Here is a 141,509-nt window from a genome sequence, read left to right on the forward strand (position 1 = left end):
GAGTCAATGAGCAAATGAACAAACACATGAATATTTTATACAAGGAATTCATTCATTCATTCCAGATATTTATTGACTGCTTACTAGGTATAAAAAGGAGCCCTGGGTGGGCAATGGTTAAGCATTGGGCTGCTAACTGAAATGTTGGCAGTTTGAACCCATCCAGCAGCTCTCTGGGGGAAAGACCTGGTGATCTGCTTTGTAAAGATAATAGCCTAGGAAACCCTATGGAGCCGTTCCCCTGTCAGATGTGGTCGCTGTAAGTAGGAACTGACTTGACGGCACCCAACAACTATGTAAGAGGAAATAAAGCAAGAAAGATATAGTTCCTGTTTCCGTGAAACTCAGAGAATAGTGGGAATCAATCTTTAAACCATTTTTGCATACTCAGAAAACTTCCTGCACAGCAGGACCGAAGGACCAGGGTTCAATCTGTGCACAGATCAACAGATGGCATTTCCTTTTCCCTTATAAACCATCCAGAACCCAATAATTACGGTGTCGTTTATCTCCCATCTCCAAAGAGCAATGGAATCCTTCATATTGCTGGTAAGCCACATTCACTTCTCAATGTCCTTCCATTTCTGGAACACAATGGCTGGAGAAAATAGTGTTTTAAGCTTTCTTCACGGTGTATGGTCTTTGAAGAAAGTGGCCATGTCCTTTCTACAATGCCTGGCATTGACAGAGTATTCAATAAACATTAGCTGTTGGTCCTGATGACCACCTCAGCAAAGTGGCCTTTAGAGGAATGTGGACACAGGTGAGAATATGGTTGCAAACTAAAGCTTAGAACTTCACCAAAGCCTAGTAATCCTGCTGAGAAGCAAGATAAAAGAACTCTTATGAATCCTTGCAGGAGTTGAGGCGGGCACTTCAGTAAGGCCACCACTGAAGGATGTGTTTCTAGATAAGGGGGTGCTATTCATCCCTGATCCGTTCTTAGCCTGCCCATTCACTGATCTGCCAGGAAAAGAGCCGAGCATTTGAACAGCCTATCTTTGGTTTGTTTAAAGAAATTTCATAAAGAGACCCTCTTTCCAAGGAGAGGCAAGACTTAAACTACAGTCATTTTAGTGCCGTGCATCTGTCATGATTGTCTTTGGGTGTCGTGGAGTCGGTCCCTCATAGAGATCTCTCTAAAGGGTTTCTGTCACCAAGGCCAACACTTCTCTGGATTTCTGATGTGTATTTTTCCAACTGGACCCAAATAACTTATTTCTTTCATAGGGAAAATCTGCCAGGCAAGTCCACAGCTAAACCACAGCTTATGTCTCTATTGCTTTGGCCTAGAAACTGTAATTCAAAGCTACCGTATAGGGTCGCTATGAGTCGGAATCGACTTGACGGCACTGGGTTTGGTTTTTTTGGTTTTGTTCTTACGATTTTGAGGTATCTTTCTCCCAATCATAGGAGAGTGCTAATAACCTTGAGCTCAAATGACAAAACGCTGATGCAGATGGCTTTAGATAGACTGCTGGGAGCTTTTTAATTGCGAAGTATTTTAAAATCAATTCCTACTGTTCTAAAGAAAATGTAAAAATTTTTTTACTAAAGCAACTTCCTTTAAAAATTAAAATATCAAAAATGAATCAAAAACTTGATGCAGACTTGCAGAATGCCTCCAAAGAATTAGGTCTTTTTTTCTAAAAGTTGGGAGATAAAGAATAATTTCTAAAGCACAGATATTTTAAATATCAGACAAGTCTGGTGTCCATCAATTAAAGAAACTAGTTAAATAAATTATGCTGCATCCTCATAAAGTATGTGGCTATAAAAAAGGACAAGGAGAATCTGCAGGCACTGCCGTGAAAAGGCTTCCAGGATTTTTTAAGTGAACACAGGAAGTGCAGGCAGTGGGTACAGTATTTTTTAGAAAAGGGGGAATAGGATATAAATTCGTATTAGCTTGAACTTATATAAACGATAGAAGGGTAAGTCACAAACACAGAGGGTGAGTTAAATGGGGGTGGCGGTAAACTGGCGTGGAGGCAGTGTCTGACCTCCTCTAACTTCAAAAAGAGGAAGGAGAATCAAGATCAACAGCCCAAGGCCGATTCTTAGGAGGCCCAGGTCAGACATACCTCTTCTTTCCAGCTTTTTGACCAATTCCGACCCCAGCTGTGCCTCCCACGACACTATACTTCTCTGCTGGGTTCCATAGTTCATTGCAACAACCACACACAGCTCACAGACCACACTCAGAGTTATAAGATTTATTAGGGAAGTAACAGGTTACAAGTTAGGATCAGGAATGACTCAGGATACAGTTCTTCAGTCAGGACAGCTTCTCGGCTGTGCCCACAAGCAGGCCTCTTCCTGGCCCTCAGCCTCTCAGCTTTCTGCACCTAGAGCCTCTTGGGTTGGCCCTGCCTCTGCCCTACTCAGGAAAGTGTTACAAAGCTCTTTAGCTTTGCCAGTAAGTGCCAGTGGCACCCCACTCTGCCAGTAAGCCTTTGCCTGGAGGCACTTAGCTCCCCTGCTCCATAGGTTGGTAAGCCTAGCTCTGCCAACTGCCCAGAGGTACTCCACTCCGCCAGGAAGCCTCCTGTTGAAAGGCACTCAGCTCTCTCACTCCATGGGTTGGCACGCCCACTGTAGCCACCTTGCTTAGTGGGCCAGGAAGCCCAATGTTGTCTCTCACCAGTTTCCTGGTTCTGCTGCCACTTCTTGCTGTCTTGCACCATCTCCAATGTTACAGCTCTCTCTGTCGCCTGGGTCTAGGAGGTTCTCAGCACAGGGACCCTGGATCCAAAGGACACACACTCCACTGCCATCTCTTCTTCTTGGTGGTTCTAAGGTTCTACCTTTCCGCCACTGGGATGGCTCATTTTAAGCCTAGCAGAATGGCAGAAGTGATCAATTCCCTCGTTAGGGTTTCATATACATTATTTGCATGGTCCCACCCCTCACAAGGGTTCCAGGCACCTTATTTGTATTATTAGCACGCTGTCCAATCCCCTTGGTGGGCCACAAGCACCGTATTTGCATAGTCCCACCCAGTCTTTTGGTGGGTGTTACAAGACCATGTCTAGAAAGGCTGTGTAAAACCAATCCATTGCACTGCAGGTGGAGAGAACAAGGGTGAGAGCAAGACTTCTTTTCCTATAATTTTTACAAAATTTAACTATTTTTTTAATCCAGCACCTGACCGATACTCATCTAAGGCATTGAATTTTTTTTTTGAGGTAAAGTTTATATAACATAAAATTAACCATTTGAAAGTGTACAGTTCAGTGGCATTTAGTAATTCACAGTGTTATACAGCCACCCCCCTATCTAGTCCAAACACATTTTCATCATGCCAAAGGGAAGCCCCTTACCCACTAAGCTGTCAGTCTCCACACCATCCTCCCTACAGCCCCTGGCTATCACTGATCTGCTTTTTGCTTTTATGCATTTACCTATTCTGGATATTTTACATACATGAAATCATGTAATATGTGACCTTTTGTGTTTGGCTTCTTTCACTTAGCATAATATTTTTGAGGTTCATCCACATGATAGTATGTATTGGTACTTTATTCCTTTTTATGCCTGAATAACATTCCTTTGTATGAGTATACCACATTTTGTTTATCTATTCTTCCATTAATAGACATTTGGGTTGTTTCCACCTTTTAGCTATTTTATTCAAAATGTGCTGCTATACACATTCCCATACAAGTACCTGTTTGAATACCTGTTTTCAATTATTTTGGATATATACCCAAGAGTGGAATTGCTAGGTCTAGTTCAGACTTTTAAATTACCTAAATGTACTAATGAAAAATAATCTTTAAAATCTTAATTTCCTTTATAAGCAAGATGTCTAGACTTATAGACTTGGTCTAAGAATTCAAGTTGAGATGATGAAACTATGGGAAAAAAGGATAGTTAGGTAAACATACAACTTTGCAGCAATCACCAAAATACATGTATGTGTGTTTATACATATATATATAATATCTATAATAAAACAAATATGGGTCACAGAAACTAATACTTCTTAGAGATAACCAGTCATCTCATGGGATTAGTTTTCTTGAAGTCTTAAGGTCATAGTCTCATGACAGAACTCAGTCAACTGGCATAATACAGTTCATTAAGTTTATGTTCTACATCCTAGTCCAGTGAGTACAGTCTAGGGTCTTAAAAGCTTATGCGCAGCCACCTAAGATACAACTATTGGTCTCTACTCATCTGGAGTAAAAGAGAAAGAGGGAAACTCAAGACTCAGAGAAGAAACAAATCTACAGGACTGTTTACATGAACCATGGGCTCATCCATACCCTGAAACCAGAAGAACTAGATGGTACCTGGCTACCACTACTCGATGTTCTGATCAGGATCACAATAGATGGATCCTGATGGAAAGGGAGGAAAATGTGGGACAGAACTTCAAATTTAAAAAAAATCCAGACTTTGTGGACCAACCCACTGAGACAAAGAATCCCTGAGACTATTTCCCGTAGATATTCTTCAAGTCTTGAACCGAAAACTATCCTTTCAAGTCACCTTTTAGCTATACAGAAGGTTAGTTCATAATGCAGTAAATATCACCTTTAATACTGTGCTCTTTTAAAAAACAACCTATATGAAACCAAATGGTCAATACTCTAAAGCATAGATGAGAAGCCTGGGGGGCTGTGAGACTAGCCCAATGGGAAAGAACAACTAGAATGGAAATAGACTGTTGATACGACGTGAAGAGTGTAGCCAATATCACTGAACAGTATGTGCGGAAATTGTTGAATGGGAACTGTTTTGCTATGTACACTTCCACCGAAAATACAATAAAATATTACATTAAAAAGTTTACTATGCCCTAGCCTTACCTCAGATACCTGATGGCACAGTGGTTAAGAGCTTGGCTGATAACAAGAAGGTTGGTGGTTCGAATCCACCAGCCACTCGTTGGAAACCCTATGCGGCAGTTCTACTCTGTAGTACAGGGTCGTTATGAGTTGGAATCGGCTGAGGGCCATGGGTTTGGGTTTTTTTTTCAGCCCTACCTTAGATCGATTCAGTCAGGACCTCTAAGAGAAGAGGACCAGTCACTGGCATTTTAAAAAGCTCCTCCAGGGACTCTAAAGTGCAGCCAGAGTGACCTATCCTAGGTGAACTCAACAAGTCTCATCTCTCTATACTATCAAAAGGTTGAGGGGGACCCAAATTTATACCTTCAGTCTGAACCTCCCCCATCCTCCTGAACGCCATTCTTATAAGCTCAGTACCTTCCTCAACACCTCTCCTTGAATGTCTAATGTTGTCAAGTGCCATCGAGTTGATTCCAGCTCATAGCAACCCTACACACAACAGAACGAAATACTGCCTGGTCCTGTGCCATCCTCACAATTTATGCTTGTGCCCACTGCTGCAGCCACCATGTCAATCCATCTCATTGAGGGTCTTCCTCTTTTTCGCTGACCTTCTACTTTACCAAGCATGATGTCCTTCTCGTAACATGTCCAAAGTATGTGAGATGTAGTCTCGCCATCCTTGCTTCTAAGAAGCATTCTGGTTGTACTTCTTCCAAGACAGAATCTCTAATAAGCATCTCTAATATAAGGAGCCCTGGTGGCACAGTGGTTAAGTGCTTGGCTGCTAACTGAAAGGTCAGCAGTTCGAATCCACCAGCAGCTCTGTGGGAGTGACGTGGCAGTCTGCTTCCATAAAGATTACAGCCTTGGAAATCCTATGGGGTGGTTCTGCTCTGTCCTACAGGGTTGCTATGAGTCGGAATCCACTCTACAGCAGTGGGTTTTGCTTTGGTACAGCCTGAAAAATATTTTAACTTTCACCACCTGCTCTGTACTTTCAAAACTAGTGAGATGAAAGGCAGAAAGCAAAACTCCCTGAACTGAGTTACATACACAGGGTTCTCTCAAGTAATGGCTTCCAGGTTTCTATGCTCAATTAGCTGTGAAGAGCATGGCTGGTCTTCAAAAACAGTGTAGTTCATATACCCACTGCACCTCCCTGGCCACCTCCTCCCCACCCCCACCCGCATAGGTGCTCACGGAAGCACACCAAGTCAAACAAAGAAAGCGATTGAACAACTTCTTCCAAGACAGAATCTCTAATAAGCACTAATCTCTAATTGGCAAGCAGTCTGAATCTCCAGCCCCAACTTTAAATCATTTGCCTCGTGGGAGCAGCCTCAGATGCACCGTGACTCAGCATTTTACAGTGCCATGGAGACTTGAAAGGAGATAAAGATCTTGTTCCCTTCCTGGTATTAGCTAAATTTGGAGCTAACATAAATGAGCTATCTCAGAAACTGAGTTGGTGGCTGAAGTGTTACAGTGCCCAAAGCCCACAGAGGTCTGACTCAGTGTATGACGACAGCTGAAACACAGAGCTGTACTGAAGTAGCTGGTTAACCTATAAAGCGAGCAAACAAAATTTAAAGACATGAATGGTGGTGACTGGTTTAAAAGAGCTGGGGCGGGAATTTACCCAGTTACTCTTCACTAAAGGAGCCCTGGTGGTGCTGTGGTTAAGTGCTTGGTTGGTAACTGAGAGGTGGGCGGGTGGAACCCACTAGCCGCTCCACGGAGAGAAAGATGTGGCAGTCAGCTTCTGTGAAGATTTACAGCCTTGGAAACCCTAAAAGGCAGTTCTACTCTGACCTATAGGGTTGCTATGAGTCAGAATCGACTCCACAGCAATAGGTTTGGGTTTTTTTGGTATTTTTTTTTTAGCAGCAGCGAAAATTGAACCAAGTGAGGGTTGTTTTCCCCTTGCAAAAAATACTGAGTAAAACTGAAACGAACATAAAAATCTAGCTCTTTTAAACTCTTCACAGCAGAAAGAAAATAAGATAAAAACATTATAATAAGCTATTCGGGTTACAGTAAAGACAGTCTTCAGCCCATATTCTCCTGTGAAGCAGGAACTAAGGGAGGAAGAAAAGAATCCTAAGCACCAAGCAGCGAGATCTAGGGAGGTAAGATCATGAAATGTGACTGAGGGCAATTCCAGATAATGGAGGAAGTCAGGGAATCCCATGATGGAAGCCAGGACTTTAAATGAATAAATATAATGAATACAGATGTAGCCAAATGGGCAAAAAACCACAGCTAATACTGCTCTAAGTACTCTATATGCATTAACTCCTTTAATCCTCACAAGCCAGTGGTACAAATACCATTGTTAAACTCCATTTTACACAAGAGGAAACTAAGGCTCAAAAAGTTAAGTAACTTGCCCAAAGTCACATGGGTAACAAACAGCAGAACCAGGCTGCTAACCGAGATAATCTACTCCATGCGACTTCATACTGCCTCTTACGGACATCTGGAAATGTGAGAAGGGGGGAAATGGTACGTCATAGCACTGTGTGAGGGAAGACAAAGGTCAGCCTTGACATGGTTGTGGCATGCACACACTGATTTACAGAGGCCTTCACTGCACCCAATTAAGTATTCGGCAGTTTGAATCATTGGTAACCCTATGGGCCAGTTCCACTCTATCCTGTAGGGTTGTCATGAGTCAGAATCCACTCAACCGCAACAGGTTTTGGTTTACTGCATTCAAAGCCAGACCTTGTGCAGCACAGAATGAATTTCCCATAAGGAACCTACAGCCTATGAATGGAGTTCAGACTCAACATACGAAGTACAAGTCATGTATCGTACCTGTCCACAAAAGGCACAAATCAAGGGTAGAGGGAACTCAAAGGAGACAGCAGTCCTCCCCAGGTGGTGGAATAGAGATCACACACAAGTGGCATTTCAGAAAAGGGAGATTTTGGTGGAAGGAACAGCATGACTTCTCATCAATGACTCACCAGGGTTTTCAAGATAAATTTCAAACTCCCTGGCAGGGTACTCAAGGCCCTCCACAGGCAGGTCTGGGGGAAGAAAGATTACCCCGAGTGAGACGCTTATGGAGTCTTTGCTACCAGTTCAGGCTCCAAGGGAGCAGCGCATCTTCCGTTCTGTCTCCATAAGCTGTTGAAGGCAGGCACCATGGCGTGTTCTTTTGTATCATTCTCCTCCTCCAGCTCAGGCTTCGGCCCAAGAATGGTCGGAGCCAAGTAAATGTTTTCTGAGCTAAACTAAACAAATGAATATAAACCAGCGGGGATCAATCACGAAGTGACTGTGCCCCGCCAGCCTTACGGCATCTGGACCCCCTGGTGTTGACTGATTTTAAAGCCATGGAGAGACTTCAACGCAAGATCCAGATGCAACGCCTGGAGCCTGATTTGAATCTGGATACCAGAAACCATTTGTGTCATGAGGCAACTGGGAACATCTGAACACGGGCTGGGGATTGGATTAAGGACTTGTTAGTTTCATTAAATGTGATTATGCCTTTAAAAGTTCTCTGTTAATAGGCTTACCGTATTGACCAGTAAACGGTTTCCCTTAAAACACTGGGGCTTGGGGACTACCGGAGTGGGGAATAGATGGAACAAAACTGGTAAAATACAGGCAATCGCTGAAGCCGGAAGATGGGTACATGGGGGTTAGTAACACTAATCTCTCCGTGGATGTCTGAAAATTCCCATCACACACAGACACACACACGCTACTCTTCATCTAAGTCCCGAGGGTCCCTGACTCCGAGGGTCCGCCGGCGGCCGGCCGGTAGAGGACGGTCTCCGGGGCCGACGAGCCCCCGCGGGCGCCGGCCCGAATCTGCTCCCGCCGGACTCGAGGTTCATCGAGGGGCGGTGTCTTCGCCCCCGGCGCCCAGAGTGGCGTCACCCGCGCGACGGCCTCGGCACACGACTCTCAAGGTGGGCCCAATTCCTGGAAAGCGCCGGCCCGAGCTCTTCCCAACAAGCCCGCCGGAAGGCCCGCACCCCGCGGACACGCGCGCACCCCGCGGACACGCGCGCACCCCGCGGACACGCGCGCACCCCGCGGACACGCGCGCACCCCGCGACTCCGCCTCCGCACCCAACGGCCGCGGCCCGGGCTGGGGCGGGGCCCGCGCGGAGACGTCACGGCGCGCTGTGCGTCGGGTCAAAGTTCAGCCCCGCCCCGCTCCCTCGCTGTCTCGCTCGGCCTGCGCTGCCGCCGCCTGTGGGCCCGGCTCCGCTCCGCCCGCTCCGCCGCGTTCCTTCCTGCGCGCTGCCCGGCCCCCCGCCATGGCGAACGTGGCCGACACGAAGCTGTACGACATCCTGGGCGTCCCGCCCGGCGCCAGCGAGAACGAACTGAAGAAGGTAGCGGGGAGCGGGCCGGCCGGGAGTGTGGGGCGCGGGGCCTGCGCGGCGGGGCGTCCGGGCCGCGCTGGGGGCCGCCCACGAGCCGGCGCCGGCCGCCGGGGTCCTGGGCTGGGGCCGGGCGCCGGGACCCGCCTCGCCGCGGCCTGCGCTCGAGCCTTAGCTGACCTTGGGCCGGCGCCCCGCCCGCCGGCCGGCGGATGCACCACAGAGAGCCTGCCCTGCGCAAACACGCCGAACACTCTTCCTTCCTCCTCCCAGGGGCCGCCGGCCGGCCGCTCCCCGCGCCGAGGTCGCCACCCTGGTAGAACAGGTTGGACCGAGGCGGCCTGCGGCTCCTGCCCCGGACGCCGGGCCGGGCCCGGGGAGGGTCGGGGGTGCTCCCCGGGCGGCAGGCGCTCCGCCCGGCCCCTGCTCTCTGGCCCGAGGAGCGTGGGTCTGCTTTGCCCTGTGGACGGGTCATCGCGGTGGTGCGAGCCGGCTCCTGGGAGACGCCGTGCGTCCCTGCCAGCCGTCTGAGTGCGCTGCCTGGAAATCCCGGGGAGGCCCTCTTACGGCCCCGTGCGGCGCTGCCAAACGGGTCTCCCTGGGGTGCCGAAGCCCTGGAGGCGTTTAATTAAGGCCCACCGCACCCTCGGGGGGCTGAGAGCGTCCGCGTTGGTAAACTGAGGACAGCGAGGCTCCTGCCCCGGCAGCGGCGGTGGAGCAGTTGGGAGCAGAGTGGACTTCCTGTTACCTTCCCGGAAATGCCCGTCTGCGTTACATAATTCGTGTGTCTGAGGCTCAAGTGCGGGGATCCCAGGCTCTGCCCGGGCAGGGTGCGCAGCCTCGCGGACACCGCCTGTGCGACCCGGGCCCGGGCCGCTGCGGGATGTTCCTGACGTTACGGGGGAGGCCGGAGCCAGTCTCCTCGTGATGTGCGCTGATAGTGCTGGACCGTCTGCAGGGCTCCATGGTCACTTCTCGGACTGATGGGGGTCTGCTTGGTTTGGCGACTGGCCATCAAAGATATTTGACAGTAATGAAAATACGAAATAATGTTTCAGCACTCTGTTTTGCTCTGTGGCATCGTTTCATTGTTTGTGTCTGACTTTTACTCCAGTATAACCTCTTTTCAAGGGTAGCTGTCAGTTTTTTTGTAAAATTACCTTAGTGACCAAACAATATTGAGGTGGAAAATGGCGAGCAGTAATTTCAGTGAGTAGAAGATTCATTAGAAGGTTACGAGTTTGGGAAACTTTTGATAATGGAAAAATTGCTTCCCAGAAAAGTGGATATTAAGTTAGTAAATCCCAGCTTTTCAACTGGCTGTTGTATGTAACTTTTTTTATCCTTTCTTGAAGGCATACAGAAAACTAGCCAAGGAATATCATCCCGATAAGAATCCAAATGCTGGAGACAAAGTAAGTTAAGAGAGTTGGGATTTTTTTTTTCTGCGTTTTTAGTTTTAAATTGCTGTCCATGAAAAAATTAATAAATATATAAAGGAATGTTGTAGAAAAAGTCCATCCATACCCATGGAGCCAGATTTTTATGTCCAGAGTATTCTGGTTTTATAAAGGGCCTGTTAATGCTGAGCAGGAGCAGGTGGTAAATAGGACCAGAATTAAACCAAAGGTAGCTTGTAGCCTTGAACAGAATGAAATATTACTTTGGGGAGTTGACTGCTGGTTTCCTGTAACCTTTCCCCGCATCTTGTGTTTCAAAATCCATTTGTTTTCATTTTCATTTTTTCTTTATAGTTCAAAGAAATAAGTTTTGCATATGAAGTCCTCTCCAATCCCGAGAAGCGTGAGCTGTATGACAGATACGGAGAGCAGGGGCTCCGGGAAGGCAGCGGAGGAGGTGGCGGCATGGATGACATTTTCTCGCACATCTTTGGCGGGGGGTTGTTTGGCTTCATGGGCAACCAGAGCAGGAGTCGCAACGGCAGGAGACGAGGGGAAGACATGATGCATCCCCTTAAGTGAGTGTCTGCTCTTTCTTTAATGTCGAGTACTTTTTTTCTTCAGTCTTCGGTGTGTCGTAATGTCTCGTTTGGTGACTAAATTGAATTTGGTAAACCGTATATTTGGTACAGATTTTAAAGGATAGTTGTTCTTTTTTTACTGAGTAGAAAGATGGTTTTGTTATGTTTCTGAGCCTGCTTGTTATTATATGACTTAAAATTCTAAGAGCAAATGTTATTTTCTTTGAAACAGGTAAATCTTCACATTGCTTTTTAGTTAAAAACTGGCAAAGCGAGTGGCTGGCTAGTTTGTTTACATGTTGCAGTCACTCATTACTTGACTCTCAGAGCGAGCTCTCCTAAACTGGTTTCCATGGAGCTTGCCGGCTTCCAGCTCAGCGTTAACCTGCCAGTGTATAAATGGTGTCCGACCTTGATTTTAGACTGCAAACCCACAAGCTCCGTACAAAATGATAATCACTGTTTGACTGCAAAATTCCTGAGACGTTTTATCCTCTTGGTATTTTTGATGAACCGATAATGGTGTTACTAGAAAATGCCAGATGTCGAAGTTGAAGTGCTTATTGAAAAGATTTCATATTACCTAATCGGTACATTTGAGTCAATTAGAGGAAGTCATGCCTACCCTGGTTCCTTGTTTGAGGCTCATCCTTAAAACTGTTTGGATTTTAAAGGAATTTTACTCTTAGAAATCTTTTAGATAACATTCCAAGAGTAATACTCAAGCAGTGTAGGTTCTTTCATGTTTTTGTTTGATAAACGAAAGGTCTAGAAAGCCAGTAGGATTGAGAGAGTGCTTGTCACACCTTATGGTTCTTCATGTGCTTTTAAATTCTTTTTTTTTCTCTCCTGTGAATGTCGTGTTTCCTGTTGCTTTAACGTTATGTAGGTATTCCTAGTTATTACAAACATTTCACGTATGTATTTGGGATGGCTTTATAATCTATTCCCCGATTTAGCTAATTGTTCACCTTTGAGATAGGATGTTGCTAGTTTCTGCTTTAATAACTAGTGCTGCTATGAGTACCTTTATCTGCAGCTTTGTCCTTGGCTTGGATTTCTGGGCTGGCATCAGTGTTGTGAAGCTGGTAAATGTTACTAAATTGCCTTGTAGTGGGATTGCGCCAGGTTGGGCCCCACTGGCAGTGGAGGGGGTCAGCTTTGCCAGATCCTCACCTGCATTGTCCCTTTCTTGGTCATGCTCATTAAAATGAGGATTTTTCTGGCCACTTGGGTGGTGGTTTAATCTGTAGAAAAAAGCTGACTTACCTATTTGTCTCCTTTAAATGATGGGGCTGAAAGTTCTTATGAGGAATACAAAAGATACTTGCAACTAAGTGCTTTCGTCGAAGGCTAAGCCATAGATATACCGTATTTGGAAGTATGCTAGTCATGCTTTGTCCATACGTGTGTGATTCTTACACTGCCTAGAATGTATAACAATTTCGAGAACGTTTGAATATCTCAAGTTAGTACAGATGCTTTGTAAAGTAAATATTTTTTTCTATTCTTTTAACTCCTGGGATTTTAAAGTAGTAATCAAACGGATCACACTACTAAATCCAAAAAAACCCGCTGCCAACGAGTCGATTCCGATGCATAGCGACCCTACAGGACAGAGTAGAACTGCCTGATAGAGTTTCCAAGGAGGGGCTGGTGGATTTGAACTGCCGACCTTTTGGTTAGCAGCTGTAGCACTTAATCACTGCGCCACCAGGGCTTCCCATACTACTAAAGGAGACTTAAAAATACCAATGAGAAGGGAACACCGGAATTATTAAACGCATTGCTGCCAGATTCTAAGTGGGTAGTATTTTTGAGGCTTTTGATGGACATAGAGATTCTTTGAAGTTAGTTTGAAAAGGAATGGCCTTGTAATTCAGATGTGCTATGTATAGATAAAGGTGACTTTTAGATTTTACCAGTTGTATATTTATTTTCAGTAGGCCTTTTACTTGACTTTTTTTGAGTCATAGAGCTTTTGGCAAATTTGATAAAAATCGGTCAAACCTGCAGTTTACCTTAAGATTCAGTGGATTCTTCCCAAACCCGGTGCCGTTGAGTCGATTCCGACTCATAACGACCCTATAGGACAGAGTACAACTGCCCCGTAGAGTTTCCAAGGAGTGCCTGGCGGATTCGAATTGCCAACCCATTGGTTGGCAGCTGTAGCACTTAACCACTATGCCACCAGGGTTTCCAGTGGGTTCTTCAGAACCTCTAAACATTGTTGGCTTTCTGTTGAAAACCTGTTCTTTCCCTCCTTTCTTGCCCAGTCTAGATAAGGCTGTTTTTTTGAGACATACGATACGGTCTAAATACCTTCTTTAAGCTATAATACAACTTTGTACCCTTCTAATTTGTCCTTGGAGAGGGAGGAGCCTTGTGAAAAGAGCATGGAGCCTGGAGCCAGACTGCCTATGTGATCTTAGGCAAGTTACTTAACCTCTCTGAGTTATCACATAAAATGGGGATAGTTAAACCTTTCAGAGGGTTGTGATTAGGCATTACTTAGGTCAAAGGCTTCTGCCTGAGGCCAGAACAAGGTTGTGATGTTTGAGTTTGTGCTGTCATCAGCTTGTCAGAAAATGCAGCACAGCAAGTTGTTGGCCTGATGCCCTGGCATCTGGCTTTGAGCTCCATATATGCCACCCACAATCATAAACTCTTACCCAAATTGAGCCACTGCTTTAAAAGAAAACCTGTCAGTTGAGCTGATTTAATGTGAAGTGTTTTCAAATTCTTTGTTTTAAAAGGTTATGGTAAAATTGGTCATATCATCTGTCATTTTATCTTGTGTTCAAGAGAACTTGGCAAAATTTGATTGAACCTGATTGTTTTTTCCCCCAGAGTATCTTTAGAAGATTTGTATAATGGCAAGACAACCAAGCTACAACTTAGCAAGAATGTACTCTGTAGTGCCTGCAATGGGTAAGTGTGTGTTCTGGTGTTTGAAATAAGTTTTTCCTGTTCCCTCACTGGCACGGTGAAAGCCTGTACCAGTAGAAGTTGTTCATGATTTACCCAGCGCAGAACGTTTTCTGTACCTCCAAAAGTTAATTTAAATCTTAACTATTAAGAGTTGAAGATGAACGTGGAAAGCACGGTTCCTGTTTGTCATGGCTTAACTATAACGGTCTCTGTACAGAAATCTCACGTCTAATTTTCCTTGCTTCAGTCAAGGCGGAAAGTCTGGAGCTGTTCAGAAGTGTAGCGCCTGTCGGGGTCGAGGTGTGCGCATCATGATCAGACAGCTGGCTCCAGGGATGGTGCAGCAGATGCAGTCTGTGTGCTCCGACTGCAATGGCGAAGGTATGCGTGCGCACCAGACCTCCTCCGTGCGGATGTCGGCGTGGACTGGAAACGCAGAAAGGGGAGAGGCTTAAAGTTTACCTTTTTAAAAGTGTGTTTATGTTGGTCTATTACAGACAAGATACAAAGAGTTCTGAAAATGAAAGAAGTGTGGAAATAATTATTCCACTAAGCACAGGCCCAGTGAACACAGATAAATAGTAAATTTGCACATTGAGTGCTTAGCTTTTTTTAATTGCAGAAAGATAGACAAGGTGCCCCTTTTGTATCTTAAAAAGTTATATTTGAGTAAAGAGGGAGACAGCAAAAATTGTTGAGTTAACATTTGGATGAGTGGAGGATTTTACTATCAGCTTTAGTAGTTTTTGAGGGTGGATATTGGGACTGAAACTCTTCATTTTAATTTTATTATGGCACTAATTAAATGTTTCAGGAGAACACGTAGAAAAAAAGCTGTGCTGTCGTAAACCTGTGACAGCCAGCTAGAATACAGCCATCTCTAATTGACTGTGGAGATTCTTAACGATACGATACGTAAATTAAAGGAAGATTCATAGTATGATCCATAAACACCTTATCAGAGTTTAGTTTTTGATACAGATAAAATCAGTGTTAGCTATGTAATTTAACCATGATAGCCATAAAGGATATTTAAATTTTTATTTCGATTATCTCTGTCCATTGTTAAACTTACTTGAAACTGGGGGAAAAAATGCTGAAGCATTTATAGAAGCGCCAGCCCCTGACCATCTATTTTGTTTCTCTAATCCTTAGGCTTTGTTTTAATTCATGAAGTAGCATCAGGAGTAAGAAGGTGTCATTTAGGATATAATAGATACAGTACACTGTGAAATATGGTAGGGTAGCTGGGTCCTTCAGTAACCTACAATTTATAAGTAAGTTTTTGTTACTCATTTTGTTCATGGTACTTCAAACAAAACATTTAGGTGGATAATAGAGAAGTTCAGGAAATTCGTTTAATGAGTAAGGGCATTATCAAGAGTGATCTTACTTAAGGGTACAGTAGTGCACTCTTGCTGGAAGTTTGAATGACCTCTCTTCCCAGGAGAGGTAATTAACGAAAAGGACCGCTGTAAAAAATGTGAAGGGAAAAAAGTGATTAAAGAAGTCAAGATTCTTGAAGTCCACGTAGACAAAGGCATGAAACACGGACAGAAGATTACGTTCACTGGTGAAGCAGACCAGGCCCCCGGAGTGGAACCGGGAGATATTGTTCTTTTGCTACAGGAGAAGGAACATGAGGTAATTTCTTTTTTTTTTTATTCGGAAATGGGTCTGTCTTAGATTTCCTTGGGTTCCCTGGAGCAACTTGGAACATACGATCGTGTTGTTGAGGGCCCACGGCTGGGTTCATAGCTGACTTGTGCAGTGGACCAAGAAAGCAGGTGCAGTCACAGGCGCTGTAGAGGGAGTGGGTTTTAGTCCTGGCTCCGTCGTTTACAAGCGAATTGTTGTAACCTTAAGTAACCTTGTTGTCTCTGGTCTTTTACTTCAAAATAAGGGCTGTATTCCTTTCCTAGTTTTGCTGATAGAGAATACCACAACAGGGGGCGGCTTATAAAAACAAATTTATTGTCTCAGAGTTCTGAGGTTAGAAGTCCAAATCAGCATGTCATCAGGGCCCTGCTTCCTTCAGAGCCTCCAGGGGAGTTCTTTCTAGTCTTTTCCACCTTCTAGTAGCCCATGCATTCCTCGGCCTGTAGATGGGTCTTCATTTGGCTGTCCTTTCTTTGTCTGTCTCTCTGGGTCTCTTCTGTTTTATAACGACACCATTCAGATGGGTTATGAACACGCCCTACTCTGAAATGACCTCCGGTTAACTGATAACATCTTCAGAGATCCTGTTTCCAAACGAGGTCATGCACATAGGTACCAGGGGTTAGAGCTTCAGCGTGACTTTTGGGTGGACACGGTCTTATCCATAACAAGGGGGTTAAATCAGATAGGGTAAGACAGCTTATTTCACACCCAGGGCCCCTCTGATGTGCAGTGAGTGTGCAGGCTTCAGTCCCCTGGGCCCTCCTGGGCTGCCCTCTTCATTTGTTTTACACACTGGGTATCCAGGTGAGCTTGCCTCGAAAGAAAAGATTCTGCAGTTAAAAAAAATTTTTTTTTTTTTTTAAATTTCTGTGTATTGTATTTGCTACATATAAGGCAAAATGAATTTTCTAACAAAGTGGTCTACCCCCCCACCCCCCAAAAAAACGCATTGCTGTCGATTTGATTTTGACTCATAGTGACCCTGTAGGACAGAGTAGGACTGCCCCGTATGATTTCCAAGGAGTGCCTTGTGGATTCGAACTGCTGACCTATTTTTGGTTAGCAGCCATAGCTCTTAACCACTCCGTCACCAGGAGTCCAACAGTGTGGTCCAGGGTGTGTTGTTTTGGTTACACCTTTGTGCTGGTATTTCCCAGTGTGCTGTAGACCTCTGTTCAGGAGGAATGTATCTGAAGCTATTCTGAAACACCCATTCAGTAATCACCCACATTTTTTTAATACAGAGACACCTGACAGGGTTCTGGCTTTGTACCTAATTTATTTGAGTTGCTCCCAAAATATCTTTTCAGTTTACACTAAAATTTTCTCCTGTTTGATGACCATTTCTAAATAAATTTTAAAATCACTTCAAGAATTCCAAGGCCGTATTAAGATGTGGATTCTGGTGTTTGATTGGATTTCCTCACTAGGTTCTGAATACCTACCCTGGCCTAGCCTTTCAAGGTATACTAGTCAGATCTAACACCTAGCAAAGCTGTAAATCACTGTATCTTGGCTCTTCGTGCATATTGCTGAATCTACAAATGGCAAGAGTCTCCTAAACTGCTAAAAAAATAAAAGGGTAGTTTCTAGAATTCTGCATTAAAAGTCTTGTAGTTTGAAATAATTGTAACTTTTTTTTAAACAAGATTCCCTGTTTCCTGGCATTTGGTTAATTCATTTGTTCAGTCTTGCCTGCTGCGCACCACACCACAAGACGTTTTGAGGGGCAGAAAGAGAGACAGCCAAGGGATTGAAGAATTTACAGTCTGCTTTGGGGTATAGTTAAACTGTAAGACGGCACAAACAGCACGTGGGTACTGTCAGTCAGAATCATTTGAGCAGTCTAGGGGGTGGGGTAGACAGTTGTCGAATGATGTTTAGTAGTGAGGAAATTAAGAAGTTACGCTTATTTGGAGGAGAACAGAGATGACGTTTTGGGTTTTGGGCATGTCAGACTGACAGTAAAGTCTATTCTTACTCCTAAGTTTAGCCTTTAATATCGCGATGTACTTGGAATTTTCAGAGTAGAGAGCACTGGATTTGGAACATTGGTTCTGACTGCATTTACTAACTGCAGCCTCCCTGGCCTTTAACTTGCTTCTTAGAAACGTATTCCTCCCTCAGAAGGATATTGTCAAATCAGATGCAGTAATGAATAAGCTGGGGCGGGGCGGGGGGGGGGGGTTGGTCAGGGATTTGGAAGCATGTCGCCTCTTAAATTGTTGGCAGCTGGAATTTCATGGAATTTCCAACAGAAAGCAGATGTAACTGGCTGCATAAAGTAGAAAACAAAGATGGTGAAGATTAGAATGGAATGGCAGCTCCATTAGATGAGAATGCATGTCCATCTGGCAAGAGGTCAAAGGTTGTCCCTTCCTGGTGTTCTGTTAGGAGCAGTGCAGTAAATTTGAGCCAAAGGTGAGATTTAGGCATCTTGTTTCATCTGTACCACTGAAAAAGTTCTGAGTCTTCTGAAGAAAATGGAAATAGTTCTAGGACATGTGTACAGCACAGAACACGGTAGCTGGTGATACCGGTTCCTCCTTCATTCTCCATATTCTTGATTTTCAGAAATCATAGTTTTTCAAATGTTTATAAATGTTCTAGACGTTGTACTATCTGCGGCGGGTAGTCTGTGAGTAATCTTGGTTTTCAGAAATCCCCTGACTGTTCTTGCTTGCTGCTTCTCTGTTTGAACTTTAGTATCAAATTATCTAGCGCCCAGTCCCCTCCCTCGCCCCCAAAAAACCAAAACTCTGATACTGTTTTTTATTGGAATCCCTTTAAATTGAGCCCTTCTATCCAAGACCATGGTGTGCCTTCCTGCTCCCTACTTGTCATAAGGCTTTAACCAAAGGATATATGGATAAAGATGTTTCTTGGAGCTCTAATATTATAAGATGTTCTATTTCGGAAACACTGAATATTTATATGGCATTTAGCAGTATTACATAAGCATTAAGTCCTACATGAAAGAAACCTTATTGAATTTAATGTTTCCATGCATTGTGAGAAACCCTTAAGATGTGCATAGATACACACATTCTGTGCTTCTCGAACTGTAGCACACAGGATACTCCTCTGGAGACCTTGTTACAGCAGCAAGTTGCTGGGCCGCATGGGCCTCCAGAGTTCCTGATACTCTGGGTATGGGGTGGGGCCCAAGAGGGTGCATTCCTAACAAGTTTCCTGGTGCTGCCAAGGTTGCTCATCTAAGACCACATGCTGGGAACCACTGGTCAAGAGCCTGGGCTCTCAGCTTAGCTTTCTTCAATGGGTGAATTTAGAAGAATAAACTTGGGAAAAGAGCATGCTGTTCAGATTTCCTCTTTTCTCTGAACTGGCCAGCATTGTCCTTTAGCAGAGTGGCTATTGGTAAAATCCAGATGACCTTTCACTGCAGCTAATTTTTTTTTTTTTTTTCATTTAAAATTTCAGAATTTAAGTATAAAAAAAACAGGAATTTGTAAATTCTAAAAAGTGAAAATTACAAGTTAGGCATGTGTGAAATTTGTATTCTACACGTTGAAAGCTCAGATATTCTCAGTGCTTATTCAGTAATTGTATTATCTAGTCCACAGGCTTATTGCATATTACTGAATAAGCTAACTTTAGCGTTTTCTGTGTATAATTTATATCCATCTAAGCAAGTTTTGAATTTTAAATGAGAAAAAACTTCTGTGATTTTTCTTGTGTGAGCCTAGACTTGAGCTCCTTGACTTCACTGGTTGAGTGTTTTACTGGCTAAGCTTTTTATGCTAAACTTGGACCCTCCCCTTTCCATGTTGGGATCCCTTCTGGGGAGCATTCCGCTGTCAGCCTGTTCCCCAGAAGCCCACTGGGCCTTGTGTACCTTTTTGCCGAGAGGCAGGGTCAGCAAGTGGACCGTAATCACAAGATACTACCTGGTGCTGCTTTTGGACTCCTAGCTCTGTCCCTGTTTTCCCAATTCCAGTGTCTTCCTGATAGAAGTTCCTAGGGGGCTAGGGATGGTGGCAGTTTGGCTTTTTCAGTGACTGATAGAATTAAGGGTTTGAAATTGATTCCGGTTACACAGCTTAACAGGCTGTGGCTCTGTAATTTTTTTTTTAAATGTGTTCCTTGTGTTCATCCTCTACAGGTGTTCCAGCGAGATGGGAATGATTTGCACATGACCTATAAAATAGGACTTGTTGAAGCTCTGTGTGGATTTCAGTTCACATTTAAGCACCTTGATGCCCGTCAGATTGTGGTGAAGTATCCCCCTGGCAAAGTAATTGAACCAGGTAAATCTTGATGTTAAAAACTTACTTTCATCTAATCCAGGTTCCCATATGTTCTTTTAAAATTGGCAGCTTTTTGCAGTGTGTTACTCTTAAAAGAATATTACCGAACACCTTCATTGTTGGGTAAAATTCTCAACAGCTCCTTCTTTATTTAACTCAAATAACAGGATGTGTTCGTGTAGTTCGAGGTGAAGGGATGCCACAGTATCGTAATCCCTTTGAAAAGGGTGATCTCTACATAAAGTTCGATGTACAGTTCCCTGAAAACAACTGGATCAACCCAGACAAGCTTTCTGTAAGTGTTCTCTAAATTTAAGCAACAAATGACTGTTCAGTAATTGTGTTTCTCTGTCGCCTTGAATTTGTTTTTGGTGCCAAGATCAGATCACACAATTTAAAATGTTACTTTTTAAATATTTGAGTGATTGATGAGTTGTCCTGGTTATTATTAAGGTGAGGTTGTGAGTGTGAGTGCTTATGGGGGCAAGCAGATAACAGGAAAGGTGTCAGGCGGACTGGGTGTTGTGAGGTTGTGGTGGGAGGACTTGAGCTCCTAGAAGCAGATCCCTCCCCTGAAGAAGGCAGCTGCCCGCCTACCATCAGCTGGTGGTTCAGTGCAGACTCCAGGAAGGCTTGATGGATGTGTTTTGTTTTTGGAAATCTTCAGTGTTTAAATGTTGACAGCTAATGCATTGTGTTTGTTTGTTTTTAATTTTAACTGTGGTAAAACGTGTTAAACAGAACACTTGTCATTTCAACCGTTTCTGTGTGTACATCGAGTGACATTAACTCCATTCACTGGGTTGTACGGCCATCACCACGACCCATTTCTGAATCTTCCATCAGCAGCAGCAGAAACTCCGTGTCCCTTAAGCAGTGCTCCCAGGTTTCCTGCCGCCACCTGCCCCTGGTGATCACTGATAAACTTTAGTGTCTAGCCGTTTCCCTACTCTACATGGCTCATATAAGTGGGCTCATACAGTACTTGTTTCTTTTGTGTCAGACTTAACAATGTTGGCAGGGTCTGTGCATGTTGTAGCAGGTATCAGGAATTCTTTTCTCTTCATGGTTGAGTCATAGCCCACTGTGAGTGTATTAAAAAAAAAAACCCATTGCTGTCGAGTCAATGCATACTCATAGCGACCCTATAGGACAGAGTAGAACTGCCCCATAGAGTTCCAAGGAGCACGTGCCAGATTAGAACTGCTGGCCTTTTGGTTAGCAGCCGTAGCACTTAACCACTGCGCCACCAGGGTTTCCTGTGTGTATATAGCACATTTTATTTGTACGTTTATCTGTTGATGGACACTTGGGGTGTTTTCCCCTTTTGGCTATTGTAAGTAATGCTACAGTGAACATTGATATCCAGGTATCTGAGTCTTTACTTTCAGGTTTTTTTTGTATATACTTAGGAGTGGTTATGGTAATTCTTTGTTTAACTTTTTGAGGAACCACCACCCTGTTTTCCACAGCCGCTGCACCATTTTACAATCCCACCAGCAATGGATAAGAGTTCCAATTTCTCCACTTCTTCACCAACACTGGTTATTTTTTGTTTTTCTGATAGTCATACTGGGGGTGAAAAATGATACCTTGTTGTGGTTTGATTTGCATTTCCCTAATCACTTCGAGCACCATTTCCTGTGTTTATCGGCCATTCATATTTCTTCTCTTATGAACTGTCTATTCAATCCTCTGTCCAATTTTAAATTGGGTTGTTGGTCTTTTTGTTATTGAATTGTAGGAGTTTTTTTATATATTTTGGATACTAAACTCTTAAAAGATGTTTGGGTCCCAAAAATTTTCTCCACATCTGTAGATTGTCTCTTCGTTCTGTTGATAAAATCCATTGATGCAGAAAAGTTTGTAATTTTGATGAAGTCCAGTTAATCGGTTTTGTCTATTACTGCTCGTACTTGCTCGTTTGGTTTTTAAGCAGTAGGTGAGCTGCACAAAAGATGCCTGCAGATCTGGACGGTGAGCCACCAGTTTGTGACCTGAATTGAAGTGCAAAGACTTGTCCATTGCCTATTTTAACTATCAGAGATGCTTATGCCTGGATTGTGTTAGGAGAGAAGCTGATGAAAATATCTTACAGCTAATCTGATTTGTGTTTGTTTCAATGAAGGAACTAGAAGATCTTCTGCCATCCAGACCAGAAGTTCCTAATGTAATTGGAGACACAGAGGAGGTAGAGCTTCAGGAATTTGATAGCACTCGGGGCTCGGGAGGTGGCCAGAGGCGCGAAGCCTATAACGATAGCTCTGATGAGGAAAGCAGCAGCCACCATGGACCTGGAGTGCAGTGTGCCCATCAGTAAACGCTGCGGATGAACGCACAGGTGGATTTTCTTTCCACGTTTGCCTGATTTGTTTTCAGCGATTCAGCTGGAGTATCTGATCAATCCAGATGAACTGATGGACAGCTGTTGGTCTATGTGTAACTTTTAAAATTGGTATAGTATCTACAGAGTGTATAATTTAAACTAACCACAAAGCTTTACATCTTCATTTCGACTGTTCTGTAGCAGAATAAAGCACTTGAAAGAAAACAAGACTCCCTTTCACACCTGGGTTATAAGTTTCAGTCCTGATATCTGTGCTTGATTTTTATCAGTTTTGTGTAGAATTTATGTTTCATATTTTGAAGTCAAATCCCACATTGTAAAGTTTGTGTACAATTTGTCCTGAAGCTTTGTGTTTGGCTGCACTGCGTAAGCTGCTACAAATAGAATAAAGAATTTCATAGCCCGAATCTGCCATTTAGATGCATGGAAAACGGGCTCTGCACAGTGGGTTTGGAGCTGACTGGGAACAATGGGGAGAAATTACGTTAGCTGTGGTTGTAAAGTTTTTTTTTTTTTTTTTTTTAAACCATCTTGTGAAAGGTTTCTGGAACTCGATAATAAAAAGCAGTTGGTGTAAATTATTTTTTGTGTCACATCTCTAGAAGGAAGAACAGATTTTTGAACTGTCAGATGTATCCTTCAAAACCAGAGACTATGTCCTTAGTCTTGGTTTTTAAACAGCCCTTAAAGACCCATTGGCCTGCAGCTTATGTCTCAGGCACTTGCCCATTTTATAGTTTTAAAAGACAAAGGAAGGTTTGATACGTTGGTAGAAACAGGCTCTGTTGGCTTCAGTTGATGCTAAGTTATGTAACTCCTGAATGACCCTGAGCTTTGGGGCCAGGCTAACCTAGGCCTCTGTGTCTCCCCCCACCACCCCCTTTCTAAAAATAAGGTAACAGCCAATCAGTAGAACCATGTCTACATCAAACCTGTTAAAAATGCTCTGTGTTCATTAAATGTTAAGTTAAAGATTCTCTCTCTCCATTAGGTTGAATATTTGAAATTGGGGGAAGCAGTGATTGTTACTAATATTTGAGAAAAGTTAAGACTCTTGGGCTGGTATGACAAAAATCAGGTAAAATGACTATGAAAAGAATGTTCCCTTTCTTTTCCGCCTTCTGATTATGACCTTCTTTTCACTCCCAGAGTAGATATTCTTAGAACACACTTACCTGAGGGAAAAAGAGAAGGCAGCTGTACATTCTACATTTGTAAAGGGGCAGATGGGGGAAACGGAAAACTAAAATTCTAAATTGTATTGTGCCATCCTCGAGCCTAAATATAGGACTTCTAGTTTATTTCTACATCTGTTGGAACCTGAATTTAAAAAAAAAAAAAAAGGTATCCTGACACTAACGGAGGCCTGTGAAATTTGAATTACTGCCCCACCACTCTACCTCCATTGTACAAACATACTTCACAGCCAGCCTGGGCAAGATGCAGCAGCGGAGCGGTTTTGTGTCCAAGGTTGCTTCCCCACAACCACTGTAAAGGCAAGAGGCAGTGGCGATACGAAGTTTGTAGCCTTTCCAATAAAGGTTTATAAAACATTATAGTTGTTCAGTGTAGTCTTTATTTCGCTGCTTCCACCTGACTACAGCGAAGAACCATTTGGAGGGAAAAAGAAAAACTTAAGACTTGTTGTTTGTGTCTGTTCTGCTTTGTAGGGCACCTGTCTGCAGAATACACATATCACCACCAGCCCACAGCTTTATAACAGCTGTTTTGACAAACAATTTACATACCAAAAAAGGGCCCTTTTAGAGTGTACAGTCCAGTGGTTTTCAGTGTCTTCAGTGAGTCATGCAGTTGTCCCCGCTGTGATATCAGAACATTTTTGTGGCCCCTGAAGAAGCCAGAGCCATTAGTGGTCACCCTCCGTTCCCTCTAGCCAGCCCTTGTGCAATCACTGATGTGCTTTCTAAGGATTTGCCTGTTCAAGACGTTTTACATAAACAGAATCTAGAGAAGGTGTTTGTGGCTGGATGTTCATGTCGCATAATGTTTTCAAGTGTAGCGTGTATCCTACTTCATTTTTGTTTACAAATAATATTCCGTTGTATGGATAGACCCCATCTTGTTCACCCCATTCATCAGTTGATAGACATTTTGGTTTTTCCATTTGTGAGGTTATTACTAGCAATGCTGCTATGGGCATTCACGTTAAGTTCTTGTGCGGCCATATGTTTACAACTCTTGGGTGTATACCTAGAAGTGAAATTTCTGGGTCATGGTAACTCTGTCTTTAACCTTCTGAGGAACTGCCAAAGTTCAAAGTGCTAAAACGTTTTATAGTCATACTGCAGTGTATGGGGAGGCCCTGGTGGCGTAGTGGTTAGGTGTTTTGGGCTGCTAACCAAAAGGTCAGCAATTCGAATTTACCACCTGTTCCTTGGAAACCCTAGGGGGCAGTTCTCTGTCCTATAGGGTCCCTGTGAGTTGGAATCTACTCAATGGCAAGGGGTTTACCACAGTGTGTGAGGGTTCCAGTTTTTCCACATGCTCACCATTACTTGTTATCTATCCATGTGATTATAGCCATCCTGGGGGTTGTGACCTAAAGTAGTATATTAATCTGGTTTTGATTTGCATTTCCTGAATGACTAAAGATGTTAAGTGTCTTCGTGTGCTTATTAACCATTGGTGTATCTTTAGAGAAAAGTCTGTTCAAATCTTTGCCCATTTTTTAACTGGGTTGTCTTTGTTGTTGAGTTGTGAGAGTTCTTTATATTCTGGGTATAAATCCCATGTGTGTTTATTTACTTTTTTACTCTATTTACGTAAATCTATACTTTAGTCAGATTTTCTTAGTTTTTACCTAATATTATTATTCTGTTCCAGGATCCCATCCATCCAGGATACCACATTACATTTAATCATTGTATCTTTCTAGGCTCGATTTGGCTGGAACATTCTCGGACTTCCCTGGGTTTTGATGACTTGGACAGTTGTGAGGCTTATAGGCTGGGCATTTTGTAGAATGTCCCTCTGTTGAGATTTGTCTGATGTTTTCCTTACAAGACTTGAGGTGTTAACGTGTTCTAAGGAGTAAGAGCAGGGATGTAGAATGCCATTTCCATCACGTTGTCAGGCTACTTATCCACATGATTTATTACTGATATTGATATTTATCCTGATCACCTGGCTGAGGTCATATTTGTCAGGTTTCTGCGCTGTAAAATTACTCTTTTCCTCCTTTCCTTACTGAACGCTTTGGAAGGAAGTTACTATGCACAGCCCATATTTGTGGAGTGAGGACGTTATGTTCTGCCCCCTTGAGGATGGAGTATCTACATAAATTACTTGAAATTCTGGACAGATGATGTTTCTCTTCTCCCTCATTTGTTCAGTATGGACTCTGGCTGTCTTATATTTCACCCCCTGAAAAAACCTCTTTCACCTACTCAGTTCCTCCCTGTCCCCTCCAATCCCTGGCAACCACTTCTAACTTTTGCTTTTTCCAGAATTTCACATAATTGAAATCATCTTGTGCCTAGCCTTTTCAGACTGGCATCTTTCACTTGTATGTCATTGAGTTGAATCTGACTCATAGTGACCCTACAGGACAGAGTAGATTTGCCCTATAGGGTTTCCAAGGTACAGTTGGATTCGAACTGCCGACTTTTTGGTTAGCAGCCTGCGCTCTTAACCACTGTTCCACCAGGGCTGCTGCTTTCACTTAGCGATATGTGTTTAAGGTTTGTCTGTGTCTTTCTGTGGCTTGGTAACTCATTTCTTTTTATGGCTCTTGAATTGTGTGGGTGTACAGATACTTGATTTGCAAATGCTTTCTCCCATTCTGTGGGTTGTCTTTTCACTTCTATGGATAGTGTACTTGAAGTACAAAAGTTTTTAATTTTAAGTCCAGCTTGCTATTTTTTTTTCTTTTTTCACTTGTAGTTTTCATATCGTACAAAGGATTTTAACCACAATGTCCAACACTGGGCTAGAGGTGACCTTCAGTGTTCACTGTGGTATCGTAGCTGCTTTTTCACGTACAATGGTCATCTGGCTCTGCGGGCGGGCTGGAGCATTGCAGATCCTGTCTTGTGAATGATAATTTACTTGGGAAACCCATGTGAAATTGCAATTCAACAGCTGTATCAATTAGGTCCCTGTGTTTTTTGCCCCAGCAAGTGCTGATTGTACCCCGTTTGTTTTCTTGCCTCTCCCTGCCAACCCAGTTATTTGTGCTGCACAGAGTAGGTTAGGTTCAGAAACCTAGACTTCCTGTTTTGGCTTGCCAAACAATGATTACTTACATGTTTATTAAGACACACTTTTAAATCCTGTAAGTCATGATGTAACTCACAATATATCCAAACCTGTAATATTCTTAAGAGCTCTACTTGAGTCAGTAGTGCAAATGGTTAGCACACTTGGCTGTTAATAGAAAAGTTGGCTGTTTGAGCCCACCCAGAGGCACCTCGGCATGAAGGCCTGGCAATATACTTCAAAAAATCAGCCATTGAAAATCCCGTGGAGCACGATTCTGCTCCGACATACATAGGGCCACCATGCCTTGAAATGGACTCAATGGCAGCTGGTTACTCAGAGGACAGACGTTTCAGTCAATTATAGCCCCTGCATAAGACTGTTTCCTAAGACGCTGCAACGCTCATTGACACATCAACTAAAGACAGCCCAGTACCAAGCCTTATGTACTAATCCTGGTGTCACTGGGAACTAGGCTTCCTCTATGGGCAGTGGATTGCACCTGAACTGAGTCTCCAAGGTTCTGGCCTTGCCCAGGCATCTGAAGACGGATTCCGTGGAGTTCACAGGAGGGCTAGGCTATTTGGAAGGCACAGCTGGTCCCTTGTCCCCAGCCCTCTGGACTCCCAAGCTGTCCAAGCTTGTTACTGTGGGTAGCACTGGCATGACAGGACAACATAGTGACATCCCAACCCATTCTCTTACCCTCTTGGTCCAGGGATATGTCTTACAGCTGAAGCTCCTTCGCTTCTAAGTTCTCTCTGGCTTGATGCTGTACATCAGTCAGTAGTTGGACACCAAGAATCATCCCAAGAAAGAGACAAGCAGGGTTGAATCTGCCTTGTGTCTCCTGACAGCCTAGAGATGTCTGCTGAAATGACCCTATACAAGAACATAAGCTTCCTTCCGATGCTTCATTTCATGCTGTGGAGGAGAGAAGATTCAACCATGGCTGGGTCCTTGCTGTACCGATGCTTCAGAGGTGGGAAAGCTCCAGGACCTCGAGGATAGAGAAGCGGAGCTCTAATGAACAGCCCTGCCGTCACTCCTTTTGGAAACCCTCCAACTATAGCTTCGCCCTAAAAGAGTTCACTCACAGGTTTTCTTGTCCTTCCTCATACTTAGACTACATTTGCTCAACGCAAGAGTCCTCCAACTATTTAATAGTTGGTCAGCACAACGTCTTCAGAATGCCTTTGCCTATGATGTATGTCTGCATCTGGCCAAGACATTCCAAAGCTTGAGTATAGGTTGGTTGGCTGACATCCTGCTGACACTGCTCAATGCATACTTACCTCTAAGACGCAATTCCCATTAATAAAAACAATTGCAACAAGCAGTGAGGCACATCTGGAGGGTGAATACTCCTAGTACATTGTGTCACTGAAGGTCCAAGAGTTTGATCTATCAGGAGTCATGGACCCAGAAGTCTGCCTATGAAATAAGAGTGAGCACAAGGAAATCAGCAATGTGAAGAAGTAAAACAGTACACAAGCTTTCTAGCTTGCACTGCGCCCTTCTTTAAGGGTTTGAAACCCTGTAAATGAAGTGGGTCCACAAAGAGAAAGAGCCTCTGCTCCTTCTCGTAGAGGGGTTCCCAGCCCAGTCGGGTCACCTCATTTCCCTCTGTTTGCTTGAGAAGGACAGAAAAGGCAGACTATGCCAGGAGAGTTTGGAGCTTATAATGAATTTTTTTTTTTTTTCCTGCTCACCTTCATGCAATCTTTTTGGGTAATTAAACTCTGGTTTTACTCTAGAACCAGGGGTCAGCAAACTACAGCCAACGGGCCAAATCAAGCCAAAACCAAAAAACCAAATCTATTCTGTTGAGCCAGTTCTGACTCATAGAGACCCTAGAGGACAGAGCAGAACAGCCCCACAGAGTTTCCAAGGAGCAGCTGGTGGATTCAAACGGCCAACCTTTTGGTTAGCAGCCGACCTTTTGGTTAGCAGCCGAGCTCTTTACTGTGCCACCAGGGCTCCAAATCAAGCCTACCAGCTGTTTTTGTAAATAAAGATTTATTGAAACAGCCACGCCCACCCTGTTACATATCTATGGCTGCTTTTCTGCTACAATGGCAGCATTGAGTAGTTGCAACAAGAGACTGGTCTGCAAAACCCAAAATATTTACTATCTGGTGCAGTGGTTAAGCATTCGGCTGCTAATCAAAAGGTCAATAGTTCGAACCCACAGTGGGCAAAAGATGTGGCAGTTGGCAGTTCTGCTCTGCCCTATAGGATTGCTATTATTCGGAATTGCCTCAACAGAAATGGATTTGGCCTTTTATAGGAAAAGCTGGCTTACCTGTGTTGTAGGGCACCAGTCCCTTCCTGATGCTCAGTCCTTGTGACTCAGAACTATCCTTGTAACTCATCAGCTAGTTAGCTCCTCTTTGGCTTGAGCCAGTTTAAGCTGGGCATTCTGTCATTTGCAACCAGTTCAGATCTACCTTTCTCCTGAAATGGCTTAACACGGACGTGCAGAACATGGCTCAGGCCCATGCTCGGCCTATATGGACAGAAACTGTATTCCCTTGACTAGAAACTGCAACTTATTTTCCATCAGCAGGACAGAATATTTGAAATCAATTCCCAGAAAACCTAGGTGTGTAGTCTCCAACTGGAAACCCTTGTGGTGTAGTGGTTAAGAGTTCAGCTGCTAACCAAATGGTTGGCAGTTCAGATCTACCAGGTGCTCCTTGGAAACCCTATGGGGCAGTTCTATTCTGTTCTACAGGGTCACTATGAGTCAGAATCGACTGGACAGCAAAGGGTTTGGTTTTGGTCTTTTTGACAGTGGCCATCTGGCGATGCCTCATTTTTAAAAAAATTATATGTATACACACACGTATATATGTGTGTGTATTAGGTGCCATCAAGTTGGTTCCAACTCATAGCGACCTAATGTACAACAGAATGAAACACTGCTCAGTCCTGCCCCATCCTCACAATCATTGCTATGTATGAGCCCACTGTTGCAGCCGCTGTGTCAATCCATCTCGTTGACTATCTTCCTCTTTTTTGCTGACCCTCAGCCAAGAATGATGTCCTTCTTCAGGGACTGGTCCCCTCCTGACAATATGTCCCAAGTACATGAGACGAAGTCTCACCATCCTCCCTTCTAAGGAGCATTCTGGCTGAACTTCTTCCAAGACAGATTTGTCCCTTCTTTTGGCAGTCTATAGCTTATTCAGTATTCTTCACCAGCAACACAATTCGAAGGCGTCAATTCTTCTTCTGTCTTCCTCATTTTTCATCAGGCTTTTTGCATGCTGTCTTAGTTACCTAGTGCTGCTATAACAGAAATACCGCAAGTGGATGGTTTTAACAAAGAGAAATTCATTCTCTCAAAGTCTAGTAGGCTAAAAGTCCAAATTCAGGGCATCAGCTCCAGGGTAAGGCTTTCTTTCTCTGTTGGCTCTGGAGGAAGGTCCTTGTCATCAATCTTGCCCTGGTCAAGGAGCTTCTCTGTGCAGGAACCTCAGATCCAAAGGACGTGTTCTGCTCCCAGCACTGATTTCTTGGCGGTATGAGGTCCCCCTGTCTCTGCTGGCTTCTCTCTTTTATATCTCAAAAGAGACCGGCTTCAGACACTATCTAATCTTGTAGATCTCATCAATATATAGCTGCCAATGTGTCACAGTGATAGGATTTACAACACATCGGGAAATCACATCAGATGACATAATGGTAGGCAATCACACAATACTGGGAATCATGACCTAGCCAGATATTTTGGGGGGACCCAATTCAATCCGTGACACGTGCATATGAGGCGATTTAAACACCATGGCTTGGGTCAGGCATACCTTAGTGCTCAAGGTTAACACCTTTGCTTTTTAACACTGTAAAGAGGTCTTTGGCAGCATACATATATATATGTAGCATATTGCAGCATATATAATTTGGCGAGGGAACAACAGTGCTGTGTAACAACAGGCTTTAGCAAGATGAAACCAGCCTGCTACCTCCACATCTCAGGGTGTGGCTAGTGTCAACAGCCAACCAACACCAGGGAATGAATTACACACACCAGGCTCAGCGCTTTGTGTTTTAAACACTTTGTGTTACATCATACAAAACCCACAACAGCCTTGTAAGATAGAAATTATTATTACCCCATTTTACAGATAAGGAAGCCAAACCTCAGAGATACCAAGGAATTTGAGAAAAGTCACACAGCCATAAGTGATGAAGAGGGGATTCCAGTTCAAGTCCAAGGTCCAACACCCATGCTCTTAAACACAATACTGTACAACCATGCTCTTAAACACAATGCTATACAGCTGAACTCTTAACCACTACACCACAAGGGTTTCCAGATGGAGACTACACACGTACAACCCCAGTAAAAGTGGCTCTTCTCTCCACGTTCCTAGGTGAGGCTCTCATTGGCGTGGTGTGGGTTATATGCCATCATTGAACCAATCCCTAACTTCAGGGTACGTATGGTGCATTGACTGGCTGGGCCTAGGTCATGTGCTCAACCCTGAGCCTGAGGGATGGGGCCATCCACACCTCAGCGATGTGACGTGGGCAGTGGCAATGACAACATTTCCACATGGAAAGAGCTTGAGGGCTTGAAGATGATAGCCCTTTGTGTACATTTGAGGAACATCAACTGTCCTCTGAAGGAATTGGTGGGGTGGGGTGGGGATGGAGCAAGCTGGTATTTGAGACCTGAGGAACCCTGAATCAATAATGACAACCTCTGAGTCAAGTTACTGTTAAGCATCTTGTTTTCCTCCTCTGCAACCTGTGGAAAGAGTCTAATCCAGCTCCCAAGGCCAGTCAACGGGGCAGGATGACCAGAAGGCTGTGTACAAAATGAGAGTGTACCAGAAAGAACCATCCGTAGAGTAAAGCCTACCCAGCGAGCAATAAAGAAGGTAACAAGGGTTCTCCTGGTGAGACCCTGGCGAGTTCGTCCACTCCACCCGCCAGCCACCCTGACCTCTCCACACACAGAGCTTCTCAATCGAGGTAATTATTCATAGAATTGGTGTCTGACCATAAAGTCCATGTAATCTATCAATGTCCATCTTAGTAAGAGGGTTTCAAAGACTAGGGGCTCTATTAAACATTCCTTGGTGCCAGGTATTGTTGAGGAGATTCGTGCCCCAGGTGGCTTGCAGCTTAATCTTACAAAGCTAATACGAAATTCGAGATGCACTTGATGTGAGTGGGCAAGGGTTTGCTTTAAAAAAAACAAACACTCTCGGTGGGAATCCTATAAGTGACCAGCTCCCCCTGGTGCTTAAACATTTTATCGTCTGGAAATTCCCTTTGGAGGCCTTTATCAGAAGAAAATAATCACGGCTGTCCATCAAGATTCAATAGTAGAATGTTCGTTGTAAGATAGTTTATAATTTCGAGAAACTGGGTTATTACCTGAACATCCCGCATTATATTTTGCCACATCCATTCAGTGGTGTAGTATTTAGTTATTAAAAAAATAAGGCTGTAAAGAAGGCTTTGTCATATTCATTATATAATAGTTGAAAATATATTCAACATGGTGCTGTTTTTTAAGTAGATGCATGCACAGTTGTTCTGATAGGATGTCCATAAAGCTGAAAATAATGGTTTTCTCTGGGTTTGAGGATTACGAGAGTTTAAAATGTTTTTAGTATGAATATTTTCAAACAGACAAAAATAGAAGAGTATAACGAACCTCATTCATCATTGCCCCAGTTTATCAGTTACCAATATTTTCGCACACTTGCTTCACCTATTTTTTCTTTTTAAAAAAAATCTCTCTCTCCCCCAAAGTATTTAAAAACAAATCTTAGACATCATTGCATTTCATCCATGCATACGTCAACATTCACTTCTTGAATGGACGTTGTTTCCTTATATGTTTAAAAGGGTGATTTCTTATATGTTTACTGTACCATGACACCTAACAAAATTAACAAGAAACCCTTCGTACTCTGCACCGACCAAATTGTATTCACAGCTCCATGAGTGATTTTCTCCTCCTTTTTCTTGTCTGCATTTTCTAAATGATTTTTACAATAAGTATTACATCTCTTATTAAAAAGCAACTATTTAAAAAAAATTAAAATTCTTTGATTTATACATTTCCCCCCAAGAACATACTGATTATATTAAGCATAATAACAAATAAAATAATATATTAATAATAAATCAAAAGGATCCAGCAATTCTGTAAAGACAAGGGCTTGAAACATTTTAGCAGTTTAATGATTCTTAATAATTCTTCTGAAGGATTTGCCAGCTTGAGTATTTTAGGGCAGAACAATGCTATGGGGGGTCCCTTGTCAGAGAGAGAGAGACAGATTTCTGTAATCAAATAGTACAGTGTTATCTCAAAGGTTAACCAACAGGGCCCTGCAATCCCCACGATGTGACCATACCTTCCATTTTTATAATAGTGGTCTCATACAATATTTGTCATTTTGTGACTGACTTATTTCACTCAGCTTAATGCCCTCCAGATTCATCCATGTTATGAGATGTTTCCAGGATTCGTCATTGTTCTTCATCGTTGTGTAGTATCCCATTGTGGACCGTAATTTGTTTATCCGTTCTCCTGTTGATTGGCACTTACATTGTTTATCACTTCAGGCTTTCTATTTAGGTCTTTGATCCATTTTGAGTTAGTTTTTGTGTACAGTGTCAGATATAGATTCTGTTTCACTTTTTTTTTAGATGGATATCCAGTTATGCCATCACCATTTGTTAACATCAGATCTATGTTCTGAAAATGTTTTCTCCCAGTCTGTGGCTTGTCTTTTCATTTGCTTAATGGTGCCTTTCAATAAGCAGTTCTTTTGATGAAATTTTTAATAAAACCTAATTTATCAATTTTTCTTTTATCATTTGTGCCTTTTTTTCTTAAGAAATTTTACCTGCCTCAAAGTCATGAAGATATTCTCTTATGTTTTATTCTAGAAGCGTAATAGTTTTAGTTCTTAAGTGTTAGTCTGTGATCAGTCTGAAATTTTGTATAAATGTGAGGTGGTGGTTGAGGTTCATCCCCATGTGGAGATCCAGTTTTTGTATTACCAGTTGTTGAAGAGGCTTTTCTTTCTGCATTGATTGCTTTGGCGTGCTTGTCGAAAATTATTTTGTCAATACTAGGGTGTCAAAGCAATATGTATGTGTGAGTCTGTGGTCTATTTTATGCCAGAGCGAAAAATTTATGTGAGTCTCTGAACTCTCCTCTGCCCCCTCATCTGTGTATCCTGTCACCAATACCACACTGTCATCATTATCATGGTTTTAGAGCAAGCACATGTGTTTTTAATGTTGACAGTAGCAGTCTTCATGAGGTGGGTATGCTTTCTCCTTGGCAACAGGCTGCAGATAGGACTGAGAGAATCTGGAAGCCAATTTAAAGAAACCTTTTTACAGCTGTAGTGTAACTAGACCCAATGCATTTTTATTTCAGAAACTCTGGTTAAAAAAAAAAGTCACCACCTGAGAAAAAAATAACTGACCTGTGTATTTTGGCTAACAGAATGGATTCAGAAGTGTTGGGAAATGGTTTCCACTGCCTCTAAATGTCATTTTTATGTTGTATTCAGCATGTTGTTGTTGTTAGGTGTTGTTGAGTCGGTTCCAACTCAGAGCGACCCTATGTACGACAGAATGCCATCTTCACAATCATTGTTATATTTCAGCCCATTGTCGCAGCCAACTGCATCAATCCATCTCATTGAGGGTCTTCCTCTTTTTCTCTGACCCTCTACTTCACCAAGCATGATGCCCTTCTTCAGGAATGATCCCTTCTGATAATGTGTCTAAAGTATGTGAGACAAAATCTCGCCATTCTTGCTTCCAAGGAGCACTCTGGCTGTATTTCTTCCAAGACTGATTTGTTCGTTCTTCTGGCAGCCCATGGTATATTCAATATTCTTTGCCAGCACCATAGTTCAAAGGCATCAATTATTCTTTCATCTTCCTTATTCAGTGTCCAGCTTTCTCATGCATATGAGGCAATTGAAAATATCACGGCTTGGGTTGGGCGCACCTTAGTCCTCAAAGTGGTATCTTTGCTTTTTAACACTTTAAAGAGGTCTTTTGCAGCAGATTTACCCAATGCAATAATATGCTGCTTGATTTCCTGACTGCTGCTTCCATGGGTGTTGATTGTGGATCCAAGTAAAATGAAATCCTTGACAATGTCAATCTTTTCTCCATTTATCCGGCATACCTAGGGCATATTCTTCCCTTGAATTTCAACATATGTTGACACCTACATATACCAGCACTTCTCTAAACCAGAAATAATTGCAGAAAGTGCTCAACAAATGTAACCATTTGCCAGGAACTCTGCTAAGTTACACACACATATACGCACGCTTTTTTTCCCTGTTAATTCTCACAATTATCCTATCACCGTATGAGTGGGTATTGTCAGCCCCATTTTACAGGTGAGAACACTGGGGCTCAGTGAGGTCAAGTAACTCAGCCAGGACCTCAGAGCTGGTAGGTGCTGGAGCCAAAGCATACACCACAGTCTTCTGACCCTGGTGTCCCATTTCAACAATCTTTACATGTACAATTTTGTGACATTAATTTATGTTCAACCATCACTCTTATCTGTTCCCAATTTTTTTCTTAGACATACTTCTTTTAAGCTCAGTACCATTGGGTGGCTAGAGCTGTGAACACTGAACTCTCTGGCGGCCATTACAGGGCATGGTCCCCAAGACAACTCTGTAGGCTTCTTGAGGGCAGCGACCATGTCTTATTAGCTTTTTTTTTTTTTTAATTTTTATTGTGCTTTAAGTGAGTTTATAAATCAAGTCAGTCTCTTATACAAAAATTTATATACACCTTGCTATATACTCCTAACTGCTCTCCCCCTAATGAGACAGCCCGCTCCTTCCCTCTACTCTCTCTTTTTGTGTCCATGCCGCCAGCTTCTAACCCCCTCTGCCCTCTCAACTCCCCTCCAAGTAGGAGATGCCAACATAGTCTCAAGTGTCTACTTGATCCAAGAAGCTCATTCTTCACCAGCATCTTTTTCTATCCCATTGTCCAGTCTAATCCCTGTCTGAAGAGTTGGCTTTGGGAATGGTCACTGTCCTGGGCTAACAGACGGGCTGGGGGCCATGACCACTGGGGTCCTTCTAGTCTCAGTCAGACCGGAATTTGGGGTCTGCACCCCACTGTTCTCCTGCTCCCTCAGGGGTCTTACTAGAAGTCTCTGGCTCATATTGGGTCTTTACTGAACATTTGCTGATTGCTTTCTTGGTGTGATTACAGCAAACTCTGTAACAGAAATAATTTCAAATAACCATTTTTCCAATTTTTATTTCGTAGTATCTGTTTTGTATAATTAAAATCTATTTAGTATAATAAACTACCCCAAGTTTACTCCACTGGTTGAGGAGGTCTATACACTCCCATGTGTGTATTGTGTGTACAGCAAGGGAAGACAGTGTCTCCAATCCACTGGGTTATCTACCAGCAATGACTGTCAACCCACCTTGCACACACCACTCCCTCCTCCATCCCCTCTTTAAGATACTGTCTGTGGTAAATGAGTTTTGTTGCTGCAGCATCATGTCTGGAGACCAGCTTCTCCTCCTCTCCAATGTTATGGCTCCAATGGGCTAGCGATCCGAAAGCATCCTGTTCACACAGGTCACGAGATTGGTTCAGGGAAGGACACATGGACCAAGGCAGCCAATCAGAGTCCTTCCTTGTGATTTTTTTTTTCATTGTAGAGCTGGACCAGCCAGGCCTTTATACTTTAACACAGTGAATACAAGAAGCAAAGCCAGCTTCCCTCTAAGACTTCCCAGTTCCGTGAAGGAATAAATGCCTCTTTTCTGCTTAGGCCACTTTGAGCAGGTTTCCATCTCTTCTACCTGTAAGAGTTCTTATTTTTTTCTTTTTCTGTTTTCCAAATTTTCCTCAATAAAGACATGGAAATTTTAGTTTGGAGAAAAAAAAAATGTCAAATTCCAAAACCACATTAAAATTGAGCAACATAGAGTAAGATATGGGAAAGCCTAGAAAAACAATGCAATCGCTTATATAGACAACTCCCCTCTTCGCTGGCTGCACAGAACTTCTTCCCAGCTTCTCCCACTGCACCCCACCTCTCTGCTGTCCTTGTTGTTGGGTGTCATCGATTCTGACCCCGTGTGACAAGGTAGAACTGCTCCGTAGGGTTTTTTTGGCTGTAATCTTCACAGAAGCAGATCACCACTGTATGAGTTTGAACTGCCAAACTTTTGGTTAGCAGAGAGTACTTAAGCGTTTGCCCCGCCCCCAAGAAAGAAACCAAAAAAACCAATTACTGTCGAGTCGGTTCCAGCTCATGGTGCAGAGTAGAACTGCTCCATAGGGTTCTCTTGGCTGTAATCTTTACTGAAGCAGGTTGCCAAATGTTTCTTCTGTGGGGCTTCTGGGTGGATTCGAACTGCCAACATTTAGGTTAGTCCACAAAAAAAAAAAAAAAAAACCCAAAACTGTGGAGTCGATTCTGACCCACTGCGACCCTATGGGACAGAGTAGAACTGCCCCATAGGGTATCCAAGGAGTGGCTGGTGGATTCGAACTGCCGACCTTTTGGTTAGCAGATGAATGCTTAAACACTACACCACCAGGGCTCCTTCAGTTAGTAGTTTAGCATAAACTGTCTGCACCACCTACAAGTCGATTCTGACTCACAGCAATCCCATAGGACCAAACAGAACTGCCCCATAGGTTTTCCAGGGCTGTAATTTTCACGGAGGGAGCTCTGTTGGCACAGTGGTTAGGAGCTATGCTGCTAACCAAAAGGTCGGCAGTTCGAATGCACCAACTGCTCCTTGGAAACTCTCTGGGGCAGTTCTACTGTCCTATAGGGTCGCTGTGAGTTGGAATAGACCCAAGGTAAATGGGTAATCTTTACAGAAGCAGACTGCCACATCTTTCTCTCATGGAGCTGGTGGGTTCAAACGATCGGCCTTTCTGTTAACAGCCGAGCGGTTAGCCACTGCACCACCAGGGTTCCTTCCTGCTCTACCTGGATACCCTAAATAAGCTGTTCTTATTTTACTTCAGCCAGAAAACCAAGGTCTGCACTCATTTTATCTTAAAGAATCCACGGTTTCCCCACCTCAAGTGAAAAAAAGCAGCCCAGGGTTCTTAGGGTGGGTACCTAAGAAAAAAATGAAAGCTGAGAAGCTGTGGCTGGGGTTTGTAGAATTTGGAAAAATGCTCATTACTGTGCTAAGAGAGTACCTAGGTAGTGCAAATGGTTAATAGGTCTGGCTACTAACTGAAAGACTGGAGGTTCCAGTCCACCCAGAGGCACCTTGGAAGAAAGGCCTGGTGATCTCCCTCTGAAAAATCAGCCATTGAAATCCCATGGAATATAGATCTACTCTGACACACAAGTCAATTCCACCACGAGTTGGAACTGACTTGAGGGCAACTGGTTTTTGGTGCTGTGCTAGAAACAAAAATTACAAAGAAAGAATGAACAGTACAGTCAGTGATGCTGGCTAAGCTTAAACTACAAAGAAAGGTAAACACAGCCACCATTTGGGACATGTATTTTATTGTTTAAAAACTTCCTGTAGAGCTATCATTAGGTACCTTTGTCAAGAGATGCCTGTGAGAATCCAGATTGGGAAATGGGCACAGGCAGGCGTGTCTGCTCTTCCTGCAAGCTTCACAGAGCATCAGAACAGAACCACCCAGCCCGCCCTGAGGTGCGAGGTGACAGTGCCCGAGGAACAGTGTGGCACACCCTGGCACCACCCAGCCCAGATCCAGAGGAATGACAGAAGACATCACAGGTGTAGATTCAAAGTGTGCCCCAAAATGACATCCGACTCTCTGGCGGTGCCCAAGCAGGAAAGGCACCGGAATAAAATCTGTACGTAGAAAATCAAATCTGTGGAGATCAGCGTTCCAACCTGAAGTCATCCACCTAGACGAGCTGACCTCTCATTTATTTTAAACCAAATCAAGTGTATACGGCATCTTTACAAAAATCATGTAAACCTTGCAAAATGTTTAGGGGTTATTTAATAACCTCAAGAGATTTATAAAAAACTATTGGACTTGTTAAGACTACAAATACTAATCCCTCTTCTTCCCATGAAAAAGCAATTGTTACAAAAATATAAAAAATATACTAGCCTCTACCATTTAACCTTTCCTCTCACATAGAATACACCAAGTAACGGCCCCCCTCCTCAGCAAGGAACCAGAAACTGTGACCCTGGAACACATCCTGGGTTACACACCACGCAACAAGCGCCTGTGCAAATTTCCCAGGTTTATGAGGAAAAGGAAGTTCCCAGACATTCCCTTTTGTTATTTGAGCTCGTGGCTACTTTCTTCGCAGGGACCACAATGCTAGTGAGCAATGAGAACCTGAAGTTTTCTACAGCATTCCCCCGCATGGACCCCAGGTGGAAATTCTAGCATCAAAGATGCTTTTAAACCTTGCTCCTTGAGCGTCTTCGGGGATTTTTCTCTCCAGTTCCTTCAGATCCATTTTGGGACTTGCTGGGTCCCCAGGCCCTGAGCTGGCCTTGGCTCCCCTAACTGCTTATAGGGAAGGCGGATGGTAAGTCAGGGAGGGCTCTCCGTGAAGGGGAAAGCACTAAGCCTGTTGCTGCCCACAGCTACTTCCTGGAGTTGGGGTCGGACCCCCACCAGGTTTGTGAATAGCTCCTGGGCCTGGACAGGTGGCTGATGCTAAGTGATACGGTGCTCAGAGTCTGGGAGGGGGGCCAGCAGCAAATGTGGAGGCTAAACACTTTGTATTAGAGTACTTCCATAAACTTTGAATCAGATCTACGGCAGCCAAGCTTCCAGGTACTTCAACCAATTAAACAGGCTGCTGTTGATTATGACTCATAGTGACTCTGTAAGACAGAGGAGAATTGCTCCATAGGATTTCCAAAGAGCAGCTGATGGATTCAAACTGCTGGCCTTTTGGTTAGCAGCCAAGCTCTTAACCACTGCACCACGAGGGCTCCTATGACCAATTAAGAGCTAAGAAATGGGTTAAATTCAGTTTAAGCAATTTGACAAGACACTATTTCTAGTCTTTTGTTGTCCCCACTGATGCCAGCAGGGGGCGATGTGCATAAAGGCTCAAAAAACCCGGAGGAGAGACCTGGCCCCAGGCAGAATCCCTCCACACGACTGGGATATTTCTGGGCATGTAGCCTGTGTCCAGAGTGACCTCTCGGAGGGGAGCCCCAGCCTAAGCATGTCCCAGTGAACTCTTTATACCGTGGGCCCTCCATGTGTGCAGGGTGGCCCCACCTACTGCATAGCTCCAAAGTGGAGACAGGGTTCAACTTGGAGCCTGGCTTGCACCCACCCGTCCCCTGCAGGACCTCTGACCTTGGCCTCAGCCCCCAATGCCCAGCTAGTCTGTCCAACCCCATATACCACTGCCCTTACCCATCTCGTCTGACATGTGCTGCCCGCCTCCAGCCCAGAATGGCGGACCCTGTCTGAGCTTCCAATAAGTCCCAGGCTCTAGTGGTCCAAGGACTAGATTTGACACTGCTGAGGGTTTTATTTCCCAGATGACGCTGGTGAGTTTTGGTTTCCAGTCCTCACTGTGGTTAAGTCATACGTTACATCCACTGGTTTTTCCAGATTGTAAACACCTTGCCCAACACACCCTGGTTGCTGAAACCCTAAATGGACTTCCTGAAAGCAACAGGCTCTGAGAACCCCGACCACAGCTGCTGAGGGAGTCTCCCTCCACTTTGGTGTCAGAAAATAGGGCCGCCAAGACCAGGCAAGTTAGTTCACATTTGCTCAGAAGAGAAGGGTCCCAACCACAAGGCACAAAGAAAGAAGTCTCCTAGGGCAAAAGGACGACAAGCAGCCTGTGACCTCGGTGAGGCCCGAGGCAGAGTCGCTGGGGGAGGCAGGCTCAGTCTCGCCAAGGTGGCCACAGAAGGCAGGCTGCGAGTGAGGCCTCCTTCTGGGGCCCTGAGTATTCCTCAGGCGTATTTCTCCAAGAACTTTATGTGAAAGTCCTTCACCTTCTCTAAAACTGTCTTCAGCTTCTCCACTGGAGGCAGAATGGTCATTCTGTTAGGAAAGAGAACAGCGTCAGCCTGGACACAAGGTGTTCTGGAAAAAGGGGGAGGCCTGGACCCAGCAGTTTCTTTCATTTACAGGGGAAACAAGGAGGTGTGGGAAGCTCCGTGAGGAGAGATGGAGCCTGTGTCGTCTGTTGCGATAGCTCCAGGCCCCAAGCAGCACCTGGCACTTGTTAAGCCACATTTTGAATGAGCTGAGGTGAGCCTGACTATGGGCGGGAAGGCCAACCAACCACAACAATTTGTCCATCTTGGGGACGCTGTCCATGACCTTGGGCTCCAGGTGCTGACTAAATTTATGACGTTTCTTTTTTTAGCATCTGTTGCAGGAGACATCTGGGAGTGATGTGCATGGGGAAGGTGCTGTTGTGAACAGAAATGGCCAGAGTGGCAGCCCAGGTCTGGGGGTTACTGTCTGTGCCGGGAGCTCAGTGGGGCAAGCCCTATGGAAGGCATCGCAGGAGTGGAGCAGACCCCACTGTGTCAGATGCAGCAGCCCTACCAGCTCGGGGCCCAGTAGGGCAGGGCTGTAGTGCAGCCCAGGCTCCACGGAGCACGTGCCATGTGCTATCGTGGAATTCCACAGGGACAGGGAAGTAGAGAACACACTACCGACAGAACTTCACATGGTGATGTGGTGCCTGGGGGCTGAGGAGGGGAGAGACAGAGTGGCCAAGGGAGGCCTTTAGGGGGAATGACCTCTGGGTTCATGCAGTTTGTCTCGCTCTCTGGGCAGAGGGTCTGAGCTGGGCTCGGAGGTGGGTGTGGTGGGTGGGCAGAGGGTCAGAGCTTAGCTCAGAGGGGGATGGGGTGGGGTGGGGGGACAGAGACTCCACACATCTGTCTCTGAAGCCAGCCTGGTGCTCAATGTTCAGACGACCAAGTTTCCCAGGATGGAGGAGGGACTGCCTCCCCGCCACTGCCCAGGTAGAGAGGAAGCCATACCTGAAATGGAAAGTGCCTTCTCTCTGCCCGAAGCCGCTGCCAGGCACGACGCAGATGCCAGTCTCCTCAAGCAGCTTCATACAGTAGAACATGTCTGGTGCCATTTTGTGGGCCTGAAGGAGGAGGGCAGAACTCAGGGTCATTGGCTCCAGTGCACAAACGTGCCATTACAAACTCCAAGTCCACAGGATCTGAGGGGCAGGTTATGTCTGCCCTGGCAAGGCTCCCCTCCTGCCCCTTCCTGCGAGGACCAAGAAACCACGGCTACAGGGGGCACTGCCCGAGGATGTACGGGAACCAGATACCCGAAGACCGCCTCGGGACTGCCTGGGCTGTGCCCTCTGCTCTTCGTCCCGGAGCGCCAGTCTGTCTCCTTTGTTCCCTGCCCCAGCCCAATAAACACTGGCTTGTGGCCTCCCTACACCAAACCATATAATTCTCTGAAAATGAGGCCCTGACGTTTGCACCGTTGGGGTTCTCAGAGAACCCAGCTCCTCTGGGGTCCTGGAAGACAGTGCTTCTCACACACTCTTCTGCGTAACTACAAATGGTTAACACGCTAACAGCAAGGTTGGCACCTCAGAAGAAAGGCCTGGTGATCTACTTGAAAAAATTAGCCATTGAAAACCTTATGGAGTCCAGTTCTACTCTGACACACCATGGGGTCACCACCATGCGTCAGGGTCGGCTCAACAGCAACTAGTGGGGTTGGGGCGGCGAGCCTGTTCCACGCAGACTCTCTGGTTCCAACACTGGGGACACCCACCCAGGAGGCATGGGGCGGAGCCAGATTTTCAATTATTACAAGGTATTCAGAGGGTCTGGGGGACGGTGGAGGAGGACACTTTCGGAGACGACTCCAGCCCTCACTCCTCACAGTCCCTGGGGTTGGGGCACCCTGAGAACTTGCTGGAGTGCAGAAATCTCGGGCCCCTCCGCAGACTTACTGAACTAGAATCGGCACATGGACAAGCCCCCGGGTGACTGGCGCGCACGCTGGGTGTGAGGAGCCGGCTCCTGCTGCAGGCCCAGCACGAGCACAGTCTCACCACAGCTGGGTGCCTCCCGTCAGGGCACCCCTGCAGGCCCAGCACGAGCACAGTCTCACCACAGCCGGGTGCCTCCCGTCAGGGCACCCCTGCCAACAGCCGATCAGCACCGCTCACTCAGGGCCCGCCCTGCCTTTGCCTGGCCACCACGGCACTCTGGGGACCTGCACCTGTGAGGGGTCATTTCTATGCAGGAAACACCTCCTGGGCAGGAAACCCCATCTGGCTGTGGGGCCCACAATGTACAGAGACTGTAGGGCCAAGCACCTCTGCATCCCAAGGCAAGAAGCAACCCCCAACCCAGCATCCCAAGGGGGCTCAGAGAGAGCGAGAGCCCCAGACCTGAGCTGCCTCCACGGCTTTGGCCGGGATGAAGATCCGGGGGAAGGCATACATAGCTCCCTGCAAGGGGCTGCAGTGGATTCCCGGAACCTGGTTAAACAGGTCTTCGGTCAGCTTCGCTTTTGTGGCCAGATTACCCAGGACGGACTCCTTCTCCTAATGAGACAGAGAAAGCATGGCAGTTAGGCCCTTTGGATTGCAAAGCATGGCCCTAGCCACTGGACGCCATCCCTCCTACAGTGAGGGCGACTGCAGACTGAAGAAAGGCAGGTGTGTGCACACGAGCTCAGCCAACAGGGAGGTGCAGCAAGATGTGTGCACACAAGCTCAGCACACAGGGAGGTGCAGCGAGACGTGTACACACGAGCACACCAAGCAGGGAGGTGCGGTGAGACATGTGCACACGAGCTCAGCACATAGGGAGGTGCCAGGAGACGTGTGCACACAAGCTCAGCACACAGGGAGGTACGGAAAGACGTGTGCACAAGAGCTCAGCACGCAGGTGGGTGTAGTGAGATGAGCGTCCTCCTGAGGAATTTCCTCCACAGACACTCAGCCCAGGCGGCTGCCCTAGGGCGTGGGGTACTGGAGTCCAGGGGGCACTCCAGGCCACAGGGTAGGTCCTGAGGAGCCTGTGTCATGGGTTCTATGCTCATACATGATGTCACTCCTGAAAATGACAAAAACCAGCTGCCTGCCAGTCAAGTCTGAACAGACTGGGTCCTGGGTTTTCTACTGTGTGTGCACAGGCTCTTTACAGAATACTCTAGAACATGCTCAGGCCCCTTCTTCTGGTGATAGCTTCTACCTCTCCATTTTAAGGGACCTCCAGTCTGTGGGGTATGTGTAGAGCACATTGTGGGGGCCCTCCTCCCACTCACAGCCCATGTGGTGTCTGTCTTCTCGGTTCCATGACCCAAAAATTCTTTTTTTGTTGTTGTTGTTTCCACTAGTCAGAGTTGAGTTTTCGTCACTCATAATCGCAAAGGTCCTGACCAGACTGCATCTAGCTGTGGGAACTCCAGGTTTGGCCAGAGGCAGGGCTGTGGTCTAGGCCTGATGCTGTGCCCACAGTTCACTTCCACATCCTTTTAGTTTAGTAACAGGATGACCCCCCTACTCTCCAGAGTGCTAAGCCCTTCCCTCCAGGTGCCCCCAGGAAGGGAAGTGGTCCTCCCACCTCGGAACACAGCCCAGCTACATCCGGGGACTTAACTTCCCCCTCAATGTATCCAGGTGCCATGAGTGTCCCCTGGAGGCTACATGCCTAGGAGGCAGGCATCTGGCAACCTGGAGAGGGCTGGCCCTCAGCCTCCGCAGAATTCACCTCATGGCCCTGGCTGCAGCAGTGAACGCGGGCAGGCCGTGGGACATGCAGACTCACCTTGCTGAACTGCTCGAAGGACTCCTCTCCTTGCACTGGGGGGTTCACGACAATGTCCATGGCGGCCTGCCCGGACACGGGGGGGCACAGACGCACTGAGAGCAGCTTCACCAGCTGACCCTTGATCTCGGGGTGCAGGTTGATCACCTCCATGTAACCTCCTCTGTAGCCACACCTGGGGGTGACAAGAGGGAGAGGGAACCTACCAGCTACAGAACAACCTCAGCTAAGTGCAACCTACCCAGCCTGAACCTCTGCAGCCACCCTCACCCCCAACACTGGTGGCCACGTGAGCGAAAGTGTTATGTACAAATTCCGTATCACTTTCTCATGAGGGAACAGCATGCTCTCTCCTTCCATTCGACCTTCCCCCACTTCCTGAGAAACAGAGACACTGGCAGTGACCTTAGCACTAGAGACGGATGCCACAGGTTGAGATGGCAGCCTCAGTCCTAGAACGACCTTGTGGAGACGGCCTGCCCTGGCATGCCCTAACCTTTGGACTGTTAGAGCAGAGAGAGATACACTTTCACTTTGCTTGGACCACTGCATCTTGGGGCCTCTTTGTTACAGCAGCTAATCCTCAACTTTAACTAAGACAGTAGCTCCTGCTCCTAAGGTGGGCTCATGGATCAGGACTGCCACTGAATGCACCCCCTGCAGAGGCCCCAGGGACGGGCACACACTTCACCGGCACCAACAAGCATCACCCTGAGTACTTCAGCTGACACAGTTTTTGCTGCCTGAAAACAAAGTCAGCTCAAAGGAGAGCCAAGCTGAGAAAGAGAGCGAGACAGAGAAAGCAGAGACAGGGTCCCGTTGACATCTTGAAGCCTTGGACTCTAAGCCCATACCCCTGGACTTTTACCAGTATGGACTATTAAAAAAAAATGCCTCTTTAGTGTAAGGCAGTTCAAGTTGAGTTTCTGTTACTTATAGCCAAAAGAGGAGCCCCGATGGCACAGTAGCTTAGAGCTACAGCAAGATATGTCTGCTAATCAAAAGGTCAGTAGTTCAAATCCACCAGCCACTCCTGGAAACCCTAAGGGGCAGTTCTACTCTGTCCAATAAGGTCACTATGAGTCGGAATTGGCTTGACAGCAATGGGTATAGCCAAAAGAATCCTGATTAATACAGAGTCACATCACACAGAAATAAGTTGAGGTCAGGCAGTGAGTCATAAAAAAATCTTTCAGAAGCAAATGAAGTCCACAGCCATACTGTCTTGAGCTTTGCCTCCTTCTCTGACTGTGACTGTTGATTGCTGAATGGAACCAGCAAAGATGGATTCCCGTTTGCTCCTTGGCTGGGCTTTCCAAATGGGAAAACAAATTGTGGTACCTCTGAAAGGCTTCCCATAACAAAGTTTAAAAGAAAGCCCTTTCTGCTTGCTCCTCCGCTGACGAGCAGAAAATCAAGTGGAACAATACAGCCTGATCCCAGTAATCAGGAGCAGGAGGCAACGGGGGTAACTCAGGACACCAACGTCCAGGGGGCCAACTGTCAAACATCATCAGTCACAGGGTGGAGAGGTGGGTAGGTACGTGATAAACACGCTTGTCTTTGAAAAAGGAGTTAATAGAGAATATATTTGTTTAAGAAAGAGGTGCGGAGCACATGAAAGCCTACAAGGAACCAGCCCTGCTCCCAAGGAGACCAGAACAACCTGAACAGATGAACCTTGGCCCACATCAAGTAAAGCCAAGAACAGTCTGGCAATCATGCCAAGGGGACACCTCACTCAACTTGGCCAAAACATTTGTTCAAGCTTCTCAGTTACAGTGGCCTCCAGCTTAACAAACGAGAACCCTCCCCGTCTGGTCCTGGTACAGAGAAGACATTATAAATGTCAGTACCTGCTATCACCTGCGTGAACAGCTGGCTCATAATAGAACCCCCAGAATGTTGAGGAACAAATGCCCTTGGCTAGTGAACCATCCAGCCTTTGCTGGTTCCTCCTCACCTCCCCCAAACTCTAACAGTGGAGGGGTCCAGAGCCCAGTCCTTTGACCCCATCTCCATCTACACTCACCCTCCAGGTGGAGGGCGCTAACTACCAACTTAATTATTGACATGTCCCAAATCTAAACCTCCAGCCGAGGCCAGCCTGGACCTGCAGACTCATATGTCCACCTCTGTCTGGACGATGAAGAGGCATCTGCAAGCTAACATGTCCAAAACCAAACTCCTGGTCATCCTCCCAAACCTGCTTTACTAAACACAGCCTTTCCCACCTCAGATGATGGTGACTCCATCCCTCCAATTTTTCAAACAAAACATTGGGGATTCATCCTTGACTTCTCTCCCTCAACTCCCAAATGTTTTTCATCAACAACTCCTGTCAGCTCTGCTTTTAAATACAGCCAGGGTCCAATGACTTCTCGCCACCTGCACCCTGGTCCACCATGTCATCATCTCACCCTGAGCTAGGACACAGATTCCAGGCTTGAGTCCCTGCCCCTACCCTCGCCACCCAGCACCCAGAACGAGTCTATTCAATCTGTCAGAGGAGGTGCCTCCTCTGCCCAAAGCCCTCCAATGCTCCCCATCTCACTCTGAATAAAAGTAAAAAATAACCCAAGGGGCCCAGGTGACCTGGCCTCCTGTTATGTCTTTGGTCTCGACTTCTGCCACTTCTCCCTCCCTCATGCCTATCCAGTCAGAGGCCTCCTAGCTGTTTCTCAAACATGCAGGGATGCTTCCACCTCAGACCTTTGCACATGCCATTCCCTCTGCCTGGAATGCTCTTCCCCCAGATACCACCCAGCTCCCTCTCTCCTCTCCGTCAGTTCTTAGCTCAAAAGTCAGCTTGTCAGTGAGGCTGTGCTATCTAAGCCTGTGACCCCAGCTCCACTACCTCCCTAGTTATTTTTCTCCATTTGACATGTGACTTCACCGATCTATTATTTCTATCCTCACAGAATGTAAGCCCCATGAAGGCAGGGATTGCATGGCCTTGTTCACTGCCATATCCTCAGTGCGAAAATCAGTACTCAGCTCAGAGTAGGTGCTCAGTAAATAAGCTAGATAAATGAGCACAAGACTGAGTGGAACCTCTGAGGTCACCCGGAGCTAATATCCACACAGAGCTTGGCACCTCGGCCTGATGGCACTTGTTTGTCCATGCAGACTGCCCCTTCTGGCGGCTCGAGCATCAGGCAGTGTCACAGAAGTGACAAGGCTGCCAGGAAACACTAGTGTTGGAAGTGGCTGTGGGGTCCTGCTTCATTTTCGTCATTCACTTGTAGTCTGGTTTCTTTAGAGCGTGGTCTTATTTTACTTGAGCCCCGACAAGGGCTGTTCTCACACCACCAGGCTCCCCTTTTGGGGAGATGCAGCCTGTCCTCTCCTGCTTCTTGGATCAGCAGAAGCAAAGGGGAAGGGCGGCCTTCTCTCCTGCCCAACGATGGTGGGCGCTCCAGGGCGCAGCAGGGACGCAGGTGGCCAACTTACTCGCCCATGTAGCCCTTGGAGGTGGAGTGGAACGAGGCCAGCTCCACGTTGTTGGAGTACTCAGGCCCCATCTCGTAAAGCACCTTCTTGAAGGAGTGGAATCTGCAGTCCAGGGAGTACACGTTGTCCTGGTACACCTGCAGAGAAGACATGCCAGTCACCTCAAGTTCTTCCCAAGGGGGAGTCAAGGGGCGAGTTGCCCCAGGCCCCAGCAGAGGGAGGATACTGTGCTCAGAGGGCCTAGCCCCCACACACTCGCCAGCCCCAGCCTCTAATGCTCTCAGCAGTGACGGTGCTGTTCCCTGACCGGCCTGTCTGGATAGCTCTCCCTGTGGTTTTCTTGGCCCTTCTGTGTTTCCTTCATGACACCTGCTGGCTGGAATAAGGGCACTTTCCTGCTCACACTCCGCTGCTGGTCTCCCTGACTAGACTCACCCTGCAGAGAAGCACCCCTGCCCCCAGGGTCTTGCACTCACAGCAGGCTCTGCCCATCGAGATGAACTTCCCACTCCCATCTTGGAGAGCCAGGAAACTGAGGCTCCCAGGGTGCTGTGACTCAGTGGGGGCTTCCTCCTTCTTGCCCTCCTTCTTCTCCTCCTCCTCTCCCACCCAGAGGGGAGAGGATTGGGCACCAGGTCCTGAGGAAACCCCTGGGTATACCCGCTGCCCCTTCTCGCCATCAGCAACAAAAATTCAAGGCCCATCTGCTACTAATTACGGCAACTATTTGGTGAATAAGCTCTGTGTAGGGGGCAGTGTCAGGGCGGGCTGCTAAGGAGAAAAGAAAGCTAGTGAGCTGGAAGCCATAACAAGCCAGATACCATGCAGAAAGGAAGATGAAGTGAAAACAGGCTTTGATGGAGCCTCAATTTCTTCTTTGTAAAGAAGGGAAAGAATGGGCAGGCCTTGGCTGTAGACCTGGGGATTGTTTTCTCATCCGTGAAAATGGTATGAAGATCCCCCCTCCCCAAAGGCCTTTGTGAGAATTAAGTGAGACAGTGGATATGGAAGCTCTAGGTGGCCAGAACAGCAGATGATTTAAGGGTTGAGTTATCAGTTCCTCTCCCCACCCAGCAACCCAGTCTCCCTTCTTGGGGAAGAGCCCCCAGGTTTGCCCTCAGAGAAGGCCCCTCCTTGTTCTCCACCTGGAGGTTTGGGAGGACAGAGCAGATAACCCGCCCCTTGCTCTAGGCCTGATTGATTTGCATGTTGCATCCCACCAGCGACAGCAATTGGCCCAGCCATGGGTGTGTGACCCAAGCTGCACCAATGAGGCTCAACTCTGGGACTTTTGCTGGAACAACCAGGAAGAGAAGTCCCCTTTGTAGGCTGGGAATTCTAGGCTGGGATGAGGCAGGCTGTGTGTGAGGCCAACGCAGGGAAACGGAATGAGAGACTCCCTGGATCCAGTCCTTCACCTGTGACACCTATTGTCTTTTTAGTTTTCTTTTTACATTTAAAGTGGTTTGGGTTAAGTTTCTCAAATTTATAACCCAGAGTCCATAGCAAAATAGGGATGGCTTAGCCACAGTCTCTTCTAACACTAAATAGCCTGACCTTTAGCCACAGTCTCTCCTTCAACATCTAGAAAGTTCTTTCTGGCTACAGAACAAAATTCAGGCCTGAGCCCCCTGCCCTGGAAAAGAAAGCTTGGCCCCCCCCACCCCTCTCTGAGTGGCGAGCTGGGGCTGCTCTTACCTCATCAGCCAGGAGAAAGAGCTTCTCTTCCCAAGCAAAGTGAATTACATCTTCTATGCACTTCCTGCTTTGTACCTGACCTAAAACATCCCCGACAAAACCAACATTTAGGCTGCGATCCCATTTAAATTTTTCCCAGGTCAGAATCCCATTCAGAATCACTCAGGTGTCCTGTGTTCCTCAAGATTCCAAGAGATCACCCACCCCGGTTATTGTGTACAATGGTGTAGTCAACTCCAGGGCCCCTGGAGCCATCGGCCCCATCCCGTCTGCTCACTTAAGCCAAGGGTGTGGAGGGAACAGTGTTTTCACACCCAAGTTCCTTGTTATTCTTACCAGAGGGGTGCATGTGTGTCTGTGCTGGAGGACAAGAAGGTGTGGAAGTGTCATCAAGAGCAGGAAAATAACCCTGAAGGGGTAAATCACTCCCTTCGTACCCTCCCACAGCAAACGACGGAGAGACTCGTGCTGGCCGACGGGTTCTGGGTGAAAGTGATCATACTTCACTCCTCAGGAGTCAGATGCAACTCCGTGAGGCAGGAACAGGGTCCATACCGGCCGACTGTCCAGCCCCAAAGTGGGCACAACACATGTGCTCAGTAATTATTTGTAAGTGAACGAGCCTGGGCACAGTATTGGCAGAGCCCCTGCTGTCACCCAAGACGATGATGAGCACCCCGCAGCCTTCAGCGCCCGTCACACACTCCACCCCCTTCTGGGCTCGAGCAGCACACACAGTGGAAACATCCACGGCCCATTTTAGAGAAATGAGTGCAAACAGTGAGATTTCAGTCCCTTGGATTATAGGTCAGGCCACAGGTGCAGGCAGGAAAGGAATAACTGTGGCAAGGGAGAAAGGGGATCCCCAGTATTTCCTGAGAGCCTCTATGGGTGTGGCCCAGGGAACACCCGAGGTGCTCAGTGCACCCTGGGAAGGCAACACTGCATCAGGCTCGCTGACTTCCTGAAAGAGGTGATGCTTGTTTTACTACAAACTGGGGCGTGTGTGTGAAAAAACACGTAACCACACACACATATACGTCCAAGTGTGTGTATATGTGCCGCTATCTGCATCTGTTGGTGCACAGACACGTACATGCATATATCCATTTATGTGCACATTCACAACAGTGGACTCAAGCACGCCAACAATCATGAAGGTGGCCCAGGACTGGGCAGTGTTTTGTCCCATTACCCATGACGTCGCCATGAGCCAGAGCTGATTCAGTGGCAACTGACAACCGTGTATATACACACACACTTACATGTGTACATATATATGTGTACGTATATGTACATATATATACACAGACACATCTATGACCAAAAAACCTATCGTCATGGAGTTAATTCTGACTCCTAGCGACCCTATAAGATAGACTAGAACTGCCCCACAGGGCTTCCAAGGCTGTAGTTTTATGGAAGCAGATCACTGGGCTTTTTTTTCCTATGGCGTGGCTGGTGGGTTTGAGCAGTCAACCTTTCTGTTAGCAACTGAGTGCTTAACCACTGCACCACCAGGGCTTGTGCTCTCTCTCTCTATGTCTTGATGTAGAACAGTATGTAGAGAATGTTACCTTTTTATTAAAAATCACATGCCCAATCTTCTCTATGCAGGAATATCTCCGGGAAGAAGCTTACACTCTTCTAAGAACATGGCATCACTCAGCCAGGATTTTGGCCTCAAACTATCTAAGCAACAACCCAATTCCTTTACTAAGGGGACTGACCTTTTCCCCTGCCAAACAAGCACCAAAGGGCTTCATATGCTGCGATCTCAGGGTTCCGGGACTCTTGGGGTGCGAAACAGCCCCTGGTTTCTGCAAGGAACCAGTCCCTGTTCTCACAGACAGACAGGGGCTACCGAGGGGCAGAGCCTGCCTGCAAACCTTCCTGGTCTTACCCTCTCACAAGCTGCATCCTGCTAGATTGAAGCACAGGTTAGAGCAACAAGTATGTGCAGAATTACATGCACTGAATGGTAAGAACTGAGCAAGAACCAGGGCCTCAAAAACCCTTCAGCCCCTTACAAGAAACAAGACCCAGATGTATGCAGGTACTTCCACAGGATGCAAACCTGAAGACAAAGAGCTTAATTCTCTGCAGGGCCCGGAACACAGCGATCACTTAGCAATACCTGCCGAGCGAAGGAGTGGCCAGACACGTGGACAGCACTGCAGGACAGGGAAAGGCAGTACGGGGCTTCAGAGGGGCCAGAGGCTGTGCCCTGCAGGGGGAGACACAGACTGCCTCGCAGAAGTGGTGACTTTCTAAGAGGCCCTGAAAGCTGGAGAGGGACCTCCCCAGTACCTCTCACAGAGGCTGGGCCAAAGCGACGTCTTGGAAACTGATGGGAACGTCCATGTGCCTGCCCAGCAGCTTCTCTTCTCTGAGTTACAGATCTCGGTCGTCTGGAAAGCCCCACCCCCCTTCTCTGCATCCCAGCAGAGGGCATGGGACACAGACCTGACCAGAGATGGGCAGGTGACCTGACTGGGGCCAATGGAAGGTCTGGCCTGGGTCTTTGTTGGAATGAAAGTCTGGCCTGGGTCTTTGCTGAAATGATGGGAGAGGCTTGCCTACAATGGCTGGAGCTGCTGAAGGCCATACCAAGGATGGATCCTCCCCCAAAAGGAATCCAACCCAGAGGCGGCAGAGCTGAGAAATAGAGGCTCATGGTGACAGTGACACTGGTGCAGGTGTGCCGCCTTACCCCTGATACAATCCCTTAAGCTTAAAATTGGGTTTCTGTCTTGACGCCAAAAGAGGCCTGGCTTAATACCGCAGTCCATCTTGACACCTTTTAGCCAGCGTGATCCCAGCGTGTGGTCCAGACAACATATATGGCCATCACAGGCAGGTTGCTATTTTCTATCCACCATCTTCCAATAGCTGACTAATTTTTCTTCCTTAAGGCCTCAGAGAGCAAAACTAGCTAATTCCTTATCCTAATATACATTCCAAGTTTTGTTTTAATATACATTCACATGACCCGTTTCCCTAGAATGGGAAAATCTCTGTGCAGTTATTCTTTTCTAGTCAGGTAAAGACCAATGCGGACACCGGGCCAAGGAAGTACCAATTCTCTAATGTCAACAAGTTATATGGCCTCTTTCCTTGGATGCTGTAGGACTCACTGTTCCAAGTGTAGTCTTGGGACCAGTGGCCAGAGCATCGCCTACTCATTAGCTGGTTAGACATTCAGGTTCTCAAGCCCAGCCCTAGACCAACGGCATCCCAGTACCTGGGAGCGGGCACAGCAGGCTGTGTTTGAACAAGTCAAAGTTTGGGAACCAAACTCCAGTTCTCAACCTCAGCTGCATAGAATATTGACACCTGGGTCCCATCCCCGGAGATTTCGGGGTGTGGCCTGGACATGGAGATGTTTCAAAGCTGCCCGAGTGATTTGACTGTGCAGCCAGGATCAAGAACCCAGCAATACACCATTTCCCTACTGCAACATGGCTGGAATCCCGATTCCTCCCCCAAGGAGCTGGGGCAAATAAACTAGCGCTAACGTCAGCTGCACTCATTTTCTGTACTCGAGAATTCAAGTGCTGCTTTCAGCTGATGGAAGCATGATTTGATGTTCCCGAGAAGCAGATTCCACAATCAACTCCAATGCTTTTTGGCCTGGGCCCAATTTATCTCAACAAAAGAGGAGAGAGGAGCCCTTGTTCTCTGTATACAAATAGCATTGGGGGCAGATGAAGCCAGCAGCCCAGAAAGACCAGAACAGGCAGGACTGTGTGTTTGTGTGTTTGGTGTTTTTTAAAGAAAAATGTGCAAAACTGGGGGTGCTTCTCAACTTCTGGACACAGTTTTTTTTTTTTTTAAATACATTTCTTTCTCAGGCCTCAAGGTAAACAGTAATCCTGTATCAAACAAAAACGAAAACACACAGCATTCTGAAAATGAGTTCAATGGCAAGTAGGAGTGAAAGAAAAATGAGGCCTGTGAGTTTTTAAAGAAAGGATTAATGGTATGTGTTTAAATAACTTAAAAACAAAAAACACTGCCATCGAGTAGATTCTGACTCATAGCAACCCTATAGAACAGAGTAGAACGGCCCGCAGGGTTTCTAAGGAGCAGCTGGTGGATCCCAAATGCAGACTCTTCGGTTTGCAGCTGAGTGTTTAACCACTGCGCCACCAGAGCTCCAAAAATAACCTTAAGGTGGCGACTTTTTGTAAAAGCAAGGAGAAGAGGAAAAAAACTCTTCCTAATAACACAGCCTCGGCCAAGAAAACACCTGCTTATTCATATCCTAACAAGGCCTACGGCGAACCTCACGGCTTTAGATCAGCGGAGAGGATCATGTATTATTTCTGAACTAAGTGTCCAGCAGCCCAGTATGCCAGCCGCCCTCCTGCCTCCAAGAAGCTGACAAGGAAGTGAAGCACAGACCTGTGGGGTTCCCGGGGTTGATGATGCAGAGCACCTTCGGGTCACAGTGGTCTTTGGCCTCCCGCACGGCCCGCCGGAGTTCGTTCACGTTCAGGGCCCAGCAGTTGTCCTCGTCCAGGTAATAGTTCACCTGGACGGCACCCAGCTCCGAGATGACCGCCGAGTAGAGTGGGTACTGTGGGATGGGGATCATCACGCCCGTCCGTGACTTGCCGCCCCCCGAAACCAGGATCTTCAGGATTGTCTGCAACAGAGAAGTCGCACCTAGAGGGCCACTGCCACTCCCTGCCCTTTGCGGATCGATGGGTGGACAAGCTAGATGGCCCTGAGCCCAGCTTTCACCAGCAGCCCACTGTCTGCTTCCAGTACGACCCTGTACAAGTTGCTTAACTCCTTCAGGCCTCAGTCTCCTAATCTGTAAAATGGGGTCTGCTGAGACCCTGGGTGGTGCAAACTGGTAACACGCTCAGCCACTAAAAGGAAGTTTGGAGGTTTGAGTCTACCCAGAGGCACCTCAGAAGAAAGGCCTGGTGATCTACTTCTGAAAAATTAGCCGTTGATAAACCCTATGGAGCACAGTTCTACTCTGACACACATGGGGTCACTGTGAGTGGGAACTGACTCAGAAGCACTGATAAGGAATAAACAAAATGTGTTAAGAGTTCTTAGCACGGTGTGTGGCACACAGTTAAGTAGGCGTTAGTATATTTTAGGTCCCCAAACTGGCTTGGAATTATTCTGAAGCCCCATGCAGTATGTCTGGGGTGGGGCCCAGGGATCTGATTTGTCAGGAACTCTCAGCACCCACGGTTGGAAGGTCCCCCTGGACAAAAAAAAAAAGGCACTGTCAAAATGGATAAAAATTGAACAATACCACCTACTGCCACCAGGTGGCGATGTGACCTGTTTCCAAGTTGAGTGGGCCTTGCATTTGCAGGATTCCTGAGAAAGCAGGCCAGAATCCTGCGGGAAGTGGTGATAATTCACAGAATTAATACGCCAAGGCTCTGCAGGAGAGTCCCCGCCTCACACACAGGTTTAGACCCTTTCTCAGGCTCAGTTCCTTGCTGTGTCACAGTGGAAGAGGCTGTGGCTAGGGACCGGGAGCCCCAACATTAGAATCCCAAGTGTCACACGAGGCTGACAGAAAGCAGGCAGACCATTTAACCTCTCTAGGCCTCAGTTTTCTCGTGGGCTCCAGTAAGAGTTTATGCATTTGAAATGCTTTGGAAAAGGAATAAAGCACTCAACAAACATCCGAAACAATAGCAATGAGCCCTTGGAGGCCAGAAGACAAAGGTAAGCCCATTAAAGGATGAAGAAGTCAGACAGCACCGAGTGAGAGCATAACACCCACCTAGCACTGAGCCAGGCTGGGGGAGGAGCTGCTGAACAGGAATGGGGGGGCCACAGGTCCCGGCTCAAGCCCAGGACTTCAGACTCCTCTTGCCAACTAACCACTGATATCAACCCCCCTCACTCTTTCTGGATTCCCTGGGTGGTGCAAATGATTACTGTGCTCTGCTGATAACTGAAAGATTGGAGGTTCGAGTCCACCCAGAGGCACCTCAGAAGAAAGACCTGATGATCTACTTCTGAAAAATTAGCTGTTGATAAACCCTATGGGGCACAGTTCTACTCTGACACACATGGGTCGCCATGAGTCAGAAATGACTCGATGGCAACTGGTTTGGTTGATTGTGTCCATGGCTAACACCCAGCCCAAGCCACCTCCTTCTCCCTCTCCTCCTAAACAGTCCCTCACATCCATCACGCCCCCTCCTAGCCAAAGTTAAACTCTAAGAACATAAATCTACGCTTCCCTCCTGCTTCACACCCTTTAATGGCTCCCTGTTGCTCTTAGTACAACAACTCAAATCCTTAGTGTGGCCTCCAGGGCCCTGCAGGACTCGGCCCCCGTCTGCCTCCCCAGCTCCGTTTCCACAACTCTGTTCTCGCGTGTGAGCATCCACCCAGAGGCTCCTTTTCCAAACACCCAGCCTCTCTCCAGCTCAAGGCCTTTGCACATGTTGACCTTCTGCCCCGAACACACTCCCTCCCGCCTCCTCCAGTTGGCTCCCTCAGCCCTCTTCTCAGTCTTCCTGGGGAAGCCTTCCTGGACTGTTCCCTCCCACAGTCTGAGCTCCCGCTGCTCTGCTGTTCCCACCTTGTACAACCATGTCCTTCTCTTCACTGCGGGACAGGAACTGAAGGACTGTGATGTGACATGTATTTATGTGATGCAAATGCCTGTCTGCTCTGGCACTAGTGTGTAAGCAGATGCCAAATGTGTTTGGCTCGCCTGGTCTCTCCAGCACCTGGCATAGTAGGAACACAAGCCTGTGCCTCGTGAAGGAAAGACGTGCTACCAGACCGACGGGCACACTTGAGTGTCCCACAGCCCCTCTCCAGCTGGACTTGGAAGCAAGGGGCAGGAACAGCAGGCTGCCGGGGCAGGTGGACAAGAGGGCAGCCACTCCCTCCCCCAGGCCTGCCTCCCTGCTGGTGGCTCCAGCTTCAGCCCGAACATGCAAGGCTGTTTCTTCCCATAGGTGAACTCTGGACGATATCGAGCTGCCCCTACACGTACAGAAATACCATCGCTAGCTCCGGTGGTCAGGTAAATATTGTCAGGTTCTGCAGGCACGCCGCCATCTCTCCTGGTAATGTAGGCAGCCACATCTTCGCGGATGCAGTTGACACCCTGGCTAGCACTGTAAGATCCTGTAAGACAGCAAACAAAATAGTGACTGGAGGCAGACAGTCTGGCTCTGCAGAGTTGGTGGGGTGTCCAAGTAATTAACTGGGAGAGGGTATCAGGTGGGGTCTGACTCCCACTGCTCCGGGCTCTGTAATTCTGACGAGCTGTTTAACCACCCATCTGGGCTTCATCTACCTGTCTTCTAATCCATCCATCCATCCACCCACTCATTCTTCTATCCACTCATCTACCCAGTCTACCCACCCATCCATTTACCCACTCATCTACCCAGTTGAACCATCCACTCATCCATCCACCTACCCACCCACCCATCCATTCGCCCATCTGCTCATCCATCCATCTACCCACCCATCCACTCATCCATCTGCCCATCCATTAAAAAAAAAACAAACCAAACCTGTTGCTGTCGAGTCAATTCTGACTCACAGCGACCCTACAAGACAGAGCAAAACTGCTCCATAGGGTTTCCAAGGAGTGCCTGGTGGATTCGAACTGCCAACCTTTTAGTTAGCAGCCAAACTCTTAACCACTATGCCACCAGGATTTCCACTCATCTATTTAACCACCAATATTTACTGAGTCAGCTCCTAACCAAAAGGTTGCAGTTCAAATCCACCAGCAGCTCCTTGGAAACCCTACGGGCCAGTTCTACTTTGTCCTACAGGGTTACTATGAGTTGGAATTGACTCAGGGGCAACAGGTTAGGTTGGTACTATGCGTCAAGCACTGTTCTAAGCCCTAGCTTTTGCCCACTCTTCTGGGGATTTACACAAGTTCTGTGACAATATAAGTCACCAAAGCTGGAATTCCTATGCTTTTGTTAATCATCATTGCTTGCCCATGGTTTCACAGAACTTAAGAAATGGGTCTCTCACTCATGTTAGCCCAAAATGGCACTGCCTGCTGTATGGTTAGCCCCAGGAGCCCAGAGTTCTGACTGTCATCAACCACAGACTGCTGGGGCTGCTGGGCGTGCCCCACATGTCAACAATACCCTCAGGTTGCCACTGGGGTGAAAAATCAGGGCACTGTGTATATGAAGTTCAAACACACAGAAACCTTATCTATGGTGCCAGGAGGAAGAACAGTGGTTGGGGGCAGTATTGACTAGAAGTGGGCACAAAGTTGCCCCTGGAGTGCTGAAAATGTTCGGTATATTGATCTGGGTAGTAGTTACATGGGTGGACACATGTGTAAAAATTATTCAAGCTGTTCATTAGTATTTTGCATTTTACTGTTTGTTACACCTTCATAAAAAGTTTTTTTTTTTTTAAATGTCAGTCCTCCATTTATTCTTTTAAAAGGAATTAGAAATTGCTTAAACGTACACAAAATCTCTCTACAAGGAGCCACCAACCGGTGAGGTGGATTCTCTGGGGAAGCAAACAGGAGGCTGGGAGTCAGAAACGGGAAGAAGGGCTTTCACTGTATTTGCGTTTATACCTTCTGAATTTTATACTATATCTAAAGAAAACCAGCCTACTTCTTCTAAGGCTACTGCAAGACCATTACCAAGAGACAGGGTGGGGTTTCTGGAAAGTACTACATTCTTCCCTGGGGCCTTTACACACATTATTCCAGGGCCTGGCACCCAGAAGCACACAGTCAAATATGCTGAACTGAAACAGCACTAGCCTGGCTCTGCCTCAGCCTCTCTGTGCGGCACTGGGCTCACCACCCCAACCAGCTGTAAAATGAGGGGACTAGACCAATCCTCTAAGGTGCCAAACGGCAAACATTAACATATGTCAAATCTAGATGATAGGTACAAGGGATTTTGTTACATTATTTTGGGTATTTGAATACATTTTAAGTATTTTGTAAATTTAAAAATGGGAAAGGGACAAATGCGGGCCTTAGAGAATCTTCCCTCCGCTGAGTAAATTATTTGATACTTCTGCACTCCCTTGCTCAGAAACCTTGCAGGGTTTCCTATTTCCCTCTGCTTTTTTTCAATGCCTCCCCTCTGCTCCATGGGGTCTTGTCCATTCCACCCCAGCCAGGCCTCCCCTCCTTCCTGTCTCTGTCCTATCTGCTCCCTTGAATTCCCAGGCCTTCACCATTGGCAAGCTCCCTGCACCTGCAGACCACTGACCTTCTACCCTTCTAAGGAGGCTCCAGGTTTGTTATTGCTCCAAACCAACTGATCCTTCAAGGTTCGGCTCTCACCTGTCTCCAGGGAGCCTGTCCTAAAGATTCCACCCCTTTCCTGGCCTATAATTTCTCTAGTTACTTTACATAGAGGAAGCCCTGCCTCCCCAGCTTGACTGTAAGCTCCTTGAAGGAAGGGACCATTACTTATTTCTCCTAGAGCACCTAGCCCACTGTTGGGCCCTACCCTGCCCTCCCATGCCTCTGCTTAGAACCCAGTGCCCTGAGACTGAAGGCAAGCCTGCCTCCCAGAGCTTACAAACGGGAACCACTGCCAAACTCCCCAGCCTCATCACACGCTGCCACACTCTGGCTCTACCTCACTCAGTCTCACTCAGTTCCCCAAACCTCGGGGCCTTTGCACGGGCTGCTCCCTGTGCCTGGCATGCATTCACAGATTCTCTCTTACTCATCCTTCAGGTCTGAGTACCTCCTAGGTCATGGATGAGGACAGGCTCAGAGCGTCCCTGCCTCACCTGTGCTCATGAGCTCGTGGGACAGAACTTGGCACGGGTCACAAAAACCCCAAAGGCCACCGTGCTCTTGCTACAATGCTCCAAGAGGGGACTCACATGGACACGGCTCCCCGCCCCCACTTTCCCCAGCCTTGCCTGGCACAGCTGCAAAGACTTGATGATTCTGACTCAGCAGAGAGGAACAAAGACCCCGTGCCCCTTCCATTCGCATCAGGCACTCACGTGAGGTACACAGAAGGCAAACTCCTCCTACCCCTGCCTCTTGGTTGGAGCTTCCAAGGGTCTCAGGCCCATGGTCACGGGGTCTTTGAAAAGTACCCTTCCCCTTGGGGCTGCGTGGAGGCTGCTGAACCTCGGGGCTGTTGGGCTGCTGTCTGCCAGCCTGGGGTTAGGCCTCGACACACAAGGCCACTGGCCCACATGCCACCCAGGCTAGCCCCTTCCTGAGAGGGACACCACTGAGGACATGCCCAGGCTCAGACAGAGGCCTGGCAGGGAGACTGCAGCCAGGAAGTGGGCACAGGGCTCTCGACACTGGGCAGAGCAGGGCAACGGGGGGCAGTGGGAGAGGCAGGGAGGTGAAAGGGAAGCTGATGCCCTGCTAAGCAAGCCACAAGCCTCCCCGTCTCCTTCTCAGTTCCTCAGTCCAGAACGTCCTAAAAAAGCCTTGAAGAACAACTGGCTTCCTCCAGGTGAGGGAAGCTGGATTCCCCAAGTAGGCGCTGGGCAAAGGAATGGGGCAAAAATAAACAGATGAAAGCAAATGAGATGAGAACAAAGATCCAGCAGCCCAGAAGCTGGAAATCCATCTCAGCAGGGGGAGAGAGCTTTATTTTCACGGCTACAGGGCCACGTTCCCGGCCTCCCTCTACGGAGTCCACCTGTGCTTGGAGTGCAGCTCTGGGTAAGGAAGCAGTGAGCTGGGCAGGGGCCCTCAACAGAGGGTGATGGGAACTCAGAGAAACGGAAGGGTGAACCTGCACAGTCAGATCGGAGGAGGAGTCTGTGAAAAGAGAACCAGGGTCCCAGTTACACGATATCTCTAGTGCATACAGCCCAAAGCTTCTGAGTAGTTACTGGGGGTGGGAGGAGGGCTCACTGCTTAGGGGACACTGAGCTTCCCTTAAGCAGTCGGTACAACCTAGGAACCGGTAACGGAGACGGTTGAACAACATGGTTAACATAATGTCACTGAACTGCAACAGGAAGACTGTTGAAAATGTCAAATGTTTTGTTACATATCTATTTACCACAATTATAAAATAAAAAAAGGAAAAGAAAATTCCTCACTTTTCATCCCTAATGAAATTCTAAAAAAATTCTAAATTTGAAAAAAAGGGCTGGGTGGGGGTGGGAGGGTGGGGAGCCAGCGGGAACTCAGGAGCTTCCCCTCCCCGACAGCTGGCCATGCTCCCAGACAGGGCCTGATGGCCGGCGTGCTGGAGGCCACGGAGGGGCGAACACTGGACCAAGTTGTGCCCTTTGCTTCCACTCGGCCTCCTGCTGCCGAGGCCAATCCTCTGGTGGAAAGTTCCTCTGTTGCAGCTGGCGCCCAGCCCTAAAACCCAAATCCAGCAACGCACACAAGCTCTTGAGCCTGAAGTGCCCTGATCCTTGAAAGGCTGCCTGTACAACGTCAGCTTAGCATACCGCAGTCCCGGCTGAGAACACTGCTCCGTATTCTCCACGCAGCCGGCCCCACATGCACGCGCGCACGCACCACGCCCCATTCAGCCAGCCCCACGTGCACGCAGGCACGCGCACTCATCACCCTCCCTCCTGCCAGCCCCACATGCACGCAGGCACGCACGCGCCCGCGCATCGCCCTCCATCCAGCCGGTCCCACATGCCTGCATAGGCACGCATCACCCTCCATGTAGCTGGTCCCACATGCACGCACGCACACATACACGCACGCATCACCATCCAGCCAGGCCCACATGCATGCACGCACCAACCTCCACCCAGCCGGCCCCACATGTGCGCACGCACGCACGCGTACACACGCATCACGCCCCATCTAGCCAGCCCCACCTGCACGCAGGCAGGTGTACACACGCACCACCATCCAGTCAGCCCCACCTGCACGCACACGTGCACACCGCCCTCCATCCAGCCGGCCCAGGCTCTCGCTGAACACTCGCTCTGTTCACGCCCTCTGGGGCCGGGCAAGTTGGGCCTCACCCAGGCTGTTCCCGCCACAAGCCTGTAGGATCCTCCGGGCGCGTTTCTTAGCGTCCTCTGGGAAGCTGGGGCTGTTCAGCAGGTTAGGGTAGGTGCACAGTGCCATCACCTGAAGGAACAGAGGCACAGCTGGGCTCTAGCACCCCCATCCCAAATCGCCAGGAGGGACACAGCCGACAAGGGGCAGGACGTATGGGAAGACGAGACTTTGAGGATCAGCAAACCTGTCCACGAGTGCTCAGGCCTGGGGGCGCTCAGGGAGTGTGTGTGGGAACACCGGGCTCTCTGTAGCCCACGAGGAGGTGCCGAGAGGTGGGAGACACCATGACGCCTCGGGCCCGGGCTTGGGGCCAAGGGTGGGCTGCCAGAAGCAGAGATGTGGAACAGGGAGGCTGTGAATCAGCCCTCGGCCCCAACCCTTCTGTAAAGGACAGTGGGCTCACACACCTAAGGCCCCAAGAGCCAGGGGTCTCCCAAGCAGGGGCCAGGCCTGAGGGGCAGGAGGTCCCAGCTGGCAGGAGGACTGCACCGCCCCTCCTTACTCTCACCTTGAGCTCTGCTCCCCACTCCTACATCCCCCTTTTCCTGGACTCCTCATCATCACCCCCTTCCTCGCCAGAGCCCCAAACCAGGTCAGTGTCCACATCTCTGTTAACATAGAAAATCACCTTCACCCCACAAATCAAGAGGATTAAGTAAGAAATGTGTGCAAAGATGCAGTCAGCTGGCCTCAGGGGCAAGTCTAAGCTGGCATGGTGGAGGGGCTGAGTCAGGAGCACCAGGCGAAGCAGGGTTCAGGGCACTGAGCTCAGCCGGATGGCTTTGGGTGGGCCTGGATTACCTTCACCTGCGCAATGGGCAGTAGCCAGCCTGCCTGCCTCCCTGAGCAGCCTGAAGACCAGAGAAGGTGCAGAATGCCTGGGAAGCCAGCACCAGGCAGAGAGGCAGCGCCTGCCATGGCTGGCGGGGCTGGATTTAGAAAGGAGCCTGCCAGTCAGAAGAGGCTGAGGCAGCAGGGGCCTGTGTGTGCCCTGTGGCCCGGGGAGACAGTGGGGACCTTGTTCTGTCTCCATGTCTCTGGCAGAACCCCTCTGCTGGGCTCCTCCTTCTCCCTGTTTGGTCTGGGCCCAGCTTGGGAACTTGATTTCCAGGGCAGCGGGCAGGCTCTTGGAGGTCAGCAGCGACCACAGGTAGAAGGGAGGGAAGCATGGTGGACGCTCTTCAGGCCAGTGCCAGTCTCAGCTCTAGCCCTGCTGCCCTGTGTAAACTCCCTTAGGCCCTGCTGGCAGAGGCACCCCAGCTCCTGCCCCCTCCTCAGCACGGGGAAGTCTCCTGCCCCAGACAGCAGGGCAGGATCTCACCTCCTCTGTGCACGCTCCCCTTGCCCAAAGCCATCCAGCTAGTGAGCAACACTCAGACCCAGGTCAGGCTAACCCAGGAAGCTACTGACTTGCCCATCACAAGCCACCCTGCAGCCCACTGGGCCTCATCACCTCCCCCAGCCCCTGCCTACCCACGATGCTCTTGCTGACCAGCTCCTAACTCAGCGTCCAGGACCGTAAACCATGGAGGACGGCCCTGGGAACCTTGTATACCACACCAACCCCAAAATGGGTTTACGGATTTGAGACAACCTCAGAAAAGGGAGGAGGCTAAGGGAGAGAACCTGGGGTATTGGGCACTGGGGGCAGGGGGAGGGGGAAACTGCTACTTGAATGGCACCTCCGTATGGGGTTCTGGTATCTGCAGTGTCCCAAGAAGTCTGGATGGACGGGGTGGCAGAGGTGAAAGGACCTGGCTGGCCCTGTAACCCCACACTGGCCTCTCCCAGCCTCCGGTTCCCAGCTCTCTGAGCAGCCTCTGCTCACCTGCCGGATGAAGGTGATTGGCTGCTGGCCCATGGCCTGGGCATCCCCGATGTTGGCACGGATGACCTCAGTGAACGGTTTTTTGATACCCTGAGCAGAGAGAAGGCAGCAAGTGGTTACTCAGAGACACTCAGACCCTGCATTCCAGAGGCCTGGCAGGTTCCCTCAGATGTTCATTAATAAGCACCACTAGTTTCAGCCTGACCAGGGTCAGGTACAGTGCCTGGTCCCCTTTGATCTTCACAACCACCCCAGGAGGAAGAACTGCTCTTATTCCCATTTTACAGATGAGGAATTGAGGCTCCAAGGATTAAGCAGATTGCCCAAGGTCACAGGACTGATCAGTACTTGAATGCCAACCTCCCGAGTTCACTCTTCTCAGTCACTCTGCTCCACTGTTTCCTGAAAGGCCCAAAGAGCCTCCCGGGGTGGCCAGCACCCTGAGACAGCTGCAGGTGGACAGCCGGTCTGTCACCTCACAGGGCTGTCTAAAAGAAGGCTCTTGGGCGAATGTGGCAAGAAGGAAGCGGCAGCCAGCAGAACACACCGAAGCATCCGCGAGAGAAGCCCACCACGCCTCCACACCCCACCCCTGAGCACAGCTCCAGCTCGACAGCACAAGTCAACAGCCAGGGACCTGAAGACTCCCTTGACCCCACCACACACCATCAGCCGGCAGCAAGCTTTCAGGGTCGTCCCTTGCCACTTGGGCCTTTAGGAAGAAGAATGTGGCCTGATTTTCACATTTTTCAGAAAAGCGCCAGGGATGGAAGGCCTGATGGAGACCTGAATGGAGGCCATTGCTTAAGCAATGTGTTTGGCACAGAAAAGGGATCACAGGGAGGAGGAACTCGGAGACCCCTGCCACGCCACCACAGAGGTGACTGAAGGACACCCCGGCCCTGCAAAGGAGGAGATGGGGTTTGGCATGAAAGACTGGTGGGATCTGGATATGTGGGCGTTCCTCATGGCTCCCTGGTAAACCTAAACAAAATTAGCCACTGGTTAGCAACAGCCTCAATGACCCATCCCCCTCTCCCAGGGTGATGAAGGGATTATCTGAGAGCAATAATGTGAAATGGCTTGGCAGAATACAATATCATCACCTTACAAATCCAGACCACGAATGAGGTTGTCAAGGTCACAGCGGAGAAAGAAGGATGGGTAACAGGAGGTGACAGAGCCCGAGGCCCGTTTCCAGCTGCCCTTTCCCCAAAGGCACCCAAATACAAATTAAAAACAAACACAATTCTTGGTTTAGACAGTTGTTTTTTCCTCCATGTCATGGAATGTGTGAATGAAATCAACTTGAGAAAACTTTGCTTTTTAAAAAAAAATCAGTAACATCCAGCTTAAGAAAGAACCAAGGGGCTTGAGAGATGAAAGCAACTGTAAAACAAGTCTCCTAGCCCGGTGTCCCCACTAGAAAACTAGAAGCTTCCAATCCCTAAGCTCCTCCCATATAGAAACTCTTTAGTGACTTCTGGAACAAGGAGGTATGGGGCGCTGAGAGGGTACCCCAGGAACGGTCCCGGGCATTTGCAAGCAAGCCAGGGACTGAGAAGTCTCGAAAAGCTATGCTTCGAGTTCAAATCCACCAGCTGCTCCTAGGAAACCCTATGGGGCAGTTCTAATCTGTCCTATAGGGTCACTATGGGTCAGAATCAACTCAACGGCAACGGTTTTTTGGTTTTGTACCAAGTTCTTCAGAGCTGGTCAACATGGAGGAAGAAATCCCCAGGGGCACTGGAAAGAAGGGATCCAAGTCCAGAGAACCAGGGTGAGGGGCACAGCACTGCCCACTGCACTGGAACTTTGCCAGGGGAGAGAGCAAGTACCCTGGAGAGACACGGCCTGGAGGTATGCAGTCTCGGGGCTTCATTCTGCAGGTGGAAGCCAAGAAGGCTGGGGGTTGCAGTAGCTGCCCTGGCCACCGTCTACAAAGGGGTGAGCCAGACCCACCCCCTGGTACTGGCTGGGCTCCTAGCACAGAGCCCTCTGTCAGCATGACTGGCTCAATGCAGCCCCCAGGCCTGGCCAGCTGAATGCAGGTGATTTCCAGAGTATAGATATAGCCCCTTCTTCAGCAGGGAACAAATCTGTCACTATCTCAAGGGGCAGGAACCAACACACAGCTGCAGGCCTTCAGCCAGCCTGTTACAGGGTGAGAATAATGCCCAGAACAGAGCCCTGGATGTTCCTTCCCTGGGCCCTCCCCCTGAACCATGCAACTGATTCAGGGCCTGTCGACAAGGAGCCTGGGGAAATTGAGCATCTCTTTCCTTGGGTCTTGGCACCTGCAGATACTTTGCTATGATGGATGAGCTGTGGGTGAGAAACTGGCTCCCTCAGTGGAAAAGGGTCAAGGGGACAACCCACCCAGCCAAGGGCCATCACACAGAGACAATTCTAGGTAGCCTTTGCATCTGGTCACTCAGGGTCCACATGTGGGCTGGGAAATGCCATGGGTTTGGGGCAGACTCCTGCCCATGGTGACTCTTCCAGGCCTGGTAGGCACACCATGGTGACCTCACCTCAGGCCTGTCCCCAGGGCCCTGCCTGCTCAGAGGGACTAACAAGCAGGTAATGTACTGGCTTCTTCTCATTGCACACTGGAGCCCACCTGTTTAATGCACCCAGTGCTGCTTCCCCATGTGGTGCTGAGCTAAGGAAGGTCTCACCTGGGAAGGGTTCCCTTCCCAGCACTGTGGCTCAGGTAGGGAGCAGGGGAGTAGGCTCCCACGCCCCAGGGATGGCATGTTTCACAGGGTGTTGTCGTTATAGTTGTTAGCTGCCATCGACCCATAGCGACCCCACCCACAATAGAACAAAACGTTGCCAGTCCTGCACCATCCCCATGACTGGATGCAGATAGGACCACTGTGATCCATGGGGTTTTCATTGGCTGATTTTCAGAAAGAGATCACCGGGCCTAGTCTGTCTTAGTCTGGGAGCTCTGTTGAAACCTGTTCAGCATTATAGCAACACACAAGCCTCCACTGACAGGTGGTGCTGCACACGGCGAGCGTTGGCTGGAACTGAACTCAGGCCTCCAACACAGATGGCAAGAACTCTGTCCTGCACCACCACTGCCCCTTCAGAGGGAAGGAAAACAGATCTATGATTGTCCTTGCCAGCCCAGCTCCAGCATCGTCATGTGAGGGTTCAAGGGCAGACGGATGAGCCTAATGGCACACGTTTCCTCATGTAAGGGATGGTTCTTGTCATCCATGTGACATGTGGGCAGACAAGGCTGAGCGGGGCCGTTACTCTCAGAGTCCCTACCTCTCAGTCAACAAACACTTTTTCATCACCCGTGCCTGGTGACAAAAGTGATCAAGGCAGACAAGGCTGGTGGAACCCAGCCTGGTGAAGGATAAGAAATGGGCATGGTGAAGGGGCTGGATGGGGGTGGGAATGAGGGCATGACAGCCCCAGGAACATCTGTGAAAAGGCCTTGAGGTTCCTAACCCAAAAGGAGTGATGGGTGGAGACCGGGGCAGGCAGGAAGCCTTACAGAAAGAGGCCCCAGAGATAAGCCCCAAGTAGACCCCACATTCCCTGAAGACAGCTGCATTTCCCAGCTGAGGAAACCCCGGCTCAGCACAGGGTCTGGTCTGGAGCACTGGGGAAGACAAAGAATGCTTGGAAGAAACCAGAGCCCCAGCTCTACACGCCCATGATTAAGAGATTAGGTGGGAGCTCCAAGGGTTGAGTTTCCTACCTAACCACCCAAGCAGGCAAGGCTGGACCTAGGTCCTGAAAGGGTTGTTGTTAGGTGCCATTGAATCAGTTCCGACTCATAGTGACCCTACGGACAACAGAATGAAACACTGCCCAGTCCTGCGCCATCCTCACGATCTTCTTATACTTGAGCCCGTTGTTGCAGCCACTGTGCCAGTTCATCTCATTGAGGCTTTTCCTCTTTTCACTGACCCTCTACTTTACCAAGCATGAAGTCCTTCTCCAGGTATTGATTCTTCCTGACAACATGTCCAAAGTCCGTGGAGACCCTGAAATCGGAGGTCAACGGGAGAAGCCAAGATTTGCAAAGCAGAAGCAGGGATGGAATTTGAATGAGCTCCAAACAGGATAATTCAGGACAGTAAGGCTGAGGCCTAGGGAGGAAAGAGCAAGCCACAGAGTACGTTCCCAGACCCACAGAGACTCCAAGGAGGGAAGTAAAGTGGGAGTCTTAGCATATCAGGTCTATTAGCAGCCTGAGAACAAAGATTCTTTAGAGTTCTAACTGGCTCGTAGCTGTTCCAAGTCTAACCACTAACATTATCAAACCAGTTTTTAGGAGAACTAAACTGGCCCCATTTTGCAGAAGAGTACACTGCTGCCACAGTGCTGTGAACGACTTGCCTGAGGTCCCCAGCACACACAGGTAGAGCCCAGGTGGCAGGGCTGTGTGGCTTGGGCAGGGTGGGTGGGTACAGGGTTCTTCCCACTAGAAGGGTATATAGCAAATTTCATAATTTTAAAGTGGCATCTAAACTCTAAAGAAAACGACCAATGAGATTTCGCCACATCCAGAGGTTCCAGTCTTAGTTCTTAGCCAACTACAGCACTGTGCTCTGCCACCCCACACCTTTACCTGTGTCTGGACACAACACGCACTGATGAACACGGTGCCAATCAGCGGCCCTTTTCCTGAATCCCATTTCTGAATGTTTTTCCCCGACTGTGTTTACTTTGGAGCCCTGGTGGCACAGTGGTTAAGTGTTTGGCTGCTAACCAAAAGGTCGGCAGTTTGAATCCACCAGCTGCTCCTACTCTGACCTATAGGGTCGCTGAGTCAGAATCAACTCAACAGCAACAGGTTTGGTGTTTACTTTTACAACTGGAAAATGTAAAGCCATTCCCCATCTCCACTTGTGCTTACGCCCACCCCCTCTGTCCTTCCCCCCCCCAACCCCCGCAATAAAGCAAGAAAAAAAGAAGCAGACTGAGGAAGAGCTGACAGGTCTTTTCAAAACTCCTACTAATTGCAGCTCATTTTAAGTGCTGCTCCCAGCGAACACCCAAGAAGCACAGGATCTGAAGAGCTAAGACGGGTTCTCCTCCTTGGAGCTGCTGTCAGGGAGGCACAGGGCCCCTCTGAGAACACACGGGGTGGTAGCGGAATAGACTGCCCTGTGCTTGCCCACTCAGCCCATCCCCTCCTCCCTCTGGCTCTCCTTTCAGAGGAGCAAGGACAGGACTCGGCTGGCCCGCCGCCCCAAAGTCAAACACCAAAGCCATGTGTCCGACCACACACGCATAGTGTTTGCAGAGGATCTGGTGACACATTCCATAACGTAGCACAGAGGCCATGACGGGTGCCCCAGGACACCCATGGACAGGCAAGGAAGTTCGAAACTCAAAGCAGGTGGGAACTTCTGAGCCCACCCAGGTCACTTCTCTCCTTATACAGACTAGGCAAACTGAGACCCAGAGAGAATGTGGGATTCACCCCAAGTCATCCTGTTCCCTATAAACCCTAAGCCATTAAATCACCAATAAAACTGAAACCCTTATAACATCAGTGCAGCACTGATCACAATTCAAAACAGAGGCCGAGAAACTGAAGCTGTGCCAAGCAAAAGGCCCCCCTCAAAAAAAAGGAAAAGACTGGGAAAATGCTGGCTTTTTCAGAAGAGGTATTGTTTAACCTAGCAAAGTGGAGAGGGGCTGTCTCCTTGGGTAGGAAAGGTTTAAAGGGGTGTACAGCAAATGCGCTCAGCTGCTAACTGAAAGGTTGGAGGTTCTAGTCCACTCAGAGGCACCTTGGAAGAAAGGCCTACCGATCTACTTCTGAAAAATCAGTCACTGACAACCCTTGGAGTGCAGTTCTACTCTGACACATGTGGGGTCACCATGAGTCAGAACTGACTCAATAACAATTGGTAACTGGTATACTGGCCTGGCTGAAAGAGTATCTCTGGCACCTCCAGTTGAGCAAAGGAGACGCCCTAAAGCAAGAACAAGAAGGGACAGGTTCAGAACAAAAGCACCAGAGAATGCTGGTGGACAGAAAGAATTTGACTAAGTGGAACATGCGGATGTCTCAGAAACCATAGGATGCCTCTGGCTTAAATAACCAAGAAGTTGGCCTACCTACAATCATTGAGCCACATCCCTGCTGGAAAACCTGTCCTGGTTCCCACTTCCCACCAAAACACGGCATACACTCCTGAGCCATCACGCAAGACCCCCATCCACCGTTTCCATCTCATCCATCTCCCGCATACCTCAACCAGAGAGTGCTCTCCAAACAGCACCACCCCTCTTCCCCCCAACCTCCTGGCTTTGTTCACAGCACTGTCCCCAGCTAGAATGTTCTCACATTTGCTCTGTCTGCTAAAAAATTCCACCGGTCCTTAAGGAATTGGAGCAGGGAAAGGGGGAAGGTACAGGCCCAGAGAACAATATGGCAGTCAGCTCTCTCAAGTCAAAGACAGCCCCACAAACAAACTGTCATTTAGCAGAAGGTTGGATAATCTCTGGAAAACTGCCAGCTCTGCATCTGAAGAAATCATCTGTAAAATGATAAACCAAGAACAATTTAATCCCAGGTTTAACAGAGAGACTTTGCCTCCAGGATGACCAGCTCCAGCTTGCCAGGTGTCAACAAGAAGAGCAAAAAAAAAAAAAAAAAAAAAAGTGTTCCCTGCTCCCGGCCCAGCTCTAACTAGGGAGGTACAGAAATGGAACCAGCCTTCTCCAGGGGCAAGCTTTAAACTTAGCCCTGCAAGGGGATGCTGGACTCTGATTTGTCCAGCTCACTGTTTTGAGTCAGCAGAACTCAGTGTGCCAACAGGGTATCAGCAGGTCATAAGCTCAGCATACCCCTATGTCCCCATTGAAGTGGGGGCAAGTGTTCACCATGGCTTCTACCTTGGCCTTCAAGGGACACTAATTGACCATCTTGACCCTGAAATATCGGGATCTGCTGCCTCTGAGAATAAAATCAAAGAGCAGCCTCCCCCTGCCCCCTGCCTTATTTCTGGGTCAGAATTATTTTGAGTAAGCAGCTGGGTGACTATTTCACCACCTTCTTAGAAATCTTAGGTTTACTTTTTTAGATAACCCCTCTTGACTCTGCCTCCTAAATTCCACCCAGATTAGAAGTCTGGTGGCCACAGGGGGCATCTCTTACACCCACCACACCACCCTGGTTGTCGGTAGGCAGAAATCACTCCTGGGTGCGTGGCCAGTTTACACATAGCTGTGAACTCAAGCCAAGATGCCAGCCAGTCAGCCACCAGGATGAAGGAAGTCCCAAGGCCTCCTAATCAAGACCCAGAAGGCCCAAGCCAGGTTACTGTGTCCTCAGAGACAGAGAACAAGGGGTGGCTGGGCAGCTGGTCAGTCAGGGCTCCCCGGGGGCCTAACCGAACTGAGGGATTCTCCTCCACACCCCTTCCCCAGCCCACCCACTCTTGTCAAGGAACCATTCCTGGCAAAAGGCCTCAGACAGAGAGAAAAAAAGCTTCCAGAACAAACTCAATACTTCTCAGAGCCCCACCCTATCCACTCCCCACCCCACCCCTCCTCCGATTTAATTTCTTGGAAGCATTAATTCACTACCTGCAACTGTTTGTTTTTTTCCTTTACTGACGTTTTTCTCCCCCATCTGGATCCTGGTTGCACGCGGGCGGGGCAGCCACGTAACGCTCAGCACCTGGCACCGTGGGCCACTCCATTATAATCGATGAATTCAATTCAACAAGTGAACCGTATCTGAAGGCCTTACTTCGTGCCAGGTGCCCGGCACCAGTGGGTGCAGGGAGGAAGGAGGTCACTTTTGTTTTAGCCAAGCTTGGCAGAATGAAGGTGCTGGCGTGGGGTGGGGGAAGGCCGGTGGTCGAGCCCCAGTGCAGGGCCGTGGCCACTCTTCCTGCAGCAGCGCCCCAGCCTCCCCGGGCTCCCCCGCTCCGCGGGCCCCAGCCCCTGCGCTCACCCGCTGCAGCTCCAGCTCGATCTCGCCGGCCTTGAGCACGATGGGCCCCCGCACCGCGTACTCCACCGCCTTCACCTGCGGGTTCATGGACTCGAGCGTGAGGATGCGCTCGCGCGGGCTCCGCTCGGGCCGCACCTTGAGCACCGCCGAGGCCTCGGCGGCTGCGCTGCTCTGACTTCGGCCCCAGGGGCCGGGGGGCCGGGGACAGCATCCCCGCCGCACCAGCAACGCCGCCAGCTGCATCGTGCGCCCGCCCAGGGGAACCTTGGCACAAAAAGAGAAAGAACAAACACGTCGCGCACGGCCGAAACGGACGCCCGTCCTCCCCAGCCCAGGGCTCCGTCGGCGAGCTGTGCCAGCCTGGCTCCGGGCCGGCGCCCCTCTCCCGGCCACCGGCACCCTGTGCCGCACCACCGCAGCGCCCAAGCACTGCTCAGCCGGGCTGTGCAAGGCGGCGCCCCGTGCATGCCTGCAACGTGCCTGTCGCCGCCTGGGCAGCCCACGCCGCTCCCCGGCTAGCGCGCGCGCCCGGAGCTGCTCCCCGGCTCCACTGCCCGCAGCCGCATCCCGGCGCCCGCACCACCCGGCCCCGTGCGCTCGCACACCCCCAGCCGCGAGCCCGCCCCCGGCCCGCGCGCTGGCCGCTGGGTCTTGTAGTTTCCCGGGCCGTTCTCGGCGCAAGCGCGGAGACCCGGCAAACTACAACGCCCACAGTGCTCCGCGCGGCCCGGGCGGTCCAGGCGGGGGCCGGGCAGGGGCCGGGCGGGGGCCGGGCGGGGGCCGGGCGGGGGCCGGGCCGGAGGCTGGAGCGGTGGGTGCAGCCCTGCGAAGCGCTGGGCGGGCTCTTTGTCCCGGCCGCCGGGACCCGGAGCCAGCTGGGCGCTGGGCAGAGGCCGTCGTCGCAGCCGTGCGCCAATGTGGACTACTCGCAGCTTCTCCCGGAGGCGCAGCCCCCCTCCCAGCACCTGCAAGGACGCGGCCTGCTGGCTGGTGCAGTCGCCGTCCCGAGTTTCATCATCCAAGGCCAGGCGGGGGAGCGGCCGCTCGCCAGGGCCGGTGGGAAGCGGGGCCAGGAGTTTGGGGCTTAGCTCTGTCGTGCTGGCCACTCTGGAACGTCACTTTTCTTAGGGGTAAAACGGGGTCCCCATAGCCTCTAGAGGTTATTGTGAGAATTGAAGACCAGCTTTTTCTCACCGCTCCATACAAAGCCCACCTCCACTAACCAAGCCAAACCCGCTGCGGCCCAGTGGACTCCTTCTCAGCGACCCTGCAGGACAGAGTAGAACTCCCATAGGGTGTCCAAGGCTGTAATCTTTTCCGAAGCAGACTGCCACTCTTTCTCCCACAGTGTGGCTGGTGGGTTCGAACCGCCGCCCTTTCGGTTAGCAGCCAAGTGCTTTTAACCACTGTGCTACCAGGGCTCCTTCTACTTCTACTTCCTTGTTTTATTTCCTTCCCAGCATCTGGAGTGACCTTGTTTAGGTACTTTTTACTGGTTTGCCTCCCTCGTTAGCGGTGTAAGCTCCAGGAGGCAGGGGCAGTTATCTGTCTTGTTCATCCTATTCTCAGCACCTCTATTAGTGCCGTACGCCTAGTAGGTATCCACTAAGTCTTTTTTGAAGAACGAATGGTCAGAACAAATTTTTGGCAAAAGTCTATCCAGGCAAAAGTCTTCCTGGATCTGTTAGAATGAGTACAGAGCAAGACTCGAGGTGCTGTTGTTGTCCTTAGGTGCCATGTAGTTGGCTCCGACTCATAGCAACCCTCTGTATACAGAACGAAAAGTCGCCCTGTCCTGTGTCTTCCTCACCTGAGTAGGTATATTCGAGCCCATTACTGCAGCCACTGTCAATCCATCTCATTGAGGGTCTTCCTCTTTTTCACGGACACTTGTGAAAGGAGAGAGTGTAGGATGGTGCCAGCAACGGAATCAGTAGAGCCAGGGTCTGACTGAAGTGCCACAATCTACAGAAAAGACATTGGTGGAGCCACTTCCTCCTCTGGGCCTCAGATCGATTCCCCGCCTGCTAAATAAACTGTATGAAATGACCTTTAAAGTCCTTTCCAGTCTTGGAAATTCTGTGAGTTTACATGTTTTCAAGCAGAAAAACAGCTCAGAAGACCCATCATTCCAAAACACACACACACTCAGAGGCACATGGACACACACACACACACGCACGGTTTCTGAAACCTGAGGGCAAAAGGCATACAATAACCAAGGCAGCGTAGGGAAGACGGTGCCAGAAAATCCAGATTTGAATGTGGTTTGTATATAGTTACTTCCTGCTAGGCTGACTTTGAGCACATTGTTACTTAGCCCTTGTAAGTTTTAGTTTCTCCATCTGTAAAAGGGGCATAACAACACCTACCTCATGGGGCCGTGGAGAAAGTCCAGTGAGGTAACTTTGTAAAAGCCAAGTTTGGAACCTACTGCTGTGAGTCGCTCTTGTTTATCCTTGTCAAGAGAATGCCATACGTTTTGATTAAATAAATTGATTACCAATAAAGGGGAAAGGGGCCTAGGGAGGACAACAGAAACCTAAGATACCCGTGAGTATTCGTAATGTCAGCAACTGACTTGAACACAGAGTTGTGTAAGGCTTCCATCCACCGTTTCCGCCCCCAGCATCTGTGTCGACACTACCTATTTCCCAATCTCTTGTCTTAGTGGCCATGAACTCAGTCTCTAGCTCACACAGTGCACTGAGCTGCTCTAAGGACCCCACTGCCCAGCTGAAGACACACACACCTCTCTACATCTAGAATGGCTTAACCTTGACCTACATATAATGTAATCAGTGTCTCACTGTCCACCCATGGTTCAGTGCAGTGTGTCCTTCTGTCCTGCTGTCTTCGTCCCTGATCATAGGGACAGGGAACTGGGAGGGACAATATAGAGAGGTGAGCACAAATCCATTTTCACAATTCAGAAAAACAACACCTAGCAAGCAGCCTACCTACGTGGGTTCCTACGTCATCATCATACAAAACAAGCGGTGTCCCAGACGTTGCCCTCTGCTAACCTATGTGTCTTAGATGGCATGTTTAGAAAGCTCCCTTGCTTTCGTATGAGCCGCACTTCACAGTTTGCAAAGCACTTCCTTGCCGCTCATGAGTTGGAATCTCACAGTAAGTAGAAAGGGCAGGCACTGTCAGTGCCATTTTACAGGTGAGGCTCAGGGAGGTTAGGTGGCTTGCTCAGGTGGCAGAGATAAGTGTGGAGCAGGAGCTGTGATTCCTAGCTCAGTGCTGCAGCCCACACAGGTGGGGTCCGCCCTTAGTTAGCTGTCTGGGTTTGGAACTTTGAGCTGCCTGTGGCAATATGTCCTGAGCTGTTAAGGGCTTTTGGATGATAGTTGTGGTGATGATGATGATGGTATTTCAGTGCCTGGGGCTGTTTAAAGCCAAGGTGGGTGGCTTTAAACAACAGAAATTTGTTTATTTTTTCTCTGGAAGCTCTGTGATTTATTCTGAGGGATTGCAAAAACATTCTAATAATCACTGAAATCGTGGAAAAACATTCTGATTTATAGAAATGATATTTTCTATACTAAGTGTCATGGATTGAATTATGTCCCCCCCAAAATCTGTATATCAGCTTGGTTAGGCCATGATTCCCAGTATTGTGCGGTTGTCCTCCATTTTGTGATTGTAATTTTAAGTTGAGAGGATTAGGGTGGAATTGTAACACCACCCTCACTCAGGTCACCTCCCTGATCCAAGGTAAAGGGAGTTTCCCTGGGGTTTGGCCTTCACCGTCTTTTATCTCTCAAGAGATAAAAGGAAAGGGAAGGAAGCAGAAAGCTGGGGACCTCATACCACCGAGAAAGCAGCACCAGGAGCAGAGCGTGTCCTTTGGACACGGGGTCCCTGCGCCTGAGCAGCTCCTCAACAGGGGAAGATTGAGGACAAGGACCTTCCTCCAGAGCCGACAGAGGGAGAGAGAGCCTTCCCCTGCAGCCGATGCCCTGAATTTGGACGTTTAGCCTACTTTATTGTGAGGAAATAAATTCCTATTTGTAAAAGCCATCCACTTGTGGTATTTCTGTTATACCAGCACTAGACGACTAAGACACTAAGGAGTCCAAAACTCTACTTGTATCAGAATCTCCTGGAACAATTTTTAAAACTATTGATTTCTAGGGATCCACCTATTGTTGTTAGATGCTGTTGAGTCAGTTCCGACTCGCAGCGACCCTATAGGACAGAGTAGAACTGCCCTGTGGGGCTTCCAAAGAGCAGCTGGTGGATCTGAACCACCAACCTTTTGGTTAGTAGCCATAGCTCTTAACCACTGCGCCACCAGGTCTCCTGTTAAATTAGAATACCTAGGCCTGGGACCTGGGAATCAGTATTTTACTGAGCTCGTCAAGTGATTGCATTCATTGACAGATTCAGGAACCTTTGAGCTACAGTTTGGAAACTGACTCCCACCCCTCTACCCATCCAAAAAAAAAAAGAAACCCCAGAAACAGAAGACACACTTATCATCCATATACAGACACTCACATATGCACACACAGGCAGGACCTAACACCTAGGCTGAGAACCGGGAAAATCTGCCCTTCTGTAGTGGGTGCTTCAGAACATGTGACGTGATGACCTATGTGCGTTTAGAACTGTCAAACATCGTGGCACTCTTTTACAGTGATCTTTATTTTCTGAATGCTTTTAGGATAGTTGATGGTGTAAAATAAGTTTCTCTTGTTTGTTTTCTCTAGTTCTATCGTATACTATCTGTTTTCTTGATTGCAAGTGTGGAAGTGTTGGGGGGAAGTGTGGAAGAAAGACTGTATTGATATATATATGTTTTTGTGTTTATGAAATGACCATGGCATATATTTATCCATATAATTACATATATAAAAATTATATAAGACTGTCACAAAAGTCAGAGTATAAGCCTTTACTCTCTGAATCCGGACTCAGAAAAGACTCTTTGGCATAATTTTGGGACTTAAGGTATTATGTATGGTGTTATGTTGACAGACTAATATCTGTAAGCCATACTCTTGAGTATGACTTCATCTCTTTAGAACTGGCATTTTGAGGAATATTCTGATTTCAGCTACGTTTCCTAACTTAATTTTTATTTTCTTAATTGAATTTATATATTGCTAGACATTAAACGGAAACTCTGGTGGCGTAGTGGTTAAGAGCTATGGCTGTTAACCAAAAGGTTGGCAGTTCGAATCCACCAGGTGCTCCTTGGAAACCCTTTGTGGGCAGTTCTTCTCTGTTCTATAGGGTCGCTATGAGTTGGAATTGACTCAATGGCAATGGGTTTTTTAAGACATTAAAGAGCTTCTCTTAAAAATCAGCTGGCAGTTTTTGAGAACGAAATGTTTGGCGTATAGTTGCTAGTTCCTCAAATGCATAATCCAGTCACACCATTTCTATTTGAAAGTTCTATGATTGCCTCTGAGGGATTTGCCCTGGTGTATACACATGTAGACGATGATAACTAAATGACAACTGTCTTATTCACCTAGTGCTATAACGGAAATACCAGAAGTAGGTGGCTTTAACAAACAGAAATATTTTTCTCACAGTTTAGGAGGCTAGAAGGCCAAATTGAGGACGCTTGTTCTAGGGAAGGCTTTCTTTTTCTCTCGGCTCTAAGCTTCTGTTCCTTGGCTCCTTGGTGATAGTCATGTGGTATGGTGTCTCTCTTCTCCCATCTCTGCTTCTATTGCTTGTTTGTTTAATCTCTTTTCTATATCAGAAGAGATTGACTGAAGACACACCTTACACTAATCTTGCCTCATTCACATAACAAAGACAACCCATTCCCAAGTGGGATTATAACCACAGACATAGAGGCTAGGATTTACAACACATATTTTGGCGGGATACAATTCAGTCCATAACAACAGCCTACTTCTGTTTCTGATACCAAAAAAAAGAAAAACAAATCAAACCCAGTGCTGTCGAGTCGATTCCGACTCATAGCGACCCTATAGGACAGAGTAGAACTGCCCCATTGAGTTTCCAAGGAGCGCCTGGTGGATTCAAACTGCTGACCGTTTGGTTAGCAGCCATAGCAGTTAACCACTACTCCACCAGGGTTTCCCCCTGTTTCTGATAGTCACATTCTATTTTCAGAAAAATTGTGAAAAAGCTATGTCTTAATATTGGGGACATAAAGTACTTCTGTGGTGAACAGCTTGCTGATTGCCTCTCTGTTTTGCTTTTTCTTATTATTTTTAAAAATTGATTTTGTTGGTGTTGAGGATGTATACAACAAAGGATACACCAATTCAACGGTCTCTGCCTGTACGATTCAGTGACACCGATGACATCCTTCAAGTTGTGAAACCATTCTCACCCTCCTTTTCTGAGTTGTTCCTCCCCTATTAACATAAACTCACTGCCCGCAAGCTTCCTATCTAATCCTTTGAGTTGATGTTGTCACTTGGATCTTATAAGAGCATAATGCCTAAGGCAGGCATTCTTTACAAGTTTAGCTAATCTACTGCTTGGTTTTAAGAAAACTGCAAGGGATATTGTCAGTTTAAGTTTTAAAGATTATCTCAGGACAATAGTTTCAGGGGTCCATCTACCCCGCATGGCTCCAGAAAGTCTGGAGTCTGTGAGCATTTGAAATTCCGTTCTGCATTTTTTCCCTTTTGATCAGGATCCTTCTGTAAAATCTTTAATCAAAATGTTCAGTAATGGAATGAAACACTTATGCTCATCAAAAGATTTCACCAAAAGAGTAAAAAGAGAACCTACAGACTGGGAAAAAAATTTTGGCTGTGACATATCCAATAAGAGTCTAATCTCTAAAATCTGCAAGATACTAAAACATCTTAATGACAAAAAGACAATACAGTTACAAAATGGACAAAGGATACGAACAGACACTTCACCAAAGAAGACATTCAGGCAGCTAACAGACACATGAGGCAATGCTCATGATCATTAGCCATTAGAGAAATGCAAATCAAAACTACAATAAGATACCATCTCACCCCAACAAGGCTGGCACTAATCCAAAAAACACAAAATAATAAATGTCGGGGAGGTTGTGGAGAGACTGGAACACATATACACTGCTGGTGGGAATGTAAAATGGTACAACCACTTTGGAAAATGATTTGGCTCTTCCTTTAGAAAACTAGAAATAGAAATACCATATGATCCAGCAATCCTACTCCTAGGAATATATCCTAGAGAAATAAGAGCCATCACACAAATAGACATATGCATATCCATTCATTGCAGCATTGTTCACAATAGAATAAAGATGGAAACAACCTAGGTGCCCATCAACAGATGAATGGATAAACAAATTGCAGTACATACACTCAATGGAATACTATGCAATGGTAAAGAACAGTGATGAACCTTTGATACCTCTCACAACATGGATGAATCTGGAGGGAATTATGCTGAGTGAGATTAGTCAGTCACAAAAGGACAAATGTTATATGAGACCACTATTATGAAAACTCAAGAACAGGTTTAAACTCAAAAATTCTTTGGTGGTTACAAGGGTGGGGGATGGGGAGAGGAATTCACTAATTAGATAGTAGACATATAGGGGAATATAGGGCAAGTCAGCACAACTGGACCAAAGCAAAAGCTAAGAAGTTTCCTGGACACATCCAAACACTTTGAAGGAAAGAGTAGCTGGGACTGGGGCCTGGGGACCATAGTTTCGGGGAACATCTAGGTCAATTGGCATAATAGTTTGTTAAAAAAAATTCTGCAAGCCACTTTGGTGAGTGGCATCTGGGGTCTTAAAAACTTCCAAGCAGCCATCTAAGAAGCATCAATTGGTCCCATCCCACTTGGAGCAAAGGAGAATGAAGAAAACCAAAGATACAAGAAAAATACTAGCCCAAGAGACTAAAGGACCACACAGACCAGAGACTCTACCAGCCTGCGACTAGAAGAAATAGACTGTGCCTGGCTACCACCAATAACCACACTGACAGGGAACACAACAGAGAGTCCTGGATGGAATGGGATAAAAGTGTGGAGCAAAACTCAAATTCTCATAAAAAGATCAGACTTAATGGTCTGACGGAGACTGGAGGAACCCCTGAAACTATGGCCCCTGAAAGCTCTGTTAACCCAGAACTGAAACCATTCCCGAAGCCCACTCTCCAGACAAAGATTAGACAGGAATATAAAACAAAAAATAATACACATAAGAGGTATGCTTCTTAGTTCAATCTGATACATGAGACCGAATGGGAGGCTCCCATCCGGAAGCAGGATGGGAAGGCAGGAAGGGACAGGAACTGGTTGAATGGGCACAGAAAACCCAGGGTGGAAAGGGGGAGTGTGCTGTCATATTGTGGGGATTCCACCTAATGTCACATAACAACATGTGTATAAATTTTTGTATGAGAAATTATCTTGAGCTGTAAACTTTCACCTAAAGCACAATTTAAAAAAAAGTTCAGTGGTAGCTGGGCACCACCTAGTTCTTCTGTTCTCATGGCAAAGGAGGCAGTTGTTCGTGGAGGCAATTAGCCAAACAACAGAAATGCATTGTCTCACAATTCTGAGAGCTAGAAGTCATGCTGTCTCCATAGTCTCTAGGGGAAAATCATTTTTTGCCTCTCCCACCTTATGGGGTCACTATGAGTCAGAGTTGACTTGATGGCAGCGGTTTTGGTTTTTGGTTTCGGAGTTTATGGTAGCCCCAGGCATTCAGTGGCTTTTAGAGGCATTTTCACATGGCTGTCCTTTCGCTGTGTGTCTCTCTGTACCTCCTCTTTTAAAAGGACACCATTCAGATTGGATTAGGGCCCATCCTACTCCAATATGACCTCTTGTTAACTGATAACATTTTGAAAGACTTTATTTCCGAACGAGGTCGAATTCACAGGTACAGGGGTTAAGATTGCAACACAGAACGAGGTCGAATTCACAGGTACAGGGGTTAAGATTGCAACAAATTTTTGGAGGACACAATTCAATCCATAACAGGTGGTAATAGTGTGAACTCGGCCTTTATTTTGGTGTCCATCTTCATTCTGTTGAAGTAAAACCCGTATTAAGCCAATTACAGAAATTGATTAAAGTTTATTGAATATATAATTTGCAAATTGGAGAACAATGTGGCTGGAATGTTGAGAATGCTCCAGGGAAGAAAGATTTTTACAGTTTTATATAACTCAGTTTATCTGAGTCTATAGCTAGTGTTTATATATTATCGTAGAAACAGGGTCATAGTAATTTATAACATTAAAAAAAATAGTAAGTTAAACAATCAATGATCAGCCTTAAAGAACAGCTTCTCATCTAACCTTTCGAATTGCTGTTTTCAATTTGCTCACACACAGATAATTCTTTAAAAGAGCACGATGCTCAAGACAAACATTCTTTTGCGGAATAAGCTAAAGTATTACGGTTTCAGGGGCTACCTAGGTATCTTAATGCTGCTCTAACAGAAATAACACACTGGGTGGCTTTAATGAACAGAAATTTATTTTCTTACAGTTTAGGAGGCTGAATTCAGAGGGACTCTGAATTCTAGGGACTTTGTTGGCCCGGGGTGGGGGGGGAGATCTTTGTCTCTTCCAGCTTCTCTTCCTGTGTTCCTTGGTGAGCTCCGTGTGGCATGTGTCTTCTCCCTTTTGTCCTTGCTTTCTTCTGTGCATGAGCTCATCTTTTAGATCTCAAAAGTGATTGGCTTAAGACACAACTACACTGATATGGCCTCATTTTCATAGCAAAGAAAACCCCATTCTCAAATGAGATTACAACCATAGGTATCAGGGTTAGGATTTACAACACATATTTCTGGGGAACACATTTCCATCCATAACACTAGGGCCATGGTTTCTGGGACTCATCCAACCTCAGTGGTTCCAGTAAGTCTGGATTCCATGAGGATCATTTTAAATTTGTTGTACGTTTTCTTCCCTTTTGATTAGAAATCTTTTATGGAATCTTTGATCAAAACACTTAGTTGTAGCCAAGCGCCATCCAGTTCTCCTGGCATTATGGAACTTTTATAAATTTGTTGTCAAGGGACTTAGATATATAGCTCAGTTCTTCTTTTGGTCCTTGTTCATTTTTCTTTTGCTGTTCCACACAAACAGACGAGTTGATACATCTTGTATAGCTGCTTGCAAGCTTTTAAGACCCCAGGCACTATAAAATGAAGTTGGAGATGGGACAGAAAAGTTAGAAGTAATACAAGGCCACTTGGTTGGAATACTCCATGAAACTATGACCCTATGCCTCCAAACCAAGAAAGTAAATCCCACATCTGTTCAGGTTAGGAATAAGCTACTTCTGCAGCTGTCTAAGCATATGTCACTGTATTTTTCGGCTTTAGTATCATTGATGTATACACAACACTTTGGCCCTATAGACTATTCTGTGTAAGGCCAACAGGTAATCTAAAGCTAACCTACAAAATCCTGGTTCACACTTCAGACAATTATTAATTATGGTCTTTACAGCTTTTCCAAGTTTAACAGTGGAAATTTCTAATTTGAAGACTGCAATATCTAAAACCATTGGAGGTTTGATTAGTTTCCTTCCAATGCAAGAATCTGCTATTTTAGTAACTAATGACATTATGTCAGCTATAGGGCATTGTATAAGTGTTTCTACCATAAGAGGTTTTTCATCTCTTAATTCTTTTAGTCTTTTTAGAGTTTCTTCTCTGCTTTCTAATTTTATGTTTGTTTTCATATTCCTAAATTTTCCCTTTGGGTAATTGATTATGTGTGGGCACTTAGGGAATAGCATAATCCATGAAGCAAGAACCAGTCCAATCTGTAGGCAGAGGACAAAAAAGCATTATTTGTCTGTAGTTTACAAAGACTTGTAAAGTGGTTTAAAGACAATGATCGAGATCAGAATCTGAGAGTGCACAAGGATTCCATACAATTTTTTATTGAAACATAAAGCTTCTCTCTATAATCACCCTCCTTTTGAGTTTTCTAATTTTGGAGGGATCAGGCAGGGAGAAAAAGATAAATGTTTCATTTCTGTTTGTAAAACATAATCTACTAAATTGTTATAAGTTATAGATATTTTAGAAAAAGAGAGAAAGGGGTTTCCTATATTCATAAGAGTACTAAAATATCAACAATACCCCACACAAAACCCACAATAATCTTTCAGTCCATCTAGTCCTATGCTATTTGGAGGCCATCTCAATAATCGATTTGACCCTTTGAACACTAATGACCGATGACCAGATGAGTTGTGAAATGACATCAAGAACATCATACATGAAGAAAGCAAGAAGTCATTAAAAAGACAGGAAAAAAAGAAAAGACCAAAGTGCATGTCAGAAGAGACTCTGAAACTTGCTCTTGAATGTCAAGTAGCTAAAGCTAAAAGAAGAACTGATAAAGTAAAAGAGCTGAATCAAAGATTTCAAAGGGTGACTTGAGAAGACAAAGTAAAATATTATAATGACATGTGTAAAGACCTGGAGATAGAAAACCAAAAGGGAGAACACCCTCAGCATTTCTCAAGCTGAAAGAACTGAAGAAAAAATTCAAGCCTAGAGTTGCAATACTGAAGAATCCTGTGAGGGAACTATTAGACGATGCAGGAAGCATCCAAAGAAGATAGAAAGAATACACAGTCACTATACCAAAAAGAATTTGTTGATATTCAACCATTTCAGAAGGTACCATATGGTCAGGAACCGATAGTACTGAAGGAAGAAGTCCAAAGCACTGGTAAAAAACAAGGCTCCAGGAATTGATGGAATACCAACTGAGATGTTTCAACAAATGGATGCAGTGCTGGAAGTGCTCACTCATCTATGCCAAGAAATTTGGAAGACAGCCACCTGTCCAACTGACGGGGAGACATCCATATTTATGCCTATTCCCAAGAAAGGTGATACAACCGAGTGCAGAAATTATCTAACAATATCATTAATAGCACATGCAAGCAAAATTTTGCTGAAGATCATTCAAAAGCGGCTGTAGCAGTGTACTGACTGAAAGCTGCCAGAAATTCAAGCCAGATTCAGAAGAGGACGTGGAACCACGGATATCATTGCTGATGTCAAATGGACCCTGGCTGAAAACAGAGAATACAAGAAAGATGTTTACCTCTGTTTTATTGACTGTGCAAAGGCATTCAACTGTGTGGATCATAACAAATTATGGATAACATTGTGAAGAATTGGAATTTCTGAACACTTAATTGTGCTCATAAGGAACCTGTACATGGATCAAGAGGCAGCCGTTCCAACAGAACAAGGGGATACTGCATGATTTAAAGTTAGGAAAGGTGTGCATCAGGGTTGTATCCTTTCACCATACTTATTCCATCTGTATGCTGAGCAAATAATCCAAGAAGCTGGGGTATATGAAGAAGAATGGGGCATCAGGATTGGAAGAAGACTTATTAACAACCTGTGTTATGCAGATGATACAATCTTACTTGCTGAAAGTGAAGGGGCCTTGAAGCACTTACTGATAAAGATCAAAGACCACAGCCCTCAGTATGGATTACGCCTCAACATAAAGAAAACAAAAATTCTCACAACTGGACCAATAGGCAACATCTTGATAAATGGAGAAAAGATCGAAGTTGTCAAGGATTTCATTTTACTTGGATCCACAATAAATGCCCTTGGAAACAGCAGTCAAGAAATCAAACGACACACTGCATTGGGCAAATTTGCTGCAATAGGCCTCTTTAAAGTGGAAAAGCAAAGATGTCAGCTTGAAAACTAAGGTGCACCTGACTCAATCCATGGTGTTTTCAATTGCCACATATGCATGCGAAAGCTGGATAATGAATAAGGAAGATCAAAGAAGAATTGACGCCTTTGAATTGTGGTGTTGGTGAAAAATATTGAGTATATCATGGACTGCCAAAAGATCAAACAGATCTGTCTTGGAAGAAGCACAGCCAGAATGCTCCTTAGAAGCAAAGATCGAGAGATTACATCTCACATAGTTTGGACTGCTGTCAGGAGGGACCAGTCCCTGGAGAAAGACATCATGCTTGGCAAAGTAGAGGGTCAGCGAAAATGAGAAAGATCCTCATGGAGATGGGGTTGACACAGTGGCTACAACATGGCTCAAGCATAATAATGATTGTGAGGATGGCGAAGGACTGGACGGTGTTTCATTCTGTTGTACATAGGGTTGCTTTGAGTCGGAACTGGCTCGACGGCACCTAACAACAACAGTCCTGTGCAGTTAATTTCTATCCTATATGATCTTGGGTTTGCAGTCTTGTGTACCTATCAGTTTCTCTACTAGAGTTCTGAAAATCATTATTAGTCTGATTATTTAAGCAGTGTAATTAGAAGTCTATGCCCCCAAAATTTGGTATAGTCTTTTTCGTGGGCCTCTGAGATTTTTTTTTTTGTTGGAATATTCTGGTCTGTGGTTGATTGCAAGTACTTTCAGTACGTCATCAAGGTAAAAAACAAAAACTGTATGTAGACAAACCTTTAAAAGACCATGTTTAACATACCACTAATATTTTCTTTTTAAGTGAAAGGGCTGATAGAATTCATTACAAAAGTAAGGAAATTGACAAAAAATTTTGGTTGTCTTTGTGATATGCAAAGCAAAATAAAGCCAATTCAAAAAACTTTAGACAAAATATGTCTGAATATAATGATTAACCTATTTTCAAAGAATAAAACCTAGTGCCGTCCAGTCGATTCCGACTCATAGTGACCCTATAGGACAGAGTAGAACTGCCCCATAGAGTTTCCAGGGAGCACCTGGCGGATTCAAACTGCCAACCCTTTGGTTAGTAGCCATAGCATTTAACCACTACACCACCAGGGTTTCCATTTCAAAGAATAGTGGATATTATATCTAATTTATGGAAACTGATGAACATAACCCTTAGAGGGAAAAGAACTTTGAGATATAGCATATAATAATCCTGAGACATAGTATAATATGAATGTCCTAAGCATGTAGTTAGGATATACCAAGAATATACGAAGGTTATCAGTTAAAGAGATTTGGTAATCTGGAGTAAATCCTAAACACTTTCATTAATAAAAATCCGTAGGTAACTGATATAAAGACCCAGTAGAAAACCATTGGCCTAGATGATGCTAGATTCAAATTACAGGAATAAAGTTAACAATTTTTAAAAAAGGGCTGAGATTATGATGATAATACTATCTACATTCTGCTTTGGTGATTAGCGTCTGGGGTCTTAAAAGCTTATGAGCGAGCATCTAAGATGCTCTACTGGTGTCACCCCACCTGGAGCAAGGCAGAAGGAAGAAAACCAAAGACACACGGGAAAGATTAGTCCAAAGGACTAATGGACCACAAGTACTACAGGCTCCACCAGACTGAGTCCAGCACAACTAGCTGGTCCCTGGCTGCCACCACTGACTGCTCTGACAGGGATCACAATAGAGGATCCTGGACAGAGCTGGAGATAAATTAGAACAACATTCTAACTCACACACACACACACAAAGACCAGACTTACTGGCCTAACAGAGACCGGAGAAACCCCAGAGTATGGCCCCTGGACATTCTTTTAGCTCAGTAATGAAGTCACTCCTGAAGTTCACCCATCAGCCAAAGATTAGACACGCCCATAAAACAAAATGAGACTGAAGTGTCACACTTGCCCAGGAGCAAGGACTAGAAGGCAGGAAGGGACAGGAAAGGTGGTAATGGGGAACCCAAGTTTGGCAAGGGAGAGTGTTGACATGTTGTGGGGTTGGTAACCAATGTCACAAAACAATATGTGTACTAACTGTTTAATGAGAAGCTAGTTTGTTCTGTTCAACCATGAAAAGTATATACATAAAAGAAATAAAATAGATAATTAAAAAAACTGAAATTATAACTGATACTTTATTTTTTTGTCTAATATTAGGCAAAACATCACCAGGATGCAGGAAGGACACTGACACCTATACAAAATTTTAACCTGAAGAAAGTTAGACATGTCCCCCGATTTGACAATGCTTCCCATGCAATATAGCAAATAAACCTAATTATTTCTAGCACTTTTTCCCTCGCCAAACTTTCTTCTGCCATTAGTTTGGACTCATAGACACCCTCTAGGACAAAGTAGAACTGGCCCACAGGATGGTGGGTTCGAACTGCCAACCTTTTGGTTAGCAGCCGAGCTCTTAGCTACTGTGCCACCAGGGCTCCTCTCCCCTCACAGAAAAAAAAAAAATTTTTTTTTTTTTTTGGGGGGAAAAAACAGATCTTTTGTGACTTTCCAGCAACTCTCTGGGAAGTCCCAAAAGACAATGTTTTAGGTATAAAAGATATAATTTAGGATTAAATTTTGGGAGGGCAAAATACCAAAAGTTGTTAGGATTTTTAACATTTAGGTAAATAGGATCATAGGTCACTGAAAAAAAAATACCTGGATAGATATTTAACCAGAGTGACAACAAAAAGATTTTAAAAGTTAATACAGAAGGTGACTTGATTGTGAAAACCTTAACTTTTTCAAAATCAGGAAGGCTTGGTTCTCTAAGACAGTCAAGGACGTGATGAAGTCAACATAAACTGGGGAACTTATTCTGATGAAACACAGGATTTCTACCTTCTAGGCAGATTACACAGAAGATTAAGAGAAACTTTTGCTGCCATTTACTAAAAGCAATCCAGAAATTTTTTAAAAAAATGGTCAGTTTAGTAGAGAGAAAACCAAATTTTAGTTCTATGTACTATTTGATACCAAAAACTCTTTAAAAAATTATGACTAAGCCTATTAAATCTTAGTGCGTTTTGACCGCAAGAAATAATAGTCCTTATAGAGCTTTTTTTTTTTTAATAGAGCAAATTTTCAGGATGGGGAAATAAACGGGGCATGTTCATTTGCAGACCCAAATAGATGATAGATAGATAGATAGATAGATAGATAGATAGATAGATAGATAGATAGATAGATAGATAGATAGATAGATAGATAGATAGATAGATATACGAGTATATAGTTACATATGTAGTCTTTTCGTGGCATATAAAATAAAAAATGAAAATATATAAACTTATGTAGTCTTTTTGTGGCTTATAAAATAAAAAACAAAAATATAAACTTAAATCATAATTAATATCCATCAATTAACTCAATTTAGTATTCAAGATTTTAAGCTATCTAAAGGTCTTGGAAATTACTTTTAAGCTACAAAACATAATTACTATTGAAGTAAATTTTGTCAGAATTATAACATGATGTGTTTAAACACAAATTTATATGTTTTTATAATCTTAAATATTTAGTAGAAGTGATGTTAGTTTGTTCTATCAGTAAACTTGTGTAAGTTAGGAAAAGCACACACAAGGAGAATAAAAATGTACGCTTATATTATACCGAACAGTGGTAACTCAGAAAAACATGGCAGATTTTATTATATCAAAATTAAATGTTTAGTTTGTCAAATGTTTATCTAAATTATGTGAGCTTTAATTTTTTAAAAGTTTCTGTGATACCTGTTTTTTAAAATTGAAAACAAAGCATTCAATGTTGAATTTCCTTAATTTCAGGGACTTTTAGGAATATTCAATTTATATAGAAAAAAATAAACCTGTTGCCGTCTAGTCGATTCCCACTCAATCTATATAAGGACTGTAAAAAAACAAACAAAAAAACCCATTGCCATTTCAGTTGATTCGGACTCGTAGCAACCCTATAGGGCAGAGAAGAGCTGCCACAAAGGATTTCCAAGGAGCAGCTGGTGAGTTCAAACTGCTGACCTTCTGTTAGCAGGCAAACACTTAACCACTGTGCCATCCGGCCTACTATTTTATTTCTAAACCAATCAGAATAAAGCTCCTTGAAGGGCTATTATAGTCTAATTTTGTAATACTATCCAGGGGTAGGAACATTTTACATCTACATAACCATATCTTCTTCAAGCTTTAAAGAATTTTTCAGAGAAGCAATTTTAGAATAATTTTGTCTTTCTGAGGCCTTGTTATACTACTCAAAATAAATACCCCATCCTTTTCCCAGTGCACTTTTAAAATGAACCAATTTATATCAAAAGTTTCTCAAAGTGGCCACTGAAGGCCCAAATCATCCTTAGCAACATTATGCCACAAGAATTAGGAACAAGAGAACTCATAGGAAGCAGTTTTTCCTTAAAGAAGAAAATCGAAACTTAAATGAGCCCATAGAAACCCTGGTGGCAGTTAAGTGCTACGGTTGCTAACCAAAAGGTCAGCAGTTCGAATCTGCCAGGTGCTCCTTGGAAACTCTACGGGTTAGTTCTACTCTGTCCTATAGGGTTGCTATGAGTTGGAATCCACTCGACGGCAGTGGGTTTGGTTTTTGGTTTATGAGACCTGGCAACAGTCAATCTCAGGCCCCCAAACTGTCAGCAGACAGAAAAACCAGATAGAATGCTCTCTCTGGATTAAAGCCCAGCGTCTCAGGACAAAAACAAGATGTAATTTGTCTTAGGTTGGGCTCTCTAAAGAAGCAAAACCAGTGAAACATGTATATATGTGGAGAGAGAGAGAGATTCATCTCAAGGAAATGACTCAAGCAGTTGTAGAAGCTGGCAAATCCCAAGTCCATGGGTTAGGCTCAGGCTGGAGGCTTCTCCTGACTCACATAGCTGCAGGGGCTGACAAATTGAAGATTGACAGGTCAGATGGCAGGCTGCCAGCTTATGGGCTGCGGAGGCTGACTAATCCAAGATCAGCAGGCAATACGGCAGGCTGCTGTCAGATGATGATGAGCTGGATGCAGGATACAGACCAAGCAAAAGCCAGCGAAAGTTGCCAGAATGTCCATATATATGTCAGATGTAGGCCACTTACAACTGATTGGCTAATCACATCAGATCACATCATGGAGATGATTACATTATATCACAAAATGGAGGATAACTACATCATTACATAACTGCCAAACAACATCATTGCATAACTGTCAAACCTCTGAGAATCATGGCCCAGCCAAGCTGACACATAACTTTAACCATCACAGAAGAAGACCCTGACTTGGTTTAATAGGTGACTCACAGCAAAGTTTGTCCAAGCAGACATTGGTCTGGTAAGAATCACAAACTCAACAGTCTGTGAGGCTAGATTGAACAATAGCTTATAGGGCCTGTGTTCCCCCACGGGTCTGTTGGTTTGTTGTTATGTGGAGGCTGGCATGTTGCTGTGATGGAGGAAGCTATGCCAGTGGTATTCAAATGCTAGCAGGGTCGCCAATGGTGGACAGGCATTAGCTGAGCTTCCAGACTAAGACAGACTTGGAAGAAAGACCTGGCAGCCTATTTCTGAAAAGAATTAGCCAGTGAAACCTTATAAATAGCAGCAAAACATTGCTATAGTGCCGGAAGATGAGCCCATCAGGTTGGAAGCCATTTAAAAGACAACTGGGGAAAAGCTGGGTCCTCAAAGTAGAGTTAACCTGTTAAGTGGTTGGAGTCAAGCTTTTAGGACCTGCATTAACCAATGTGGCATGACTCAAAATGAAAAGAAACAGCTGCAAACATACATTAATAATAGAATGTGGAATGTACAAAGTATAAATCTAGGAAAATTGGAACCCATCAAAAATGAAATGGAACACATAAAAATTGATATCCTAGGCATTAATGAGCTGAAATGGACTGGTATTGGCCATTTTGAATCAGACAATCATGTGGTCTACTATGCCAGGAATGAAAACTTGAAGAGGAATGGCATAGCATTCATTGTCAAAAAGAACATTTCAAGATCTATTCTGAAGTACAATGCTGTCAGTGATAGGATAATATTCATACACCTACAAGGAAGACGAGTTAATACAACTATTATTCAAATTTACCCACCAACCACTAAGGCCAAAGATGAAGAAATTGAAGATTTTTACCAACTTCTACAGTCTGAAATTGAGCAAACATGCAATCAGGATGCATCAATAATTACTGGTGATTGGAATGTTGAAGTTGGAAACAAAGAAGAAGAATCGGTAGTTGGAAAATGTGGCCTTGGTGGTAAAAACAATGCTAGAGATCACATGATAGAATTTTGCAAGACCAATGACTTCTTCATTGCAAATACCTTTTTTTTACCAACATAAACTGCAACCATACACATGGCCCTCACCAGATGGAATACACAGGAATCAAATGAACTACATCTGTGGAAAGACATAATGGAAAAATTTAATATCATCAGTCAGAACAAGGCCAGAGGCCAACTGTGGAACAGACCATCAATTGCTCATGTGCAAATTAGAGTAGAAGCTTAAGAAAATTAACACAAGCCCATGAGAGCCAAAGTATGACCTTGAGTATATCCTACCTGAATTTAGAGACTGTCTCAAGAACTGATTTGATGCATTGGACTGTAATGACTAAAGACCAGATGAGTTGTGTAATGGCATCAAGGACATCATACATGAAGAAAGCAAGAGGTCATTAAAAAGACAGGAAAGAAAGATAAGACCAAAATGGATGTCAGAAGAGACTCTGAAACTTGCTCTTGAACATTGAGTAGCTAAAGCAAACAGAAGAAATGATAAAGGAAAAGAGCTGAACAGAAGATTTCAATGGGCAGCTCAAGAAGATAAAGTAGTATAATGACATGTGCAAAGACCTGGAATTAGAAAACCAAAAGGGGAGAACAAGGTGGACATTTCTCAAGCTGAAAGAACTGTAGAAAAAAATTCAAAGTTGTAATATTGAAGGATTCTACTGGGATTTTGCAGGAAGCATCCAAAGAAGATAGAAGGAATATGCAGTCATTTTTTTTTTTTTTTTTTTTTTTTTTTATAGCAAAAGCAATTGGTTGATGTTCAACCATTTTAGGAGGTAGGATATGATCAGGAACCAATGGTATTGAGGGAAGAAGTCCAAGCTGCACTGAAGTCATTGGTGAAAAACAAAGCTCCAGGAACTGACAGAATACCAATTGAGATGTTTCAACAAATGGATGTAGCACTGGAAATTTGGAAGTCAGCCACCTGTCCAACTGACTGGAAGAGATCTATGTTTATACCTGTTCCCAAGAAAGGTGATCCAACTGAATGTGGAAATTATCAAACAATATCATATCACACGTAAGTAAAATTTTGCTGAAGATCATTCAAAAGTGGCTGCAGCAGTATATTGAGAGGGAACTGCCAGAAATTCAAGCCGGATTCAGAAGAGGATGTGGAACTAGAGATATTATTGCTGATGTCAATAGATCCTGGCTGAAAGCAGAGAATACCAGAAAGATGTTTACCTGTGTTTTATTGACTATGCAAGGGTATTCGACTACGTGGATCATAACTAATTCTCGATAACATTGTGAAGAATGGGAATTCCCGAACACTTAATTGTGCTCATGAGGTATCTGTACGTGGATCAAGAGGCAATTGTTCGAATAGAACAAGGAGATATTGTGTGGTTTAAAGTCATGAAGGGTGTGCATCAGGGTTGTGTCCTTTCACCATACTTATTCAATCTATATGCTGAGCAAATAATCTGAGAAGGATTGGAGGAAGACTCATTAACAATCTGCATTACGCATATGATGCAATCTTCCTTGCTGAAAGTGAAGAAGGCTTGAAACACTTACTGATGAAGATCAAAGACCACACAGCCTTCAGTATGGACCATACCTCAACATAAAGAAAACAAAAATCCTTACAAATGGACCAATAAGCAACATCGTGATAAACAGAGAGAAGACTGAAGTTGTCAAGGATTTCATTTTACTTGGATCCGCAATAAATGACCATGAAAGCAGCAACCAAAAAATTGAAGGACACGTTGCATTGGGCAAATCTGCTGCAAAAGACCTCTTTAGAGTGTTGAAAAGCAAAGATGTCACCTTGGAGACTAAAGTGCACCTAACCCAAGCCATGGTGTTTTCAATTGCATCATATGCATGAGAAAGTTGGACAATGAATAAGGAAGACCAAAGAAGAATTGATGCCTTTGAATTGTGGTGTTCGTGAATAATATTGAATACACCATGGACTGCCAAAAGAATGAATAAATCTGTCTTAGAAGAAGTACAACCAGAATGCTCCTTAGAAGCAAGGATGGCAGGACTTCGTCTCACATACTTTGGACATGTTATCAGAAGAGATCAGTCCTTGGAGTAGGACATCATGCTTGGTAAAGTAGAGGGTCAGTGAAAAAGAGGGAGACCCTCAAGGAGATGGATTGACACAATGACTGTAACAATGGGCTCAAGCATAACAAAGATGGTGAAGATTGGGCAGGACCGGGAAGTGTTTTGTTCTTTTATACATGGGGTCGCTATGAGTCGGAATCGACTTGACGGCACCTAAAATGACATGCCTGTGTTACATTTGTTATTCTCCTTTTTATGACAAGCAACAGTTTTAGACATCACAAAACAAAACAAATGGAAACCCCTTTCTCTATAGTGGCCACTGCAATTCCAAATTACCTTTAGTATATTCAGTCATTCTTTTTTCAAAAACAAACAACTATGTGTCTTATAGTGCTTTGAACAGGAAGCTCAGCCCACATCTCGGTAGGGGAAACTCCAAGCTCACTTACCTTAGATCCCCAGGATTCCATCTTCCTTAGCTTAGAACTTTGGTTCCCCAGGGAAAAAAAAAAACAACAACAACCAAACCTGTGGTTGTCCAGTGGATTCTGACTCATAGCGGCCTTATAGAATCTGTTGCCCTGGAATCAATTCCGACTCATATCGAGCCTTGGTGGTGCAATGGTTAAGAGTTCGGCTGCTAACCAAAAGGTCAGCAGTTCAAATCCACCAGCCGCTCCTTGGAAACCCTGTAGGGCAGTTCTACTCTGTCCTATAGAGTCACTATGAGCCACCCTATACAGCCAAGTAAAATTCCTAATAGGGAACCTACCAGGGAGTTTTGTTCAGTGTTTTGTTTCACAGTGTTCCTTCGTTGCACAAGAATTGTTTTGTGGCTGGTGGATGACCTAATGTCATTGTGTCCATCCTTGCCTGAGAGCCTTAGATTATATTGGCGAGTGCCCTATTAGCTTTTTCGTGATCTACTCCAGCCCACTGATTCTGCTGCTGAAAGGCTCTGAGATTCCTCCACAAGCCTAGTCCACCCTGTCGACTTTCTTGGAGACCCCGTCTCTCGTAAACTTCGTATCAGTTTCAGAGCTCTGAGTTGCGACACAAAACATGGACCTCATGGATTCTAGAGGACTTCCTGTGACTCTGACGAGACTGGAGACAAGCAGTGGGCAAAAAAAAAATCTGTGGGTACCCGGCACTTGTTTCCTCCAAACCCCTTTTCTGCCCCCATGTTCTGTTGAAATAAAGCCAACATAAAGCCAATTGCAGAAATTGATTGAAGTTTATTGAATACACAATTTGAAAATTGGAGAACAGTCCGATTAGAATGTTGTAAGTGCTCCGGAGAAGAAAGATTTTTACAAACTTATATACCTCAGTTTATCGGAGCCTATTACTAGTAATAATACATCACTGTGGAAATGGGGTCAGAATAGGGGCATGATGGATTGAAATGTGTCACCCAAGAATACGTGTTGGAAATCCTAACCCCTAAATCTGTGGAGGAGCCCTGGTGGTGCAATGGCTAAGAGCTCAGGTACTAACCAAAAGGTCAGCAGTTCAAATCTACCAGCTGCTCCTTGGAAATCCTGTGGGGCAGTTTTACTCTGTCCCGTAGGGTCACTATGAGTCGGAATTGACTTAATGGCAATGGGCTTGGGTTTGGTTTGTTTATCAGTGTAGAATGTGTCTTAAGCCAATCACTTCTGAGATAGGAAAGGAGCAGGTTGGGCACAGAAGCAAGTAGAAATGGGGGAAAGATAGACATCACGTGCAGATCGCCAAGGAACCGAGAAACAAGCTGAAAAGAGATCAGGAAGACCTTCCCCCAGAGCCGACACAGAGAAAGCCTTCCCTAGATGCCTGGAATTAGGACTTCTAGCATCCTAAACTGTAAGAAAATAGATTTCTGTTCATTAAAGCCACCCACTTGTGGTATTCTTGTGGTATTTCTGTTACAGCAGCACTAAGTAACTAAGACAAAAAAAAAAAAAACAAGGAATTATCAAATAGCTTGTGGACGGGCAGGATCCCATGCAACATTTTTGAAAAACAAGTTAAATAATCAATGATAGATCTTACAGCATAGCCCTTATCTAGCCTTTTGGGTTGTTGTTGTCAATTCGATTAAAAAAATAATTCTTTTTTTTTTTTTTGATTACTCACAGATAATTCTTTACAAGAGCACAATGTTTGAGGCAAACATTCTTTTCAGAGTAAGCTCAATAAAGTGTTTATGGTTTCAGCAGCTACCTAGAACCTTGGTTTCTGGGAATTACCCAGCTTCAAAGGTTCCAGTCTGGATTCCATGAGAATTTTAAATCTGTTCTACAATTCCTTAATTCAGCAAGTTTTTACTGGACCTCTACCACGTGCTGGGCACTGGGCTAAGCTCTGGGATTACAATGAATCAAACAGAGAACTTTGTTGCCCACTCAGACCTACATGTATTGTACCCTGTGACAGCTGCTGGGAGAAAAAGAACGGAGTTTTATGAGAGCTTCTTTTTTTTTTTTTCTAAAAGAGGTCTGGGAATAGTGGTGGTTTAGTGGTAGAATTCTCACCTTCCATGTGGGAGACCCAGGTTCGATTCCTGGCCAATGCACCTCATGTGTAGCCGTCTGTCAGTGGAGGCTTGAGTGTTGCCATGCTGCTGAATAGGTTTCAGCAGAGCTTCCAGTCTAAGATGGACTAGGAAGAAAAGCCTGGCAATCTACTTCTGAAAAATCAGTTGCTGAAAACCCTATGGATCACAACAATCCAAGTTGCAACTGATCATGGGAACGGTGCAGGAGTGGTAAGCATTTTGTTCCACTGTACATGAGGTTGCCATGAGTCAGGGCCCGACTCGGCAACAGCTAACAACAACAACAGGGGTCTGCACAAAGGCTTCCCAGAGGAAGTGGTCCATGAGTAGTGCTGAACCCTGGAAGGATGATGAAGGACAGCAGTGCAGGTGGGTGTGGTAGACATGAGGATGAGCCCTCCTTCTGCACGAGAGAACTTACAGATAGCCTCCACCTGGCAGTACCTGCAGGGTCTGTCTCACGTAGAGAGCTGCCTTGCCCAAGGTGGAGGCCATGCTGTCCCCAGAGAAGCCTTCCCTAAACGACTGTGCGAGGCGGGCTGTAGGAGTCTGGCCATTTCAGCCCAACATGGGACGCATTGGAGCGGTGATTTCTTCAGAAATCACTGGGTAGGCTGAGTCTTTATCGAACCTACGTCATATTTTTTTCTTTCTTTTCTCTGCCAAATATCGCTTCCTCCCACTCCCTATTGTAGGTCATTGTTGTTGGGTGCTATCAAGTTGGCTCCAACTCATAACAACACCATGTGACAGAGTAGAACTGCCCAACAGGGTTTTCTTGACTGTAATCTTTATAGAAGTATATTACCAGGTCTTTCTCATGTGGAGGCATTGAGTGGGTTCAAACTACCAACCTTTTGGATAGCAGTCAAGCACTTAACCATTATGCCACCAGGGCTCTTCCTCTCCTAGGATATTAGGGATCAACTCTCTAATAAATGCCAAGGATTCCATTTTCCTTAGCTTAGGAAGGAGGAGTTGATCCCTAAAATCCATCTTTGAATGAGTTGATCCCTAATATCCCTAATAATATTAGGGATCAACTCCCTAATAGGTACTGAGGACCCCACTTTCCTTAGGTTAGGAAGGAGGAGTTGATCCCTAATATCCATTTTGTACAATATACTCTGTCACCACTGATGCTGATGGAGTGTAGGCTGCTTCCATAAAGATTATAGCTAACACTTTGGAAATCGATTTGGCGCTTCCTTAAAAAGCTAGAAATAGAACTACCATACAATCCAGCAATCCCACTCCTTGGAATATATCCTAGCGAAATAAGAGCCTTTACACAAACAGATATATGCACACCCATGTTTATTGCAGCACTGTTTACAATAGCAAAAGGATGGAAGCAACCAAGGTGCCAAACGACGGAAGAATGAATAAATAAATTATGGTATATTCACAGAATGGAATACTACGCATCGATAAAGAAGAACGATGAATCTGTGAAACATTTTATAACACGGAGGAACTTGGAAGGCATTATGCTGACTGAAATTAGTCAGTTGCAAAAGGACAAATATTGTATAAGACCACTATTATAAGAACTTCAGAAATAGTTTAAACTGAGAAGAAAACATTCTTTTGTGGTTACGAGAAGGGGGAAGGAAGGAGGGTGGGAGAGGGGTATTCACTAATTAGATAGTAGATAAGAACTACTTTAGGCGAAGGGAAAGACAACACACAAGACAGGGGAGGTCAGCACAACTGGACTAAATCAAAAGCAAAGAAGTTTCCTGAATAAACTGAATGCTTCGAAGGCCAGCGTAGCAGGGGCAGGGGCTTGGGGACCATGGTTTCAGGGGACATCTAAGTCAATCAGCATAATAAAATATATTAAGAAAACATTTTGCATTCCACTTTAAAGAGTGGTGTCTGGTGTCATAAAATCTAGCAAGCGACCATCTAAGATGCATCAATGAGTCTCAACCCACCTGGATCAAAGGAGAATGAAGAACAGCAAGGACACAAGGTAATTATGAGCCCAAGAGACAGAAAGGGCCACATGAACCAGAGACTACATCATCTTGAGACCAGAAGAACTAGATGGTGCATGGCTACAACTGATAACTGCCCTAACAGGGAACACAACAGAGAACCCCTGAGGGAGCAGGAGAGCAGTGGGATGCAGACCCCAAATTCTCATAAAAAGACCAGAATTAATGGTCTGACTGAGACTAGAAGGACCCCAGTGGTCATGGCCCCCAGACCTTCTGTTGGCCCAGGACAGGAACCATTCCTGAAGCCAACTCTTCAGACATGGATTAGACTGGACAATGAGCTGGAGAGGGATGCTGGTGAGGAGTGAGCTTCTTGGATCAGGTGGACACCTGAGACTATGTTGGTATCTCCTGCCTGGAGGGGAGATGAGAAGGTAGAGGGAATTAGAAGCTGGTGAAATGGACATGAAAGAGAGAGTGGAGCGAGGGAGGGAGCGGGCTGTCTTATTAGGGGGAGAGTAATTGGGAGTATGTAGCAAGGTGTATATAAGTTTTTGTGTGAGAGACTGACTTGATTTGTAAACATTCACCTAAAGCACAATAAAAATTATATATTAAAAAAAAGAACAGTAAACAGAAAAAAAAAAAAAAGATTACAGCCAAGAAAAACCCTATGGAGCAGTTCTACTCTGTAACACACGGGGTTGCCATGAATTGGAATTGACTTGATGGCAGTGGGTTTGGTGTTATGGTTTTGGCTTGCTGCATGGAGAATGGATTGGAGGGGGGCAGTGGAGGGTGCAGGAGAATGAATTGTGATGCTGATGAGGTCCCATGTTGGTCTGGAGGAGGGTGTGGGTGATGGGAAGTTGACAGACCCTTCTGTATCCCCAGCACCTAGCATAGATCTGGCACACATAGGTCCTCAATAAATTTTTGTTTCATAAATGAATGAATGAATGAACGAGGAAGTGTGTTCTCTCAAGCTGTCTACAGTTCAGCAGGGAGATGGGTGGCGAGTGATAAGCGAAGTAAGGGCAGCCCCAAGAGCGCGGAAGAGCCAGTCTCAGGGGTCAGGTGAGGGCTCTTCCACTTGGTAGGGACGAGGCAGGCTGTTGGTAAGTAATCACAGGGCAGCAGACAAAGGGAGGGGGTCTCCCCAGAAGAGCAGATGGGTGCTGTGCAGGGCTTCAAACCTGTTTATTTAAGTTTGACCCCCTGCTGAGAATTTGCCTTTCCACCCCAGATATACTAAATCAGAATCTACATTTTAACAAGATCACCAGATGACCCATAAGAATCACCTAGGAATCCTGTTAAAATGTAGATTCTGAGTTAGTATATTTGGGGTGGAAATGTAAATTCTCAGCAGGGGTTGAACCCAAAGGAACCGGTTTGAAGCCCTGGTGCTGTGAGGCTGCAGGGAGGGAAGAATGTCCTTCCCAAAAAAGGGAAGACTCTTTTTGGGCCTTAGCCTCCTCGTCTACAGGACTACCTGCATTTCTTCCTGATTTCTGAGTTACCGTGCTCTCCTGAGAAACTTGAAGACATTACAGCCTCCCCTTCCAAGTTAATTTTAATTCCATTTTACCATAATGCTGTGCAATGTGAATTATCTCAGAGTTGGCCAAGAAAGTGACACCAATGTCACAAGGAGCCACCTGAGGGTGGGTGGGGAGGTAGATAAGAGCATTGCATGCTGGGACCAGTAGCTCCCCACCTCCCAGATGTTTGGTTTTCCAGCTCACTTGTAAGACAGTGAGGTTGGACATGTGGTCTAGCAGAGTTAGGGAGTTCTTTTGTATTGCTGCCCCCGAGTAGGGTGCCTCCCACCCCAAGATATCCTAGATTGAGGATGTTGTGAGTAGCCCTTCTTGTCATTCAGATGAGAGGGGGCATTAGAGGGGCCTCCCAGAATACCTAACGAATCATGCTTGAATTAAGGGGCGTGGGTGGCTGCTCTTAGACTCTTCTGCCGAAGCATGGGGGTGTGACTTTGGGGACAGCCTGACTGACTCCTGCACTCAAGCTAAACCCTTGTCGCACTGAGCCTCCATTTCCTCACGGTCAGTGTGTGATTAGGGTGCCCGCCTAAGAGGGTTGATGAGAGGATTAGAAATGGCATTCTCAAAAGTTATTTTCCTTATGAATATTTGGGTAGATTAGATGGTCTAAAAGGATAATGGTTAATGGTTATCTTTGAGTGATGGGATTATCAGGGACTAGTATTTCTTCTTTCTTTAATATATTTTCAAAGTTTTAAAAAAAAATGAGTGAAGATTTCTTCTGTAATTCAAGAAAATTTAAAAAGAGAAACAATCCAAACCCTGCAATGCCCGTGGCTTTGTTTAAGACATGGCTACAACCCATCTCTTCTCTCTCTCTGTCTGTCGCATTTCATTCTGCTCCCAACTTTGCCCGCCATATTTCTTTTTAAATAAGGGCCTCTTCTTTTTTAAAGTCAGGGTTGAGTTTTTAGGGGTAGATTAGGGAAAGTTTTCATTAAGATCCTACCTGCTCTGTCTTTTTAAAGCAAATCATTGTTTCTCTGTTGTCGTTGTTGTTAGGTGTCACCGAGTCAGTTCCAACTCACCGCGACACTATGTACAACAGAAGGAAACACTGCCCGGGCCTGCACCACCCTCACCACAATCATTGCTATGTTTGAGCCCATTGTTCCAACCACTGTGTCAATCCATCTCGTTGAGGGTCTCCCTCTTTCTCGTTGACCATCTACTTTACCAAGCATGGTGCCCTTCTCCAGGGCCTGGGCCCTCCTGACAACATGTCTCCTAACAAGTAAATATTGGTTGAAGTGAGCTAATAGTCAGGGCATATGTTTCAATAAGCTTTCAGTGTGGCGTGCAAAATAGGTTAAAGGTCAACTTGTGATACAAAGCCACTAGAAAAAGGCTACTGGCAAGCTCAACATAAATGTAATTTATGAAGATTGAGACTGAATAAAAGCAATTCACAAAAGCGGTATTTATCCAGTTCACTACTACACAGATAACATTTCAAAGAGAGGCAGGCACATTTTGGTCTTAGCAGCAGATTTAACTAAATCCAGGTGAGAATGAGGGGAGGCAGAGTGGAAGAGGTTAAAGAGTAACAAAGAACCATTGTATAAGCTTCATAAACGAAACCTGTTTCTTCAGAGCTTGTTTGTTTTTCTACATTTCTTGGTTTCTTGCTTCCTGGATTTGGAGGGACTCTAGGGCTCTTTGACATTTACTTCTGCTGTGGAGGAAATTTAGGAGTAATCTCTATTCATCTAGTAGAGAATCTGTAGCAGCAAACTCAGTGACTTCACCTGTGAGAGTGCCTAAAACACAGACAAAATATGAAGAATGGCTCAAATCAAATCAGTATTTCCAGGTATTTACTAAGTGTTCCCCGATATTGTCTTCATGAAACACGATGTCTTTCACCTAGAGGAGCTTGCAAAGTAATTTTGAGACCTAAGAACTCAGAAGAAAAAGTATTGTGCAATGTTGTAAGCTATTATGATTTATAATTCTCTTTTATTTTTTTGAGTACTAGTACTTATTCCCACCACGCATCTGTCAGTGTGTTGTCCTGTGGTGGTTTGTATGTTGCTGTGACACTGGAAGCTTTGCCACTGGTATTTCAAATACCAACAGGGTCATACTCCGTGGACAGGTTTCAGCAGAGCTTACAGACTATGACCAGGAGGAAAGACCTGGTGGCCTACTTCTGAAAAAATCAGCCGTTGAAACCTTATGAATGGCAGCAAAACATTGCCTGATATGGCGCTGGAAAATGAGCCCCTCAGGTTGGAAGGCCCTCAAAATACAATCGAGGAAAAGCTGCCTCCTTAAAGTAGAGTCAACCTTAATGACATGGATGGACTCAAGCTTTCAGGACCTTCATTTGCTATGTGGCATGGCTCAAAATGATAAGAAACAGCTGCAAACTTCCATTAATAATTGGAACGTGGAGTGTACGAAGTATGAACCTAAGAAAATTGGAAACTGTCAAAAATGAAATGGAACGCATAAACGTTGATATCCTAGGCATTCATGAACTGAAATGGACTGGTATTGGCCATTTTGAATTGGACAATTATATGATCTTCTATGCCAGGAATGACAACTTTTAGAGGAATGGCATTGCATTCATTATCAAAAAGAACATTTCAAGATCCATCCCGAAGTACAATGCTGTCAGTGATAAGGTAATATCCATATGACTTCAAGGAAGATCAGTTAATAGGACTATTCAAATTTATGCACCAACTGCTAAGGCCAAAGATGAAGAAACTGAAGGTTTTTATCAACTTCTACAGTCTGAAATTAATCAAACATGCAATCAAGACACATTGATAATTACTGGCGATTGGAATGTGAAAGTTGGAAACAAAGAAATGTCAGTAGTTGGACAATATGGCCTTGGTGGTGGAAACAAAGCCAGAGGTTACATGATAGAATTTTGCAAGATCAACAATTTTATGCAAATACTTTTTTTCGACTACATAAACAGCAACCATACACATGGACCTTGCCAGATGGAATACACAGGAATCAAATCAACTACATCTGTGGAAAGAGACAATGGAAAAGCCCAATACCATCAGTCAGAACAAGGCCAGGGGCTGACTGTGGAACAGACCATCAATTACTGATATGCAGATTCAAGTTAAAGCTGAACAAAATTACAGCCAGTCCACGTGAGCCAAAATATGACCTTGAGTATATTCCACCTGAATTTAGAGATTTGATGCATTAAACACTAATGACCAAAGACCAAATGAGTTGTGGGATGACATCAAGGATGTCATATATGAAGAAAGTAAGTGGTCATTTAAAAGACAAGAAAGAAAGAAAAGACAAAATGGTTGTCAGAAGAGACCTTGAAACTTGCTCATGAACAGAGAGTAGGTAAAGCAAATGGAAGAAATAGTAAAGTAAAAGAGCTGAACAGAAGACTTCAAAGATGGTTTGAGAAGACAAAGAAAAGTATTATAATGAAATATGCAAAGACCTGGAGTTAGAAAACCAGAAGGGTAGAACACGCTTGGCATTTCTCAAGCTGAAATAACTGAAGAAAAAATTCAAGCCTTGAGTTACAATATTGAAGGATTCTACAGGCAAAAATATTGAATGATGCAGGAAGCATCAAAAGAAGATAACAAAAACCCAGTGCCGTCGAGTCAATTCTGACTCATAATAAAAGAAGATAGAAGGAAAAAAAATAAAAAGAAGGGATACACAGTCACTGTACCAAGAAAAATTGGTTGACATTCAACCATTTAAGGAGGTAACATATGATCAAGAACCAATGGCACTGAAGGAAGAAGTCCAAGCTGCAATGATGGCGTTGGTGAAAAACAAGGGTCCAGGAACTGACAGAATACCAATCAAGATGTTTTGACAAACAGATGCAGCGCTGGAAGTGCTCACTCGTCTATGCCAAGAAATTTGGAAGATAGCTGCCTGGTCAACTGATTGGAAGAGATCCATATTTGTGCCCATTTCAAAGAAACGTGATCCAACAGAACATGGAAATTATCTAACAATGTCATTAATATCTCACACAAGTAAAATTTTGCTGAAGATCATTCAAAAGTGGTTGAAGCAATATAGGACGGGGAAAAGCCAGAAATTCAAACCGGATTCAGAAGAGGACATGGAACAAAGGCTATCATTACTGATGTCAGATGGGTCCTGGCTGAAAGCAGAGAATACCAGAAAGATGTTTACCTGTCTTTTATTGACTATGTAAAGGCATTTAAGTGTGTGGATCATAACAAATTATGGATAAAATTGCAAAGAATGGGAATTCCAGAACACTTAACTGTGTTCATGAGGCATCTGTACATATGTCAAGAGACAGTCATTCGAACAGAACAAGGGGATACTGAGTGGTTTCAAGTCAAGAAAGGTCTGTGTCAGGGTTGTATCCTTTTATCATATTTATTCAGTCTGTATGCTGAGCAAATAATATGAGAAGCTGGACTGTATGAAGAAGAATGGAATGGAGGAAAACTCATTAACAACCTACGATATACAGATGACACGATCTTGTTTCCTGAAAGTAAAGAAGACCTGAAGTACTTACTGATGAAGATCAAATACTACAGCATTCAGTATGGATTCCACCTCAAGAAAAAGAAAGCAAAATCCTCACAACTGGACCAATAGGCAACATCATGATAAACGGAGAAAAGATTGAAGTTTTACTTGGATCCACAATCAATGGAAGCAGCAGTAAAGAAATCAAACAACATATTGCTTTGGGCAAATGTGCTGCAAAAGACCTTTTTAAAATGTTAATAAGCAAAGATGTCACCTTGAAGACTAAGGTGCCCCTGACCCAAGCCATGATATTTTCAATTGCCTCATATGCATGCAAAGGCTGGCAATGAATAAGGAAGACTGAAGAAGAATTGATGCCTTTGAATTATGGAGTTGATGAAGAATATTGAATATTCCATTGCCTGCCAGAAGAATGAACAAATCTGTCTTGGAAGAAGTACATCCGGAACGCTCCTTGGTAGCAAGGATAATGAGACTTCGTCCCACATACTTCGGACATGTTATCAGGAGGGACCAGTCGCTGGAGAAGGACATCATTCTCAGTAAAGTAGAGGGTCAGCGAGGAAGAGGAAGACCCTCAACGAGATGAATTGACACAGTGGCTGCAACAACGGGCTCAAGCGTAGCAACGACTGTGAGAATGGTGCAGAACCGGGCTATATTTCGTTCTGTTGTACGTAGGGTCACTATGATCTGCGACCAGACTCAAGGGCACCCAACAACAACAGTACTTATTCATTCTTCAGGCCGCTTCGTGTCTCCAGAAAGGAAATCTGTTTCTTTTTTTATGACTGAGGAAATAGGCACAGATCAGATGCTTGCCCAAGGGCGTATCTGTGATTTGGGTTTCACACTGGGGTGGCCTGGCGCAAAGCTTCCTTTTTTTAATAATGATATTATTAAAATTGTAGCTAATATGTATTGAGGACTTTTCATGTGCTGGGTGCTGTGCTGAATGTTTTACTGCACCATCCCATATAAGCCTCAGAACCACCATAAACATACTTACTACCATTGTCCCCAGTACATAGATGGGAAAACTGAGGTTAAGAGACATTGGACTACTTGCGAAGATCACATAGCCAGTGGCAGAGCTGAGACTTGGGTCTGTCTGATTCCAAGGTCTATGCTGTAAACCACCATGATCTTTCTGATGGTTTATGGTTCAGCATCTTTCTAACAGTGCATGACCATAGTAAATTCTTTGTGGTCTTTGCCAGACAGGTCACAGGTAGAGAAGTGGGGCAAGCCAGGGCCTGTCAAGCACGCTGGTGTCTTCACTTCCGCATGTTGATAGAAGTCCAGAAGGTCAGAGCCGAAAGGCCCTGGCAATTATCAAGCCCCACTCCTCACTTGCTCTCAAACATCGAGCAGCTAAAGCAAAAGGAAGAATTAATGAAGTAAAAGAACTGAACAGAATATTTCAAAGGGCATCTCAAGAAGACAAAGTAAAGTATTATAATGACATGTGCAAAGAGCTGGAGATGGAAAATGAAAAGGGAAGAACACACTTGGCGTTTCTCAAGCTGAAAGAACTGAAGAAAAAATTCAAGCCTCGAGTTGCAATAGTGAAGGATTCTATGGGGAAAATATTAAATGATGCAGGAAGCATCAAAAGAAGATGGAAGGAATACACAGAGTCATTATACCAAAAAGAATTAGTTGATGTTCAACCATTTCAAGAGGTGGCATATGATCAGGAACTGATGGTACTGAAGGAAGAAGTCCAAGCTGCTCTGAAGGCATTGCCGAAAAACAAGGCTCCAGGAATTGATGGAATATCAATTGAGATGTTTCAACAAACAGATGCAGCGCTGGAGGTACTCACTCATCTATGCCAAGAAATATCGAAGACAGCTTCCTGGTCAACTGACTGGAAGAGATCCATATTTATGCCTATTCCCAAGAAAGATGATCCAACCAAATGTGGAAATTGTAGAACAATATCATTAATATCACCCGCAAGCAAAATTTTGCTGAACATCTTTCAAAAACAGCTGCAGCAGTATATTGACAGGAAATTGCCAGAAATTCAAGCCGGTTTCAGAAGAGGACGTGGAACCAGGGATATCATTGCTGATGTCAGATGGATACTGGTTGAAAGCAGAGAATACCAGAAGGATGTTTGCCTATGTTTTATTGACTATGCAAAGGCATTCGACTGTGTGGATCATAACAAATTATGGATAACGTTGCAAAGAATGGGAATTTCAGAACACTTAATTGAGCTCATGAGGAACCTTTACATAGATCAAGAGGCAGTTGTTCGGACAGAACAAGGGGATATTGATTGGTTTGAAGTCAGGAAAAGTGTGCGTCAGGGTTGTATTCTTTCACCATACCTATTCAATCTGTATGCTGAGCAAATAATAGGAGAAGATGGACTATATGAAGAAGAACGGGGCATCAGGATTGGAGGAAGACTCATTAACAACCTGTGTTATGCAGATGACACAAGCTTGCTTGCTGAAAGTGAAGAGGACTTGAAGCACTCAGTAATGAAGATCAAAGACCATAGCCTTCAGTATGGATTGTACCTCAACGTAAAGAAAACAAAAATTCTCACAACTGGACCAATAAGCAACATCGTGATAAACGGAGAAAAGATTGAAGTTGTCAAGGATTTCATTTTACTTGGATCCACAATCAACAACCACGGAAGCAGCAGTCAAGAAATCAAAAGACGCATTGCATTGGGTAAATCTGCTGCAAAGGACCTCTTCAAAGTGTTGAAGAGCAAAGATGTCACCTTGAAGACTAAGATGCCCCTGACCCAAGCCCTGGTATTTTCAATTGCATCATATGCGTGTGAAAGCTGGACAATGAATAAGGAAGACCGAAGAAGAATTGATGCCTTTGAATTGTGGCGTTGGTGAAGAATATTGAATATACCACGGACTGCCAAAAGAACGAACAAATCTGTCTTAGAAGAAGTACAACCAGAATGCTCCTTAGAAGCAAGGATAGCGAGACTGCGTCTTACATACTTTGGACATGTTCTCAAGAGGGATCAGTCCCTGCAGAAGGACATCATGCTTGGCAAAGTACAGGGTCTGCAGCGGAAAAGAGCAAGGCCCTTAACGAGGTGGATCGACACAGTGGCTGCAACAGTGAGCTCAAGCATAACAACGATTGTAAGGATGGCTCGGGACCGGGCAGTGTTTCGTTCTGTTGTGCATAGGGTCGCTATGAGTCGGAACCGACTGGATGGCACCTAACAACAACAACAACAACCCCTCACTGTGAGGATGGGGGCAGCTGGGGGCAGTATGTCCCTGGCATAAGCCTGTGAGGTCTGAAATGAAATGTTTCTCTTTTTCATCCTGGGAATAAAATCAGGACAGCTTTATATGTCCTTTTTTTTTTTTTTTTTTTTGTCCTCTCTTTCAATTTCCAACCCCCCTGAGGGACAGATGTTATTAACCTATTTTGTACAGTTGAGAAAACATGGACAGAATAAAGCTCAGGGCATTTCTTCACGGCCACACGCGTTACCTAGTGTCAGAGCCAGAACTTTTGATTAGAAACCCCCGTCTATGCCGAATGGCTGTAACTTCTGGGCTGGCTGAAGTCACACATTCAGTGTGGAATCACCATCTCTGCTTGGGTAGACAAAGGACATGATGCTACCTCCTGAAGGTGACAAGGATGAGGGGCAGGGGAGGCCAGATTCCAGGACAGGAAAGAAGGACAGACTTTTCAGGACCATTTCTGACTGGTTATAACACAGCAGTGATGCAAGGCTCAGATAGGCAAGGACAGGAGCTGCTGGGAACAGACCCCTTTCTTTTAAATGAAAAGTGTCAGTTCACAAGAGCTCGAAGCACAAGGAGGAAGTGAAAGTATTTCTATACTTAGAGAACCAGTGCCTTGGCCATCCAGAGGCAAGGCCCTGGCTCCTGGCCCGCGGTCCCCGACTTTTCTTTCTTGTCTCAGTATCAGGCCCTCATCTTGCTGAGTTAGACATTGACTGACACGTTGGTCACCAGCACAGAGCTCCCTGTTCTTGCTGCCTCAGCACATGGAGGACAGAGGTTCTCTGCTTTGGACGGGCTTAGGGAAACAGAGCAGACAAAAATAACACATGTGAGAAAAAGGCAAATCTTACAAAGACCAGACAATTTTGTGCCAGTCTAGAGCGTCCAGGTCCCAGCTATGGTCAGGGCAACTCAGAAGTCAAGAAAACCTCAAGTCAAGTACATTGTTTGAGAGTAACTGTTTAACTAATGGGGAAAGCCAAAGTAAGGTACAACAGTTGTGGTAAAGTTTTATTTATTTATGATGATTTTAGTAAACATTTTTCTATGAAAATTTTTAAACTCACCTAAAAGTAGGACCCCATATATATACCCACCACCTAGATTCAACAGCTGTTAACATTTCTGCCATATCTGCTTCATCTATATTGTAATGCAATGCTGGAGGTACTCAATCATCTATGCCAAGAAATTTGGAAGACAGCTATCTGGCCACTGACTGGAAGAGATCCATATCTGTGCCCATTCCAAAGAAAGGTGATCCAACAAAATGGAGCACTTATTGAGCAATATCATTAATTTCCCTGAAGTGTCTGTCAGTTTGTCATACTGTGGGAGCTTGGGTGTTGCTGTGATGCTAGAAGCTATGCCACTGGTATTCAGATAGCAGGAGGGTCACCCATGGTGGACAGGTTTCAGCTAAGCTTCCAGACTAAGACAGACCAGGAAGAAGGACCCAGCAGTCTACTTCTGAAAAGCATTATCCAGTGAAAACCTTATGAATAGCAGCAGAACATTGGCTGATATAGTGCTGGAAGATGAGCCCCCCAGGTTGGAAGGCACTCAAAATATGACTGGGGAAGAGCTGCCTTCTCAAAGTAGAGTCAACTTTAATGACGTGGATGGAGTCAAACTTCCAGGACCTTCATTTGCTAATGTGGCACAACTCAAAATGAGAAGAAACAGCCGCAAACACCCATTAATAATTGGAACGTGGGGAAATTTTAAAATCATCAAAAATGCAATGGAACACATAAACACTGATATACTAGGCATAGGTGAGCTGAAATGGACTGGTATTGGCCATTTTGAATCAGACAATCATATGGTCTACTATGCCAGGAACGACAACTTGAAGAGGAATGGCATTAAGTTCATCGTCAAAAAGAACATTTCAAGATCTATTCTGAAGTACAATGCTGTCAGTGATAGGATAATATTCATATGCCTACAAGGAAAATAAGTTAATACGACTATTATTCAAATTTACTCACCAACCACTAAGGTCAAAGAGGAAGAAATTGAAAATTTTTACCAGCTTTTGCAGTCTGAAATTGACTGAACTTGCAATCAGGACGCGTTGATAATTACTGGCGATTGGAATGGGAAAGTTGGAAACAAAGAATTGGTAGTTGGAAAATACGGCCTTCATGATAGAAACAATACCAGAGACTGCATGATAGAATTTTGGAAGACCAATGACTTCTTTATTGCAAATACCTTTTTTTTTTTACCAACATAAATGGCAACTATACACATGGACCTGCCAAGATGGAATACACAGGAATCAAATCGACTACATCTGTGGAAAGAGAAGATGTAAAAGCTCAATATCATCAGTCAGAATAAGTCAGGGGCTGACTGTGGAACAGACCGTCAATTGCTCACATGCAAATTCAAGCTGAAACTGAAGAAAATTAGAACAAGTCCACAAGAGCCAAAGTATGACCTTGAGTATATCCCATCTGAATTTACAGACCATGTCAAGAATAGATTTGATGTATTGAACACTAATGATGGAAGACCAGACAAGTTGTGGAATGACATCAAGGACATCATACATGAAGAAAGCAAGAGGTTATTAAAAAGACAGGAAAGAAAGAAAAGACAACAATGGATGTCAGAAGAGACTCTGAAACTTGCACTTGAATGTCGAACAGCTAAAGTAAAAGGAAGAGATAATGAAGTAAAAGAGCTAAACAGAAGACTTCGAAGGGCGGCTCGAGAAGACAAAGTATTAGAACACGCTCAGCATTTCTCAAGCTGAAAGAACTGAAGAAAAAATTCAAGCCTTAAGTCGCAATAGCGAAGGGTTCTATGGGAAAAATATTAAACAATAGAGGAAGCATCAAAACAAGATGGAAGGAATACACAAAGTCATTATACCAAAAAGAATTGGTTGTTCGGTCATTTCAAGAGGTAGCTTATGATCAGGGACTGATGGTACTGAAGGAAGAAGTCCAAGCTGCACTAAAGACATTGGCAAAAAACAAAGCTCCAGGAATTGATGGAATATCGGTTGAGAAGTTTCAACAAATGGATGCAGTGCTGGAAGCGCTCGCTCGTCTATGCCAAGAAATTTGGAAGACAGCTACCTGACCGACAGGAAGAGATCCATATTTATGCCTATTCCCAAGAAAGGTGATCCAACTGAATGTGGAAACTATTGAACAACATCAATATCACAAGCAAGTAAAATTTTGCTGAAGATCATTCAAACGTGGTTGCAGCAGTATATCAACAGGGAACTGCCAGAAATTCAGACCAGATTCAGAAGAGGATGTAGAACTGGGGATATCATTGGTGATGTCAGATGGATCCTGGCTGAAAGCAGAGAATACCAGCAGCATGTTTACCCGCGTTTTATTGACTATGCAAAGGCATTTGGCTGTGTGGATCATAACAAATTATGGACAACATTTCAAAGACCGGGAATTTCAGAATGCTTAATTGTGCCCATGAGGAACCTGTACATAGATCAAAGGCAGTTGTCCAGACAGAACAAGAGGATACTGCATGGTTCAAAATCAGGAAAGGTGTGATTCTCTACTTTATGAAATATGGTGTCCTTCCCCAGTGACTGATCCCTCCTGACAACATGTCCAAGTATGTACTTGCTTCTAAGGAGCATTCTGGTTGTACTTCTTCCAAGACAGATTTGTTCATTCTTTTGGCAGTCCATGGTATATTTAATATTCTTTGCCAACACCACAATTCAAAGGTGTCAATTCTTCTTTGGTCTTCATTTATTGTCCAGCTTTCACATGCATATGATGCTATTGAAAATACAATGACTTGGGTCAGGCACACCTTAGTCTTCAAGGTGACGTCTTTGCTTTTCAACACTTTAAAGACGTCCTTTGCAGCAGATTTGCCCAATGCAATGTGTCTTTTGATTTCTTGACTGCTGCTTCCATGGGTGTTGATTGTGGACTCAAGCAAAATGAAATAATTGAAAACTTCAATCTTTTCTCCTTTTATCACAATGTTGCTTATTGGTCCAGTTGTAAGGATTTTTGCTTTCTTTTTTTTTTTATGTTGAGGTGTAATCTATACTGAAGGCTGTGGTCTTTGATCATCATCAGTTCTCTTCACTTTTAGGAAGCAAGGTTGTTTCATCTGCATATCGTAGGTTGTTAGTCGTCCATCAATCCTGATGCCATGTTCTTCTTTATATAGTCCACTTTCTCGGATTGTTTGATCAGCATGCAGACTGAATAGGTATGGTGAAAAGATACAACCATGACATACACTTTTCCTGTTTTTAAACTACGCAGTATCCTCTTGTTCTGTTCGCATGGGTGCCTCTTGGTCTACGTACAGGCTCCACATGAGGACAATTAAGTGTCCTGTAATTCCCATTCTTTGCAATGTTATCCATGTATTTTTTATGATCCACACAGTTGAATGCCTTTGCATAGTCAATAAAACACAGGTAAACATGTTTCTGATATTCTCTGCTTTCAGCTAAGATTGGTTCGACGTCAGCAATGATATCCCTCGTTCCACGTCCTCTTCTCAATCCAGCTTAAATTTCTGGCAGTTCCCTGCAGATATACTGCTGCAACCTTTTTGACTGATTTTCAGCAAAATTTTACTTGTGTGTGATATTAATGATATTTTTTGATAATTTACGCATTCTGTTGCATCTCCTTTCTTTGGAATGAACACAAATATGGATTCCTTCCAGTCAGTTGGCAAGGTAGCTGTCTGCCAGATTTCTTGGCATAGACAAGTGAGTGCTTCCAGCATTTCATCAGTTTGTTGAAACATCTCAATTGGTATTTCATCAGTTCCTGGAGCCTTCTTTTTCTCCGGTGCCTTCATTGCCGTTTGGACTTATTCTTTCAATATCATTGGTTCTTGATCATATGCAACCTTCTGAAATTGTTGCATGTTGACCAGTTCTTTTTGGTACATTGCCTCTGTGTATTCCTTCCATCTTCTTTTGAAGCTTCCTGTGTTGTTCAATATTTTGCCCATTGAATCCTTCAATATTGCAACTCGAGGCTTGAATTTTTCAACAGTTCTTTCAACTTGAGAGATGCCAAACATGTTCTTCCCTTTTGGCTTTCTAACTCCAGGTCTTGGCACGTGTCATTGTAATACTTTGCTTTGTCTTCTCTAGCCGCCCTTTAAAATCTTCTGTTTAGCTCTTTTACTTCATCATTTCTTCCGTTGGCTTCAGGTACTCTACATTCAAGAGCAAGTTTCAGAGTCTCTTCTGATATTGATTTTTTATCTTTTCTTTCTTTCCTGCCTTTTAATGACCTCTTGCTTTCTTCACGTGTCATGCCCTTGATGTTGTTCCACAACTCGTCTGGTCTTTGATCATTAGTGCACAATGCATCAAATCTATTCTTGGCATGGTCTCTAAATTCAGGTAGGATATACTCGAGGTCAAAGTTTGGCATTGTGGACTGGTTTTAATTTTCTTTAGCTTCGACTTGAACTTTCATATGAGGAATTGGTGGTCTGTTCTGCAGCTAGCCCCCTAGCCTTGTTCCAACTGATGCTATCAAGTTTTTCCATTGGCTCTTTCCACAGATGTAGTCAATTTGATTCCTGTGTATTCCATCTGGCGAGATCCTTGTGTATAGTTGCCTTTTATGTTGTTAAAAAAGGTATTTGCAACGAAGAAGTTGTTGGTGTTGCAAAATTCTATCATGTGATCTCCAGCGTCATTTCTATCACAAAGGCTGTATTTTCCAACTACTGTTTCTTCTTTGCTTCCAACTTTCCCATTCCAATCACCAGTAATTATCAATGCATCTTGATTTTATGTTTGATCAGTTTCAGGCTGCAGAAGTTGATAAAAATCTTCAAATTCTTCACCTCTCGCCTTAGTGTTTGGTGTATAAATCTAAGTAATAGTTGCATTAATTGGTCTGCCTTTTAGCATGTGGATATTATCCTATCACTGACGGTTTTGCACTTCAGGATAAAAAAACAAAAGACCAAACCTATTGCCACTGAGTCGATTCTGACTCATAGTGACCCTATAGGACAGAGTAGAAATGCCCCATAATGTTTCCAAGGAGTGGCTGGTGGATTCGAACTGCTGACCTTTTGGTTAGCTGCTGAATGCTTAACCACTGTGCCACCAGGGCTCGTACTTCAGGATATATCTTGAAATGTTCTTTTGGACAATGAATGTGACACCATTCCTCTTCAATTTGTCATTCCTGGCATAGTAGGCCATATGATTGTCCTATTCAAAATGGCCAATACCAGTCTATTTCACCTCGCTAATGGGTATGATGGAAACCCTGGTGTCGTAGTAGTTAAGAACTACAGCTGCTAATCAAAACGTCAGAAGTTTGAATCCACCAGGTGCTCCTTGAAAACCTTTTGGGGCAGTTCTGCTCTGTCCTATAGGGTCATTATGAGTTGGAATTGACTTGACAGCAATGGTAGTGCCTACGAAGTAGATTGCCAGGTCCTTCTTCCCAGTCTGTCTTAGTTCGGAGCCCCTCTGAAGTCTGTCCACCATGGGTGAATCTGCTGGCATTTGAAATACTGGTGGCATAGCTTTCAGCATCACAGAAACATGTAAGCCACCACAGTACGACAAACTGACAGATGAGTGGTGGAATATCATTAAATACCTAGTCCATACTCAAACGTCCCCAAATGTAATTGTCATATGTTTTATTTTTGTTGTTTTTAAACTTAAAACACAGATAAAGTAAATTGTATGAAACATACATATATCTTAGTGACTTATTAGTAAGGTGAACGCACTTATAACCACCGTTAAGGACAAGAAACAGAGCCATGCCAGCCACCTCAGAAGCCATCCACACGCCTTGTCTCCATCACAACCCTCCTCCCATTCCTCAAAGTGACCACAATTCTGAGGAAGATTCCCTGAGTTCTTGCATGTTGATAACAGTTTTCCTGTTTCTGTACCCTTTAAACTCAGTTCAGCCAGATGAAAAAACCTTGGTTGGCACTTTCTTTCCTTGACTGTCTTAAATATGTCACTCCATTCTTCCAGCATAAAGCATAGTTGCTGAAAAATCTAATTACAATCTAATTTTCTTTCTATAGTAATTCATTTTTCATTTTTGCCTAGATGCTCTAGGAATTGTATTCTTTTTCTTTAAATTCTAGGGATTTTACTGGACTGTCTTGGCTATGGTCATTCTGGGTAATATTTTCAGGTTCGCAGTGTGTCTTTTCAACATATAGTTGCAAATCTTTTTTATTTCAAGGAAGTTGAAATTATTGAATTATAAAACTGAAACCCATTGTCCTCAAGTCGATTCTGACTCACAGCGACTCTGTAGGACAGTAGAACTGCCCCATAGGCTTTATAAGGAGCGGCTGGTGGATTCAAACTGCCCATCTTTTGCTTAGCAGCCAGCTCTTAAGCCCTGTACCACCAGGGCTCCTATTGAATTACAGATTTTATTATTTGTTCTGTACCCTTGATTTGGTTCCCCCCTGCCTCATTGTCTCCTATTATAATATGTTGAATTGCCTTTGTTAGGCATCAGTATTTGTCGTCTTCTCTTGAATTATTTTTATTTCTTTATTCCGTTTTTTATTTTAAAACTTTTCTTTTGGTTCACTTTTTATTTCTCAGAAGGCATTATGTGTGGTATTTATTCACTCTCCTGTTCCTTCTAGTTTAGTCTTATTTCTGAAATAACTTTTTTCTTTGTTTCTTTCTTTTTTCTAAGCTGTATCACCTGTCATGTTTTTCTAGTTCTGATTTATTTTAGTCTTTGCTATTTTGTATCTTTTTACAACGTCTTTCAGCTAGTTTTGAAAAACTAGTTTACGATATTCATCTGTTTTGTGAGCATGTCTTTTTGGTAGGTGTTTATTATCTGTAAGGATATTATTATTTTGCTCTTTACTCTCTTTTACTTTGTCTTCTATTCATTTCTGTGGCTCATTTTAACATGAAATTAGTTGTTCTGAACATTTAGAAAGAGGACTGGTTCAGGATAGCTTTTCTAACTTCACAGAGCTTCCTTTTCTGTTGTTGTTGTATGTGTAAAATTTAAAAATATATAGTAGCTTACTTCCTGGGCTCCCCTGCTTTTATCTGGATCTTTTCTTTACTTTGTATCTATTATCCCTTCCTGCTCAATTTGGATTCTATACTTAGTAGTTTCTCCTCAGAATGGGGTTTTGTGTGGAAGGGAGCTTGTTTGATTAGCTTTAAGAGTTCATGGTGCCTAGACTTCTTTAGCCCCTTCAGATCTTACCAGAGACCTCTTGCACTCATCCGCTATTGCAGTAGGCAAAATTCCTTCCACTTCAGCTACTTTGCTCAAATTGATCCTCCACATTTTCTTGTGAATATCTGTTTGCTGGCCTATCAGATGGCCTGTTTCTTCCCTCTGCTTCCTGCTGCATAACTGTTGTCATGGAGTGAATTGTGTCCCCCCAAAATATCTATCAACTTAACTAGGTCATGATTCCCACTATTGTATGTCTATCATTTTGTCATCTGATGTGATTTCCCTATGTGTTGTAAATCCTATCACTACAATGTAATAGACGGAGCCCTGGTGGTGCAGTGGTTAAGAGCTCAGGCTGCTAACCAAAATTTGGCAGTTCGAATCCACCGGCAGCTCCTTGGAAACCCTATGGGGCAGTCCTACTCTGTCCTATAGGGTTGCTATGAGTTGGAATTGACTCGATGACACACAGCAACAATAACATGATGTAATGAGATGATTTATGGCCGTTATATTAATGAGATCTACATAATTAGTGTCTTCAGCTAATCTACTGCAAGATATAAAAAGAGAAGTCAGCAGAGAGACAGGGGGACCTTACACCACCAAGAAAGCAGCACCAGGAGCAGAGCGTGTCCTTTGGACCCGGGGTTCCTACATAGAGATATTCCTAGACGATGGAAAGATTGATGACAAGGACCTTCCACTAGAGTCGGCAGAGAGAAGAAAGGCTACCCCTGGAGCTGGCACCCTGCATTTGGACTTCCAGCCTGCTAGACTATGGGAAAATAAACTCTGCTTGTCAAAGGCATCCGCCTGTGGTATGTCTGTTATAGCAGCACTAGATGCCTAAGACAAATGTGGGTACATACAGATCTTATAGTGTTGGTGGTTTGTCCCCACCCACTCGTATTTTGGAGTTCATGGGGACACCTCACCATCTGGATTTGTTGTAGATGTTGTCCATAGTTTTTGGTTTTACTGTATAGTTACTCTGCTTGCTTTTGGGGGGAATTCAGGAGATTAAAAAATATGCTACTGCTGTGTCTTTCCAGAATCACAGGGAAAGGGTAAAGAGCCAGGAGAACCCTGGAAGTAAATGATTATATTTAATCTTAATAATTATGTTTAATAAATTAGTGCTTTTAACTTAACCAAAAACATTATTGTATATATGACTTCATTTGGAGATAATGTCAAAAATCTAAATTTGAACCAAAAGTGTAGTGATTATCTCATCTCCCACTTCTCCCTTCCCCAATTTCTTGACCATACTATCCTTCTCTGGGCTGACTCAGTCTCAGGCAAGCTCTCCCTGCAGGCAGTATAAATGGCCTCCAATAACACCAAGCTCACATTCTACCAGTGTGTCAACTGCATAAAAATTCAGCTCCTCTTTACCAATAGCTCCAGCTAAAGTCCCAAGGCAGCCCAGGCCCATGTGCTCAACCCTACCAGAACCACAGTTAGGTATGAATAGGAGTAAGTGGTTCCCAAAGAAATACTTGGATGCTGTTACCAAAAGTAGGCAAAACACAACAGATACTCGCTACAGTGTTTCATATAAGGTTTTATTTGAAGTGTCCCACTACCAAAATAAAGGTATGAAGACACTTATCTAAGATAGATAGGACATGACTTGTCCTTTATCCCCATCTTCCTAAAAGTTAATTTTTAATTACGCAAGTAATTCATAAATGCATTCCTTTACAAGCAAGTAGCACCTAGATAAGGCTAAAGTCCTCTTTGACCACTCACCACGAACCCAGGTCCCCTGGCTATTTTTTGAAGCCTGCTTGACTTTGCCCTATCTTCAGCAGACTTGAGCCATGTGCAGGTAGCATTTAAAGTCATCTTAAACATTAAAAAAAAAAAAAAAATTTTTTTTTTTTTTTAGCCAGCATTAAGTGTAATTATGAAAGTGAACCCGTTAGCAGCAGTTTTAGGGCGTGATCTGTGCTGTTGCTGTCCTCCATTTGTTCAAAAAATATAGAAGTTGGGACTTTTAATAACATGTTCCCTTTTTCTGTCCTTTTCCATGGTGACGGCCCTGAGGCCCAAGTCTTGGTCAACTTTCATTCCCCAGAACCTCGTCATTGAACTAATGGGCTTTCTGGCTTGGTTTTCACAAAGCTAACTGAGATCGTTTTGATTAGGATGTGTCATGATTCAAGTGGCAGAAAAACCTACTCTTACTGGCTTTTAAAAAAGATATTTATTGGCTTATGGAACCAAACGGTATAGAGTTAGCCGGCATTTCAGGAACGGCTGGACCAGTGGTGCTGCCCTGCCCAAACCAGACGGCCCATCTGTATCGTATGGCACCAGCCTACCACTATGTACTCTCGGTGATGCCTCCCGGAGTCCTGAGCTGTGGCACCCGGGTGCACAACAGGGGTCTCTTTGTTCTGCTTTCTCTGTACTCCCCTCGGGCAGCTTTCCCTCATGGCAATGAAGTGGCTACAGAAGATCCTCATCCTGTCTCCTCCCATCATCAAAACCAGGGGAGAGAAGAGGACTTCTTTCTCCCAGAAGCCCCCAAAAAAGTCCCATCATGACTCACTGGCTTTGACTGGGTCACAGGCCCTGCCCTGAGCCAGTCACTGAAGCCAGGAGAATGGCGATGGGCTGATGGGGTCATGCCTGGTCAAGGGCTTCACCACTGCAGTTGGCAGTGGAGAAAGCAGCTTCTTCAGAACCTCTTGAATGAAGAGAGGGAGAAGGAAACCAGCCATGTTTAACAGGAACAGGCTGTGACAACGTATAGCTCAGCATGGCTTTGATGGCACCCGCTCACAGGAGGTAGCATATATAGTGGTTGACAGTGTGGACTCTGAAGCCAAACCACCTTGGTTCTAACATTGGTTTTATCATTTAAGGGCTGTGTGAATTTGGGCAAGTTCCCACACCTCTCTGGGTCTCGGTTTCCTCATCTGTAAAACAGTGGACAATTTGTTGTTAGCTGATACTTCCCAAAATACTATTGTGACATAAAATGGATTTCATATATATGAAGCACTGTAGAACAGTGACTGGCATGGAGCAGGATCTAGATAAGTCTTTGCCATTATTGAGATTTAGTGACTCTGAGGGGAGAGTAGCCCTGGTGGTACGTGGTTAAGTGTTTGGCTGCTAACCAAAAAGGCTGGCAGTTTGAATCCACCAGCTGCTCCTTGGATACCCTATGGGGCATTTCTACGCTTTTCTATAGGGGTTGCTATGAGTTGGAATGGACTCAACGGCAACGGGTTTGGTTTTGGTGGAGGAGAGAGCACAGCAAGTGTTACGGTAAAGGGTAAGGCTTCTTTGGCCTGGCACTGTGATAGTGACTGGAACTGACCCCTTTCATCAGCTCATCCATCTTATCCGGAAAGCTAAGGTTTCAGGTTCTACCAATTTGCATGCTTGGTGTGGTTTACCTTAAGGCAGGTCTAGGGCGTGAGGGCATAACTGCTGAGTACCATTAAGGACAATCTATTGTGAGGTTTGATTCACGCGACGTTGCTCTAGAGCTTTAAACTCTGATTCACAATTTTGCTGCCAACCTGGAGGAGCAGCAACTGCTTCAATCTGTGATGCAACACACCGATTTATAAACCGTTTATAGCCCTCCCCTGCATTTGAACACATCTGTTGCAAATGTCTCAGGTTGCAACTAGAGGGAAAATTGGGGATTGGGATTGAACTTTCTCTATAATGAGGTGCAAACTGTCCTTTGAATAAGTACTTTCTTCATAAATCCCAGGTCTCAAACATGATGATTAAGAGAAACCTGAAAAAGGAAAGAGGCTTGGGTTCCCAAGGATCCTCTACTACTGAGGCCCCAGTTTCAAGGCCCCAAACATTGAATTCTCTGTGCCTTGGGTTCTGGCCTGGCTCTGACTTCCCTCAACACCCTTCCCCCACCCCTTTCTTAGTAACCATCTCAGGTCCTGGAAAGAAGTGGTATGTGAAGCTGGACACATCTTATTTTACACAGACAGGGTTATATAAATCTTCCTGTTTCAAGGTAATTTCTTTTGCCCTTTATTTCTTTTGTGTGCCTAAAGGAGCCTGCCTGGAACCATAATGGGCCATATCCCTGACCGGCTTTGTTCTCTGTTTTAAGCAAAAAATAGAGACTCCAATTACTTTCATCCAGGCGTTCACACATTTGTTGAGGGTATACTATGATGCAGGTACTGGCCAGACACCGATGTCATCAGATTTTTGTCCAAAAACGGTTTACTTTAGATACCACCCCCTCTTTCTTTTTTGAAGGCACTGGCTTAGTTAGAGGATCTAGTTCCAGTATGAGTTACTTCCCTGTTCTAGAGGGTTAATGCCAACAAGACCAAGGTCATTGGGTCCCCCCCGAATTTGTAGACTGTGTGACATTTCCTTCTTCAACGTTTTCCAGAGAGCACCTTCTTCCTCTCCTACGTCTTGCTAATGCTTTCTCCTTCTTCTAAAGGTAGGCCAACATCATGACTCTTCAGAGAAACTTTCCTGGATCCCTCTGATTTAGGTATTCTTCCTCTAGGCTCCCTTAAGTCCACAATTCTTGGAGACAGCACTTGCCTTTGGACTGTGGTCACTGATTTACTTGCCTGTCTCTCTCACTAGCATAGAAGCCAGGCAGGGACCATGTCTCATTGGACTTACTATTCCCAGTGTCGGGTAGGTGATTATCAAATGAATGAGTGAGTGAATGAATTAATCCACTGAGTGCCTATTAGGTACCAGGCGCTCTGCTAGGCTCTGGGGACACCAAGACCTGATCCTTGTCCTTATGAAGCTTGTAAACCAAAAGCCAAACCAGTTGCTGTTGAGTTGGTTCTGATTCAGAGCCACCTTATATCAGAGGAGAACTGCTCTGTAGGGTTTCCTAGGAGCAGCTGGTGGATTCAAACCATCAACAGCCTGGTTAGCAGCTGAACCCTTAACTACTACGCCATCAGGGCCCCGTGAAGCTTATGTACCAATACCAACACACATTGCCGTCAAGCCGATTCCGACCACAGCAACACTGTAGGACAGAGTAGAACTGTCCCATAGGGCTTCCAAGGAGCAGCTGGTGGATTTGAACTGCCAGCCTTCTGGGTAACAGCTGAACTCTTAACCACTATGCCACCAGGGCTCCGTGAAGCTTATAATCTAGTGGAAAGACACATACCAGGTTAATACAATCACACAAATCACTATATAGTTACAAGCTGATCAGGGCTTTGAAAGAAAAAGCAGGATATTAGGAGACTGGTGATGAGGGACCTAGAGGTTGGAAAAGCAGGGTGTTTTCCTAGGGGGAAGGGAGATGGAAGGCTGAAATGCTGCCAGGCAGGTGGCCCAAGGGTATGCTGAATAAGTAATGAGTGAGTGAGTGAGTGGAAGGCAAAGCTAGCTAGCTACACGGTCATCATGAGCATCTGCTGATCTGCTGACTTGGCTTGCCCTCTGTCCCCATTTCAGGGGAAAATGCCCTGATTTTTCTCTTGGGGATTCAAGCCTCCCTCATTCTCATCCTGACATAACTCTGTTTGCAGTAACGAGCACCAGCCTGGATCTAGCCAAACCAGGTGTGTCATCTCCTGGGCCTCCTCCCATGTGATTAATCTAGGGATGAGCTTGGACCTAAGTCAAGTCTGACTTGAAGAAACATGTTCTTTTTTTTTTTTTTGCTGAGAGTGCTCAGCTAGAAAAGAGGCTTGGTCGCAATGTTGTCAGCATAGCACTTGAAGAGATTGTGCTTGAAAAAGAAGGGTAGAGATGGATGGAAATAGATTCCTTGTGGGTTTTTTTTTTTTTGAGCACCTGGATCCAGCCATACCCGAAACTCATGGGGCTATAGTTGTGACTGAGTGCACATACCTATGGTACTTGGCTGCTAACCAAAAGGTTGCAGTTCGAATTCCCCAGCTGCTTTTGGAAACTCTATGGGGTATTTCTACTCTGTCTTATAGGTTCACTATGAGTTGGAATTGACTCGACAGCAATGGGTTTGGTTTTGGGTTTATGGTTCTTAAGGCTATCGATGAAATAACTCCCCAATCCCTTCATTTGGTTCGAGCTAGTTTATACTGGGCTTTAGTCACTTGCAAGTAAATGTATCTTTATTAATACTATATTAGCTAATGTCACTTAAATGTAAAGTCCAAAAGGAGGCAGAAGGCCAGCTAAAGCAATTGAGGAGGTCATCTAGCCAGGGGGAGTAACAACTCAAACACAAATATTTCCTGCACAAGGAGGGTTCTCCCTAAGACTCTAAAGTCCATAGCCATTTCCCTGGAGAGTTATACCCTTGGGTCTGCATCTATGCTTGCATGTCTAGCAACAGGTGCACTGAGGGAGGGCAGGTGGAGGGAGATACAAATAGGAAACCCAGGCTTTGGCAGGGTAGGGAGGTCCAGGTACTCTAAAAACTCTAGGTGCTAGAAATCCACGATGCTTCTACGTTGGAGAAATGGGCAATGACCCTGAGGTGAAAGTCGAGACTTGGCAGGAGAGCTGGCTTTGTTGGGCTGTAAATGTGAACCAGCAGGGCAGGGGAGCTGTGACAGTTAACAGCGGCTATAAACAACACTGGTGGGTCACGGCTGCCACCTAGAGCCAGAAGTCAGCCCTTGCAAGTTGTTTACTGGTTATTTCCCAGCCAGAGGACCTATTGAGGGTCTATGACCGGGGTTAGGGTGGGGTATAATTACTTCAAAATCAGGCTTTTGATATTATATTCAAATTAGCTTATTATACATACAGTCTCAGAGCCAAATCGACCAAATGAAGGGAAAGGGTAATCATTCCACAACCTTAAACTGTGTCGCATTTCAAACCTCTAGGGTACTGTGAATTTGATAGTTAGATGGTACATGGATGGATGGATGGATGGATGGATGGATGGGTGGGTGGGTGGGTGGGTGGGTGGGTGGATGGATGGATGGATGGATGGATGGATGGATGGATGGATGGATGGATGGATGGATGGACGGGTGGACAGATGGACAGAGAGACAGACAGACAGACAGACAGACAGATATATAGAGAGATAAACCAGTTGCCACCAAGTCCGTTCCAACTCATGTGCTTACACAGGGTTTTTAATGGCTGTGATCTTTTGGAAGCAGATAGCTGGGCCTTTCTTCTGTAATACCTCTTGGTAGACTCCAACCTTCAACCTTTCAGTTAACAGCTGAGCACATTAACTGTTTGCACCACCTAGGGCTCTGGATAGATAGATGGATGGATGGATGGAGAGATTGATAGACAGATAATAGATACATAGATGATAGATACATAGATAGATGGTAGAAAGATTTTTAAACCTTTTTATTGTTGAAAATATACACAGCAAAACATACACTAATTCACCAATTTCTACATGTATGATTCAGTGATGTTGATGACATTCTTCAAGTTGTGCAAACATTCGCATCCTCCTTTTCTGAATTGTTCTTCCCCATTACACTCCTTGCCCCCTAAGCTTCCTAGCTGACTTTCCAAGATGCTGTTGTCAATTTGATCCCTTATATACAGTTCTTCAAAAGAGCACGATGCTCAAGGCAGATGCTTAAGGCTTTCTATGAGTCTGAATTGATTTGATGGCACACAACAATGACAACATTGTTCGGTTTAAAGAAGACTTTAGGGGATAGCTTTGGTTTAAGTTTTTTTAGTAATATTTTATTGCATGTTAGGTTCCCATTCAACAATTTCTACACAAACTGTTCAGTGACATTGGTTACATTCGTCACAGTGCATGAACATTTTCATTATTTCTGTTCTGGTTGTTCCATTTCCATTAATCTAGTTTCCCTGCCCCGTTACATTCTCATTTTTGTTTTAACGTAATTATTGACCATTTGGTCTCATATAGGTGATTTTTTAAAAAAGGAGCATAGTACTTACAGTTAATATTCATTATTTTTGAGCCAATTTGTTATTTAGCTATAAAGTGACCTCGAGGGTTAGTTTTGGTTCAAGGCTTGAAGAGTATCTCCGAGTGATGGTCTCAGGGAGTCCTCCAGTCTCAACCAGTTCAGTTGGCCTGGTTTTATTTACTTATTTTAGGAATTTCCAATTCTGTTTCACATTTTTCTCCCATTCCATCAGGGTCCATCTATTGTAGCCCTGATTAGAATGGTTGGTAGTGGTAGCCAGGCACCATCTAGTTCTTCTGGTCTCAGGGTAGATGAGACCATGGTTCATGTAGACTATTTGTCCTATAGACTAGTTTCTTCTTGAGTCTTTGATGTTCTTTTCTCTCTTTTGCTCCAGATGAGTAGAGACCAGTAGTTGTTTCTTAGATGTCCACTTGTAAGCTTTTAAGACCCTAGACACTACTTATCAAACTAGGATGTAGAACATGACTTTATGAACTGTATTATGCCAGTTGACCAAGTTTTCCCACAAGATTATAGTCCTAATCTTTCAAAGCCAGAAATGCAATCCCACGAGGTGTTTGGTTATGTCTAAGAAGTATCCATAACTGTGTGCTATATATATGTGGCCCAAGGTTTAAAGATTATCTCAGGGCAAGAGTTTTAGGGGTTCATCCAGCCTCAATGGCTCCAGAAGTCTGGATTCCATGAGAATTTGAAATTCTGTTCCACAATTTCCTCCCTTTTGCTCAGCATTCTTCTATAGACTCTTTGATCAAAAGGTTTAGTAATGGTAGCTAGACACCATCCAGTTCTTCCAGTCTTATGGCACAGGAGGCATTTGTTCATGGAGGCAATTAGGCTCACATTCCATTTCCTCCTCTTATTCCTGGCTCTCCCTTTTCCTCCACTGCTCCAGGCAAATAAAGACCAATTGTTGTACCTTGGAATAAATAGATACTTTTACAAATAAATCCTGTAATGATAATATTTATGATTCAGAGTTCTGGCAAGAAACAAATAGTAAACTCCGAAGGAGTGATTGGGGAAAGTTTAATGAAGGGCTATTCACAAAGGTGTAGGAAGGGACTAAGGGAAACCAACAAGGTCCAGGGAAGCCCACCAAGGTTAGCAACTGCAGGACGCAGCTCCACCCATAGACCTGACGGGTCAAGGTGCCGGAGAGGTTACCAGGACCCCACAGGAGCTGTCTTGTAGGAAAGTGCCGCTTGACAGAGGCTGTGGCCCCACGTTCTGTGCCTTGGTTGGGTTTTCCAGAAGCACTCCCTAAGATCAGGATTCATTATAAGTGATTTATCAGGGAAGTGCTCCCAGGGGAGACAGGAAATGGAGTGGGGAAAGCTGGACAGAGAAGGGGAGGAGGCCAGGCAGGGTGCAATTTCAGGCGAAGTCCTGCGGAGGGCAGTGTTAGTTGGATCCCCTAAAGGAACTCTGGTGTGAACTAAGATCTGACTGGAGGCAAGGGAGCTTGGCAGGGGCTTGGCATTGAAACGTCAGGTCATTTGCAGGGGTGGGTGACAGTGGGGCACTGCTGACTTTCTAAAAGTTCGGTTATGGCAAAGTGTCTGCGGTGGATTGACAGCAGACCCTTAGGAAGCTAAGGCGTTGGGGATCAGAAGGGCGCACTGAAGGGCCAGTTGACAAGCTCCCATCGAGGCAATTCTGACTCATGGTGACACCATGTGAATCAGAATAGATCTGTGCTCCATAGTGTTTTCAGTGGTTGATTTTCTGGAAGAGGGCCACGTCTGGTGGACTTGAACCTCCAGCCTTTCTGTTAGCAGCCCAGTGCATTAACTGTTATGTCACCCAGGGACTCTGACTGAAAAGCAAGTGCACTGAAAAAACAGTAGAAAGGGATTCATGGAGGCTGGGTGAAGCAAGGACAGTATCTGCTTCAAATGGCAATGGGGGCCAGTGAGGTCGGTGGCCAGTTTACTCCTCCAGGAAAAGGACACTGAGATGATCCTGGAGTTTATTGCGGGGGGGTGGGGCCAGGGCAATGCCTATGAAAGATAAAGGAGGACAAGTAGTTTTGGGCAGAGAGAGGCTCAGACCACAGTTGGATCTGAGTCTCAGGTAACTCACAGAGAGCTATAGAGCAAAGATTGCCCGTTACAGGAAACTTCCACTGGGTGGAAGTGATCAGGCCCTAGGACCCCCTGCTGATTGTAGTCCTTGTAGCTGAGTGGCCAGTTATTTCTGAAGGGAGGTCCATGCAGAGCACGCCGCAGCTGCCACACTTGATGAAAATTAGGTATTGGGTTCTCCCCCTCCACAGCCTTCCCTGCGTACACAAAGAACCTGCCTGTAAGGGGTGCAGACTGAGGGACAGAGAGAAAAAAACAGGGTGCTGTGGCTCTTGTGAGCACATGGATCCAGCCGTGCCTGAAACTGGTACAATCATTGCTTTTTTTTTTTTTTTGCTGTAGAAGCCAATGAATACCCTTTTTGCTTAAGCGTAAGCCATTCTGAATTTGGTTTCCCATTTCAGAAAAGCAAGATTCCTGACTGATACTCTCCTTGAGCCTCACTTTCCTGATCTGCAAACTGGGGCCCATGGTGCCACCTCGCAGGGTTTGGAGAGAAACAATGGCAATGTAAAGGCCAAGGCACAGAGCAGGCGCCCAGTAAGTGGCAGTTAATACTGTGAAAGGAAAAGGCAAAGGAGGCAAAGCAAAGTGTGGGAGGCCTCTGGAAGCCCCTCAGTGTCCAGGGCAGACTCGTGGGCGGGGTTCAGTGCTCAGTGAAGGTGGTGCCTGGCTTGGACTGTCTGGAGTTCCCTGGCTGCAAAGGAGGCTGGCCGCTTGAGGCACTCTGGTTTACCTCTATTGAGTGCTCCCTGACCCCTTCTTTATTAGCTATGCAAGAGGACAACAAAAGTCCTCTTTCAGGCGGAAGATGAGGCTTCTCACTCTCTTTCTCTTTACCTAGACAGTTCTTTGTTTCTGTTTTTGTTGCTATTAATCCTAGACTATACCTTTTTGGAAATATGTAAATTTTGTAGCAAAGTAAAAAGAATACACATGAAATGATCGCATTTGCAGCTTTGTGATAATTTCAGAGCATTGCAGGGTGGGGCAGGGAGAGACAAGAACAAAGATCTCTAAGGTATAACTCCCGAGCTATTTTCATTTTTCTGTGAGAAATGAAAGTTTTTATACAATTAAAAGATTTGCTGAGCTTCCCACGGCTCTTCCTCCTCCAAAAATGTAAAAGCCGGAAATGGCTCCTGGTAGAGGATTTATGCTCCGAATGTTAAAACAGAGACAGGAATAGTGGTGGAGCTTCTGTGTCTCATTTCCTCCAGCCTCCCCAAGGAAGCGCACGTCCTAATTACCAGAGAGAACAAAAAGTGGCCTTGAATAGCCATTTTGGTTCATCAAGCACATAATACCTGTTATTAAAGAAGCCCCTGCCTGGTCTAATTGCATATTGTGGGACTAACGTACCTACAGCCACTTTAACAGCATGCATGAAAGATTCTGAGTAAAATTAGGAATAGCATCAAAAGCCAGTGAAAAGCAGACCCCTTTGGCATCTGCCCTGGTTCTTGTTTTCTTTGTCTTTAAGTCTAGGCTGGACAAGGTGACTTCTATTACTCCTTCACATTTTTCTCAGGGTCAGTGGGACCCCAAAGCTCCATCTCTTATGTCATGTCCCCTCTTAAGCCCTCCCCTGTATGCCCTGGTAGAATTAGTTATTGCTTCCTCTCGGTACCTGTGGTAGCCGGCATCCAAGATGGCCCCCAATGATCCCTGCTTCCTGGGACATATGCCACATAGAATAAGGCTGACCTGTGTAACTGGTAGAATATTACAGAAATGACAGAATGTAACTTCTGAAGTTATGCCTTAAGAAACTCATGGATACTTCCTTGTCCCTTGGATAACCTGCTCTGGGGAAGGCCAACTGCCATGTCATACAGACACTCAAGCAGTCTCATAGAGAGGCCCACATGGTGAGGAACAGAGGCTTCCTGCCATCAGTCACTGTAGTGGTTTTAAAATATGTCCAACAATTCTTTGACATTCTACCCTTCAGGAGGTAGAACTTAATTCCTCTTCCCTTAGGTGTGGGCTGGTCACGGAGACTCACTTCTAATGGATAAAAAAAACCTGTTGCTGTCAAGTTGATTCTGACAGCAACCCGATAGGACAGAGTAGAACTGCCCCATAGGGTTTCCAAGGAGCAGCTGGTGGATTTGAACTGTTGACCTTTTGGTTAGCAGCCAAGCTCTTAACCACTTCTCCACCAGGGCTCCTCTAATGGATAGATTATAGCGAATGTGATGAGTTGTGACTTCTGAGAAGAGGTTGTGAAAGGAATTGCAACTTTACCCTTGCTGTCTCTCCTGGACCATTTGACCTAGCAGGGGCCAGCTGACAGGTTGTGTGGACACTCCAGCCTCCCTGTGGAGGACCCCACCAGAGGAGGAAAGGAGGCCTCCAGCCAACAGCAAAGTTAGTGAGCTATCTCAGAAGTGGCTCCTCCAGCTCCAGCCAAGCCCTCAGATGACTGCGGTCCTGGCTAATGGCTTGCTTGCAGCCTCCTCATGGGAGCCTCGTGTGCCAGAGCCAATCAGCTAAGCTGCTCCCAAATTTATAGTAATTTAAACCGTTAATCAAGCCTTTAAAAATATGTTTTAATATTATTAGCTAAATTTTATTTGAGGAGCCTTGGTGGTGCAGTGGTTAAGCACTTGGCTGCTAACAACAACAAAAAAAGGTTGGCGGTTTGAACCTACCAGCCACTCCATGGTAGAAAGCTGTGGCAGTCTGCTTCCGTAAACAGCCTTGGAAACCCCATGGGGCAGTTCTATTCTATCCTATAGGGTCGCCATGAGTCGAAATTGACTTGATGGTAGTAGGTTTGGTTTTAGTTATTTTATTTATTTTTTACACTAATATGACTTGTTTTTGCTTTTTTGGGGGGTGGGGGTTAAGAAAAGCCAAAATTGGTGGTCAAGAGCTAAGACCATATTGTGTTGTTTGTGAAGATGTATTGGCTAACGAAGCAATGAAACCATCAAAACTTAAATGACATTAAATAAAAGACATAAAGAAATAAATTCAAAACAAAAATAATCTTTTAAAAGAAAGATTATTGAATGAAAAAGCCAACAGAAAATAAAATAGTTTGATAGTTCCTTAAAAAGTTAAACATAGATCCAGAATTTCCACTGCTAGGCATATACTCAAGAGAAATGAATATATATGCCCACACAAACACTTGTATATGGGTGGTCATAGCAGCATTATTCGTAGTAGACAAGAGTGAAAGAAAAAAAAAATTTTTTTTTTTTCTTTAAGGGGGGGAAAAACAAATAAAAACCAAATGTCCATCAACCGGTGAATGGCTAAACAAAATGTGGCATGTTCACACTGTTATCAGTTGAATTATGTCCCCCTAAAAATGTGTGTCAACTTGGCTAGGCCAGGATTCCCAGTGTTGTGTGGTTGTCCTCCATTTTGTGATTTAATCATCTTATGTGTTGTATATCCTAACCTCTATCATGTTAACAACGCAGCACAAGAGGCAGTTTTGTTAATGAGGCAGGACATAATCTATAGGATTAGGCTGTATCTTGAGTCAATCTCTTACGAGATGTAAAAGAGAGAAGTGAACAGAGAGGAGAGTGACCACCTACCACCAAAAAAGGAGATCAGGGAGCAGAGTGCATCCTTTGGACCTGGGGTTCCTGCACAGAGAAGCTCCTAGACCAGGCGAAGATTGATGACAAGGACCTTCCCCCAGAACCAACAAAGAGAGAAAGCCTTCTCCTGAAGCTGATACCCAGAATTCGACTTCTAGCCTCCTAGACCATGACAGAATAAATTTGTTTGTTACAGCCAACCACTTTTGGTATTTCTGTTATAGCAACACTAGATAACTAAGACAAATAAGATGAAATATTATTCCACCATGAAAAGAATGAAACACTGACACGTGTTACAATGTGGATAGCCCCTGAAAACATTACGTTGAGTCAAACAAATCAGACACAAAAGGCAACATACTGTATGATTCCATTTATATTAAATGTCCAGAATAGGCAAATACACAGGGACAGAAAGTAGATTAGTGGTTGCCAAAGGCTGGGGGGAGGGGAATGGACAGTGACTGCTAATGGGTATGAAGTTCCTTTTGGGAGTGATAAAAATGTTCTCAATTAGACAGTTGTGATGGTTGCACAATTCTTTGAATATAGTAAAACCACTGAACAGTCACTTTAAATGGTACATGAATTAAATCTCAATAAAGCTGTTATAAAAAACACTTTAAATTTTATTATATGGGAATTATATCTCAATAAAGCTGTCATTTAAAAAAGCCACCAGAAGCAGACATTAAATAATTTCCATATAAACATTACTGCTTTTCCTACTTCTTATAAAATAGCACACTAGATTGCTAAGACAAAAATAATTGTATACAATTGTCATGCCATTGCTGAAAAACTGCATCAAAGATATTTGCTTGGAAATATTGGGTGAATCTGTACCAAAAAAGGTCAGATACTATTAGCCAGTGACACTATAGCCTGACATAGTCAGGGACTGGCTAACAGGACAAATAAAGCTAGTAAAGTATTTTTTCATTGCAGCTTGGTAAGTGATTATTGCTAAAATGTGCAATTTAAACGTGATTGTTGTTGTTAGGTACCATCAAGTTGGTTCCAACTCATGGTGACCCTATGTACAACAGAACAAAAAACTGCCTGGTCCTGTGCCATCCTCATGATCATTATTATGCCTTGAGCCCATTGTTGCAGCCACAGTGTCAATCCATCTCTTTGAGGGTCTTCCTTTTTTCCATTGACTCTCCACTTTACCAAGCATGATGTCCCTCTCCAGGGACTGGTCCCTCCTGATAACATGTCCAAAGTATGTGAGACCCAGTCTCCACATCTTCACTTTTAAGGAGCATTCTGGCTGTACTTCTTCCAAGACGGATTTCTTTGTTCTTTTGGCAGTCCATGGTATATTCATGGTATATAAACATGATAGTGATATGAAAAAAAAATTTTTCCCACTTCTTTGGCTGCCAACACAACTAGCTCTAAAGTGGATGCAACCATGAAAGACTGCATTGTCAACAAATGCGGTTTAGAGTTTAAGAACTCTGTAAAACTGTGCCTAGATGACGCAGTTGCAACAGGAAAACTCTCTGGAGTAGTTGACCAGATTACAGAACAAGGATCAGAATGTGAATCAAACAATGATTCCTTCATTAAGAAAGTCATACTATGAAAAAAATGCCAGCTGAAGTAAATAGTGCACTCAGGGAATATAGTAAAAACTGTGTACTATGGAAAAATGAATGCATTAGATTTGAGATTATTCTTTTTATTAGGTGATAATATGGAGGCTGATCATAAGCAACTGTTATTATATGCTTTGGTAGCTGGTAGTTAGTCTCCAAGGACTGCCCCCTAACGAACTAGGCCTCTGGTACATGGGACTTTGTGTAGTTGTCTCTTACAGTGGATATGGCGTGGCTCTGTGTTACCAGTAGAATGCAGTGGAAGTGATATTGTGTGACTTTTGAGGCCAGGACATAAAAGCCTTGCATCTTCCACCTTGGTCTCTGAGAACACTCTGGAGCCCTGAGTCACCACATCAGAGATTTGACTATCCTACTGGAGGGACTATGTGGAGAGGCCCTAAGTCTATGTGGGGAGGAGAGGAGTCCAGTTGATCCCAGCCTTCTCACCACCTCTGCCAAGGTACTGAGCATATGAGTGAATTTGGCTTGGACCTTTCAGCTCAGCCCAGCATCCAGATAAATACTGGTGAGTGACCTCAGTCAATGCCATGTGGAGCAGAAGAATCACCCAGCCAAGCCTTTCCTGATAGTAAATTGTGAGATAAAATAAAATTGTTGTTTTTAGCTACCAAGAAAGTAGTGCCAAGACTTCATACCACCAAGAAAGTAGTGCCAGGAGCAGATTGTGTCCTTTGGACCCAGGGTTCCTGCACTGAGAAGCTCCTTGTCCTGGGAAGACTGATGACAAGAACCTTCCTCCAAAGCCAACAGAGAGAGGAAGCCTTCCCCTGGAGCTGGCACCCTGAATTTGGACTTCTAGTCTCCTAGACTGTGAGAGAATAAATTTCTGTTTGTTACAGCCATCCACTTGTGGTATCTCTGTTATAGCAGCCCTGGATAACAAAAACAGAATTTGGTACCAGGAGACTGGGCTGCTGCTCTAACAGATACCTAAAATGTGGAAGCAATTTTCAAACTGTGAGTGGGTAGAGGCTGGAAGAGTTTTAAAGTGCCTAATAGTAAAAGCCCAATGTGTCTGTCAGTTTTTCATACTGTGGTGGCTTGCATGTTGCTGAGATGCTGGAAGCTATGCCATTGGTACTTCAAATACCAACCAGGTCACCCATGATAGACAGGTTTCTACAGAGCTTCCAGACTAAGACAGATTAGGAAGAAGGACCCAACGGTCTACTTCTGCAAAAAATTAGCCAGAGAAATCTTTATGAATAGCAGCTGAACATTGCCTGATATAGTGCCGGAAGACAAGCCCCTCAGGTTGGAAGGCACTCAAAAATATGACAGGGGAAGAGCAGCCTCCTCAAAGTAGAGTCGACTTTAATGATGGGAATGGAGTCAAGCTTTCAGAATCTCCATTTGGTGTTGTGGCATAACTGAAAATGAAAAGAAACAGCTACAAACATCCATTAATAGTCAGAATGTGGAATGTACGAGATAGGAATCTAGGAAAATTGGAAATCGCCAAAAATGAAATGGACCACATAAAGATTGACATTCTAGGCATTGTTGTTGTTGTTGCTAGATATTGTCAAGTCAGTTCCAATTCACAGCGACCCTATGCACAACAGAACGAAACAATGCCTAGTCCTGCACCATTCTCACAATTGTTGCTACGCTTGAGCCCATTGTTGCAGCCACTGTGTCAATCCACCTAGCTGAGGGTCTTCCTCTTTTCCGCTGACTCTGTACTTTACCAAGCATGATGTCCTTCTCCAGGGACTGATCCTTCCTGACAACATGTCCAAAGTATGTAAGACACAGTCTCTCCATCCTTGCTTCTAAGGAGCGTTCTGGTTATTCTTCTTCCAAGACAGATTTGCTCATTCTTTTGGCAGTCCATGGTACATTCAATATTCTTCACCAACACCACTATTCAAAGGTGTCAATTCTTCAGGCTTCCTTATTTGTTGTCAGGCTTTTACATGTATATGAGGCGACTAAAAATACCATGGCTTGAATCAGGTGCACCTTAGTCTTCAAGGTGACATCTTTGCTTTTCAACACTTTAAAGAGGTCCTTTGCAGCCGATTTGCCCAATGCAATGCGTCTTTTGATTTCTTGACTGCTGCTTCCATGGCTGTTGATTGTAGATCCAAGTAAAATGAAATCCTTGACAACTTCAATCTTTTCTCCGTTTATCATGATATTGCTTATTGGTCCAGTTGTGAGGATTTTTTGTTTTCTTTATGTTGACGTGTAATCCATACTGAAGGCTGTAGTCTTTGATCTTCATCAGTAAGTGCTTCAAGTCCTTTTCACTTTCAGCAAGAAAGATTGTATCATCTGCATATCACAGGTTAGTCGTCTACCAATCCTGATGCCATGTTCTTCTTCGTCTAGTCCAGCTTCTCAGATTATTTGCTCAGCATACGTATTGAATAAGTATGGTGAAAGGATGCACACATTTCCTGACTTTAAACCATGCAGTATCCCTTTGTTCTGTCTGAACAACTGCCTCGATCTATGACAGGTTTCTCATGAGCACAATTAAGTGTTCTGGAATTTCCATTCTTCAAAACGTTATCCATAATTTGTTATGATCAACACAGTCAAATGTCTTTGCATAGTCAATAAAATACATGTAAAACATCTTTCTGGTATTCTCTGCTTTCAGCCAGGATCCATCTGACATCAGCAAGGATATCCGTGGTTCCATGTCTTCTTCTGAATTGGCCTGAATGTCTGGGAGTTCCCTGTGATATACTGCTGCAGCGCTTTTGAATGATCTTCAGCAAAATTTTGCTTGTATGTGATATTAATGATATCGTTGGATAATTTCCTCATTCGGTTGGTTCACCTTTCTTGGGAGTAGCCATAAATATGGATCTTTTCCAGTCAGTTGGCCAGGTAGCTGTCTTCCAAATTTCTTGGCAAAGACAATTGAGGACTCAACATCTTAATTGGTATTCCATCGATTTCCGGAGCCTTGATTTTCGCCAATGTGTGCAGGACAGCCTGGACTTGTTCCTTCAGTACCATCGGTTCCTGACCATGTCACCTCCTGAAATGGCTGAACGTCAACCAATTCTTTTAGTATGACTCTGCGTATTCCTTCCATCTTTTTTGATGCTTCCTGCATCATTTAATATTTCCCCATAGAATCCTTCACTATTGCAACTCAAGGCTTGAGTTTTTTCTCCAATTCTTTCAGCTTGAGAAATGTCAAGCAGGTTCTTCCCTTTTGGTTTTCTAATCTTCAGCTCTTTGCACATGTCAGTATAATACTTTGCCTTCCTGAGCCGTGCTTTGAAATCTTCTGTTCAGTTCTCTACTTCATCATTTCTTCCTTTTGCTTTAGCTACTCGACATTCAAGAACAAGTTTCAGAGTCTCTTCTGAGATCCATTGTGGTCTTTTCTTTCTTTCCTGTCTTTTCAATGACCTCTTGCTTTCTTCATATGATGTCCTTCCACAACTTGTCTGGTCTTCTGTTATTAGTGTTCAAGGCGTCAAATCTATTCTTTTTTTTATAATTTTTATTGTGCTTTAAGTGAAAATTTACAAATGAAGTCAGTCTCTCACACAAAAACCCATATACACCTTACTGAAAAAAAAAAAACCATATACACCTTGCTACACACTCCCAGTTACTCTCTCCCTCCACTCTCTCTTTTTGTGTCCATTTCGCCAGCTTCTAATCCCTTTCACCCTCTCATCTCCCCTCCAGGCAGGAGACGCCAACATACTCTCATGTGTCCACCTGATCCAAGAAGCTCACTCCTCACCAGCATCCCTCTCCAGCCCATTGTCCAGTCCAATCCATGTCTGAAGAGTTGGATTCGGCAATGGTTCCTGTCCTGGGCCAACAGAAGGTCTGGCGGCCATGACCACCGGGGTCCTTCTAGTCCCAGTCGGAACACTAAGTCTGGTCTTATGGGAATTTGGGGTCTGCATCCCACTGCTCTCCTGCTCCCTCAGGGGTTCTATGTTGTGTTCCCTGTCAGGGCGGTCATTGGGTTGTAGCCAGGCACCGTCTAGTTCTTCTGGTTTCAGGATGATGTAGTTGGTTCATGTGGCCCTGTCTCTTGGGCTCGTAATCACCTTGTGTCCTTGGTGTTCTTCATTCTCCTTTGATCCAGGTGGGTTGAGACCAATTCATGCATCTTAGATGGCTGCTTGCTAGCGTTTAACACCCCGGACGCCACTCTTCAAAGTGGGATGCAGAATGTTTTCTTAATAGATTTTATTATGCCAATTGACTTAGATGTCCCCTGAAACCATGGTCCCAGACCCCTGCCCCTGCTACGCTGGCCTTTGAAGCATTCAGTTTATTCAGGAAACTTCTTTGTTTTTGGTTTAGTCCAATTGTGCTGACCTCCCCTGTATTGTGTGCTGTCTTCCTGTTCACCTAAAGTAGTTCTTATGTACTATCTAATTAGTGAATGCCCCCTCCCACCCTCCGTCCCTTCCGCCTCGCGTAACCACAAAAGAATGTTTTCTTCTCAGTTTAAACTATTTCTCAAGTTCTTATAATAGTGGTCTTATACAATGTTTGTCCTTTTGCAACTGACTGATTTCGCTCACTATATCAGACAATGTTCCGCTGCTATTCATAAGGTTTTCACCGGCTAATGCTTTTCAGAAGTAGACTGCCAGGTCCTTCTTCCTAGTCTGTCTTAGTCTAGAAGCTCACCTGAAGCCTGTCCTACGTGCGTGACCCTGCTGGTATCTGAATACCGGTGGCATAGCTTCCAGCATCACAGCAACACAGAAGCCCCCACGGTACAACAAACTGACAGACACATGGGGCATGGCACTCAAAAGATGACTGGGGAAGAGCTGCCTCCTCAAAGTAGAGTCGACCTTAATGACGTGGATGGAGTAAAGCTTTCGGGACCTTCATTTGCTGATGTGGCACGACTCAAAATGAGAAGAAACAGCTGCAAACATCCACTAATAATCGGAACCTGGAATGTATGAAGCATGAATCTAAGAAAATTGGAAATCGTCAAAAATTAAATGGAACGCATAGGCATTAGTGAGCTGAAATGGACTGGTTCTGGCCATTCTGAATCGGACAATCATATAGTCTACTATGCTGGGAATGACAACTCAAAGAGGAATGGTGTTGCATTCATTGTCAAAAACAACGTTTCAAGATCTATCCTGAAGTACAACGCTGTCGGTGATAGGATAATATCCATATGCCTACAAGGAAGACCAGTTAATATGACTATTATTCAAATTTACGCACCAATCTCTAGGGCCAAAGATGAAGAAATAGAAGATTTTTATCAGCTGCTGCAGTCTGAAATTGATTGAACATGCAATCAAGACACATTGATAATTACTGGTGATTGGAATGAGAAAGTTGGAAAACAAAGAAGGATCAGTAGTTGGAAAATATGGCTTTGGTGATAGAAACAATGCTGGAGATTGAATGAGAGAATTTTGCAAGACCAATGACTTCTCCATTGCAAATACCTTCTTTCACCAATGTAAACGGCGACTATACACATGGACTTCGCCAGATGGAACACACAGAAATCAAATTGACTACATCTGTGGAAAGAGACGATGGAAAAGCTCAATATCCTCAGTCAGAACAAGGCCAGGGGCCGACTGTGGAACAGACCATCAATTGCTCATATGCAAGTTCAACCTGAAACTGAAGAAAATTAGAGCAAGTCCACAAGAGCCAAAATATGACCTTGACTATATCCCACCTGAATTTAGAGACCACCTCAAGAATAGATTTGATGCATTGAACACTAGTGATCGCACACCAGACGAGTTGTGGAATGACATCAAGGACATCATCTGTGAAGAAAGCAAGAGGTCACTGAAAGGACAGGAAAGAAAGAAAAGACCAAGATGGATGTCAGAGGAGACTCTGAAACTTGCTCTTGAGCGTCGAGCAGCTAAAGCAAAAGGAAGAATTGATGAAGTAAAAGAACTGAACAGAAGATTTCAAAGGGCCTCTCAAGAAGACAAAGAAAAGTATTATAATGACATGTGCAAAGAGCTGGAGATGGAAAATGAAAAGGGAAGAACACACTTGGCGTTTCTCAAGCTGAAAGAACTGAAGAAAAAATTCAAGCCTCGAGTTGCAATAGTGAAGGATTCTATGGGGAAAATATTAAACGATGCAGGAAGCATCAAAAGAAGATGGAAGGAATACACAGAGTCATTACACCAAAAAGAATTAGTCGATATTCAACCATTTCAAGAGGTGGCATATGATCAGGAACTGATGGTACTGAAGGAAGAAGTCCAAGCTGCTCTGAAGGCATTGCCGAAAAACAAGGCTCCAGGAATTGATGGAATATCAGTTGAGATGTTTCAACAAACGGATGCAGCGCTGGAGGTGCTCACTCGTCTATGCCAAGAAATGTGGAAGACAGCTTCCTGGCCAACTGACTGGAAGAGATCCATATTTATCCCTATCCCAAGAAAGGTGAACCAACTGAATGTGGAAATTATAGAACAATATCATTAATATCACACACAAGCAAAATTTTGCTGAAGATCATTCAAAAACGGCTGCAGCAATACATCAACAGGAAACTGCCAGAAATTCAGGCTGGTTTCAGAGGAGAACGTAGAACCAGGGATATCATTGCTGATGTCAGATGGATCCTGGCTGAAAGAAGAGACTACCAGAAAGATGTTTACCTGTGGTTTATTGACTATGCAAAGGCATTCGACTATGTGGATCATAACAAATTATGGATAACACTGCGAAGAATGGGAATTCCAGAACACTTAATTGTGCTCATGAGGAACCTTTTCATAGATCGAGAGGCAGTTGTTCAGACAGAACAAGGGGATACTGATTGGTTTAAAGTCAGGAAAGGTGTAGTTCAGGGTTGTATTCTTTCACCATACCTATTTAATCTGTATGCTGAACAAATAATACGAGAAGCTGGACCATATGAAAAAGAACAGGGCATCAGGATTGGAGGGAGACTCATTAACAGCCTGCGTTATGCAGATGATACAACCTTGCTTGCTGAAAGTGAAGAGGACTTGAAGCACTTTCTAATGAGGATCAAAGCCCACAGCCTTCAGTATGGATTACGCCTCAACATAAAGAAAACAAAAATCCTCACAACTGGGCCAATAAGCAACATCACGATAAAAGGAGAAAAGATTGAAGTTGTCAAGGATTTCATTTTACCTGGATCCAGAATCAACAGCCACGGAAGCAGCAGTCAAGAAATCAAGAGATGCGTTGCATTGGGCAAACTGGCTGCAAAGAACCTCTTCAAAGTGTTGAAGAGCAAGGATGTTACCCTGAAGACTAAGGTGCACCTGACCCAAGCCATGGTATTTTCAATCACATTATATGGATGTGAAAGCTGGACAATGAATAAGGAAGGCCGAAGAAGAGTTGACGCCTTTGAATCGTGGTGTTGCCAAAGAATATTGAATATACCATGGGCTGCCAAAAGAATGAACAAATCTGTCTTGGAAGAAGTGCGGCCAGAGTGCTCCTTAGAGGCAAGGATGGTGAGACTGCGTCTTGCATATTTTGGACACATTGTCAGGAGGGATCAGTCCCTGGAGAAGGACATCATGCTTGGCAGACTACAGGGTCAGTGGAAAAGAGGAAGACCCTTAACAACGTGGACTGACACAGTGGCTGCAACAACGAGCTCAAGCATAACAACGATTGTAAGGAAGGACCAGGACTAGGCAGTGTTTTGTTCTGTTGTGCACAGGGTCGCTATGAGTCGGAACCGACTGGATGGCACCTAACAGCAACAACAATTTCACTCAGCATAATGCCTTCCAGTTTCCTCCATGTTATGAAATGTTTCACAGATTCCTCACTGTTCTTTATTGATGGGTAGTATTCCATTGTGTGAATATACCATAATTTATTTATCCATTCACCCGTTGATGGGCACCCTGGTTGCTTCCATCTTTTTGCTATTGGAAACAGTGCTGCAATAAACATGGGTGTGCATATATGTGTTCATGTAAAGGCTCTTATTTCTCTAGGATATATTCCAAGGAGTGGGATTGCTGGATTGTAAGGCAGCTCTATTACTAGCTTTTTAATGAAGCACCAATTCGATTTCCAAAGTGGTTGTACCATTTGACATTCTCACCAGCAGTGTAGAAGTGTTCCAATCTCTCCACAGCCTCTCCAACATTTATTAGTTTGTGTTTTTTGGATTAATGCCAGCCTTGTTGGAGTGAGATGAAATCTCATTGTAGTTTTGATCTGCATTTCTCTAATGGCTAATGATCGTGAACATTTCCTCATGTATCTGTTAGCTACCTGAATGTCTTCTTTAGTGAAGTGTCTATTCATATCTTTTGCCCATTTTTTAATTGGGTTATTTGTTTTTTTGCAGTTGAGTTTTTGCAGTATCACGTAGATTTTAGAGATCAGGCGCTGATCAGAAATGTCATAGCTTAAAACTTTTTCCCAGTCTGTAGGTAGTCTTTTTACTCTTTTGGTGAAGTCTTTGGATGAGCATAGGTGTTTGATTTTTAGGAGCTCCCAGTTAGCTAGTTTTTCTTCCACATTCTTTATAATGTTTTGTATACTGTTTATGCCATGTATTAGGGCTCCTAATGTTGTCCCTATTTTTTCTTCCATGATCTTTATCGTTTTAGATTTTAGATTTAGGTCTTTGATCCATTTTGTTAGTTTTTGTGGATGGAGTGAGGTATGGGTCTTGTTTCATATTTTTGCAGATGAATATCCAGTTATGGCAGCAGCATTTGTTAAAAAGACTGTCTTTTCCGCGTTTAACTGTTTTGGGGCCTTTGTCAAACATCAGCTGCTCATATGTGGATGGATTTATGTCTGGATTCTCAATTTTGTTCCATTGGTCCATGTTTCTGTTGTTATACGAGTACCAGGCTATTTTGACTACTGTGGTGGTATGATAGGTTCTAAAATCAGGTAAAGTAAGGACTCCCACTTTGTTCTTCCTTTTCAGTAATGCCTTATTTATCCGGGGCCTCTTTCTCTTCCGTATGAAGTTGGTGATTTGTTTCTCCATCTCATTAAAAAGTGTCGTTGGGATTTGGGGGATTTGGATCAGAATTCCATTAAATGTATAGATCACTTTTGGTAGAATGGACGTTTTTATAATGTTAAGTCTTCCTATCCATGAGCAAGGTATGTTCTTCCACTTATGTAAGTCTCTTTTGGTTTCTTGCAGAAGTGTACTGTAGTTTTATTTGTATAAGTCTTTTACATCTCTGGTAAGATTTATTTCTAAGTATTTTATCTTCTTGGGGGCTACTGTAAATTGCATTGATTTGGTAATTTCCTCCTCGATGTTCTTTTTGTTGATGTAGAGGAATGCAACTGATTTTTGTATGTTTATCTTGTATCCCGATACTCTGCTGAACTCATCTATCAGTTTCAGTACTGTCCTGGATGATTCCTTAGGGTTTTCTGTGTACAAGATCATGTCATCTGCAAAGAGAGATATTTTTAGTTCTTCCTCGCCAATCTGGATGCCCTTTATTTCTTTATCTAGCCTAATTGCTCTGGCTAGGACTTCCAGCACAACGTTGAATAAGAGTGGTGATAAAGGGCATCCATATCTGGTTCCTGATCTCCATGTGAATGGAATGTTTTCATGCTCTGTCCATTTAGGGTGATGTTGGCTGTTGGCTTTGTATAAATGTCCTTTATTATGTTCAGGAATTTTCCTTCTATTCCTGTTTTGCTGAGAGTTTTTATCATGAATGGGTGTTGAATTTCGTCAAATGCCTTTTCCACATCAATTGATAAAATCATGTGATTCTTGTCTTTTGTTTTATTTATGTGGTGGATTAATTGTTTTTCTAATGTTGAACCATCAGTGCATACCTGGTATGAATCCCACTTGGTCATGGTGAATAATTTTTTTGATATATTGTTGAGTTCTATTGGCTAGAATTTTGTTGAGGATTTTTGCATCTACATTCATGAGGGATATAGGTTTATAATTTTCTTTTCTTGTGGTGTGTTTACCTGGTTTTGGTATCAGGGATATGCTGGCTTCATAGAATGAGTTGGGTAGTATTCCATCCTTTTCTATGCTCTGAAATACCTTTAGTAGTAGTGGTGTTAACTCTTCTCTGAAAGTTTGATAGAACTCTGCAGTGAAGCCGTCTAGACCAGGGCTTTTATTTTGCTGGGAATTTTTTGATTACCTTTTCAATCTCTTCTTTTGTTGTCGGTCTATTTAGTTGTTCTACCTGTTTGTGTTAGTTTAGGTAGGTAGTGTGTTTCTAGGAACTCATCCATTTCTTCTAGGTTCTCAAATTTGTTTGAGTATAGTTTTTCATAGTAATCTGATATGATTCTTTTAATTTCAGTTGGTCTGTTGTAATATTGCCCATCTCATTTCTTATTCGGGTTATTTGCTTCCTCTCCTCGTTTTCTTTTGTCAGTTGGCCAGTGGTTTATAATTTTGTTGATTTTTTAAAAAAATAAGCTTTTGGTCTTGTTAATTCTTTCAACTATTTTTCTGTTTTCTATTTCATTTAGTTCAGCTCTAATTTTTATTATTTGTTTTCTTCTGGTACCTGTGGGTTTCTTTTGTTGCTCTCTTTCTATTTGTTCAAGTTGTAGGGATAATTCTTTGATTTTGGCCCTTTCTTCTTTTTGGATGTGTGCATTTATTGATATAAATTGGCCTCCAAGCACAGCTTTTGCTGTGTCCCAAAGGTTCTGATAGGAAGTGTTTTCATTCTCATTGGATTCTCTGAATTTCTTTATTCCATCCTTAATGTCTTCTATAATCTAGTCTTTTTTGAGCAGGGTATTGTTCAGTTTCCAAGTGTTTGATTTCTTTTCTCTGCTTTTCCTGTTATTGATTTCCACTTTTATGGCCTTATGGTCAGAGAAGATGGTTTTTAATATTTCAATGCTTTAGATTCTGCTAAAAAGGCTTCCTTTATGACCTAATATGTGGTGTATTCCAGAGAATGTTCCATGTGCACTAGAAAAGAAAGTATACTTGGTTGCTATTGGGTGGAGTGTCCTGTATATGTCTACGAGGTCAAGTTGGCTGATCGTGGCATTTAGGTCTTCTGTATCTTTATTGAGCTTCTTTGTTGATGTCTTGTCCTTCACCGAAGGTGGTGTGTTGAAGTCTGCTACTATTATTGTGGAGCTGTCTATCTCACTTTTCAATGCTGATAGAGTTTGTTTTATGTATCTTGCAGCCCTGTCATTGGGTGCATAAATATTTAATATGGTTATATCTTCTTGGTGTATTGTCCCTTTAATCATTATGTAGTGTCCTTCCTTATCCCTTCTGATGGATTTAACTTTAAAGTCTACTTTGTCAGAAATTAATATTGCCACTCCTGCTCTTTTTTGATTGTTGTTTGCTTGATAAATTTTTTTCCATCCTTTGAGTTTAGTTTGTTTGTGTCTCTAACTCTAAGGTGTGTCTCTTGCAGGCAGCATATAGATGGATCTTGTTTTTTAATCCATTCTGCCACTCTCTGTCTCTTTATTGGTGCATTTAGTTCATTTACACTCAGGGTAATTATGGATAGGTATGAATTTAGTGCTATCATTTTGATGTCTTTTTTGTGTGTTGATAGTTTCTTTTTCCCACTTGATTTGATGTGCTGAGTAGATTTTCTTTATATATTGTCTTTTTCTCATATTTGTTGTTGTTGATTTTGTTTCTGCTGAGTCTGTATTTTTCCCTTGTATTTTATTTTGATGAGTAGGATAGTTTGTTTCCTTTGTGGTTACCTTATTATTTACCCCTATTTTTCTAAATTTATAACTAACTTTTATTTGTTTGTATTGCCGTATCGTCCTCTCCATATGGAAGGTGTATGATTACATTTGAGTCCCTTTTTATTATTTTAATGTTGTCTTCTTTTATATAATAACATCACTGTTACCCTGTTTTGGGCTTTTTTTTTTTTTTTTTAATAATCTTGCTTTGTTTTTTGGATTTCCCTGTCTGGGTTGACTTCTAGTTGCTCTGCCTAGTGTTCTAGTCTTGGGTTGATACCTGATATTATTGATTTTCTAACCAAAGAACTGCCTTTAGTATTTCTAATAATTTTGTTTGGTTTTTACAAATTCCCTCAACTTGTGTTTATCTGGAAATATCTTAACTTCGCCTTCATATTTAAGAGACAGTTTTGATGGATATATGATTCTTGGCAGGCAATTTTTTTCCTTCAATTTTTTAAATATGTCATC

The 141,509-nt window shown here is 44.7% G+C and overlaps 2 protein-coding genes across 3 annotated transcripts; one reads left to right on the top strand and one right to left on the bottom strand.

Moving 5' to 3' along the window:
- Positions 1 to 8,962: 8,962 nt before the first annotated feature.
- Positions 8,963 to 22,921, top strand: DNAJA2 (DnaJ heat shock protein family (Hsp40) member A2). The gene is made up of 9 exons (XM_049864309.1): positions 8,963 to 9,163; positions 10,507 to 10,566; positions 10,906 to 11,129; positions 13,983 to 14,063; positions 14,311 to 14,444; positions 15,511 to 15,707; positions 19,849 to 19,993; positions 20,161 to 20,288; positions 22,122 to 22,921. The coding sequence occupies exons 1-9, from the start codon at positions 9,086 to 9,088 to the stop codon at positions 22,311 to 22,313; spliced, it is 1,239 nt and encodes a 412-aa protein (XP_049720266.1). The 5' UTR covers positions 8,963 to 9,085; the 3' UTR covers positions 22,314 to 22,921.
- A 15,153-nt stretch (positions 22,922 to 38,074) lies between these two features.
- GPT2 (glutamic--pyruvic transaminase 2) lies at positions 38,075 to 71,826 on the bottom strand. Of its 2 annotated transcripts, none has more exons than XM_049864276.1 (12): positions 71,720 to 71,826; positions 71,240 to 71,503; positions 63,292 to 63,381; positions 61,424 to 61,532; positions 56,481 to 56,614; positions 53,891 to 54,134; positions 49,484 to 49,563; positions 47,786 to 47,922; positions 44,333 to 44,507; positions 42,949 to 43,104; positions 41,558 to 41,670; positions 38,075 to 40,601 (listed from the first exon to the last, which is right to left on the bottom strand). In XM_049864276.1, the coding sequence occupies exons 2-12, from the start codon at positions 71,480 to 71,482 to the stop codon at positions 40,511 to 40,513; spliced, it is 1,572 nt and encodes a 523-aa protein (XP_049720233.1). In that variant the 5' UTR covers positions 71,483 to 71,503; positions 71,720 to 71,826; the 3' UTR covers positions 38,075 to 40,510. The 2 variants fall into 2 exon arrangements, with proteins under 2 accessions (XP_049720233.1, XP_049720234.1); XM_049864277.1 differs by having other exon boundaries at positions 71,709 to 71,809.
- Between the last annotated feature and the right edge of the window lie 69,683 nt (positions 71,827 to 141,509).

The sequence above is a fragment of the Elephas maximus genome, chromosome 21, assembly GCF_024166365.1.
Source record: "Elephas maximus indicus isolate mEleMax1 chromosome 21, mEleMax1 primary haplotype, whole genome shotgun sequence".
Taxonomy (NCBI): Eukaryota; Metazoa; Chordata; class Mammalia; order Proboscidea; family Elephantidae; genus Elephas; species Elephas maximus.

What these genes read in the sequence shown, in the direction of transcription:
- DNAJA2 (XM_049864309.1), top strand. Translation starts at nt 9,086, where the DNA reads ATGGCGAACGTGGCCGACACGAAGCTGTACGACATCCTGGGCGTCCCG. An exon ending in GACATGATGCATCCCCTTAA is followed by an intron (nt 11,130 to 13,982) that starts GTGAGTGTCTGC and finishes TTTTTCCCCCAG; the next exon opens with AGTATCTTTAGAAGATTTGT. An exon ending in CTCTGTAGTGCCTGCAATGG is followed by an intron (nt 14,064 to 14,310) that starts GTAAGTGTGTGT and finishes TCCTTGCTTCAG; the next exon opens with TCAAGGCGGAAAGTCTGGAG.
- GPT2 (XM_049864276.1), bottom strand. Translation starts at nt 71,482, where the DNA reads ATGCAGCTGGCGGCGTTGCTGGTGCGGCGGGGATGCTGTCCCCGGCCC. An exon ending in GAGCTAGCGATGGTATTTCT is followed by an intron (nt 54,135 to 56,480) that starts GTACGTGTAGGG and finishes TCTCTGTTGCAG; the next exon opens with ACAATCCTGAAGATCCTGGT. An exon ending in CAACCCCGGGAACCCCACAG is followed by an intron (nt 49,564 to 53,890) that starts GTCTGTGCTTCA and finishes GGGATGTTTTAG; the next exon opens with GTCAGGTACAAAGCAGGAAG.